This window comes from Micromys minutus (genome assembly GCF_963924665.1).
Source record: "Micromys minutus genome assembly, chromosome: 15".
NCBI lineage: Eukaryota > Metazoa > Chordata > Mammalia > Rodentia > Muridae > Micromys > Micromys minutus.
Window position 1 is genome coordinate 33,582,408 of NC_137984.1, and position 144,179 is coordinate 33,726,586.

A 144,179-nucleotide genomic window follows, 5' to 3' on the forward strand; every position below is an offset into this window, starting at 1 on the left:
GCCTTTGATCAGAAACATCAGTGCCGTCAGCAGCTGCTATCATCCCTCCTACCTGCCCTCCTATTCTTTCTTTATGCCTGAAGTCCAGGCTTGTGACTCCTCCCTGGATCCCCACTGTCCCCTCAACCTTCTGTCATGCCTACGGGAACACTCTGCCACCGAGGGCCGGAGGAGACATGGTTCATGCTATCAGTGTCTTCTCACTCCAGAGAACTTAACCAGTGTCTGGGTATAAGCCCCACGTTTTTTTTTCTTTGTTATACCTGAAGCTCTAATTGTTCATTTAACTGTCTCAACTCCAGTCAGGGTCTCCATTCGGTGCAGACAGTGTCGGGGTAGCATTCTGGATTCCACTAACAGTGGAAAGGAACCCCACGGCATCCCTAAGCTCTATAACTGCTGTGTCGTTATACCAAACCTATCTAAGCAGCTTCTCATCTTCAAAGTGGGTGCCTATAATACACATAGCTACTATGAAAGAATTTTATATTTTAAAAAATATTTAAAAGCCTCCCACGGTGCCCAACACACAGGAAGGGCTCATACCAGTGGAACTGAATGGATATGAAATGGCTATTGAATCCTAGCACAGCCCAGATGTCCACTCCAGGACTGAATCCAGACCGCCAATCTCTGTGCATTGGAACAGTTTCCCTTGCTCCTCGTGTGTTGGTCACTGTTGAGGTTTATCCCGGCATTCCCATGCACCCATCTTGAAATTAAGGTCCATTTGTCCACCTAGCTGGAATTAATATACAGTGATAATAAAGAAGTAATAATACTGTGTTAAAAAAGAAAGAAAAGCTTCAGTTTCAGGGCTGGAGAGATGGTTGCCACTTAGGAGCTGTTACTGTTGTAGGTACCAGCATGGCAGCTGACAACCATCTGTAACTCCAGTTCCAGGGAATCCAACACCTGTTTCTGACCTCTGTGGGTACTAGAAACATACATGATGCACATACATACATGAAAGCAAAACACCCATACATAAAAAAATAAGAATAAAATCTTTTTTAAAGCATTGGCTTGTAGTTAACCCTGGTTAGACTTTTATAAGGCTCTCTTTAGTTCAATCTCTTCTAGCACTGATAACTCAGGAGTTATATTTGGGTTAGATGTTTTATTTTGTTTTTATTTTATTGGATTGGGAGCGGGTGAGGCAGAATTTCGGTTTATAGCCCAGGCTAGTCCAGTCTAACCTGTAGCATGTGGTTGATCCTCCTGCCTCAGCCTTTCGGGTGCTGGGATTACAGGAGTGAACTTGGCTGAAATTTTTCTGCTAGAGAAAAATATAAACAAAGCATTATAGGAATAATAGTATATTGTCCCTGCAGCTCCACACATTAACATTACAATGTTATGGGGCAATGAAGATGCCTCTAATTGCCCTAAATATCCCTCCTTACATGGCAAATCTTCATATTTCTAATACACAACTAAATGTTTTACACTTATATTTAATCTAACCATGTTTGCTTTCTATTTAATTACATAATCATTTGAATGTATAAAAATGTTGATGAATGTTTCAAACAGAGTCTCTCCCTGGTCTGGAGTTTGCCATGGCTGATGGTTGGCCCACCTTACAAACAGAAGGATCTCAGTTTGATCCCCATGTCAGTATAAAGTGGCTGCTGAGAGCGGTGTTCTTCTGAAGCCGTGCACTCGGGAGGTAGAAGCAGGTAATTTCCTAGAGCTAAGTCTTCAGCCAATTCCATATTTGGCAAGTCCCAAGCCAGAAAGAATATCTATTAAGTAATCATAATAAATAAAGTAGGTGACACCACACAGACACACACACACACACACAGACACACACACACACACATTTACATATACTACACACATACAAACAGACAAAAGAGGGCAAATCCTGTTTTAATAAGGGTGTATATGGAAAGAAATATTGGGTCTATTATTCCAGCCAGCCAGTAACATTCAAGCTGAGTCTCTAGAGAGGCTCATAAAACAATGGCTCCCGAGGTTAGAACAGGAAGGAGGTGGGTTCTGGGCAAGCACTACTGTGTGAGAGAGGATCCCCATGCTAAGAGGTGCTGTTGCTGCCCATGCTGAGAGAAAACCTTTGGGTCTCTGACTCAAGTATGTATGCACCTTATGTTTCCCTAAATTGTGGGTCTTAATTGTTAGAACTATTTTTACGAAATCACTCTGTGTTTCCTTATCCTTTGTGGGGTCTGGTATGCTCACTTAATGTTGCTTTGAAACACCTTGAGCCATTCAAACTAGAAGAAACTGTTGTTTGCAAAAGAAGTAGCCAGCCAAGCAATGTCTTGGAAACAAACTTTATTCGAGGAGGAAAAACATTCTTTTTCATTATAAGCTAAAGTAAGAATTGACTTCAGGACTGAGAGGGAAACAGACACTGGAAGGCACTGTGTGGAAGCAGCCCATAGCCGAGAGCAGAGCAGAGACTCGTCAGCTAGAGTAAACCATCGACTAGATCCTGAACAGCTCTGGGGGATTTGAGTTCTCAAGAAGACATTTAGTTCCACATTATGCGATATAAACACACACTGAGACATGCTATGTCACATGGCGAACACTGAGGCCTTCAACTAAACTACTCCGTGCAAGCTTTGACTCTACATAACTGCCGACCTACTTCATAGAACCCCCAGGTGGCCAATATCATTGTCAAGCCAGGTTACATCTACCGAGAGGCATTCCCCCACATTCTGGCACCTCTGCTAGCAGAGCATTACGTCTTGCAACTAGTGAGGTTCAATTTCAAAACATTCTCTGTGTTTTTTTGCAAATATATAAATTGTGAATGTATTAGCTTATGGCATATAAAATAAATTATTAGAAATAATTCACGTAGGCATCATGAGGTTGGGGAGATGGCTCAGAGGCCAAGTGGATCCCCATCACCCACAGTTTTAGGAAACAAGACATGGTAGCAAGCATCCATACACCCAGTGGTAGGGATGGGGCAAAAGGACTTGCTGACCAGTCATTCTAGCCAAGCCAATAAGCTTCATCTGACTCAGAGAGAGACCCTGCCTCAAAACCCTAAGATGGAGAGCTGTAGAAACGATGTCTCTCTGTCACACGTGTGTGCACAGGTGCACACAATAAGTAAGCTACAAAGGAACAAACCAGAGTCTTATTTTAACATATGAACTAAAGCCATGATGTCAGCTCTACCCCTAAGCCTGGTCTGGAACAGACCTGCCAGTAAGAAATGGATACCAATGCTGTATGCAGTCTGAGGTTTGCCATTTTCCTCGTTAGTCATACTTTATATTTGCCAGAAAGCTAGAAGCTAATTCCTTCACAGAAATCCTTAAGTTGGCTCAGCTGAGCTACTCACCGATTTCCTTAATTTGTCTGGCAGCAAGATGTTGACCCTGAGGGCTAGTCAAGCCACATGGTTGAAATAAAGGTTTTAGGGAAGTTCACACTGCTCTGCCCTCTGAGTGTCTGCTGACCATAAGAAGCATAAACTGTGAATTTGCTTCCAAGGGGCCTGGACTGGTGGAGGCTCTATTCAAGCAGAATATAACTAGCAGAAGCCAAGAGTCGTCAAGAGGTTTGGACTGCGGAGCCATTCAGGCTGGATTCAAACCTTGCCTTTCTGTCTTACCCACATGTAACCCTGAACAAGTGTTTGGTGTCTCCATTGCTTCCAGCTGCCCACAAGGCATAAAAGGTGCTGTACGAGTCTGTCGTTTTCATTGGTTTGAATGAGAATAGCATTCTGTTATAAAAAAGAGAGCGGGGGATATGTTCTATGGAGGTGTGGTGAGGTATGGGGGGGAAAGGGGGGTCTCTGGCAGGCCATATTGAGCATCCCTTCCCCCTGAGGGACCAGTCACACAATGGTATAGTAGTGTATGATAAAGGTATTCAGGGCATGGGGAGGGGAGTTGAGAGGGTAGTAAGGGTAGAGAGAGGAGTAGAGAAGAATAGGCTGGTCATGAGCACGTGCAGAGAGAGGGGGGAGAGGAAGACAAAGGAGTAAGGGCAAGAGAAGCAAGAGCAAGAAAGAGAATGAGGAGGGGGCAAGCAGCCCCTTTTATAGTGGCAGATTACTGTGGGGCAGAGCATACCTGGCTGTTGCCAGGTAACTGTGGGGTGGAGTTTGGAAGAATCCTAACACCTCTACAGGCTTGACATATCTTTGAACATTTGGTTCCCAGTTGGTGAACTGTTTAGAGAAGATTAGGAAGTAGGACCTTGTCACAGAAAGTTGGTGCTGGGGGTGGGCTTTGAGGGTTCAAAAGCCCACACCAAGCCTAGTCTCATGCCCTCTATTTGGGGATCAGCTGTAAGCTTTCAGCGGCTGCTCCAGAACTATGCCTGTCTGTGCCACATTCAACAACACTGTCACAAACTCACTGAAGCTGTAAGCAAGCCCCCAAGTAAATGCTTTCTTCTGTAAGTTGACTTGGTCATGGTGTCTCTCATAGCAATAGAACAGTGACTAAGACACCATTGTTAAAGTTAGATCCCTTTCTTGTTGAACTTCCAAAGAAAGACCTGAGGTGTCCAGTGCTGTGAAACTCTCCTCTGATAAAGAGGATATTCCACTAACAGTCAGATGATTATAATAATCTAAGAGTCTCCGGCTGCTTGCAAATAGTCCCTCTGAGGTGCTGACAACCGTGTGCCTCGTTGACAAAACTTGCCCACTCAGCAGCAGTTGTGAGTCTGAAAACAGATCACTGGGCAAGTCTGAGATGGTTTCTGGCCACTGCTGCAGTGTCTGACATCAGAGCAATTTATCATAACCAGAAACTTCAAGAAAGGATCATAAGGCCTATTAGAAGTATTTTGTCATTGTTGTCTTATGTTGAATCTCACCATGTCAGCTAGGTCTCCACCTCACAGAATCCACCTGTCTTTGCCTCCAGAGTATTGGATTTAAAGACATACATCACTCCTAGCCGACTTGGCAGGGATTTAAGGAGGGCCTCAGATAACACTTGGGGATGGTGCCATTCTGGTGTTCTAAAGCCTCTTCCAGAATAAGCACAGCCATCAAGCCTGTGTCTCTGAGCACTGAGCTGGGGTGTGGCTTGTGATTTACTGGTCCTGCAATCCACACACCAAACCAACACTGAGTGAAGTCTAGCCCACCATCATTATGTGATGAGCAATTTGCCTAAAGGATCACAATCAGGATTCTCTTTTCAGTTTTATATTTTCTTTTCTCTCCTTGTTTTTAATTCAACCCCTACCTCACTATTAATAGGAAGAGACCATAGAAGAATGTGTTAAAATACTGATGTCCAACATTTTGGCTCTAAGACCCAATTCTATCACTCAACTAATCCCAAATGTCGAATAAGATTTTGTTGTGAGGGTTAAATAACCTTTCTTTATTCTATTGCTTTGCCATCTGTAGCATATCTTCCAAGGTCACCTTTAGTAGGGAAAGCAAGATCTGAAGTGTCCTGTTAAGAACAAGCCCTGGAAAGAGTCTGTGAAATGCTTCGCCCACTCCAAAGATTACCTTGAACCCCAAGACCCCCGAGTTTGAAAGTAACTAGGAAGTGGCGTCTTTACAATGGCCAAAGAAAAAGAAACTATTATAGTGTGGCAAAAAACATTTTATCTACTATAGCTACCAAAGACCTGTGTAACTTCTCACTTTGATGATGCACTGAGCTAACTGTAATGACTTTAGAAAATGGTTAGGTAGTAACCAAGAGTTTCCCTCTAAACCACATACATTCCCAGTCATCACACCTGACTGTGTTGCTCTCTGCCTTCCATTGACTCTCTAGCTCCTACCCAGCATTTCTAAGCGCAGGACTAGATGTGACTTCAGCATTACACAATAGGAAGGGAACAAGGAGGAGGAACCAGAATGGGACTAAGAGGGCCCTAGTCCTCAAGAAGTCTTGGGTAGGAAGGATTTCAAGGTTGTGCATTAAAGAGGAAAGACGGGGGCTAAGAGATGATTTTGTTAGGAAGGCAGGTTGTTTTGGTTTTGTTGTTGTTGTTGTTGTTTTGTTTTGTTTTGTTTTTTGTTTTGTTTTTTGCCAGCTTGAAGGCCTAAATTTGATACTGTGAACCATGTCAAAAGCTTGGTGTACATCCTGGGAGATATAAAACTATTAAAAGTGTTTACCCCCAGGCCTAACCACCTGGATTCAATCCCCAAAACTTAAACATGGTGTGAGGGAGGAGAAAACTGACTCTAGTTGCTCTCTCTGGCATCTACACACATGTAGTGCCCAAGAGCACACACACATACACACACACACACACACACACACATCCATGCACAAGTACTTTCTTAAAGGATAGTTGTGGTGGCACATTCTACTGTTGGGAGACCACATAGGTACTCACTAGGTCTCATTCACCAGTCACCTTAGCCTAGTTGTTAAGTTCCAGAGCAAGGAGAGATTCTGACTCAAAAACAGACATCGAGGGGTCCTGAGCAACAACACCCAACATTGTTTTTAGCTTCCACCTATATATGGGTGCACACACATGCATGTACACACACACATTGTACCAGCATACACATGTATCACATGCATGTATGAGTGAGAGAGACATACACACATAAGAGGGACGAGCCACCAAGTGTAAGTTTGTCTGAAAAGAGACTCCCAAGTCTCAACATAGCAGCTCACAGTTACAGGAAGGAGCCAGCATGCTCCAAGACTCTGAGGGACATAAGAAGTGAGCTATGACCTACTCATTTGAGTCTCACTGGTCCCTGGATTTTACCCTGAACCCCAGTTTCTTGTAAGGTTAAAGTACCTCTGCTCTTGGCCATGAAGCAACAAACTGGTGTTAGACCATGTAGGTGCTATGTTGTTCTGTGCTGGCTCCTCACATCCCAGGTAGGCTGAAGAACAGTAGGTCTCGGCGAACAGGCAGGAAGTTCATCCTCTTTAGAGAAAGGAAGACCAGATCTTTCCTGCTTCAAGCTATGCCCCTTCTTTTACCTCCCCTGGAAACAACAGAAGGTCACCTCAAGGTCACGTAGGGTTCAATGCATTTTCATTGACTCTTTCCCAAACATGCCCAAACAACCTTGCCTCTCTCTCTCTCTCTCTCTCTCTCTCTCTCTCTCTCTCTATATATATATATATATATATATATATATATATATGTTTGTCATTCTCTTCATTGACAGAAGAGGGAGAGAAAGACAGAGAAGGGGAAAGAGAAAGAGAGGGAGAGAAGGAGAGGGGAGAGAGAGAGAGAGAGAGAGAGAGAGAGAGAGAGAGAGAGAGAGAGAGAGAGTCTATAGTTTTCCACAATGCATATGTAAGATCACACTCCTCATTTGGGACATGGAAGATGGGATTATTTTACTGACGGCTGCAAAAACTTGGATGGAGAAATCCAATCAGACCACAGATCCTGCCTCTGCTCTGTCCAAATGAAGTCTGCAACCTCTTCATCCTGGCGAGTGTGACATACGGTGGGAACTGGGCCCATGCAACCATCCCACGGAATGAGCTGAGTGCCCTCAGGGCATCCACATGCACCCAGACAAATCAAGGTATTTGGGGCTCAGCATTTTACAGGGCCCTTGTTAAAACAGTAGCCGAACAGACGTGCATGTGAGTTCCGACTTCCAACCTGTCAGAATGCATTCCCTTGGAGCAGTGAGTGGCTGACTCTCCAGTTTTAGCCCAGCCTCTGCCTTTGTCACTAGAGCACATTGGGGTTCAACCTGGTGAATTGTGCAGTACAAAAGACAATGGCTTAGCATGCCTCTCTGACTCCAGCATATTCTTTAACATGGATTTGCCTACATACATACAGAGGAATAAAAGACAAGAAGGTGGAGAAGTCGGGGGTACGCTAGAGCCAGACCTGATCCTATACAGGCTGATTTGGGGTGAGTTATTCTGATGTGCCTCTGTTTCCTCATGACTCTAAGGGGGAGGTTAAGGTTGCTATCTTGAAAACTTTTTGAAAGCTTAAACAATATGATCTTTGCTACACATGCAGAAAAGTGTTTGGTACCCAGCAAGAGTTTCATTCTCTAGCAAGGATGTCCAGAATGAGGGAAAGAGGGCAGAGAGGAGAAGGAAGCAAGCCTGCTATAGTAAGATGACTAGCAGGCACAGAGTTCTGTCCGCTGTCTCTCCAGTCCTCATGCCAACCACAGAACAGAACGCAATCAGGCCAGTGCCACAGCTCCCTGAAGGATCTTATCAGGTCCCTTAGGAGTGGAGTATAACTGTAGACTCTCCCCTCCTGCTTCTCCCTTTCTCCACCCATCCTCCACTATGCTGGGCTTGTGCTTGTGTATGTGCATGGGCTTGTGTGTATATGTATATGCACACGTGTGTGTGTGTGTGTGTGTGTGTGTGTGTGTGTGTGTTCACGTGCCTGCCTTATGGTTGAGACACTGTCCTACTAACTTAGTGCTCCCTAACTAAGCTAGGCTGGCTGACCACTAAGTCCCAGAGAGCCCCTTGTCTTTGCCTCCCCAGTGCTGGGATTACAAGTACTTGTGGGAATAGTCCTCATGCTTGCAAAACTCCCCAGCTACATCCTGCTGGGGAAAAGCCATGGGGCAGAGCTGACACTGGAGGCTTAAGACCTTACATTGAGAAGCAAAGGTTTTAAGCTTACCTTGTCCCTAAATGCTACTGAGACTCTCTTGGGGTTGAGGAAATCCCATAGGGATCTTTCCATTTACCTAACCTCCATCATGTCTAGCATAAGACAAAAGATACAGAAACCCCCACTAGGGGAAGTTGGAGGTGGTTCATGGTGGGAGGGGGGGAAATATGATCATAATACATTGCATACACGTATGAATTTATTAAGTAATCATACTATCATGTTATATTAACAGCGTAGATTACCTTGAATTACACAAAAATTTTTCATTCTCAAGCTCTGGGGATTTTTCTCCTTAAAACTAAAAAATAGATTTTCCTTTCTTATCATTATCTATAAAATAAAGGATCAAGATATTTCTGAGTGGGGTACAATATCCCCATCTACTCCCTAAACTGAAGGAGGAGAAGCAAAAGGCCTTCTGCCTGGCTTGCACATCCCCAGGCAGCCAGGGCTTTAATTCCAACTTAATTACACATCTCAAAGGAGATAGGACAAGGATACTCCACTGAGACATAGGGCACTAAAGTTTGTTTTTAAGAAATTGAGTGTTAAGAAGCTTCTGGCTGTCGGGGTGTTTTCTCCCAGGACAGAGCTGGGCCCTACCAAACAGCCAAGTTTGATGTTGTACAGATTTGAAAAAAAATGCTAATTTGGCAAAATGGCATGATTAACCTTCCGATTTCACAGCTTCAGAGTGAATTAATGTTTAAGCCTCTGGCCCATTTCCTCGCTGCTCTCCCGGGGCCTTCTACACAGAAACGCAGGTTGCACAGAGATGTCAGATCTGTGAGCATATTAAATACACCTGTAGCAAAGACAGCACGAATCATTTCTGTTTTTACGGTTTGGTTTGGTTTAGTTAGGTTTGGTTTGTTTGAGGAAAGACTTCATGTACCCAATTCACTATACAACCAAGATGAACTTCTGATTCTCCTGCTTAATCTCAAAAGTAGATTTGGAGCACATATTCCTTGTTCATGTGGCGCTAGAGCTGGAACCCAGAATTTTGTGCATGCTAAGCAACAGTCTGCCAACCGAACCATAGCCAGCTCTAGGAGCTCTCATTACCAAAAATCTAAAGCCCCAAACACCACTTTTCTCATGACTAATCCTTATGTGTGCACTTGTGCGTGGGCATGTGCCCGTGCATGTGTGTGTGTAAGCTCAAGATCACACTAAGGATTGGAATCAGGGCTTCACACAAGCCTCTGAACCCACCCTCGGCCTTTAATTCCTGCATGTCATTCCACCAAGTTCACAAGCCAGAGCCTCACACTAGGACTCACCAAAGTTTCTAACAGCCAAGTAGGGCACAAGGTACAGCAAACTGGGAGGTGCTCAGGGCAGGCACCGCTGGTTGGGAGGTGCATGGAGCTAGTGCACTGGTTGGGAGGTGTGCATCTGTGTGCTGGGGGAGTGGCTACAACTGGAATCACTGCCCCTGGGGTCGGCAACCGGAGTCTGACGTTTCAGCTTGTGGGCTGAAAACACAAGGTAGTTTCTATGCCTGTCTTCCAGATGCTGCTCAACAGTATCCTGGTGAGCTTTGGCATTCTTAGTCGGTGTCACCCCAGTCTCTGCCTTCACCTTCACGAGAGATCCACCCTCTAATACAGGTCTGCATCCAAATTCACCCCTGGATAAAGAGGCTCTTCCGAGTGACTCAAAAGCCTCCATAACCAGAGTGTGAGTGTGCATTCCACAATCCTGTGACTAAAGGTCTCATTCTGGGATGTTAGGACTATATATGAATATATGAATTTGGGATGGGGAGGGCACAGTTCATACCATATGTTGTCCTAACCACTGAGCTATGTGACCTTGAAGTACAAAAACAGCCATATAAAACATAGACAGAGGCAGACATAATGATTACACCTACAGTCCCAGCACTTGGGAAGCAGAGGCAGGAGGATTGCTGTGAGTCTGAGGCCAGCCTAATTTACATAGGGGGTTCTGGACCAGCCAGAACTACTTACTTTGCAAGACACTAAGTCCTGGTCTCAGTAAGAAGCTAGAGAGATGGGTCGGTGATTAAGAGCACTTGTTGCTCTTAAAGAAGACCCAGGTTCAGTTCCCAGCACCTACATGGTGGCTCCTGGTCCTTTGTGATTCAGTTGCAGGGGATCCAACATCCTATTCTGGCCTCCATTGGTACCAGGCATGCTCATGGTGCGCGCTCGCACGCGCGCGCGCGCGCACACACACACACACTCACGCTCTCGCACACACATGACAATAACATAAAATAAAGTAAAACAATCTTAAACATAAAGGAAAAGAAGGGAGGTAGAAATGGAAAGAAGGTGGGAAGAGAGAAAGAAAAAGCCTATGTAGCAATGTGCCAATTGCCACGGTTAGTTTCAACAAAGCTCTACCCACAAAAGAAGTGTCAGGCTACAGACAGTGTACTTCTGCCTCAGATCCTCACCTTTGGTCTTGGCACAAAGGAGAAGAAAAAAAGAAAATTTTAGACACAGATGTTTTATATTTTGTGTTCTTGTCTTAATGGTTCATTCCCATTTTAGCCTTAGCATCTTATCTTTGCTTTCAGATGATACCTGCATAAGTACAATTAAGCATCTCACGTCGATTGCCCAAGGACAACCCTAATAGTCAGCCCATAGTTTGTTCTGCAGCTGAATCAGAGAGACAGAGAGACGGTTGCACTTAAACTTTGTGCTGCATACTTGGATACAGTGTATTAGACACTGCCCACTGTTCTTGAGCTGCTTAAATTGCTTCTAGATGCCTGCAAAATCATCCTCATGCAACACATATGTCTCCATCTGTATAAATAACATTCCCAGCTGCTTTCCGTGGTCTGTATCAGACTGGGCACAGTTAGCCCTGGATAACACACGTGTCATAATATCTTCCCCTGCTCTATAATATGTACAAAGAACATCACTGCCATGCAGACATCTCTACTCCTTGGCCTGAAGGCTACCTAGAACCAAGTATGGCTATGAATACAGCCCAACAAATATTGAAAATTTACTTAGGACATGAAATATTTTTGCTATTTTTCTTCTCGTTTCTTTCTTTTTTCATAACTCAATTGCACTGTTCTCGTGTGAACGTTGTAGATGATAATGTGGTTGTTGTATCTCAGTGTCAAAAGACCAAGTACGCGTACAGCAGAGAGCAATCTTCAAATACCATCCAAAGAGCTGTATCTACTCTATCATTGGAAGAAATGGCTTCCTTCTCCTCTAGTGCACAAGCAATATAAAGAAGGCAGAGTTTTTACTCATGCTACCTTGGACAGAATGGGTCGGGGGCTCTGTATTGGGTCATGGGCGTAAGAGCAGTTGAAATAGCTTTCATGAACCACTAAAATGATAACTATGCCCTAGAGAAAGACTACCAATCAGGCCATGCATGACCTAGATTTTGCAAATGTATCAGGGGTCATAGGCTCATTTAGGTTGATGTCAGCCGAGGCTTAGCAATATCCTTTAATGCTACATTGATGGACATCTGAATTCTGAACATTCTTCCTGTGGATATAGAGGTACCCAGACTCAGAGCCAGGATCTGCTCAAATCTGGCAAGTGTGCTACAGAGAGAGAGCTAATAAGGATAAAGGGTGGGGTTAGCCTGCTGGTGAAGTCAGAGTTAGATGTTGGGCTCATTTGGTTTCAAAGGAGGTAGCCTAGGTCACTAGATCGCTTGCTAAGACTGCCCTAAAATGTAAAATTTGAAAGAAATACCCACTAAAGAGCTGAGAGATGTGTCAGCCAGTGAGACACGTGCAGTACAGACATGAGGACCTGAGTTCTAGCCCAAGTATCTATGTGAAAAGCTGGTGTAAGACTGAGCGTCATTATTCGTTCCCAGGGCTGGGTACAGGGAATCAGGCAGATGCCTGGAGCTCACTGGTTTTCCAGTCTAGCCAAATGGATAGGTCTAGGTTAAGTAAGAGATTCTTTCTTAATAGTAGTAGTAGCCATAGTAATTAATTAAAATGCAAATAGAGGCATCTGCTCCCCATACACACACACACATTCACGCAATCCACACTACATATACATCCTCAACACACTCATACACATTCACACTAACCACACATCCACACTAAACATATATCCACAACACACACATCCACATGATACATACACATTTATACCTTCTGCACATGCGCATACACACACACACACACACACACACACACACACACACGAAAAGTATCTGTTAGATTATGCTCATTATAAAATAAGTCTAATTTATGGGCAAGTATTAATCAAGTTCCCCTTAGGACTTTCATCTTTAAGCTATTCAGCTTGCACAAAGACTTTCAACACTACCAACTACAATGGTTTGGATGAAATACTACCTAAAATATTAAGTTTATTCTTTGAAAATTGTAAGCATTTTAAGTCCAAAGAATCATAATTGAAATGCAATTGTTCTGTGTGTGTGTTTATAGTAATTTTGTTTCCTGATTAATATGCTCCCAACCTTCAATAATGCAAGCCCAAATCTGTCTGTACATCTGCAATTACTTATGTAACCACAAACAATTATCTTTGGATTCCCCAAGATAAGATTTCACAAATATAATAATATTGGCTGCATGGTGTCCACAGCAACCAGGAGGCTGAGGCTGGAGTTCCTGAAGTTTAAGAATGACCTGGGCTACCTAGTAAGATTCTATTTCAAAACAAAATACAAAAACAAGAAGTCAGGGGCTGGAGAGAAGGATAGGGGTTGTGGAGACCCAGGCTTAATTCCCAGGATCCACATAGTGGCTCATAACCACTTTTCCAGGAGACCCAACTCTCTCTTCTGGGCTCTGTGGCTGTGTGCATGTGATGCACAGATAAGCATGTAGTCAAAGCATTTATACACATTAAAAAACAAACAAGCAAAAAAATAAAAATAAAAACACCACCACCACTAAATTCTTTTAATCTAGAAACTCTAAATTCTGTTTTCTTTGCCATACAGAGCAATTAATTAGGCAAGTGCTCTATCACTGAATTACATCCCCAGATTTAATTATTTTTCATTTTGCTTGTCTTTATCTTAAGACAGGTTCTCACTGGTCTGCCCAAGCTGGCCTTGCTCTCACCCTGAAGCCTAAGGAAGCCTTGAACATGTGATTCTCTAAGTAGCTGGGACCACTAGCCTGTGCAACCAGCTCCAGACTAGAAACTCTTTAAAATCTCTTATGTCTCCCATCCACACACTTGGAAGCTTACATCCTGTGCTAAGAATTGTCTGCATGTTGTTTGGATGTGCAAACTCTCAAAGTTCTTTCTATATTTACTCCAATAAAGGGAAAGGTTTCTCATCTTCCCAGAACTAAACAAGCTGATAGAGCTAAATGACTTTTCCCCCTTTTTAACACTTTGCAAACTTACAGTAGGAAATGAAGCACTAGAACGTGTCGATAAAGAATATTGACAGCATTAATAATGACAGCAATGATGGTAATGATGAATTATCATAATGTGCTTTTTCTTCTGTGCATGGAGCTGAAGGCCAGTGATGAATAGGCTTCTTTCCCACGAGCAGGGCTCCACAATCAGAGATGGGCTCCCCTCCTTCCTCACCTGTCTTTAGAGAAGAACAAATATCACTAATATCTTCCTCGCAGGGGAAAGCCACACCAGCCCATTCAATGGCCAATTAGAATAAATTGTAAATTGGAACAAATGGGACAGGTAATACAAAAAATCAAAAGCTCTCCAAAGAAACAGAACAAAAAAGCTGAATAAATAACCCTGACACTGCATTGTTTGTGGGGGAAAATGGTGGAATTATCATCAAAATATTCTACAATTTGAAAGGGAAGATAAATTTTTGTATGAAAAGATCTTGGAAAGGAAAAAAAAAAAAACCTACGTAGAAAAGTAAGACTTCGAGGATTGGCCTTAGTTTTGCCAAAGGCTATTGGTATTTTTCCGCTAAGAGATAAACTTATGCTTTGCCTATGTCTCACAGAACTAGTCGACCAGGGTTTATCGAGCTAACCGATATTTAAGGGAATGTTTACACGAATGTTTGGACATTAACCCCCTTTCCACTGTGTCTCAGAGAGCTCTCTGGTCACCCAGGGTCTGAACCATTGAGGTAAAAGGTGTTCTTTCCTTAAAAGTAATTTTGGGGACACAAGCTTGCTGCCTAAGTACTACACATTGAGACCAAAATATTGAGACCAAAATTCGAGTCCCAAGCCCAAATCCGTCTCCTTCCTGAGTAAGGCATCTCTATACTGAGCAGCACGAGCCCCTGGAATGCGGGGGAGGGGGGTGGTCTTCGTGTGGTCAGTCAGCTCTCAGACGACACCTTCTTCTATTGATTTGTTTTCTCCTGTCTCCTTTCTCCCTCTTTTGTTTCCTTATCATAGCTTCAGGTTATTACGTGCAGGGTATTGATGGGGACGGATGGTTCTGGTCGATGGCGGGCTAATGCATCCCTAATCCTGCTATTGTTGCAGAGTTATGCTTTCCTCTGCTCTCTGATGGGGGAAAGGGGCAAAGCTGTTGATCCTAGTTTTATTTGTCGCAACCCATCCATCAATCAAGCGCTGGCACGTCTGGATGCCGAATGACATGTGGGTCTCAGCTGAAAACATTCGATAACACTGTGTTGTCGGATCTCTTACTCTTTTTTTTTTTTTTTAAATAAGAAATACACTTGACTGAAATAGATAAGCAAGCACTACTGAAGGCCTATAGAGAGGGTGACATATAGGCAGAAAAGGTTGAATATCTTTAGTATTAATGATACTATGAGTAAATAAAACAGGAGGGGCACCTGCCCTGGAGACATACAACACCCCAAGGCTGGCTTATGATTAAGGGTTGCCAGTTTATGATCACTTCTGACTTTCAAATATTAGCTGGCCACTTCACAGTTAGCTACCCTGGTTAGAACGCATGCCAGTTGGTGAGGGTAGGTAGTGCTGGCCTAGAACAATATAGACAAGCGCCGTTTCTCAAGTATGGAAGATAAATATCATGAAATATTTCTGTGTACGTATGAGATCATATGTTCACAAGTGTCTCCTGTTATGAGCAGAAGCATGGGAATGGGGTGAAGCTTTAATTATTTTAAACTGGAAATATATATGCATGTCATCTTAATAGTGACTTAACTTATAATTACAGACTCAAAAATGGATTGTACGTGTCCCTGCTATTCAACTTACTAAATTAGGTACTTTAATATATTACGAAAGCCTGTCTTTTCTGTTATATCCAATATTCTATTCATGGTTATTTCAAGATAATTGCATTTGGAAACAGTTAAAACACTTTTTAAAAAAACAACATTGGTATAATATAATTTTAGAAGCAAAGTTAATCAACAAATCGGGACATTTTTAAAGCTGTTTTACTCCATTGTCAGAGGCTAGAGAGCTGGTTTTTAAATGGCCTTAAACAGCACATAAGCAACACAACAAAAAGAGAGACTGGAGGCCTTGAACACCATTGTGACCTTGAGTGTCCTGTGCCTTCAGAGACAGCCTTCCCCACTGTTCTGCTCACAGATCAATCAATCAGGGCGCTTTGGGTCTGTTGGGGAGTTCCATGGAGACAACTGTCCCACTAGCCCTGCTCTCTGCTCTGTAGGAGCTGCTGTTCCAAAGTAGAAACGCTTCATGTTGACTCTTGGCTTTGATAGATTTAACAGAACTAAAAGTGAGTCCACAGTACAGCAACTTGAGTAAGTGTTCCTCCGTAGACCTTACACCTGAGTGACTTGTGAAACTAAGTGAGCACTCCCCAATTTGAATTCAAGGTGGGAAGCAGAGAGAGAAGAGGAGGAGAGAGAGAGGATCAAGTTTAATTTCTATTTCTCACTTTATAGTTTTGTTTCTCTTGTTTCTATAGCAACATCTTTCATTTTTGTTTAGTTTATTGAGGCTTTGGGGAGTTGTTGCATTCGATTGGGTTTTTTGTTTGTCTGCTTGTTGGCTGGCTTTGGAGACTGGGTCTCACTACAGAGCCCAGGCTAGCCTGGAATTCTGCATAGGTCAGGGTAGTTGAGAATCTCAGAGATCTGCCTGCCTCTGCTTTCTGGATGCTGGGATTAAAGGTGTGCGCCATCACACCTAACTATGTAACATCTTTTAAAAGGTATTCTATACCAAGTTCAATGGAGTGGCATGTGCCTAGAATTCTAGTACTCAAGAGACTTGTGTGAGGCCAGTCTGGGCTACCTCACAAGATGCTGCTTCAAAAGCAAAGACAACTAACTAGGTTGAGGGTATAGTTCAATTAGCAGAATGTTTACCTAGAATGCCTGGATCCCTGGGTTTGGTCCCTGACATGCAAAAACCAAGCAGGGCCTTGGACACTTCTAGTCCCAGCACTGGGAAAGGCTTACAGTTATCCTTGGTGCTCGGCGTGTCTTGCTTTACTTCAAAGTGATGTGGAGGCAGCTGAGAGTTCTGATTCTGTCTGTATAGAGCATCTGAAACTATCATAGGGGTTCAGTAAGGAGTCAAGTATCCCTGAGGTGACTATTCCTCTTGACACAGCCTACCACACACAAAACACATATATATAATACACATACATACATACACACACATGTGACAAGTATATACATTATATACACAAACACACCACATATACACTATTCTTATACACACACATATGTCATCACATACACACACCACATACATACACACACACCAATACATGTCACACATGTACACATACCACATAAATACCACATGTATACTACACCTACACACATGCACATACCATGTATACACCATATACATACATACACCACATATACATACCACACATACTCACTATACACATATAACACATAAACACACAGCACACACACGCATACCATGAATGCACATACAATACACACACATACCAGGCATACACCTACACCACAAGCACACCATACATGCACATACAGCACACACCATACATGCCCATGCATCATGCACACACACCATGCATGCACATACAGCATATACACATATAGCACACACACACACATACCATGCATGCACATACAGCACATACACACATACATGCACATACAGCACACACACACACATACATGCACATACAGCACACACACATATACCACACACATCCCATACATATACAGTTTAGTGATTTTTCACTTTATGGAGTATTTTAGTGATTGTCCTGTCTATCTGTCCTTGCATTTCACTATGTGCCCATCATGGATCATAATTAATTAAAGCCTCTTGACTCCCCTCCATCCACTACTCAATGGCCTCCTCTATGGAAGTCTGTCCTTTATGATGAGTTAGTGTGTGACCCTTTTTTTTCTCCAGCTCAGTCTAAAGAAAACTATGTCTTTGATAAAGCTTAAACACCTAAAGCTATCACATGATATCATTCTAGCTCAGGTTGTGAATCTCCTAAGTTTCACCTAACAGTTAAACAAAGAAGCAGGCTAGCATAGAGCACCTGGGAAAACTCTGGAAATTTTTATATAACTACAGATTACTTATTTTAGGTTCTGTATATGGGTTTTTGCTTGCATGTTTATGTGTTCCCTGTGCGGGCAGTACCCACAGAGGCCAGAAGAGGGCGGTAGATGCTCTGGAACTGGAATAATGGATGTTTGAGGGCTTCCATGTCTGTGTTGGGAACTGAACCCTGGTCCCTTGAAAGAGCAGCTTGGACTCCTAACATCTGAGTCATCTCACAAGACCCCACTCTGGGAATTTTAGTTAAAGAACTGCTCTCTCTCTCTCTCTCTCTCTCTCTCTCTCTCTCTCTCTCTCTCTCTCTCTCTCTCTCAGCAGCTGTGGATATAAAATTAGATGGAGCAAGAAGGCCTAGAGGCTTCTATCTGGCAGGGTGGTTGCAGGCAACAGTGAGGTGTGATACAGTTCACACAATGAGACAAAAAGACTTTTAGAAGTTTTACCTCAAAAAATAGAGACAGGAAAACTACTGACAGTTCCAGGCCAGCTGGTTACTATGGCAGGTTCTATTCCAGCAAAGACTGCATAGAGACACTGTTTTCGAGAACAAAAGGAAATCATACAGGCCAAGCATAGTGGTACACACTCATAATCCCAGAAGTGGAAGCAGAATCATCAAAGACCAGTCTCAGCTACACAGTGAAGCTATCCTGAGCTACATGAGACCGTGGCTGTAAAAGGCCCAATTAATAACAATATCAATAATAATGCATGTTTAAGGACAAGCACAAGTTTAAATCGGGTTTAAGCATTGTACACTGTGTTGAAACATTTCTACCTGTGGAATACAGTCTTTATGTATTTAATCTATCAATGAAGCTTAACTTTAAAAATAAATAAAACTGGTAAGTCAACCAAGAAGTCGTTTTTTGCAGTGTCTTATAAAATGCAAGCCACGCTCAGCCAACTGACGGGACAGATCTATGCCATGTCCTGAGAAACTAGAGCACACACCCGCGCCAGATGGACAGGGGTCACAGTGGTGGCCGCGTCATGAAAACCCTGAAATCTCAGGATTTTCTAATGGATTTACAACTTATATGTGACTTAAAAAATTATCGCAAAGAAATTAAAAAGAATACTGAATTGCATTTAATCTTAGCATGAAATGCCTCAAGAAATCACAAAGAACACAACTAGTAACTTTAACGTTATGAGAAAAATAGCAAAGTTAAAAACTGGCAAATAACAATGTAACAGAAATTTTAAAAAATCATTGTGGAGAAGATAACGAGCCTCTAGTAGAAAAGACTCACCCATTGGTTTCATTACACTGCACCTGCCTGTGTTATGACATCACTGTATATGAAGCAACATTCAGTGCAGCAGTTCCCACATAGCAAGGAGAGAAGTTGAACCTGCAGCAAAGGAAATAATTAGAGACTGTGATATGTCTACATGCTATTATGTCCACATGGCTATTATGATGGGTAATGTTGGCTTTAACCTCATTAAATGTGTATGTGAGGTACTAGAAACTGAACCCAGGGCTACATAGATACTAATTAATCACTCTACCACTGACCTCAGCCCTAGAGTTAATCTTTATCAAGTTTCTTATATAAATTATTTCCTTCAATTCTCTAAAAAAATGATTTGAGGTATGTAGGACCAGAATAGCCTTTAAATTCATATTAAAGAAGCTTAGTCTAGAACCTGGTGAAGTGAAGCCCCCGACAGCGTACAGGTTGACATTGCTAAGTTGGGGTTCTTGGATCCATGTGCACTGACACAGAAAGATGTTGATAAAGCTCCTATATAAAGAAAAGGCAGCAGGCTGTCAAGATAGCTCAGTGGGTAAAGAGCCTGCTGAGGAGGCACAATGACCTGAGTTCAATCACTCAAACCTAAGAAAAGGTAGAAGAGGAAAAGTGACTCCTAGAGTTATCCTCTGACTTCGTGATCCACTATGAATTACCTGTGCCCAGTTTCATACGTGGAGGAAACAGAGTAGAGTACATTCCCTATATACCCACACAGTGCCCTTTATCTCCAGATCTTTATCTGATATATAATATATATAGTATATATAATAATTTACCCCTGCTTCCTCCATCATGTGAAATATACATCATATATAATTTTTATATTATATACACGTATATAAATATAATATATATGAATGTTTGAAAATAAACTAAATATGGAATAATGTTGGAATTCTTTTTGTCATGGTAACAAACATAGGATTGGGGATTGAATGAGAATGGCCCATAGATCCCTAATTAGTAGAACTGTTTGGGAAGGATTAGAAGGTGTGGCCTTGCTGTAGGAGGTGTGCCACTGGCTGAGGGCTTTAAGGTTTCAAAAGCCCAGTCATTCCCAGTTAGCTCTCTCAGTCTTGTGCTTGTGGATCAAGATATAAGTTCTGAGCTACTAATCTAGTGTCACATCTATGTACCTGCTGTCATACTTTTCACCATGAAGGTCATGGAGCCTCACCCACCCTCTAGAACCATAAGCCCTAGATAAAGCACTTTCTTTAATAAATTGTCTTGTGATGATATCTTATCACAGCAATAGAAATGTAGTATGACAAGGCTTGCTATGCCTCAACGGTGGCCATGTATCAGGCACTGGAAGATGTTGTTAGTTAGAACCTGAGAAGGCAGCTGCCTTTTATAGTGATGGAAACTCAGAAAACTGGCTGAGATTTTATGAATGGTCTTTTGTGGTAGTGCTCCCGTGAAATCCCAACACTCTGTTCAGGAGGCTGAGACAGGAGAATGGTAATGAGTATAAATCCAGCCAGAACTACATAACAAGGGCTAAATAAATAAATAATCAGTTAAAATGAAAACACAGAAGAAAGCTAATCTCTTTCCAGGGCCTAATTACCCTGTGTCTCGGGTTCTGCTTTCAAGCATTTGGAGTCTCGGTTTATTCCCATAAATTACAGGTTTCTTGACAGAGAGGATGAACAGGGCAAGCTACTGTGACCCTATTGTCTGCATTTTCCAAAGAATATCCTTAGAAGCCTGTTCTTTTCAGCAATGCCACCCTGGGGGAACCCCCTAGGCTGGTGGGCTGAGCCTGGCAGTTCAATGGATGGAATATGTGCTTGTCACTTTGGGGGGTACAGTTCAGCAGACAAAGTCACCATGGAGCCCAACCCCCAGCCCCCTACAGGCCTATCAGGCATGCTCATACTGTTGCCATTTCTTTTCTCTACATTGTTTTTTGTTTCTTTCCTTTAAAAAAAAAAAAAAGTAGAAGAAGAAGAAGGAGAATCATGTTAAAATGGGTATCCATGGTCTACGGGTTTAGCTCAATTGATAGGGCACACAAAGCCATAGGTTTTATCTTCTGCAGCACATAAAGCAGCCTGGTTTGCACACCTGTAACACCAGTGCTCACGTGACAGAGGCAGGACAGTGAGGAGTTTGAGGCCAGCCTAGGTTATATGAAGCCCTGTGTTAAAAAAGAAAGAGAGAAAATATCAACAAAGTTCAAAGGCAGATGCTGATGTCACTGGGACCATAGTGGAAAAGGTGGTAAAGAATAAAAGAAGTCCTGTGTGTGTGTGCGTGCATGTGTGTGCATGAATGGATGTGTATATTTGTGTGTGTGCATGAGTGTGTGCTTGAATGTGGGTGTACATTTGTGTGTGTACGTTAGTGTGTATACATTTGAGTGTGTGCATGAGGGTGTATGTATATATTTTTGTGTGTGCGTGTATGTATAAACATATGTATACATTTGTGCATGAGTGTGTGTGTGTGTACACGTGTGTACGCACACACACACACATTTGTTGTGAGAAATGAGAAAATCAGAGCTTATATGACCAAAGCACACATCAAGTGCTTTCAGGCAACAGTTGAGCCAAAACCAATGAGAACAGAGACAAACGACCATTTTATAGGACAGTGTGAGATGTAGATCAGACACAGCAACACGTAGTCCTACATACCTGCACTGTGTACATCCAGGACTATTGTGTTCCTCATACTCATGCACAGATTCCCTTAGATTAACAGTCTACTACAGAAACTTCAGCTTCACCACATCCACATTCAAACAATGCTAGCTATCCAAGTCTTCACTGCTAAGAATCAGAAGAAGATCCTTCCTCTTTAGAGCCTGCGGACCTCAAGACCCAGGTCACAAATTTCAAGATTTTTTTTAAAACTATTGCCTGGGAACAAGGCTTCCCCCAACCTCAGCTTAGCTGCCTCTGCAAACACTTACAATTGGAATGCCCCAGCCTGCTGAGTTTCACTCTCTAGGGACAAGGATTAGAAAGAACTGGTATAGGGGCTTGTTAAACAATCCTCTGGAAAAATTCAAGGATCCAGAGTGGATCCATGATAGACATGACTTGGGTACCAGCTGTATACAGTGTATACAGTTATACAGTATAGATGCCAAGTTAATGCCCATTGGCTGAACAAAATGCTATCCGAGCCTCCTCCCACGCACAGCATTTTGAACAGAGAACAGAACTTACCTTGAAACCAAACATTTTTATTTCCTCCAGAGTGCCATCTGATCCCCAATTTCAACACAGAGGTCTTGGGGCTGGAGAGACAGCTCAGTGGTTAAGAGCATTGACTGTTCTTCCAGAGGTCCCGAGTTCAAATCCCAGCACCACATGGTCGCTCACAACCATCTGTAATGGGATCCGATGCCCTCTTCTGGTGTATCTGAAGACAGCTACAGTGCACTCACATACATAAAATAAATAAATCTTTAAAACAACAATCCCAAAACCCAGAGCTCAGAGAGCTCAGGGAGCCTCTCTTGGCAGAGCAGAGCAATGCTGACCCTGCACATCAGAAGATGATGAAGAAATTCTGAAGTTTTTAGACAGTTACTTCTGGAGAGAAGAATGAGTATCTTAGTGAAAGATAAAGGATAAAGTGGCTGGAGTTAAAATCCAGCCAAGCAACCTTGTATTAGTCTCCAAAGCTAACTTCCTCATCTATCCAACAAAACAAACAAAAAAGTAACATGTTTCAGGAGGCAACATTTAGTGGAACTGTCCTACCCTCTGGGAGATGCCATTGGCTCCTCCCACAATATCTCCACTCAGATCATCTGTGCATCTCAACCGAGTGGCAGGAACTGATTCTATTGGGCCAGCACGGAGCCTCTTAAGGTCGTAGCCACTAATTTCTAGTCACTGGTCATACTTGTAGCCCCTTCTTTACCCATGTTGGGTGAAGAAGGAGCCATCAGCCCTCTGTGCTGTCCTTGACTGTCAGTGTTCTGTACTAAGCAAAGAGGATTTCAAAGATCCAGTGTGTGTGTGGACAGCTGTACATTATGTGACTGATTTTTGAGATAATTGGAATCTAAACTAGGTAAAGAGTGAGGTTTTTAGTTTATTACATTGTGTATGTGAGGGCAGGGTGAGGAGTGGGTGTCTCTTCTACTGTGTGAATTTCGGGGATCAAACTCGGGTTTGGCAGGCTGGGCAGAATATGTCTTTACTCACTGAGCCATCTTGCAACTCCTCAAAGTATGTTTTTATTTGAATAATAGTGTTGTGTAGAGGCTTCATTTCCTCTCTTTCCATTCACATTGACACAAAACCAAATTTCTTTTTGCATCTGGCAAGGTTAGAAGCACTCTCTCTCCTCTTCTCTCTTCTCTTCTTCCTTTCTCCTCTCCTCCTTTCTCCCCTCCTCTTTCTTTCCCCCTCCCTGCCTCCCTTCTTCTCTCTCTCTCTCTCTCTCTCTCTCTCTCTCTCTCTCTCTCTCTCTCTCTCTCTCTCTCTCTCTCTTTCCCCATCATCCCAGCCCTATCTTGCAAAGTGAATAACTAAATCAGCATGACATCTTGTTGAACTTAGATAAAGTATTCCAAATGCTGCAGAAAATCTCAGATTCTGCTGAACCTATCTCAGAGTCCCTAAAAGGTCCTCTAAAGCTGCAAGGGATAGGATATCTGACCATCTCTTTTAAATGTAAAAGACTTGGAAAATAGCAGCCTTTTATTTTTTCTTGCCATCTTATCTCTGTAGAGGGACAAAAGAAAAGCCTCCAGTCGGCCCAACAGGTTTTCAAAAACAACAAGGCTGGAAACACTCTCCATGGGTCCTCTAGAATGGCAGGACCTCCATGTTGGAAATGCCTGGCTCTCCAGTAACTGCAAGTCCAGTTGGAAGTGGGGATTGCTGTTCTGTCTCCCACTTCCAACCTTTGTCTGACTCTTTGCGTTTTTGTTTTATTCTGGGTTTTGGAAGTGAGCATAGGAATCCAGAGCTTCGTACATGCTGGATAAGTCACTTGCCACTGAGCTGCACCGCAGATACCATGCTTCTAACTCTTTGACAGCTAATGGTTGCAAAGAGAGAGGTGCTGAGGATGGGAGATCAAATGCTCTTCTTCTCCACTCACCCATGTCTGGTGTGGTGCACTTAGTGATGACATCTCCTGAGCTATCTGTCCTTGGAGTGTTGGAAGGGACTTCAAAATCTTCGTCTTGTTTATTAATTCATGTCAGCTAAGCAGGACATGGTTCAAATGAAGTCCCTGAGTAGCCAAGATACCCAGCAGCATTCACGGGCTCCCAAAACACAGAAGGGAAATCCCTAGGCCTGCCCTCTAGGCTGCCTGAACCAGCTGATACACGATTCATTAACACCCGTGGTTAACAGAATTCAACCTGGTGCTCCAAATCAGAAGTTGCGTATCACAACATCTAATGAGTATGGAGTGTCAGGAGCGGGAGAGGCACACGGTTGCTCATTAGGAGACAGACAGAAGTCCATCTCCCACAGCCTCTCAAGGGGCCACCGCTCCATACAGCACATTAACCACAGCACATACATCACTGTCACACTGAGTCACCAAGACAAGAGGTCATCTCCTAAGTAGAGCGGCAACCCAGAGGTCCTAAGAGAAATTTAGTGATGGAATTTGCCCTGTATTGTGGTCCTAACTGCCATTCGCCGGTACTGAGGCCTTGCACTAATTAATTCTTAGCCCCTGGTGTTGAGGGTTCTGCCCCTTGTAGGCATGAGTGTCATCTAAAGGAGACTTCCCTAAGTCAGTGAAAAATGACAGATGTCATCATGTGTCTGGAATGTGGTAGCTGAGCCATCAACAAACAGCCTTTATTCACAATGAGCAGTTCTGTGCATCCTATAGAAGGTTTTCTGTGTGGTGAGAGTCAGTCCAAGGCCAACACACATGGGGATCTTCTGCAGGAGGTGCTGGCTGAGCAATTATGATAGCGGGTGTCATGGCTCGGGGGAGGCAGAGGCACAAAGATCGAAAAGCCACACACAGTTCAAAAACAACAAGAATGCATAGAGGATCCAGGCCAGAGAGACAGGAGGAGGTGAGCTTGGGTTTCTGACAGGAACATAAGGCTCCCAGGCCTGGACTGTAGCTCAGAAATAGATCACTTCTCTACACCCCCAAGGCCCTAGGTTCTATCCCCAGGCATAAGCACCAAACTACCACCAGGGATGTCCTTTCCTGCCCATCAATCATCAACCGAGAAAATGCCTTAACAGACTCGCCTACAGGCTAGTATTGTGGAGATATTTTCCTTCATCTCAGGATGGTGGTGACTTATGCCTTAATTCCCAGCACTCAGGAGACAGAGGCAGGCAGCTCTCGGTGAGTTCAAATCTCAGTGAGTGGTCTATGTAGTAAGTTCCTGGACAGCCATGACTACAGGTTTCAGAATTAATTAATTTTAAATGAAAATATTTCCGTCTGCCCAGATGTCTCTAGCTTGTGTCAAGTTGACGCAGAAGCTAGTCAGCACAGATATCAAATATATATCCAAGAAAAAAATCACAGGCCAGGCTGCAAGATGGCTCAGTGAACAAAGGCATCACGCACCAAGCCTGTTGACTTGAGTTCAATCCCAGGGACCTGCCTATATGGTAGAAAGAGAGAGGAGACTCCACAAATCGTCCTCTAACCTCGACACATGGCGTGGTGTGTGCGCACAGACCCCCCATTCATATGTGCATGCACAATAATAATGTACATTTTAAATGTAATTTTTACTGTTTCTGTTTGTCTTTAGACATAGTCTTTCTGTGCAATCCTGGATGGTCTGGTTCTATGTAGGTCTGATTTGCCTCTAACTTGAGGCAATCCTCCTGCCTCATCCTGCCCACTGTGACCTTTATAGGAACATGTCATCAAACCCAGCCATAGAGAAAACTAATTTGGTTTTTTTTTTTTTTTTTTTTTTTTTTTGGTTTTTTCTGTTTGTTTGTTTGTTTGTTTGTTTTTTTGCCACACACTTTTTCAGCCTCCAGAGGATACTGTTTCTGTGGCCCTGGTCCTGAAGTCTGTGTCCCATTACATCACTGTCATGATGTGTAATCAAAAGTGTGTTAGTTACCACTTGAAGGTTATCAATATTACACAGATTTGAGTCCCAAAGCCACTGGACTAAGTGGGGGTCCTGCCCTGCCACTGTCCTGCAGTGGAAGTGTAGACAGTTCACCCACAGCTCTGTGCCAATGTCCTCCTTGTAAGTGTAGAGTGTAGGTTTGTCCACACCAGTTTGGGGATTAAATGAACCACCACCTGGAAAACACACAAGTGCCTGGCCCATAGCAGATGTTTAATAAATCTTTACTATTGTTGCCACTCATGTGCCTGACATTAGCCATTTAGATTCTTTCAGTTTGTCAGTTACAAATCACTCTGCAGTAAACATCTTCGTAGCAAATGGGTTTTCAAAGAGATTCTTCATAATCTAAACTCTCCAGCTGCTTGTTTTGTTTGACTGTTTTTAGTTATGAAGCTTTGACTAAGCTATTTGCCCGGAACCATGAACCTAATCCATCTTTTTTTTTTTTCCTTTAAAAAGGTAGAACAACATATATTTCTATTGTTTTCGTTTTGCATTGTGAAATACTATATACAAAGTTACGACATTTAGTACCATCAGTGTACAGTACTCCAGTGTGTCTTCAGGAGTATTGGAATCCTAAAGATTGTCACATAGAATACATGGGATTTTTAAAAAATGGAAAAGAAAGCCTTGTTATCCTTGAAATGCCTTCCACTAAAAGGAAAAGTATCAGGCTGGGTACACGTGTTCACCGTGCAAAAGGAGGATGTGAGTTTGGATTCTCAGCATGGCAGTACACTCCCATAACCTCAGCACCGGCAGGTCACTGGGCCATGAGCCTAGTCTAAACAGCTAATGCCATGTTCATTGAGAGACCTCAAAGGACTAAGTGGGGAAGCAATTAACATGGGGTGTTGACCTCTGACCTACACACAGAGACTCACGGGCACAAACATGCATGTGACCATGTCTCAGAGCCAGGGTTGGGGGCAGGGAGATTGGGGTGTATGGACAGGGGGACACACTGAATCCAGTCAAAGACTACAGACATCTGACTCCTTCCTAGGACAGCCAGACCTAACCAAAGCCTCAGCTCTAGGAAGGGAGAGAGGACAGAGGCAGGATGTGACAGAGTGCATTATACACGGATGAAAGATTGCCAAAGCCTAAGTGGATGTTTTAAATCTTCCTTGGGAATCCATGAGATAAAAATGAAGCCTTCGAGGCCTGTTTCCACTGTGTCCAAAACAGAACAGAGTCATCCTGAAGGAAGAGACTAACAGCAATTATGTTCCAAAGACCACACGCGGTCGCTGTCGCCCTCCATAAGGCAAATGAGGAGACTAAGAGCTGGAGACACAGAATAAGTTGTCTAAGTGCCTTCAGCTAGGACAGAATAGACAGTGATAGACCTCAGACCCCGGCCCCAGCACCAGGCCCACTTCCACAGGCGTTGCTAACGTGAGTGTATGATGATGTCATAGACAGAGACAGATGAAAGCCACAACAGAAACCACGGTGAAGACCTTGCCAAAAGGGCAAGGACATCCGGTCAGCACACTTCCACAGCTGGTGTGCATGGGGGCAAGGTCTAACCTCAGGTCCTCTTCTCACCACCAGCTCATGACGTGGCTGCCTCAGTATCCCCAGAAAAGCCACAGTGAATACTTTAGGCATGCAGGCCTGAAATTCTAGGAAAACACACAGTCTCACTGATCCAGTAAGAAATTACCAACCATCACAGATTGCTAAAGCTTTCTCTCATTTTCTACTGGGGACTTTTTTTGGTAGGGAAAAGCACCGGAACTTAGTAATAGACATTAGTTAACAAAGGAGGCTAAGGTTACAGCTGGCCTGGTAACTGTTTGTATAGCATTCAGGAAGCCCTTGGTTCCATTCCCAGCACCACATAAGCATGGTGTCACATGCCTGTAATCCCACCATGTGGAGTCAGAAGAATCCAGAGTCCAAGGTGATCATGAAAAGTTTGAGCCCAGTCAAAGCTAGAGACACTCTGTCCAAAACCTTGGTGGGTTTGCTTTTGTTTCGGTTGTCTGGTAGGTTGCTCCGTTGGGTTTTGCATAGCTCCTTGAGATTCTGTAATGCTGTTTCTGATTTACAGCTAATAACCAGAGTCTGGGACATGTGAAATCATGTCCTCTGAGTACTCTACTAGGACATATTAAGAAAGTACCTAACCCTGGACTCAATGCAATCAATATGCCCCCAGCAGGTAAGCTGCTAGGTTTAGTTCCCTAAAAGTAATGTAATAGGCTCAGGGTGCCTGGGGTTCACTGACGTTAATGAGGCACAAAGTCCCACCTCTTCCTTCCTGGCTCTTCCCTGAGCCCCTCTCTGCCCTGTCTACTCTCCTTTTTTCCCCTCTCTCTCACAGCTATATACCCTTTAATCTGACATGTCTGGTTTCCACAAACTATTATAATCTTCCACAAGGACAATAAATAATTAGGAGATGTTGTGACTTGAGAAGGAACTACCTTCTTTGGTGGCCACACTGAAGAATGACCATGTCCCTTGAACAGAGATAATTAATTTTAAGTCTGTCTTCAACTTTCAAGTAAAGGATAATTCTGCAGCTCTGTGCTCAGCATTTTGGGGTAAACTCACAGACCACGTTAGCTTTCTTTTCAGAATGACAGTTATCTCCTCTCTTGAGACTAAATTAGCTCCACTATTAGTCAGGAAACAACTCACAAAATGGCGGTTGAGGAGGTTAATCTCTAGAACATACACAAACTATTGGGACAGAAGAAAAAGCTGTGACAGGTTAAGTTTCTCTTTCCTTCCCTCCTTTGCTCTCTGTCATGATTTCAATATTCTGTATTTCTGGAGTGTTCTATAGCTTACAAATAGTAAAAAGTCATGGGGTCTCAGCTTGGTCATTCAGTACACTAGAGGTATAGAAAAGGGAAGTGTTGGGCATTTTATAACTGTTAAGATACAAGCTGGAAAGATAGCTCAACTCAGTGATTAAGATCTTACACTGCTTATTAGAAGAACCTGGGTTCAGTTCCCAGCACCTCTGTCAGGCAGCTCACTGGGATCCAACACCCTCTTCTGCCTTCCATGGGCAGCACACTTGTGTGTAAAGATTCACACACACACACACACACACACACACACACACACAAATATACAGATAATTAAAATGTGTGAAAGTATTTTTAAGCTATAAATACTAGTACTTATTAAAACCAAGAGGAAGTAGAGTTCTAGGTTACTTGGTGTGCACATCTAAATACTACAAGTGTGCACACACATGCACGTACACACACACACACACACACACACACACACCACTTCTCTAGAAAACTGCATGAGATAAAATAACATCCTCGTGAGAAGAGATACAAGGTGAGAGAGAGAGAAGTGACGGGTGAGAGTGAAAACTCTGAATTTGTTTTAGATTTTGAGTGGCAGAAAATAGATTGAGTTAGATTAAAATGACTAATATGCTTGAAAGCTCAAAAAATACAGTTAGGATCCTAAAGCCGCGTAATCTTTTTGTAAATATTTTGGAACCAGAGTAACAGATTTCATTTTAAAAAAAGTCAAATCAACAATAAAACCCTTTTGATTCCATATGTAATATAGAAGATGAAAGGCAATGTTGGCGTGCAGGAGAGAGGTATGAGGAACTGCTACAAGTTCAAGGTCCACCTAAGCTACACAGAGAAACTGTGCCTTAAAAAGTACAGCTGGGCATGGTAGCACACCTTTAAAATCAGCACTGGGTAGGCAGACGTGGGCCCATCCCTATGAGTTTAAGACCAGCCATATTGGCTGTACGTAATGAGTTCCAGGATAGCCAAAGTTACATTGTAAGGCTCTGCCTGAAAGAGACAGGTAAGGGGAGCAGTTCCATCTCTGACCCTTCACACAGTTGGAACCACACCATTTGGTCACCATTCTGTATCTGACCAATTAGGAGGATGAGCATCATCAGATGATTATTAGAGAATAATCATTCTCTTGAGTATTTAGGAGACGCCTGTCAAGAACAAATTGAGTTTCTTTTTTATCTTTTTTTTAATTTAGTATTGAATAAAGCAGATATCATCTCTGACCTCCTGGATAGTTCTGGTACATGGGGAAAAAAAGGGGGGCCTTTTTAGCCTAATCCATACAGCACTGAATGGCTGCTTTCCTGGCTCTGTGAAACAGTAAACACTGAAAACAGCAGGCCAGCTGGATATGATTTAGTGTTACATGAAAGCGCGGGGGCATACATTGCTTATTTTCTCCATACAAGAGTAAATTCTGTTTCAGTGAGCTGTGGATGTGTAGATCCAGTGTGGACTGTCTCTGCTTCAGCTCATTTTCCTCCCCCACCACAGCCCTCCTCAGCCCAGAAGACAAAAACACAGGAGAGCCTTCAGCAAGATTCAGGGTTCGGTAATTAGTGGTTGGATTCAATGATAGATGTCTGCCTATAAGCTGCACTCTATTTTTAGGGAGTTTTGAAGATGTGGCTTAACACTTGTGGGAAAACGACCGCCCCATCCTTGTAGGACCTCATTAGCATATTTGTAGTACCTCATTAGCATATTCGTAGTACCTCATTAGCATACTTGTTCTGCTTTGAGTATAGACACCCCATTGTACACGTCTCCAAACTACACAGTGCACTTTAGTGAGAAGGGGCACAGGGGAGGGGTTCGAAGTGTTGGGAGTAGAGAACGGAGAAGAGAAGCAGCTGAGAGCAACTTTGTCCTCTAGAGCCTCCATTGCTCGAGAGACATCATGCTCTAGATGTAAGGTGTTCTGCTGAGACAAGAGTCCAGGCTGAAGATGACAGAGCAGAATAGGGAGAGGCTGGAACAGCTGATGTCACCACACAGACGTCTGGCGACTCCCAGGAAGATGTGCTGGAGGTCCACTTCCTGAGGAGTCTGAGGCATTCGTAGATGAAGCGCCGCAGTACAACCTCAGAATTCCAGCTGCTTCAGATGCCAGGGCAGATCATGAGTTCAAGGCCAACCTGGGCAACATAGTGATAGTCTCAACAGGCATAAAATCATTCGGTCCTGAATACCACAAGAAGGAAAACAGGAGGGTGGGGAGAGAGAGTTGTCCAACCCGACTATACTCCATGCTCGGGGTTAATAAATAAACTACATTACTAGCATTAATTCCAGAATTTTTATAAATAGTTGCTGTGTAGTACACTTAGCAGGCATGCACAAGTTTCCCACCTCACTAGACCCGTAGAGAAACAACATAGACTTGAAAAGGCTGGGCTTATCTGCTAAATCAAAGAGAGATGTTTCAATGTGTTTTAGACCTTCTAATAAACGAGAAAGGTCGCATTCTGTGCGTCATGAAGCTTCCTTTTGTGTCTCCATTTTTATTAATGTTTTATGTTTTTATTTTATTTTATTTTTAGTTAAGAGTCCCTCTCATAAAGCCCAGGTCAGGCTTGAACTCCTGATCCCCTGCCTCCCGCTTCCCAGTGTGAGGATGACAGGTGACCGCCACCCCAACTGCTCACAGCCATCGTTCCTTTCCACTGCCAGAGAACTGTGCGCCACTGACTTTAGCCATAAAGAATTCCAGCCTGCCTCGCAGTTTCCACGGCCACACACACCCTGAGCGATGAAGCACACACTAAGCAGATCGCTGGTGAGTCCTGTACCTCACGCGTTGACGAGAAATGAGCTGAGAACACAGCTGGGGTGTCCCACGTGGCACATCCACAGCATGTGCCAAAGACTCTGACTGGAATCACGGGCACATCCAAAAATAAGTCACTAAGATACTCAGGCAAGTCCTTTATGTCCTTAGAATAGAATCTTCACACGGTGGGGGGGGTGTGGGGTTCACACAGGGCGGGGGGGGGGGTCGGATCATAAAGAGAAAGCTAACTCTCAGTTGCTTCTGAAGGCTAATCTGACAGGGCGCATGGTACACACACCTGGTAACCCACACTCAGCACTCAGAAGCCTTCAGTGAGAACATTGTGGGTTCTGGCCCAGCCCAGGTTACACAGATGTTTTTCTTCTATGGAAAGTACGTTGGTTTTTTTTTTTTTTTCCTTACAATATATTCTGATTAGAGTTTCCCCACCCCACCCCCTTCATCTGAGTTCCTCCCCGCCTCCCCTCCCATGTGGAGCCACACCCATCTGTGTAATGGAGCTTTCTATGAAAGGCAGAGGACCTGAGTTCAACTCCCAAGCACCCACATAAAAGTCCAGCATGTCCATCCATCAGTGTCAGTGACCACAGAGTCAGAGCCTGGACACTCGCAGATCCCAGGAGCCTACTGGCCGGCCAACCTAGGCATTTGGGATCTTGAGACTCACTGGGGACCCTCTCTCAGAAAAGACAGGAAGAGACAGGAGAAGACACCCAGTGTACTCCTTGAGTCTCCACATTCATGAACGTGGATGAACACATTCACACACATACACACAGAAATAATTTAGTTACATTTTAAAAATAAAGATGGGCCCTATACAACAAAAATGAGTGCAGAAAGGTCTTGAAACACAGTCTTTTATTTTATTTTATTTTTTGAGACAGGATCTTCTTATGTGGGACCACTGTATCAACCAGGCTGGCCTTGAACTCAGAGATCCACCTGTCTATGCTAGGGTTGCAAGTGTATGCCAGTGTACCCAGATTGAAAAGTAGTCTTTATGAAAAGAGATTGTCAAGATTATCCTAGGAATCGCTTTCCAGTGTGACTTTTGGTGATTTTAAGGAGCTGATAGTGATTTGGGATTCGTGAATGTGTAAATGCAGGTGAAGTTCTTTCTGAAAAGGGCAAGTTTAAAAACGCTGTAGGGCTGTGTGTTTGCATGTTGCCTGGTTCTCAGCCTGTTGGTACAGGCTCTGGATGTGTTAGTCCAGTATGGCCTAGAAGTCAAGACTGGAGTTCTAGGTGTGACCCACAATGCCTTGCAACATTTATAGTCTGTACCGAATTAAGAGTTTTCCTATACAGTATATTCTTTAAATTATGCATAATCTTATGTGTATGACACAGGATCTTTTAGAGGTCAGAAGAAGGCACCAGGTCCCCAGGAACTGGAGTCACAGGTACTTGTGAGCTGCCATGGGGGTGCTGGGAACACACGCTGCTAACCACTGAGCTATCTCTCCAGGCCTGGAAAAATAAATTCTGCAGCCCCATTGTCACATAAATTATAGTGACAGGAAGTTGGAATATGAGATCTCAAACAAATAATTCTGCATGTCACCCCCAGCATCATGAATGGGGGAGCAGTCAGTAGCAATAACTTAATCTAGCAAAGATCATGCTGGATGAAAGGAGTCCCTTGATGCTGTGAAGAGACTCAGCTTTGCCTGGCATGGATGAAGCTCTGGCCTTGATTCCCAGGACCAGGAAAGAAGGGAAGGAAAATCTTGCTGGGTAGAGAATGGTAGCCCACACTCTTAATCTAGCACTAGGGAGACAGAGACAGGTAGATCTCTGTGAGTTCAAAGCCAGCCTTGTCTACATAGTGAGTTCAAGGACATCCAGGGCTAAGTAGACAGATCTTGTCTCAAAAGAACAAAGGAAATGAACAAACAGAAAAATTCTACCACTACTTCCAGGAGAAACTTTTTAAAAACTACTAATTTAGATTTATCTTATGTTATGAATATGAGTGATTTACCAGCACATATGTATGTGCACCATGTGCACGGCCAGTGGGTATGGGAGTCAAAGAGGACCTAAGGATGGTTGTGAGTCACATGTGGGTGCTGGGAACTGAGCCTTGGTCCTCTGTAATAGCAACGAGTGCTTCAAGTATTCTTAACTGCTGGCCCCGGTGTTTTAGAAATCAATGAATCTGTCCCATTCTTCTCAGAGAGCAACTTGCAGGAGCTTCCTGGGGGTTCTAAGGCTGCTCACTGGAGGTCCCCAGTATAGTGAGAGCTGTAAAGACCCCATGTCAATCACTATCCTTTGCACAGTGAGACCTGTGACCTCTCTACTGCACTGGCTTGACCATACTCCCCAAATGAGCTCCAGGCAACAGCTTCACAAGCCACTGAGACATTCTCTGGTAGGCAGGCATGTACTGTTGATAATGAAAAGGCCTTTAACAAGGGTTCTTCCCAGAAGCCGCATTCCTGCTCCCTCTAGGCCTGAGTGGGTGACCATCTCTGCACAAGATTCTCATTCCACAAATATTCCAGAACTTTCTAGCCCTCCTTGCTTGACCCAATCCATTCTCAGAAATGCCTATGAAATTTAACAGAGGCAGAAGTGGATTTTGAGCTCTCTGAGAGGACCTCTGAGTCTCTTAGACACTAAGGCTTACCTCCACTGCACCAGACATGGAGTTCAATCTGAAATTAAACTCTGACAGCCACAGTTTGATCTCAGGACTCCACAAAATGGAAAGAGAGAATTGACTCCCAAAGGGTGTCCCCTGACCTCTACAGGTAGACCACAGCTTGTTCTCTCTCTCTCTCTCTCTCTCTCTCTCTCTCTCTCTCTCTCTCTCTCTCTCATACACACACACACACACACACACAGAGAGAGAGAGAGAGACAAAGAGAGAGACAGAGACAGAGAGGTGAAATCAGTAGTTTGATCTTATTGTATGGGAGAAATTTCAGGGTGTTTTGACCTTGGTTTTATAAGTTATTAAAATTAGGAGTCCATAGGATGGTAATTCTTTTACTTAGGAGTCATTTAATGATGGGAAAAGATCAAAAAGTATATCAAAAATAAGTGACCACAATTCTGTCATTTATAAATATGTATTTTCTAACATTCTTTTTTCTTCACCAATAAAAGCTTTCTAAAAGTCGGTAATAAACTGCTACCATATGTGCATGCCTACAAACGTGTTGACAAAGCTGTGAAACGTTTCATCCTGCAGACCAAATCACATTTTGCCCTGTTTTCTCACCGTCTGTCAGACATTTGACACTGTGCAAAGAGCTGTGAGTCTCTGTTGCCAATGGATTTTCCCCCCAAGGGAGATTAACGACAATTACAACGTACATTAAAAGGAGTGTATGATAATTTGTGTTAAACATGACAACTCATGAGAGAGTAATTAAGAAAATAATACAGCCTCTTACTCTGTCATTGGTCGTCAACATTAAGTATATTTCATATGATATCATGTTAAATGTGCGTTTTGACTTGCTGGATTCGCAGGGCATTTCCTGACACTGCAGTGGTCTAAGGAAATGTTTGCCTCCAGGTATCAGTGAATCAGCAGTAAGGGCTTAGAGTTAAAGTTTGTCAGCTCAGCTTCTGTTTTCATGAGCAATGAAGGTTTTAGTTTAAAAGTGCAGCATATTGTTTGTTTGGGATAATAGAAATGTGTACTCATGGTGGGTCAAAACTAATGGGTTTAATTCTTAACCACAAAGACCTCATACAGACAAATGTCCATCCGCATGGGATAGCTTTTCCTTAAAAAGTCTGCGTGTCATGTAGCAGAGGATGGCCTTGTTGGGCATCAATGGGAGGAGAACCCCTTGGTCCTGCCAAGGCTTGATGCTGCAGTGCAGGGGAATGTCAGGGTTGGGGGGAGGTGTGGGTGGGTGAACATTCTCATAGAAGCAAGGGGAGGGATGATGGGATAGGGGATATGAACAGGAACTGGGAAAGGGAATAACATTTGAAATATAAATAAAATATATCCAATAAAATCAGAAAAAAAGGATAAATTTTGTAATCTATCCCCTCCCCAAAAATACAAGAATTCTTTATATATCAAGATATTAAAATGTACTAAAATAAAAAATAAACTTTAAAAACAAAGAAGTGTGTGTGTGTGTGTGTGTGTGTGTGTGTGTGTGTGTGTGTGTGTGTGTGGTGTATTGCTGCTAGGGTCTTTAACATGCCAAGCAAGACTCATCCACTGAGCTACACCCCCCCCCATTTGCTTTTGTCTCCATAGACATGAGCTCCCATCCATGTGCCATCATTCAAACTGGAGGTGGGGTTCCCTGGAAGAGCTCTTGCCTACTGTGCGCAAGACCCAGGTTCCCATCTTTAGCACAAGAGGGGAAAATATGATACAATATACCTAGTCTTCCTCCTGTTCCCACCTGCAAGAGTCCCTGTTATCACAGACTCCTTCCACGTGTACACGCTACACACATGCTGACACATGAGACGGACAACTAATAGCTCCTAAGCTTTGGGAGATAAAAGAAATGCAAAATATTATCTGTCCGTTTCCTTTTGATTTGACACATATTCATACACAAGTCCTTCTGTGAGAAAACTCTCAAGAAGCAGAATTTGAAAGCAGTTTCTAAATTGCCCTGGGCAGGAGGTATACCAGCTATGCTCCTGTTACGGGTGGCAGGATTCCCGTGCTTCCTGAATGTTCCCGGGACGAGGCGAAGGGTTTAGCCTGTCTGCCAGGTGGGCAGCTGCGTTGGGCTGTGGCTCTGATTGAGGCTTTGGAAGAGCAGGGTTGAACATCTTGTGATGTGATAAGGAGTCGATCACGGTCGCTTCTGTATTCCACCCATTGTTCTTCCATGGTTCCCGGGCCTCACAGTACTTTATTTGATATGTCATAGATAGCTGTCCTTGACTCGTTGCAAAACTGCCTTTTTGTTTGTCTCAGTCTGTTTTTCAAGAAGGGTTTCTCTGTGTAGCCCTGGCTGTTTAGAACTTACTCCATAGACCAGGCTAGCCTGGAACTCAAGAGATTCCCCTGCCTCTGCCTAGGATCAAGAGTGTGCCATACCCAGCTATAAAGTGTCTTTTTTTAAAAAAAACTGTTTAATATTTTTAAATATATATATATAATTTAATATAATTCTTACATATCTTATGATGCCATTGCTGGAAAGCTTTTTTTTAAACCTATTCTAACATTCTAGAATATTTAATTGCTTAAGTTTTACTATGAGAATTTTAAAGCTAATATGCTGTCATCCTAGAGAAGAAACCTACTCCATTCTGAATGCTGTTTCTGTTTCCATCTCTCTCCACACATTTGTTTTTTTGGTTTTTTTTTTTGTTTGTTTGTTTTATGCAAACTGCAAGAGGATTTTTATTCCAGGCGTGCTGGGGCCCACAGTCATACACCACACACTGTCCCGAGTGCAGGATCGGAACAGCTTTTATAGGGTTCACAAGGCCCGTGAATCCCAAACCAACCACACTTTTTTTCTTAACTGCTCCTCTTAAATAACTCCTTGGACCTCTTCCTAAACTGTTACTTTGAACTCTTTGGAGGGGAAATTAAGTTATTCTAGCTAATGGACTTTTCCTTACAATTAGGACAAGGAAAAGATAAAGGCCAAGTGAGGGTCCAGGAAATGGTCATTAGCTCCAGGGTATGTGTACCATCCACTGCACCACAGCCAGGTAGGTGACTGACACCTGCCTTATCCCGCCACTCGGGAGACCAAGATAGAAATGCATGATTTCAAAGCCAGCTTGAGCTACCTAATTAGACCCTGTCTCATTTGGAGTGAACGCATGCACACATGCATACATGCACGAAAGCACACGTGCACGAAGAACAGGGGAGGGTGTCCATGATGAACTTTCAGCTTTCGAATGAAAATCCCACCATTCTTGGAAACATACTAATGTGCTCACAGCTTCCCAACACAAGCACAGACTCCTCTAATGAGCCCACTGTCATTAACATACCCTGTATATTCAAACACTGGACATGATGCATACAGCTCTATGAGCTAATGCTTTCCATACAATCAGTGCTGCACAAAACTGGGTAAGGGGAAAGTAAACTGTCAAAATCCAAAACATGCTGCAGGACTTTAACATAACCAACCTCCAGAAGTCCCTGGAAGAGTCGCCAAGCACCTCACGACAGCATCCCATCCCTTGCTCTTTGAGCAGCATCAAATGGACCATCCCTGGCTATCTGGAAAGGCTGTTAAAGGACCCTTACTTCTCTAGTGGTGGTCTGTGTAAAGCTGGCCCATCTAATGCTTCTAGAATTGGAGCATCTCACCAGAGACTGAATGGAAGAGTAAATGGGAGGCCTCACTGTCCTCTGTGAAGCCAGGCACTAAAAAGCTGCACACCCAGGGCATTTCCAGGTTCACACTAACATCTTGTTTAGGGACAACAATCTTTTGTTCAAGAATGCTACCATTTTCACACTGGATTATTTCCCATCTTGATTTCTTACACAACAACTGACAAAACCTCTTGGAGCTATTTAATGCCACGAGGATAAGGGGTGTGCAAGTGCGGCTGTTTGCAGACAGCCGAGATGGGATTTATGCCTCAGATCACTGACATGCCAGAGGCCCCTGCCATACCCCATCTGTTGAGAAGGTGTGTAACCGTGATTTCCTGTCTAGAACTACAAGTCTCTCTTAGGGAGAATTCTGAGCAGAGATTTTGCAAAAAAAAAAAAAAAAAAAAAAAAAAAAAAAAAAAAAAAAAAAAAAAAAAAGCATAGCAGATGAAAACATTTTGCACACTTTGCAGGGAACAGTGCACACCCACAGTCAAGACACTCTGGAAACTAACACAGTCAGATCTCAGATTTAAGGCCACTCTGACCTACATAATGGGGCCTCCTGTACACAAATACATAAATTTTAAAACGTTAGTGTTTAGCACTTTTATACAAAAATATAGATAGCAAAGTAGATAAAATACTTGCCACAACACCTGACAACCTTAGTTCAATCACAGGATCCTCATGGTGGAAGGAGAGAACAGACTCTTCTAAGTTGTCCTTTGAACTCACACAACATGTGCACGCGTGTGCACGCACACACACATACACAGACACACACACACAAAATAAATAAGTAAACGTTTTTAAAATTAAAGAACAGTTAAGGGGCTGGAGAGGTGGCTCAGCCATTAACAGCTCCTGCTTCCAGAGGATCAACGTTTAGTTCCCAGAACCAATATTGGGGCGCTCACAGTGGCCTGTAACGCCAGCTCTAGTGACTCTGGTGCCCTCTTCTGGCATCTGAGAGCCCCTGCACACACATGGCATATATACACACATATAAATAAAACTAAATCTTAAAATAAATTAAATAATATGATTAACATAAAATATGTATTATAACAATGACCTATGTATTGGCATAATTTTCTATAGCAAAAGACTAAACAAAGCACATCTTTTTTTCTTGAAACTTTTTTTTAACGTGTATGCATCTTGCCTGCATGCATATATGTGCAACCTGTGCACGCCTAGCATCTGCAGAGGTCAGAAGAGGGTAACAACTACCCTGGAACTGCAGTTACATTTGCTTGTATAACATATAGATGTTACGTGGGTGCTGGAAGTCAAACCTGGATCCACTACATGAATAGCCTGTGCTCTTAGCCACCGGGAGACTCTCCGGTGCTTCACTTGAGTCTTGTGTGACTTATGCTGAGTTTCAGATTTTGAGCCCCACTTGCAGAGGCAGCAAATGATGAAATTATAGCTGCAGTTTCTCAGTCTTCTGTCATCCTTGGTCCATGTGTGATCTCTCCTCCTCTTCCTTCCTCACCTCTTCCTCCTCCTCCCTCACCTCCTCCTCCTCCTCCTCCTCCCTCACCTCCTCCTCCTCCTCCTCCCTCAACTCCTCCTCCCTCACCTCCTCCTCCTCCTCCTCCTCCTCTTCCTTCCTCACCTCCTCCTCCTCCTCCTCCTCCTCCTCCCTCACCTCCTCCTCCTCCTCCTCCTCCTCCTCCTCCTCCCTCAACTCCTCCTCCTTCTCCTCCCTCACCTCCTCCTCCTCCTCCTCCTCCTCCTCCCTCAGCTCCTCCTCCTCCTCCTCCCTCAACTCCTCCTCCTCCTCCTCCCTCAACTTCTCCTCCTCCTCCCTCACCTCCTCCTCCCTCCTCTTCCCTCACCTCCTCCTCCTCCTCCTCTTCCCTCACCTCCTCCTCCTCCTCCCTCAACTCCTCCTCCTCCTCCTCTTCCCTCACCTCCTCCTCCTCTTCCCTCACCTCCTCCTCCTCCTCCTCCTCTTCCTCCCTCACCTCCTCCTCATCTCCTCCCTCAACTCCTCCTCCTCCTCCCTCACCTCCTCCTCCTTCTCCTCCCTCAACTCCTCCTCCTCTTCCCTCACCTCCTCCTCCTCCTCCTCCTCCCTCACCTCCTCTTCCTCCTCCTCCCTCAACTCCTCCTCCTCTTCCCTCACCTCCTCCTCCTCCTCCTCCTCCTCCTCCTCCTCCCTCACCTCCTCCTCCTCCTCCCTCAACTCCTCCTCCTCCTCTCTCACCTTCTCTTCCTCCTCCTCCTCCTCTTCCCTCACCTCCTTCTCCTCCCTCACCTCCTCCCTCACCTTCTCTTCCTCCTCCTCCCTCACCTCCTCCTCCCTCTCCTCCTCCTCCTCCCTCTCCTTCTCCACCTCCTCCTTCTCTTCCTCCTCTTCTTCCTCCTCCTTCTCCTCCTCCTTCTGTCCTTTCTTTCTTCCTTTCTTTCTTTCTTTCTTCTGTTTTCCTGCATGTTTTGAATATGTGCCCACAAACCTAGAGATGTGTTTTTAAATGTAAATGTACATTGCAAAGTGTGCTTGGTTATTTTATAAGAAAATGTATTTTCCATTTAGATCACTTATATCTTGTCGCCTGCATTTTCTCCCAGGACTGGGTTTAGGCTTCTCTGCAGCCTCTTAATTCATTAGTGGTCACCTGCGTAGTATTCTGTGGCATGTATCCTCTGTAGTCAACTTATTAACTCAGCTACTGATGAACGCCTCAGATGGAGCTCACATCTTCTCTCCTGTTAGTGGCCACTGTATCCATAAATGTGCCCCTGCCAAACTTCTACAGATCTCTGAGAAACTTGAATGGTATTCTCTTCTGCATTTAGTGTATCTTGCTATTACCAGGTTGCTTGTAGATAATTCACAGCAATGCAGATGTCTCCCCTGCCACATACCATCTCTAATACCTAGTAATACTCACCTTTCTAATCACTGCCAGTCAAATACAAAGAAGGTGATATTTTGATAATTTACATCTCATGCCTTTATAGTGAATGACAATTTTCATATATTTACAATTTATTTGGACCTCTTCTGTAAGTTACTTATTTGCCTTTGTAAATTTTTCACTCTTTTGGATTCTCCATATTTCAGTAATCTAGGAGTTTTATATAATTTGGACATTTTCCCTTGTTGGCTATAAACATTACAAATAGCATTTTCTTTTTGGTGACTTTATGACCATGTGTTAAATTATATGTAATGGGCTTCATTATATTTCTATGCATGCTTATTAATACTATTGTATTACACTGAGAAAAGTTTTTATTTTTCATGTAGCTGGATCAACTTTTATTTTGAGTTAATTTTGTTTAAGAAGCATTTTGCTATCCTCAGTCAGGAAAATTGTAGTGGCCATTTTCACCTCCACCCATTATCCTGTCACTTGGTGCTGGCAGCATTTATGACTCCGGGAGCCATGTCCCTCCACTCTACATTCTGTGTCCTTGGTCTCTTACATGCTGTAAAATCAGCATTATTATTACCGCTATGTTAACACTGGTGTATGAAACACACATCTATCCTATGTTCTGTCTAAGACACTTCCAGCCTGTGGACATCATATAAATGCTATTTTGTTTCTCATAAATCCGGGATCGTGAAGCCCTGGGCTCAGTCCTCAGCACCGAAAGCAAAATCCAGTTAGAACTCTACATTGCAGTCACATTGGACTGCACGTGTCTTTGCAATGTGTGGCATCAACCACAGGCATAATAGTTTTACTTCAAATCTTATTCCTGGTCTTGTTTTCTCACTCATGGAGACAAAAGAACGAGGACTTGTGTTTATTTCTTATAATTTTTCAATATAAATTTTGTTAATTTATTTAGTGTGTTGCATGCAGCTGCATACATTCATGCATATGCATGGGTGCTTGTGTGTGTGGGTGTGTGTGCGTGATATGTGTGTGGTGTAGAGTGTGTGTGTGTATGTGTGTGTGTGTGTGTGTGTGTGTGTTCCATGGCACCTCTTTGGGGTCAGGGGGGAGTTATTTTTCTCCTTCTATCATGTGGGTCCCAGGGAGAGAGAGACACATCCTTATTTTTAAGGCTATCTCTCTGGGACCTTATTTCTTATCATTTTACCATACAGTTCTAATTTTTAAAAAGGTCAGGTCACACTTGTGGGCCCCAACTGTAATCCCAGCCACTTTGGAAGCTGACACAAGAGTAACCACCAGGGGCTCTGGGCCAGCTTGGTCAGCACAGGAAGACCCCACCTAAACACAAATAAAGTAAAAATAAAAGGGAGTCAGTAGACAAGATACAGCTGCTTCACTTTCAAACAATGCCTCTTTCTACCAACCCTAGCAGGTGCACTCACAGAGATCAACTAAATGGCTGTCTACTCAGCCTGGAGATTCTTTTCTACTTCAAACCTTGGCCACCATATGCTTACTCTCCAACCTCCACGTTCATCTTTTTCCAAAAACGTACGTTTGAGGATTCTCCCCCCTTAGGATCTGTGACAGTGGTTGCCTGAATCCATGCATGTATACTACACGGGAGTCTTGTTCCTACGGCAGTCAGAAAGGGAACTGGAAGCCCTAGAATCAGATCTATGGGCAGTGGTGAGCCGCCGTGTGGTCCCCTGCAAGGGCAGCAATGCTCCAAACCATGAAGATACCTACGAAGCCTCTACCTCCGATTGCTCATCAATGAGCTAAACAAGCCGTCTCACCCAGGCGCACCTACAAAGCCTCACTTCTCTAAGTGTGTACTAGTTTGTTCCTGTGTACTCATCTTTCCCCTCACTAGCTTGGAAGGTTCTGCCAGGACACCGTCTTTTTTTTTTTTTTTTTTTAATGTTGTGTATATCTACCGTACAACTCTCAGCACACAACAAACAACAAACACTGTCTTAGGATTTTTTGTTGCTGTGACAAAAACATACTCAAAAACAGCAAGTTGCTGAGGAAGGGTTCATTCAACTTACACTTCTAGACCATAGTCCATCATGGGAGGAACTCAAGCAGGGTCAGAGCCTGGAGGCAGGAGCTGATGCAGAGGCCATGGAGGGATGTCTCTTAATGGCTTGCTTCCCCTGGCTTGCTCAGCCTGGTTTCTTATAGAACCCAGGTCTACCAGCCCAGGGATGGCACCACCCACAATGGGCTGGTCCTTCCCCCCTTGATCACTAGTTGAGAAAATGCCTTACAGCTGGATCTCATGAAGACATTTCCTCAACTGAGGCTCCTTTCTCTCTGATGATTGTAGCTTGGGTCAAGTTGACACACAAACACAGCCAGTATACTCATAAAAGGCCAAGTGTAAACACAAATCTTTAGACCCTTACTCGTTCTCCACAGTCAAGTTTTCTAATATCTAAATTTACATATTAGCAATCTATCTAATATGTATTATTTTCACTGTTTTCTTGTCCTGGGAAAAGAACAGGGAAAATTTCCAATGAACTTTAATAAACAGGGTGCCTTAGTTTGGGTTTTACTGCTGTGAAGAGACACCATGACCAAGGCAACTCTTACAAAGGAAAACATTCCGTTGGGGCTGGCTCACAGGTTCAGAGGTTTAGTCCATTATCATCATGGTGGGAAGCAGGGCAGAGTTAAACAGACATGGTGCTGGAAAAGGAGCTGAGAGCTCTACATCTTGATCCACAGGCAGCAGAAGGGGACTGTGATTCTACAGCCTGAGCATAGGATACCTCAAAGCCTGCCTATACAGTGACACACTTCCTCCAACAGGGTCACATCTCCTCCAACAAGGCCACACCTCTAATAATGCCACTCCCTATGGCCAAGCATTCGAACCCATGAATCTATGAAAGCCAAACCTATTCAAACCACCACACAGGATATCAATATTTTGACATTTACTACTTCAATGTCTTACTGGGGAACGTTCTGCAGTGCTGGGAACTGAACCCAGAGCCTCATACATGCTAGGCAAGGGCTCTCTCACTGAGCCATATCCCTTCCAGACTTTCTCTGTACATTTACACTCCCAGCTGGATACATCTTGATCGAGTCCCACAAGTTGGGCCCAAATGAGAGGTCTTGGCAAACAAAAACTTACATACACAGCTCCAAACTTCATCTTAAATGGTTGTTTATTACACTACAGCTGTTGTAAATGACTTGGAACCTGCAGAATAGGGTGACAAGGTGCCAGCCCATACCTGGAGAGCCAGTGGTAAGGTGTGGAGGGCTCAGTGGGTGTCAAAGTCTCCTGATGAGCAGACGTGCTTCATAACATAGAGTAAGTCAGGAAACGAGTTGGAGAAACTGCTTTTAAAGCTACTGACCAGGAATGTGAAAGACGGGGACCAGGGCGGAAGGGAGGTGCTCACTGTTTAAAAGGCTTTTTGGTGTGATTGTATTTTTGTCGGCTTTTTGCCTGCAACATAAGATGAGGGTGGTGCGCTGTCAGGCCAGCCGGCTGGGGAGATGCAGGGAATGGAAGCTGAGCACAGGGGCCAAGGCAGTGTTTGGAGATGCTGCCTTTCCTCAGGGCATCTGTAACTGACCTCAGGCCATGTGCAAATGCAGCCTGTGTCACCACCCTTTCGTGTTTTTCATGAGCCCCCCCCCCCAAACACACACAGCTGCTTGTGCTGTCTTTGCTGCGGGTATTATGGGGTTAGAGAATCAGCCTGCCTGCAGGTGAGAGTGAAGAAAAGTTACACTGAGGACAGGCGGGGTAAGCACAGCAGGAAATGGCTCTCCGGTTCCTGGGTGTTTCTGTCTAGCCAGTGGCCTGGCCCCTGGTCTTGTGTGTGTCAGTTGCTTTCTGGGGAACAGAATCGCACAGGTCTGGTGAACTCTCACCTTTCAAAGGAATACAATCTCTTTCCATGTTAATACTGATAATAGTTCATATTGGTTAAAGTGGTGTGTTAAGTCGAAGCTGGAGACATGCCCTGTGAGGCTGCCCTCGGGGAGGCTGAGGTCAGAGAATGATGAGTTCAAGGCCAGCCCTGACTACATGATGAACCCCTTTCTTTAAATGTTGGAAGTAGAGAGATCTAACTGAATTTTATACTACAGGGAATCAGCCTCCATCAACTGGACACACATCAAGATTGTGTCTGTCGTGTTGGAAAATGTGAGGAAGGGGGTCATTATTTATACTGCATATATAACATAAAGACAACTAACTAGGAAGGTCAAAACAGGATTGAAAAATGGTAAAAGAGAAAAAGTCGTCTCTATCTATCTACCCACCTATCTATCCATTATCTATCTATCTATCTATCTATCTACCCACCTATCTATCCACTATCTATCTATCTATCTGTCTGTCTGTCTGTCTGTCTATCTACCTATCCATCCATCCATCCATCCATCCATCCATCATCTGTCTATCTCTTGTTTCATGCTACCCAGTCTGGCCTTGAACTCAGTATGAGGTATGTAGCTGAGATAGACCTTGAACCCCTGATCCTTCTACATCTACCTCCCATGTACTGGGATTGCAGGAATGTGCCACCATTTTGATGGCACAGGTTTCTGATAAAGCACCCTGTCATAACCTTCAATCCTTCTTGCTGGTTCAAGGCTACCCTCACATTTTGAGAGTCTTCAAAATCTTTTTAGCTCTATCATAGTAACGCTAAGAATCATTTACACTCAAACTGCTCCCTGTGATCCTTGATTGACAGGACATTGTAGAGTTCTTTGAGGGAGGCTTTCACAGTGAAAACAAGCAGGCTGCTACAAAGCTGGAAGAGTTAAAGACCTATTTTATGAACAGTGAACTACGCCTCTAAGCTCTGTCTTAAGACATGCTTGTGATAAAGATGGAAACACTAAAAGCTGAAAGTTTTTTCAAATAGACTCAAGGGGCTTGCTATTAAACCATTGGGTTCAGGCCTCTTTCCTTTAGGACTACTTTAAGGCTCTAAGAGTCTGTGCCACTAATCTACCCTTCTACAAAAGAAGATCCACTGATTGTGCCACCACATAGCCTTAATCTCAGGACTCAGAAGGCAGAGGCAAGTGGGTCTCTGTGAGTTTGAGGCCGGCCTGATCTATATAGCAAGAGTAAGTTCCAGGACATTCAGGGCTATGCAGAAAAACCATGTCTCATCTAGGGGAAAGAAAATGTGTGTTTGTGTGTGTGTGTGTGTGTGTGTGTGTGTGTGTGTGTGTGTGTGTGCTGACTTGGTATATACCAAGGGTTTGTGGGCCAGAAGTTAGAAGCATCTATGGAGAATTTAATATGGAGAATTTCTTAACGTGGTAGAACAGATGAGAGTTGTGTTTAAAGTTGTCTTGTTAGTGTAATAATAGTAAATGTCAGTAAAGAGGAAATTGATTTTCTCTGAAACCTAGAGGTTTTCAAAAATTCTAATCTTAAGTCAGTTATGATTGCATGTGCTTTTAACTATAGCACAAGAGAAGCAGAGGCTAATCCCTGTGAGCACAGGGCCAGTCTGGTCTATATAGTGAGTTCACAAGCCAACCAGAGACACATAGAGAAGCCCTATCTCAGAAACAAAAGCAAAAAAGCTCTCTAATTGTCCTCCCTCACTGTTGCTCTCTAGCTAGTAGAACCAAAACAAAACAAAAAAAGAAAAAAGAAAAACAAAACATTTTAATCATAGGAGATAACTATCTATAGGAGAAAGACAGGCATCTGCAAAAGCTAAGGAGTTCGTGGGTGTGGGAACGGCACTCCACTATTGATACAAAAGATACAAACATGGCTACAACGTTTTTGTTTTTGTTTTATCCAAAGAGTTATAACAGAACTCAGAAGCTTGAAGTAAACATTTGATGTTATTAGCTGTCACCTATTCATTTTGGAGGATAAATTCATGAGCCATTTATTGCAGATTTCAAAAAGCCGAAGGATGGGGCAAGCCTAGGACATACCTGGGAAAGATGGACCCAAACTCTTGATGAAGGATGAGGAAGGCAGTGGGCTCGTTGTGGGGACAGAATATAACACAAAAGAATAAAGGGATGTGGGCTGACTGCAAACTCTGCACCCCAACGAGCTGTGGAACAGATCACCCCAAGAGTCTGAGCCTATCCCAAGAACAGAGTCCTATGAATAGGAAGAGGATGCTTGTAGACAGGGTGCCTGGTGCTCCCACTGCACACTGAACACTTTCTCACATGCCCTCTTGTCAGGGGTTTGTTCTAGCACAGTGGGTCACTGGTGAGACCCCTTTACGGATGGATGGCCTTTTCACGAGGATCACACATCAGATATCATGCATATCAGTTATTTATATTATGATTCATAATAGCAAAACTGGTTATTAATGAGCAATGAGATAATTTTATGGCTGGGGTCACCACAGTGTGAGGAACTAGAATAAAGGGTCGCAACATTAAGAAGGTTGAGAATCGCGGGTCTAGCACAATCATCTTGGTATCTGCAGTGTCTGACATGTTCGTCCTGCTTTAACCAGGTAGGAAAAGCAATGCCTTCCCAAGGTCCAAGTCACCATTAAATCATTCACCAAGCCACTCAGACACTGGTTTTCTTTCTTCTCTTTCCTTTTTCTGGACTTCAAAATTCAGCAAAACAGAACATTGACATGTGTCAAACAAGCCTGCTTCATCGGGTTTCAAAAACAAACTTCAAGTTTACAATTAAAAAATATTTCTCTTTACAAGATTCATTCTTAGGACTGATGTCTATCTGTAAGAAACATCACCTTTACAGCACCTACACTTTCAGCTGGTCCCAAATTTTCTGTTTGGCCATCAAGACCTCCTTCCTTTCTCATTTTGTGTTGTTGTTGTTGTTTTGTTTGTTTGTTTTCTCAATTTACCTTTACTCTTGGATTTTGTTTGGTTCGGGGTTTGCTCAGCCTGAAGGTTGTTTGGAGAGAGAGCTTATTCTCTATCCTTGCCTTAGTCTCCAGAGTGCTAAGAACAACTTCTGCCTACTCTTTGATGTTTCCAAAGCCCACACCATCCCCAGTTGGCTCCCTACCCCGTGCTTTGTGGATCAGATGTAAGCTCTCAGATATTACCATGCTTGCCTGCCTACTGCCATGCTTCTCCTCATGATAGTAATGGATGCTAACTCTCTGGAGCCATAGCCCCAAAATTAAACACTTTCTTTTCTAAGTTGCCTTGGTCATGGTGCTTTGTCATGACAATAGAAATGTAAGTAGGATCTCCAACCCCTTCTTACATTTTTTCCTGTGACAACATGGAAACTTTAGCAAATTGTGGTCTAGGCCACACCGCCTTTGGGATGGTGATTATGACCCTACCATTCTTTCTCACCGTGGGTAGAACTGATAACACTTTTTCAATTTTTCTCTGGTCTTTGCCTGAACACACTAGATATACAGCCTCTGACAAAGGTAGCATCTCTCTTGTAGCAGAAACAAAAGAAATGTGTAATTAGTTGGCAGCTATGACACTGCATGTGTAGATGATAAAGCTTGGCTATACCCCTCCCCCCATTTGTTGGAGCTAGTCCTGGTCTTTTGATGGGACATCTCTGACCATCATATTCCACCAGAACAGGTACTTTGGACAACAATCTTGTCCCTCAGGGTGCTTTAGGCAGGAAAATAACTTAACAGACCAAGGAGACCGGCCGTGGAACAGTACATCCCTGCCTCTGGTGATCTGTAGGCAGGGTGAGGGTGCTCAGGGAACACATAAGATGTGTGACTTTTAGTGACTGGGCTGGTGCAGTACGGATTACAGCTTCATTTGCTGTATCGATACAGAATTCTGGTGCTTCCGGAAGAGCAGGCAGATGCCGGTTTTAATAATTCAGCGCCATGGACTGTGTTACAGTGATATTTTAAATGGATTTTTAATTTCGTGTGAAAACACAATCAATTAGTGCCACAACTGTGTAGTTTTAACAAGTGCTACGTTTTCATCACAAACCATAGCACCTTCATTTGCTCAGAGAGCTGGTTGCTGGCTTCTTTCTTCTCTCATTTGCCGTCTTTACTTTCAAACGTAAGACTACACAAGATATTTGCTTTTTAATATAATACATACGCAAATCAGCTGCAGAAAATATTTTAAATGTGTGGGGTTTTTTTAAAAAGGATCAGATCAATCATTTGTTCATTTTTCGATAAAAATATAATTACATTTATTTCAATTTTTTTCCCAATCATTGGAACACTAATTTTACTCTTTCTCAGAACTGAAATAGCAAACAGTTTATGTAAGGTGTTGATAATTACCTACATTATTATACTGCTGTGACAGATGTTGGGGGAGAAAAGCCTGAAATGCCTACAGCTGTGCACCCCATGACTTCTAGTGCAGGCTCAACAGAAGGCTAGCAGATGTTCTGAACTGTCACTGTGCCTAGATGGTTTTAAAGACGGAGGGCCTGTTTTCCTGGAGTCTGTTTCAGTTTCACAGAGAGCCTCCCAGTTCTGTCTGTGACAGTTAATATTGGTGACAATGATTTAGCAACCTGTTTTCCTTCCCCGTCAACAAATAGATAGAAACAGACGTCAGCCCGCACATGGATGATTATTAGGGAGCCTGTGTGTATCATTCCGTAAAATCTCTTCTTTGAACACACATTTGGGAGATCTGGGCACTGAAAGCCTGGGAAGAACCAGGAATTTTGCTAAAATCCTATGCTCCTTGGAGGCAAAACGTTGACAGTTCTAGTGACGAAAAAGCCACATCCTTTTTCCTAATGAATAGAAGTATTTTTGCTCCACTTATTTCTCACTTAATAACCCTGCTCAGGACAACTATTAATTTTGCAGCCAGAAGAGGAAGACAAATGACACTCGGGCTCAGGGCACAGCCGGTCCAGCCTGACCGGAACACTTTCTCTTCACAGACAAACTTGCAGGTCCCTCTTGCAGAAGCGCTGCCCTGTGCAGAAGCCCTCAGGATCCCATTGGCTGTTGCTCTTAGTTTTAATGGGTCGGAATCCTGTAGTACACTTATCTAATGGTGTAAACCTTCTGCTAACAATCAGGTGTCTGGCCCACCCCATTTCCTCTCCATTCTGCATAGAAATATAACTCTAAGTAGTACATCTCTCTGGGTTTGTTTCTGCATTAGTCCCTACACTTAATTATGAGGAGGAGAAAGATGCCTCCTCCTTCTTTGTTATAAACTAAGCTCTCAGTAATCCCAAACAAAGGAGCCAGTTCTAGAAGATACAGGATTTGCTCGCAGGATTACGGTCTCATAGATAATGCGGTGCAGTCAGCAGACTTGAAGCTTTATTTTAATTCAAATAAGCTAATAAACACACTAGTGAGAAGATCCGGCCATGGTTGCCACATTGGCAAGTAGAGTGTAAAATATCTATCATACCTTGTTCACCACATGTTTAATTTTATATGAGATACAAATTAAACTCTCCAGAGTACCTATTACCATAGCAATGTTTATTTTATACTTCACTAACTTAAAATGAAGGCGACTGGCCTTGAAGAGCATTTTGATGTAAGGTACCACCTATGGACTACAGGGGTAAGCTCACAGAAAGCAAAGAATTCTGTTGCCTTTCTGAGAAAACACAAATATAAACATTCTCTTGTCTGCAGTCCTAAGTAAGGTTAATCAGCAATATGTGCCCTATTATGTCTGTATTTCCCTCCCAGACCTTTGGCTTTAAGACTGATGCTTCCTCTAGTTGTATAATCTAAATTCATGGAACTGCGGCCTAGATCAGGGAAGTCAGGGACTTGATGGCAAGTTCAAAAGCCCTAAGTCTGAGACCCAGCACTCCATAAACTAGGTATGGTGACTCTACCCTGTGACCCCAGCGCCACAGTGATCAGAAGTTCATCTTCAACTCAATAAAGAGTTTGAAGCCAAGAAGAGATACTTGAAATGCTGCCTCAAAAAAATAAAATAAAATAAAATAACATGTAGGCCCAACTCTGGAGTTTGGGAAGATATACACACACACTGGTATAGCAAGGATCCTAAGAAGGTTCAGAATTATTGGACTATCTCAGCTCTAACCCAGTATTTCAGATGCTGAGGCAGTAAGATTGAGAACTTAAGTCCAATCTGGGTTGCATAGTGAGTTCCATTCAGCCTAACGTGCACAGCGAGATCCTGTGTCTAAAATACAACAAAGTGAGAGGGGTAGGAGTGGAGACAAAGGGAACGTCTGTCTTTCGGGAAAACAGGAAGGCAAGAACCTAAGTGTGTAACCAGTTTCAGAGGTCAGCATCAAGGACATTTGCTCGAGTCCATTTGGCCTCAGTCTACTGCGTTCTGAAGACCAGACAGTGCTTCAAAAATCACATGAGACGCTTTCTCTTCTGGTCCTAGGCACTGCGGGAACCACAGGTTACCATGCAGACACGGCCAAGTCCAAGAGCCATGCCACATAAAACCCAATCCCACAAATGGCACAGAAACGAAGAAACCCTGGTCACAAAGATACGGATCTCTTAAGGGAGTTGACCCCAAGTTCCTGAGGAACATGTGTGTTGCCACGAAGTACAAGAAGAAAGGCCTGAAGAAGATGCAGGCCGACAATGCCAAGGCAGTGAGCGCATGCGCAGAGGACATCAGGGTCCTTGTGAAGCCTCAGGCTGTAGATTTATGTTAAGTTGATACGCGGGTGGACAGTGGAGAGGTAGGCAGAGAAAAGGTAGAAAACAGAAGAGGAACAGAGATTGGAGAAGAAAATCAAGATGGAGCTAGAGAAAGCAGACCTGGGTCCTGGTTGCTGTAATTGGCAATAGGTAGATAGGAATATTTTTAGGGATTCTATAGGTCTTTTATCTCATATAGAAGGGCAGTTTGTATCTTTGTCCATTTGATGTAATCTTATGGTATAGAGGGTTTGTGGATTGAGAATCTAATATATAAACCTGCATGAAAAGCTATTGGACCTTGGAATGATGTTTGTGCAGGGTGGTGGAGGAAAGAAAACATTGAGGTGGTAACCACCACCCAAGACAGAAACAACAGGTCAGGCGGAGTGAACCACCTGGGAAGGGAATCATGTAGAGAGGGCGGCTTGGACCGAGTGACCGAGTCCATGTGCTCAGCTCCATACTAAAGTGTCATCCACGGAGTGAGACATCGGGGGCCGATGAAGAAATAAGCCATCCGTTTTAATATCTACTGCAACATCAGGCCAAAGTGCCCCAGCCACAAACTCAACCTTCTGGCTTTCATCGTTCACTCCAAGCTTGGGAAAAGGATTTGAAACTACATGGCCAAGGGTTGTAGGCTTTGCCAACCAAAGCCCAAGGTTCAAACCCAGGCAGAGGCCAAAGCTCCAGCTGAGGCCCAGGCTTCGGCTCCAGCTCAGGCTCCCAAAGGTGCCCAGGGCCCTGTGACGGCTCCACAGAAAAGGCTCCTGCCAATGTGCAGACAGACAGACAGACTGCTGTGGTATATTCAGCTACACACTATTGCAGATGACCAGTGTCATATAAATAAATGAACTTGAAGCAAGAAAAAGAAAAGAATCACTTGAGAAATCCAAGTCGGCCTCCCAGCTCAGAAGCCCCAGGCCTTTTACCCAACATCTCCTTTTATGCTGTAAGGTAAAGGAGACTAGGGTAATTCCAACTTCGCATGCTGTTATGAGAAGTCAAGATAGTAGCTGCTATCCCGCTTCAAGGTTAGTTCCTTTCTCGTTCATCCTCAGTGAATAGAATGCTGTTTATTCTCCAAAGAGGAAGGGAGTGTTGGGATGCCCTCTAGGGAGAAAGCAATAGAAACTCTGCCCGGAATGTTCCTTTGGGCCATTAATTCCCCCTAGACAAACCCCCCCAAGAACACACTTCTTTTCTGTCAGAGTCTGCCACAATAATACTTTCTAAGGATGTATTTACCATTCATGAATGTGCTCTGAGCTAGCAGCCGGTGCTCTTAGCCACTGAGCTATCTCTCCAGCCATGAAGGGGCTCAGAAATTTAAGGCTGTTTACATACCAGCTTTGAGCAGGCCAAAGATATATGAGACTCAGTTTTAAAACAAATTAGAAGACACAGACATGCCTTTTGAAGATGGCGTTGGTTGCATGAGTCTTGAGGTCTAACAGGTAACACAAGTATTTTATTGATACAGAAAGATTTGCTTTCCTTAGACTGCCTAGGAGCAGCTTCCTTTCCCGTGCTTGGTACCAATAACATACTCTGAGCACACCCTGCAGCCCTACTCTCCCTCCAACCCACCATGCCTCTGAGTGACACTCAGGTGGATTAGTACAGAAGTAAATTAAGAAACTTATGAACAGGTTCATAAAATATGTAGCACCTTTAAACGTTTAAGAGTTTTAATTAATATTCTTTATTCATATTTTTCTTTTGAGACAGGGCTCCCTCTGTAACCCAGGCTGGCCGCAGATTCTGACAATCTCACTCCTTCTGCTCCCCGGTGCTGAGATTGTAGACATGGGCCACTGTGCATAGTTTAGCATATATGCCTTCTATACAGAAGCAATAAAGGAAAAATCCTTAAGGAAATTTTTAAAAAATATATCAAAAATGTGGAAAATAAGGAAGAGATCAATATGTTCATTGATTGGTGTGTTTGACTGTCAGTCATATTGATGGATAGAGTGAGTCCAACTAATTAATTTTTATTTTTTCATGTTTTCTTTTATATTCATTTCCCACAATTCCAGTGATTGGACCTAAGGCCTTGCACACACTAGGCAGGCTCTGTAACATAAACTATAACCACAGTCCCTTTGTCATAGTTTGGTTTGTGTCTTTGTTTCTTGAAATATGGCCTTACCCCTGTTCCTGGCTTCGACTCTGTATATACTAGGATTTCTTGAATAAGAGGCAATGATTCATCCTGCCTCGGTCTTTCTCTCTTGAGTGGTGAAATTATAGATGTGAGGCCCTACACCTTGCAAAAATGACTATTTTCAAATAGACATATAAAGCTATGGCTGTTTGTATAATTTCAGTTCATGTATGAAAAGTACCCCCAAGAGAGAGGAGACTACAGTACAGTCCCAACAGCCCTTGCTTTTGCTGAACCTTTCACTTAGTTATAAAGCTCGCCTTTCTTAGATTCGAGTTGTCTGTCGACACCAGGAACTTCAGAGAGTACAGTGTGCCTTGCTGAGAAAATGCCCTTCTTACAGTCTACAGGCTTAACTGTCACCCCCTAGAGTCAGATTTGCTAACCTAGCCCCCTCTCTGAGATAGCCAGTCTCTCCAGCAAGACTTTCCATCCCAGGTCCTCCCTTCCTGGTGACTGTTACCCACTCCTCCCTGGAGAGTCCCAGGGCTCCTGTCCCCAAACCAGTCTAGCCTGACTGTGTGCTCAGAGGAAGTATTCTAAAGTCATTTCAAAGAATGAGCCTGTAGTCAGAGATACACACACACACACACACACTGAAGCATCCCACGGGCCCACACAAGCTTGTGAAAAACAGCAACCTGGAAAGCTATGGCCTACAAATGGCTTCTGTACCTTAGTACCAAGGCTTCTCTCCAATATGGGCCAGGCCCTCAGGGGCCACACATGACTGGCCATGAGCCAGGTGGGATGCTAAGGGAACCCAGCTTAGCCACCCCAATCCCCATCTTCCAACCTCGGGGAAATTGGCCAGGGCTGGCCATTGCAGAGGCAGGACAGCCAAGAAGACTCCTTCGGTTCTGTGGTGGCTTGCAGCTCGGAGGGTGCTCAGCCGTTGGACAGTTGGATCCTAAGCCCTATCTTCCCTCAGGTGGTGTCTTACAGGAACATCATTAGCCTCACTCTAGACACCGACAAGTGAGCCTTGTCATTTGGGTTTAGGTCAAAGAGAACACTTGGAAGGTGTCCGGCCCTTGGCATTTAAACAGTGCTGACATCTAACCTCCCGAAGTGGCTGGTCCCTTACCTTCTTGGCTTACCAGGAGCCCTTCCTCAGGTTGGGGGCAAGTCTATAACAAGTAGCCAGCAGGTCATGTCATCATGTCCTGTGCAGGGGATACAGAGATCCCTGCGACCCTGCTTTCCCTGTGGAGAGTGTGGACAGATGCTGACTGCACTGGGTAGATGGCTGAGGGCCTCTGCAGAGGGAAACTGCAGGCTTCATGAGCCCGGCTATCTACAAGCTGGATGCCAGTCAGCTTTGTTCCTTACTGTAAAAAGCCTCTCTTTCCTCCATCCCTCCATCCCTCCTCTCCTCCCCTCAGTCCCTTCCTTATTTCCTCCTTTCCCTCCTTCCTGTCCCACCTCCCTCCTTCCCTCCCTCCCTCCCTTCCTAAGTAGCTCTCCACTGAATCCAGATTTCTTACCTACAAAGGCCTTTGAGCCATCACTTGCTGGAACATTTCCTTCCTTCATTAATTAGCTCAGTGTTGGACTTCTTTCTAGTTGAGTTCAAAGCCTTTGTGTCTTAGTCAGGGTTTCTATTCCTGCACAAAACATCATGACCAAGAAGCAAGTTGGGGAGAAAAGGGTTTATTCAACTTACACTTCCACATTGCTGTTCATCACCAGAGGCAGTCAGGACTGGAACTCAAGCAGGTCAGGAAGCAGGAGCTGATGCAGAGGCCATGGATGTTGTTACTTAGTGGCTTGCTTCCCCTGGCTTGCTCAGCTTGCTTTCTTATAGAACCCAGGTCTACCAGCCCAGGGATGGCACCACCCACAATGGGCTGGTCCTTCCCCCCTTGATCACTAGTTGAGAAAATGCCTTACAGCTGGATCTCATGGAGGCATTTCCTCAACTGAGGCTCCTTTCTTTGTGATAACTCCAGCTTGTGTCAGGTTGACACAAAACCAGCCAGTACACTTTGCATTAACTCTTTTGAGACTTTGAGTGACTTACCTTCTCTCTCTCTCCCTCTCCCCCCCCCCTCTCTCTCTCACACACACACACACACACACACACACACATACACACAAGGATGTGAACACCTTGATTGCTTACAGGAGACAAGAGACAGCTAATTTTAAACTTCTTAGGGCTGGAACAAAACAGACACAACTTCTAAGATACACAGAATCTCTCACCCCTCGAGCCAGAGCCTGAGGTGGAGTCTCAAATTCCTCAGTGGAGGCAGGTCATCAGCCACATCCTTGTGAATCTAAATAGTGGGAACATAGGGGGAGAGGTACAATGGCTTACTCTGCTCCTTTCAAAGTTAGCTGTGTGACAATGTGGGCGCTCAAGTCACACTTGCCTTCCTCACCCCCAGATTGATTGGAAGTGTTCCTACTGACTGTATGGTGCCCCACCCACTCCCACAGTGGCTCAAGTAGAAAATACGCACACTCTCCATAGCCAATGGTAAAGATCCCTGCCTCCCTGCACACACACTCACACAGACTCAAGATCTTTTCTGGTTGGCAGCACTGGGGATTAAACCTAAGACCTCGTGCGTGCTAGGAGAGTGCTTTACCAGCACTAGCCGGGGCTCACACTTTTCCACCAGTCTTAAAAAATGCTTAACATCATCTTTAATCCCCGCACTGGGGAGGCAGAGACAGGCAGGTCTCTGAGTTTGAAGTAAGCCTGGTCAACAGAGTTTGCTCCCGGACAGCCAGGACTACACAGAGAAACCCTGTACCAAAAATACCACTAGAAAGAGAGACAGAGACGGAGGCTTAACTTTGTAAAGTACTGGCAGAACTTTTATTCTTTTTAGACTTATATTAGGTTGCTTATCTCAACAAGTTATACAATATACAATGAATAATTTAAGCCAGGGGTGATGGCGCACCCCCTGTAATCCCAGCAGTCTGGAGGCAGAGGCAATAAGGCTAGCCTGGTCTACATAGTGCGTGCCAGGCCAACTGGGGCTGCATTGTGAGACCCTGTCTCAAATAATTTAGAAATTAAATTATTGAGAAATAAACCCTAAGATGATTTTGCTGCCAAGGTTTTGTTTCTAACATTCATGTAACCATTCTCCCCAAATCCCTTAATGAGATGTCCACTTGCAAACCAATAAGAGAATTTCTTCCTAAAGGAAAAGAAAGAAGATGATAGCAAGTTTATTAAAGATCTGTTTGGGTGTCGTTTATTTGGGAGGTTTCTAGGAAGAAGTGATAATGAAGAAGTTGGAAAATTCACTGAAACTTGTTTTTAAGATGAAAGGGATTTTCCTAGACTATAGTGTTGTGTTGCCTTTATAACGCTGACAGCACAAAGCAGGAGAGTGGGGGCCATGGCTCTGGGCTCTTGCAGGCCTAAAGAGCAGCATGTCCTCCATATATCCAAAAGAGCATCACCCATGTATCTAGAAAAGTCTGCCCAAAACTCACCACTTCCCTGCAGTTTCCCATGTCTCAGTGAGGGGGCGCTGCTCCGGGTTCATTCCGACCCTCCCTTAGTTTTCATGTTGGGTTTCCTAAGTGAGAGGAAGCATCAGAAAGAAAGGGAGCAGCTGGCTGTAAGAGCCACCCTGAGAGACAAGCGCTGCAGCTGGAGGTTGGCCATCATCAGTCTGATCCGAGACCCTTCAGAGTCACAAGTAGCTAGGAATGAATCAAAGAGAGCTAAGAGTAGGAGTCATTGAGTGTTAGAGACTGACCTTTAACTGCTTCTACTCAACCTAGGCTCCCAGCCTAGGATTTTTAGATTAGCAGAGAGGCAGGACAGCTGGGGGAGGAAATGGCTCGCCCCCTGCCCCTCCTGTGGAGGATGCTGGCAGAGGGGAGGAGGCACATCTCAGGCTGGAAGAAGTCCTTGTTGATATGCGTGTGTCTGATTCATCTGGTAGCATGGTCAGCCAGCCCCGGGAGAGGAAAGGCACATTTCCTTAAGTCACCGAAACTAGGGTGGCTTGTCCCTTCTCCCCCAGCCCTCCTTTCACCCACGCGCAGCTGAAACTGCAGTGCCTTCAAGCCTGTACTGAGCCTGAAGACTTAGGGTTTCATAAGGTTACCGAACTACTGGTACAATTGCAGATTTTTAAAGCCTTCAAGAGACAGATGTTTGGGCTGATTAAGAATTGAGGAGGAAGCCTGCAGCTGCACCAAGGAATAATGTATTGGACAAATATTTTAATAAAAAAAATATGAAGAGATCAGCCCGACCTTCCAAGGTCTTCTGCTTAAAAAAAAAAAAAAAAAAAAAAAAAAAAAAAAAATCTTTATCAAACCCCTATTCTATGGGCTTCAATAAACAGAACCCATTACCTCACGGAATCTTTTGTTGGCCCCATACAAGAGAGAACAAAATGGTTATTCAGGGGAACGCTTTGGATTTTATTGTGAGTAGCCTGCACAAAGAGCCGTGTTATTGTATTTAAAAGAACCATCTGTAGCAGAAACAATAGCATCAAATTATCTTTGAATACCCACTGAAAAACATAAAGCTTGTTTTTTTTTTTTTTTTTTTTTATTCTGTGCGGTGGGGGACAGAGCAATGTTAGGATAACTGACTTTTTTGTTGTTCTCTGGGTGCATTCTTCCCGCTCCCCCTCTCTCTCCCCCTCACCCTCTCTCTCTCTCTCCTCTCTCTCTCTCTCTCTCTCTCTCTCTCTCCCTCTCCCTCTCTCTCTCTCTCTTTTAAAAAATCAGCCATTTGGGGTTTTAAGCCATAAACGATTTTTCTTGTTGCAGGGGATTGCAGAGGCAAAGCTAGGCTAGGTCTTGGAGGCTGGTGTAAGGCGGTGCGGGTAAGCTGATGCTCCGGAGAGACTGGTCGAAGAAAAGCCGAAATGGATTCTCCGTGCCTTGGATGGAGGAAGAGGGGGAAGTGCGAGCTCCTTCAACTCGTTCTGTCCGGTGAGGAGTGATCCAGTTTGGGCTGACTAGAGGCTCCGGAGCCTTCACGTTCAGTGCTTTTTTACCTGCCAATCAAACTGCTACAAGACAACACCCTGATCTGGCATGGTCGTAAGTAGCTTGCAACCCAACTTTGACATTCAAGGCTAGCTCCCTCTCCCCACCCCCCCAAAACACACACTCACTCACTTTCTTCTCTCATTCTGCCTCTTTGTGTGTGTGTGTGTGTGTGTGTGTGTGTGTGTGTGTGTGTGCGCGCGCGTGCACGCGCGTGACCTTTAAGAGATCGGGATACCCACCCTGTGTGGCAGTTATTTTAACACAGGCCGATTTAAGTCTGAAGGTGTTAAGTTTGGGAATTAAATGCTAATTAAGATCTCTTTAACAAATGCAGGATTGAAGTGACATTTTATTTCTCTTCCAAGCGTATACTTTTAAGGTCTGAACATAATCAAGGTGGTGTGTGTATGTATGAAAGGGGTGTGTGTATTTTCTTTTTTAAGAGAAAAGTAAGAAACATCCGTGAGTCCCCATAGATAAATCCAATAATGAAAATTTTCGGGTTTCCATCTTAAAACTGTTAAATTCTAGTAGTGCTCTCCTACTAAGAGCCCTGTGCAGACCGCAGTGACATGGAATGAAAGGTGCAGATGTTGAAGGGCTTCGCTTCAATCCCTGTTGGGACGGGGGGGGGGGGGGGGGGTTGTCCCAGCTGTAACTGGGGTGAGAGAGAGCTTGCTTTTTTTTTTTTAAGTGAGGCAGGGGTCATGACGACGAACCCTCATTCTTTATGCAACTGAAATAGAGGGAGATAGAAACGCAAGGGGGCAGGATCACCAAGAAATATTACCTGTAAGGGCTTACAGAGGCTGGAAGCTAGGAGGGCTGAGAAAAAGCAGGCTAGGGCGGTGGGCTACTCTCTGGCGCCCTCTAATGACAAATTGAACAACATTGCCTTCCCCATCCCACGCTCTGGAAAGGGTTTTGTCGCTGCTGAGGCTACGGGTTTTTTTGTTGGTGCTGCCTGGTTGGTTGGTTGATTTGGTTTGTTTTTGTTTTGTTTTGCTTTGCATTTGGTAGAAGAGATAGGTATTTTTCAGTCCAGAAACTTAATACAGGTGATTTTTGGCGTGCGTATTCCCACCAAGCCAGGGAAAGGATGGATGGCTGTTTGGTTCCTGGAGTGAGGCCCTGTGGGGATGAGCAGTGCGAGGTGGGGGGTGGGGGGTGGGGAGAGCTCAGCCTGAGAAGTGTAGTTGGGAAGGCCAGTCTGAGGATCCTGCCTCCCGACACCCGCCCATCACCTCAATTCGAGGAGGCTCCTGAGGACCTCTGTCACCTAGGCGTGCAGTGGTCAGGGGCCTCCCTTTCCTTATTTCTCCTCCTCTTCCTCCTCCTACTTCTTTTTCTCCTTTTTTTTTTTTAATTTAAAATTTTGGTAGATAAAGGTTAATCTTGGGCTGAATGATAACGCTATGATTGACAAGAGAAAAGGTGTTGAGGGCAGGTCGCGCGGTCTTATTTACAGCCCACTGCTTGCTGTAGAGCCTTTGTTAGAACTGGAAAACTAATCTAGTGCTGATCAAAGCACCACGGAGTTAAAGGACGGTAATGACTGCTAATTTCATTCCAGCCTCAGGCAACCCCCGCCGCTGTAATTAAAGACACGCTATTTAAATACAGGTGAAGGGTAGTTTTTTTTTTTTTTTTTTTTTTTTTTTTTTTTTTTTAAGTTGGGGGTGGTGGGTGGGTTACACTTTTATTTAGACATTTCCATGTACTATGATGGTTATGTGGCCCAACACCGGGTTTTTCCAATTAGAATTCCTTTTGGTCATTTATACCTGGCTTTGAGGCGCCAACAGTAAAATGTGTCCGTCACATAACTGTCGCATTTAAAGAATGTATGGAAGGAAACAGACCACTAACTGTTTAGCGAGGGATTTAAATATTTGGGTCTCTTTTTTTCTCCCCCTTCGAATTAGCAGAACATGGGCCTTCAACACAGCTAAAATAAAAGTATTAGAAACTTGTGGCAGGGTCAACAGGCCAGCCAAAAGAATAATCGTTAGCTTTTTAAGTACTTCTAAAGGATCGTATGAACGTATGGAAAATATTTTTTAATTAAATAATTTTCACACACAGTGTAGCTGCGTATTGGCTCAGAAACCTTATCATTTTACAACCCATAGGAGTTTCTTTATAAGAACATCAAAGCTCTACATTTTCGTAGTTGGTTAAAACTGATACCCTCTCTTCATATACACACACACACCACACACCCAAAAAGAATTTAGCCTTTAATCTCTTTTTATCCGCAAAGACGAAAGCCAGCGGCTGTCGCGGTCGGGCCGGGAGTAGCTCAGAAGAGAAGCAACTCCGGGGTCTCGTGCCAGCGCCCCCTATTGGACGCAGTGGGAGATGCACAGCGCCCTCCCGAACCCCCTTCAGCCCTTGCTGGGGTTAGAGAAAACTCTTTATTGCCCTCAGAAAAAGAAGTGGGGGTGCGGAAACAAGTTTTTTATACCCCGAAAAGATAACTATAATTCAACAAAAACCAACGAGATTGTATTATTTTCAACTCCATTTCTTTAAAAAAAAATGACATTCGCCCTTAACACCCCAGTTCCCCCCTCATCCTGGCTTGGTTTAGGGTCTTCTTTTGGAGGTTATGCGATGGTATTACAAATAAACAGGAAAAAAATGATTCTTCCGCTTGTCCGCTTTTCACAAAATAACAGTAAATCGAAGAGCGCTTCTTTTAAACGCCAGCTTCGTTTCAGATACAAGGTTTCCAAATATAAAGTGCTTGGGTCTCTAGTGGGCGAAGTAACCGTTTATATTTGATTATTAATTCCAGAATGTAATTAAAAGTCCAGTCTCTCCTTCAAGTATTTACCTCCTCTCAAACCACTCTTAAACTTTTCCTTCCTGGCAATCCGTTAAAGACCAGCTATTGTCTACCAAACAGGTGTCTTTTTTACTCTGGTATCAATGTAGAATTTCAGGGGAGGTTGGCCTGTGATACATTTTATTGGTCAAGAATCCAAGTTATCCTGGAAACAGTTTTGTTTTGTTTAATACCTCCAGACCTGTCTGTGTAAGAATGAGCTGTAACTTCTGTCAGGGAGGGAGGGAAAGTGATTGATTCAGAGAGACGGACTACAAAAAGAACACAGCCTCTGGATTCCCAACAAAGCAGAAAATGTTGGTTTGCTTAGTTTAAAACAAACCAAAAGAAAAAAAAAAGAAAAGAAAAAGAAAGAAAGAAAGAAAGAAAGAAAGAAAGAAAGAAAGAAAGCATCAACAAATGAACAAAATGATCATTTTCTACTTGGGGGCATGTTTGCGGTTTTAACTTTTATCTGCAAAGTTAGGGCTTGCCATCGGAACCTAGCTTAAATATTTCCTAACAGGATAGCATTGTCCACATTTAATGCCGTATCTCTGCAAATCTGCTGTTGAGGATGTGTTTATTCCTCCTCCGGATTAGCGGATCCGAGATGGTTTTTAAGGAGTTGCTCCGCGCGATGACAGGCCCTCTCATCTGATTCCGGGATCGGATCTCGGTGGAGAGGGGGGGCACATATCCAGCCTTTGAGAAATCTACTGGACAGTCTGTCGAAATGATGGGCACTCAGGAGCCGTTGCCTCGGCACCTCCACCCCATTCTCCACGAAGAAGCTAGGCCTGGTTAGGAAAATCCCAACCTGAGACTAGCTTTGTGACCCCACGCGCACCGAGGAGCCTGGGGAACGCTTCTTGGGCGTCCTGGACCCAGCGCTGCGGTCTTCTGTCTCTCGGAGCAGAAGATTAGGGGAGCCAAGATCAGGCCCTGCCTCGGAAGCGGACTGCAAGGGGGTTAGACAACCGCCATTGGGGACTGTGGAAGAATTGGCAGTGGGCGAGCCTTCTCTCCAGCAAGCGGACAGCAGACCTAGGTAAAGGTCAGCGGGGACAGGCGTGCAGCCCGCCAAGTCCGCAACTAAGCAAGGTCGGAGGAGAATGCATAGCCAGGTTGAGCAAGAAGCAGTGAGCCAGTGGGGTGATCCAGGCCTGAGCACCACCCATGCTCGGTTGCATTGTGATTCTGCAGCCGCAGGTGGCTGAGCCCCGGCCCCGATCCCACGCTACAGGACTGCCAACGGGGAGGTGGCCCCTCCACCTTTGGAGACTAGGAAGGCCGCCAAAACAAGGTCTGAGTTCTCGGAGAAGGCAGAGCCTCCTGGGGCTGGCATCTCGCCGGATCTCCCCAGCCGCGCTGTACCCTTTAGGGGCGTGGCAGGCGCTTTGGGTCTGTAGTCACCGCGTCCAAGCTTGAGCCCTGGCGAGTTGGCTGGGCGCCCTGCTTTATAAAGTAGTGAGTCTTTCGAGATCCTGTGAGCCAGCCAGCCGGGTGGGCCAACTTAGCTTAGGTCCACTGAGTCCAGGCCAAACCCTCAACCCTTCCTTCCTTTTTTCTCTCTCTCTCCCTACCTCCCAAGCTTAAAACGCTGAGAAGCAGGGTGTGTGGTTTGAACTTGGGCAACTATTTGGAGATGGGGCAGGGTCAAGGCTCATTAATAAGATCCAGGTTCGAGGATGGGCTTTCGTTTATTAAGTTTAGTCTTCTTGTTCGCTCTTTAAATGCTGGGAAACCTTTAGTTCCTGGAATTCAAATCCTAGACAAAGAGCCAGGGAGAGAGCCGGACCGGCTGAAAGGAGCAGAGCTAACAGATAGATGATTATCTCTCAATAAACTACTAAGCTGTTGCTCCAGAACCAGGGCCCAGCTACGTGGGTTGCTGAAGGGTGCAGATACCACAGTGCAACTTGACACCATGGAGCCCACGGTGCTTGTCAATAATCTGTGAATTAGGTGTAGAGATTGTCACCATAGATCATAACAGTTTCTGAAGGACTCATTACAGCATAGCGTGTCAGTGATCTCCAAATTAAGGGGGGGGGGGGGTGTGAGAGAGGAAGAAGGAGTGAGGGCCGCCAACAAAAAGCCAAGAAGGGTGGGAGGGGAGATAAAAGTCAGAGCCCCAGCTAAGAAGAAGGCTTTAAAGATTATCAGGCCAGCGATCTGAGAATTCCGAGGGGATGGGATTGGAAGCCCAACTCTGCGCTTGGGCTGGGAGAGATGCTGAGGACAAGCAGTAGTGGGCCTCAGGGAAAGCTGACTTCTCTGACACTGCTTCTGAGGTTAGAAGAGCTTTTGGAAGTGGCCTCCTGATGTCAACAGAAGGCCTGCAGGATGCCAGCCCGCCCAGGATGGGGGCACACTGATTCACAGCACTTTAGCATGCACCACAGGCACGCCTTCTCCAAGTAGCCTTGGCTTCTTTTAGGTCCGGTGGTGATTGTGGGTGACTTTCACCACACAGGTTTGCTGTAACTTCTTGTCATGCTACAGGTGGAAGGCTCTCCGCCATTTCCTGTAAAAAGCAGTCCGGTCCAGTGAAGCAGAGCTCCTCTTCCTTCGGCTTGCTCTGGGGGTCCCTAAGACCCTCGCTTTCTGAGGTTTATCACTTTCTGTTGTTCGTCTTCCGTCGGGTTGAGCGTCAGGAAATGAAGCTTTTGAGTGACACAAAGCAAAGTTATATGAGGTCACCGAGGAAAAAGAGAGCTCCGGGCTAAGAGTTCCAGCTACTTGGACTTTACTGCAGCAGTCACATGTCACCACATTGCTTGCTGTCACTTAATATGGGTCAGAAAAGCCTCAAGGAAGGCTTAGGTTTTTAGATGGCACACTAAATAAAGTAATTGCAGAAGCAAGAAAAGTTTAAAGGAACATCATTTTCTTTAAATTACGGAAACAATCATGGCCATTGGACAAAAGAGGACATATGGATGCTCTTGGTAGGATGAATTGCCCAAAATATTTGGCTGTCACATAAGTGTATACATAGACTTCCAAGCATTGGTTTGGAGGTGCAAAAGGACTAACGTCTCTCTGGAGTGTTTGGACTCTCTGGTGACGCCCCCCTCCCTGCTGATTTTTAGAATCAGAAGTGCAGTTGAAAACCAACAGTAGCTGCTCTTCATGCACTCGGTTTGTCTTTAACAGGGGGATTTCTGTTTTAAAGCAATTAGATCATCTAATGGGCAAACTACATTTCCCCCCAGACAGCAACAGCAGTAGTAGAAACAGGATCTTACGGTTGATAATTCATGAAATGGAAATGAAGTGTGAATCCTTGGCCCAGAAATTAATAATAATAATAATAATAATAAATCTGGAGTATCTGAGAGATGTGAAAATATATGAAACCCTGTAAGTCGTGTGATTTTAACACATGGCCCAGGAGACTCAAAAAGGCAATTTTTTAAAAAATGCAGTTCAAAGCAAAGATGAAGTTTCTAACTGCCAAACTCTTGCCTTTTTTGTTTTTAATGTATTTACTTCATCAGTGAGAGTTGGATGGGATGAAGTGAGTACAATGGTCACAGGACAGACCACCCCATACTCCTCAGGTTTCAAGGGTCCTTGCAGCTCTTGAGGGAAATTATTTGCTAAAATTGGGTCTGGGCTTCAACAGCCCCTTGTCCATTTGTTGCATATAATACCACTTCTGAAAAGTAAAGGCAAGGTCCTGGAGAGACACAAAAAGAAAAAAATATGATTAAGCAATTTTAAATTAGCAGGGTAGCTTGTGCCCATATGGTAAATAAAAAGGAGTAGAGAAGTCTGTGGCTGTTCTTTGTAGCATCTCTCACACTTGCCAAATATAACATTTAACATGGGAGCGCAATGGGATGGGTAAGGCCCCGATGACAAAACAGCCATTATCCTCAAAGTCATCCTAGGAAAATGAAGGTATGCCTACAGGCTTTTCAGTGAGGAAACTTAGGCCAGAGGGAAGGAAGCCTCACAGTGGTGGGATTCATTTCCCAATTCCTACCCTAACTTTCCATATCTTAATTTTTCTAGCACATTTCTTGTTGATTATTTTTTGGAAGGTAGGTGATTTTATGTACTTACACATTTCGTTGAAAAATAAATCTTCTAAATACATTTCTTTATCTTCATCTGTGCTTCCTAGATCTTAAAGCTCTGGTCCTTCTGGGGGGCTTAGCAATATTCCCACCTGCCATGAACCAGCATATGTGGGGAGTGTGTGACTTAGAGGGCAGAAGGAAGCACAGTTTACAAACTCTTTAATTCCGTCTTTCTGTAGTATTTGGGGATAGACAAACAGAACCTCATCAGAGGCATCAGCCTTTCCCTACGCTTCTCGGCATTCTCTGCATCTTTGGTGTTTAAAATCATAAACCTTTCTACAGTTTGTGCGTTTCAGTTTTTGGATTTACTTGACTCTTGGATGCCAGCCTCCGAAGTCATTTTCCCTCGCTGTAGAAGGATCCCTGCTATGGTTGTGGTCAGAAGAGATGCTTAGAAGGTTAGCATTTTAAAGGAAAGAGAAACTTAACAAAAGGGGTTCCTTCGTTTGGTTAAAGCTGGTTCCCAATATATTTAAACAGTTCCAGAATTAGAAAGCTTTTCTGTACATTTTCTCCTATTTTTCTTGCTCCTTTCCCTTATGTAATGAAATTAAAACTTTTGGAGCCCACAGTTGACATTTTTCAGAAAATTGAGTTATCAAGGCAGTAATTATTTCTCGGGGAGATAAAACTCTCATAGCCCTAACTGTCAAATAGGGCCCTTTTCAGATTTTAATTACAAAATAAAATTAGTCTGCTCTTCCTCGGAATGGTTGGCGAGTGGTTAAACAGAGCTTTTCCCCAATACTGGTGGTCGTCAAACTCTGCTAATTAGCAATGCTGAGAAATTCCAGTTAACAAGGGCATTCTCCGAGACACTGCAGGTCCCCCGCCGCTCGCCTTCATTTCCATAAGGAGATTAGGAGAGGAGGGGAACCCACTCAAATGCAGATGCAGGAGCGCAGCGTTTTTAACAAGCATCATAATAGTAAGATGCTTGGCTAGTTCTCGCTAATTACTGCAACTTAAACCTCTATTTGCCACTAAGAAGAAAAAAAATAAGTCTCCAGCCCGCACCTCCACAACATTGTCTGTTGGCTTCGGATATAATACTTGAGGAGAGAAAAATGTAAAAAGATTTAAAAAAAATAATAAAATTGGGTTATACTTGGCAGTTAAGGCTTCTGGCTTGGGCCAGTAGCAGAGCAAAATAAAATCTGATTACTCCAGGCATATGCTAATCACTAATGCTGGTCTAAAAGTGTATAGCTTTTTGCTGCCCGTGAAGGGAAGTGTTACATTAGATGAAGCACTTCCAATTTTCATAAACTATGCCAGTAGCAACATTTCAAATTCTCAGAGGATGAAGCACCCTGTTCCAAGTCTTTTTCTGATTGTCTGCTAGTCAATAGTGTATTGTTGCTGGTACTGTAGTCAGCTATTATAACCCCAAAAGAGGCTTGCCTCTGTCATGGACTGGGGCTGTTATTATTATACTTAGGGGACTGTGATGGTGTTGGATTGAAATCGGGTGGCCAGTGATCTAATTTTTTTTCAATATGTTCTAAAAATATTCTAATGAGAAAACGGGGTTTGCTACCACCATCTTCCTTAATCTTATTTTCGTCACATATTTGTATGCATACACAACAGCCACCATTAGTTTATTGATAAGTACAGTAGACTTAATTAAAATAAAGCTGCAAATAAATACTACAAATGATAACACGGCTGTAATGCACTCCCATAGTTTATTCATGTGATAAAGCAATTAACAAGAGACCTAGTCAGACCCCTTACCCTCTTTAAGTAGATTATTATAGAGTTCAGGTGCAAACACACATCTGAGAGGTTCGGAATATCCCAATGGGGGAAGAAAAAAACAATCTGCTTCCTACTAACCTTGAAAGAAAGATGTCAGGATTTAAAGAGATGTTCTTTTATCATCATCCATTATCAGTATTTATATTAATAAATATTCGCCACCATTGTCCACACCAACCCGTTGGGTTTTTTTTTTTTTCTTCAAAGTTAATTATCCATAAGCTTTTCCTAAGTTTTCAGGAAAATGCTATTAAGCACCTACCGATACGTACACAATCACAAAGTGAGTGCTCGGCATGCCCTTCGTGGCGCGCGGACAATCATAATTCATTCATACTTTGAATCTCATAATTTATACCTATTTTCCCCTCGTTTAACCTCCCACTTCTCTGGCGGCTCTATGTACATTTCTAAGTTAAGCAAATTAAATTTGATTCTTATGATTTCGTCCCACGGATTATATGATATGTTAACTTTTCTTTTGTTTAGATTATGTGTAATTAGTTTGATCTTCCATCCTCCTCGTTTTTTTTTTTTTTTTAAAAACTTTATTTTTACACACCTTCTTTTAAAGGTAAAAGCAGTCTTGGGAAAACGAGTCCACCAGCAGGGGGCGCAGCAGCCACATCTCAGAAACTAGGCGCACTGAAAAGTCGGTGGCCGCCTTCCCTAGCTCAACCTTTGCTCTAGTCTCCAGAGATTCGTGTTGAGCGTAACAGTACACCCCGACTAAGCAGAAAACAATGCTTTAATTTGAAGAGTCCCAAATATTTACGCGTTTCTATAAGTCCTTTCCGGGTTCCCAAGAACTAAAGCAACCAAAAACTTAAGGGGAACCTGGGGCAGGGAGAGGGTGGAGCAGAGAAAATATTATTTATTTCAAGTTTACAGAAATCCTTTACCACAACTTTTCTGGGTCTAAAGTGGGCACAGTTAGCTGAGTGTGACAAGAACAGCCAAGCCTGGAGAATAGGGATTGGAGACGTGGGGGTGGGGAAGAAGCGGTGGTGGGGAAGAATAAACAGGGCAGTTTGTAAGGACAATGAGTGGAGCGTGGCCGGCAGATACCCTTCTCAACGTTTTCTTTAGGCAGAGGTGGCGTAGATGGAGGGGGGGTGCGAGAGTATTGCAGAAAAAAAAAAAGTAACCCTGATGGTTTAAGCTCTTTATTTAAAAAAAGAAATGGCATCAGGACTTTCTTCCCTTCTCTCCCCTCTTTTGTACCCAAGTGCATTTTAGCCACAAAGGTTCCAACAAGAGAGTGGAAGGAAACTTAGACGGGGCTTTGTTTGACTCCGTGTAGCGACAAGAGAAACAAAACTACCTATTTGTAACGGACGTGGGGCTGTGGCTCTGGGCTTTTTGAGCGCCTGCCGATTGAAATCTTTACGTCTGGACAATGGGAGATCGGCTAAAATTACCCTCTCGGGTCCTGGGCGGGCAAGATTCTTGAGTCCCTACCCCCGCCCCCAGCCTGGGCTGGCTCGGTCCCGGCTCCCCGGGTCCGGCGGGGCCTTCTCACTGCGCTCGCCGCCTGCACCTGTACCTCTAGACCCCGCGCGCTTCCCAGGCCCCGGCGCCTCTCGGCCGGGCCTTCACGGCTACCACTGTGCCAGTCAGCAGGGGCAATGCGGGCTGCGCTGCCCCATCCTGGGAACGCTGCGTGGGAGGGAGTTTGTGAGCGCGGCCCAAATGCCACCTCCGAGCCTCGCGGTGGGATGCCAGGAAGTTGCGGGGCCCTCCCCCATTTTCAGCACTCTGGAGCTCCTTTCTGTTGATTCTTTCGTCCCCAAGCTCTTGGTCTGAAATTTGCCACCATTGAAATCCTCTCGGGTCGGGGTTGGGGGGGGTTAGAAAGAGGAGGTGTGTTCAAGCCTTTGGATGGGACAGCTTAGTGGAGGAGGGAGTTAGGGTTGAGGACACGTGCTGTGGTTCCTTGAGCCACACCTGAGTCGGCCTAGGAGAAGGCTGTGAACAAGGCCTGGCCCTAGCTCTGCTCTACAAGTCAGCCACATGGGCAGAGGACTCGAGTTTGGGAACGGAACCGATGACGCGGAAGCCAGGAGGGCGCCGAGGCCTGAGGCTTGGGTCTAAGTTCTGGTCTGTACTGTGAGAAGAGGGGGTGAGTGGGTGTTGGCAACAAGGTTGGAAGAGGGGCTGGGACAGAGAGCAGTGCCGCGGATGAGCGCAGGAACAATGGCACACCACCTCCGGCCCTGCCAGCTTCCTGAAATACTAGTTGGACGGTCGCCCTGAACCACCCATGGGCCTTGCCCCACCCTGGCCCCAGCTTCCCGCGCCCCATCCACCCTTATGTAGCCAAGAGAGAGCCAATATTCCGTAGCATGGGGGGAAAGGAGCTGTCGTCTTGGTGCTGTTTACCCACTTCCTTCGAACAGGCGTGCGCCGTGACCTGTTGCTGAGAACGGGGGGGGGGGGATACAAAGGTTCCCCCGCGGCCGGCTGCAGGCTGCGGGCCCGCCTCCCCCGCGCGGTTCGGGGCACAGCGCTCTGCTGGGCTCGGCTCGGCGGCGCGGCAGGCCCCGCCCCCTTTCATGCAAAACCCTCTGGCGAGGCTGGGCTCCGGCGCAGGAGCCGGCGCTCGCTGATTGGCCGCCGGAAACCCATTTATTCCCTGACAGCCCCCATCACATGGATGGTTGTCTATTAACTTGTTCAAAAAAGTATCAGGAGTTGTCAAGGCAGAGAAGAGAGTGTTTGCAAAAAGGGAAAAGTACTTTGCTGCCTCTTTAAGACTAGGGCTGGGAGAAAGAAGAGGAGAGAGAAAGAAAAGGAGAGAAGTTTGGAGCCCGAGGCTTAAGCCTTTCCAAAAACTAATCACAACAATCGCGGCGGCCCGAGGAGGAGAGCGCCTGTTTTTTCATCCCAATTGCACTTCGCCCGTCTCGAGCTCCGCTTACCCCCAACTATTCTCCGCCAGATCTCCGCGCAGGGCCGTGCACGCCGACGCCCCCGCCCGCGGTCCCTCCATCCCGGCCCCCACGCGCGGCCCCCGCAGTCCCGGCCGGGCCGAGGGTCGGCGGCCGCCGGCGGGCCGCGCCCGCGCCCAGCGCCCGCATGTATAACATGATGGAGACGGAGCTGAAGCCGCCGGGCCCGCAGCAAGCTTCGGGGGGCGGCGGCGGAGGAGGCAACGCCACAGCGGCGGCGACCGGCGGCAACCAGAAGAACAGCCCGGACCGCGTCAAGAGGCCCATGAATGCCTTCATGGTGTGGTCCCGGGGGCAGCGGCGTAAGATGGCCCAGGAGAACCCCAAGATGCACAACTCGGAGATCAGCAAGCGCCTGGGCGCCGAGTGGAAACTTTTGTCGGAGACCGAGAAGCGGCCGTTCATCGACGAGGCCAAGCGGCTGCGCGCTCTGCACATGAAGGAGCATCCGGATTATAAATACCGGCCGCGGCGGAAAACCAAGACACTCATGAAGAAGGATAAGTACACGCTTCCCGGAGGCTTGCTGGCCCCCGGCGGGAACAGCATGGCGAGCGGGGTTGGGGTGGGCGCCGGCCTGGGTGCAGGCGTGAACCAGCGCATGGACAGCTACGCGCACATGAACGGCTGGAGCAACGGCAGCTACAGCATGATGCAGGAGCAGCTGGGCTACCCGCAGCACCCGGGCCTCAACGCTCACGGCGCGGCACAGATGCAGCCGATGCACCGCTACGACGTCAGCGCCCTGCAGTACAACTCCATGACCAGCTCGCAGACCTACATGAACGGCTCGCCCACCTACAGCATGTCCTACTCGCAGCAGGGCACCCCCGGTATGGCGCTGGGCTCCATGGGCTCTGTGGTCAAGTCCGAGGCCAGCTCTAGCCCCCCCGTGGTTACCTCTTCCTCCCATTCCAGGGCGCCCTGCCAGGCCGGGGACCTCCGGGACATGATCAGCATGTACCTCCCCGGCGCCGAGGTGCCGGAGCCCGCTGCGCCCAGTAGACTGCACATGGCCCAGCACTACCAGAGCGGCCCGGTGCCCGGCACCGCCATTAACGGCACACTGCCCCTGTCGCACATGTGAGGGCCGGACCGCGAACTGGAGAAGGAGAGAGATTTTCAAAGAGATCCAAGGGAATTGGGAGGGGTGAAAAGAGGAGAGTTAAGAAAAATCTGAAATGCTCAGAAGGAGGGAAAAAAAAAATCTCATTACCCGCAGCAAAATGACAGCTGTGGGGGTAAAAAAAATCACCAATCCCATCCAAATTAACGCAAAAACCGTGATGCCGACTAGAAAAACTTTTATGAGAGATCTTGGGACTTCTTTTTGGGGGACTATTTTTGTACAGAGAACCTGAGGGCGGCGGGGAGGGCGGGGGAATCTGGACCATGTATAGATCTGGAGGAAAAAAAAAAACTACGCAAAACTTTTTTTTTTTTTTTTTTAAAGTTCTAGTGGTACGTTAGGCGCTTCGCAGGGAGTTCGCAAAAGTCTTTACCAGTAATATTTAGAGCTAGACTCCGGGCGATGAAAAAAAAGTTTTAATATTTGCAAGCAACTTTTGTACAGTATTTATCGAGATAAACATGGCAATCAGATGTCCATTGTTTATAAGCTGAGAATTTGCCAATATTTTTCGAGGAAAGGGTTCTTGCTGGGTTTTGATTCTACAGCTTAAATTTAGGACCGTTACAAACAAGGAAGGAATTTATTCGGATTTGAACATTTTAGTTTTAAAATTGTACAAAAGGAGACCATGAGAGCAAGTACCGGCAAGGCCATTTCCGTGGTCTTGTTTAGGGCAAACGTTCTAGATTGTACTAAATTTTTAACTTACTGTTAAAGGCAAAAAAAAAAATGTCCATGCAGGTTGATATCGTTGGTAATTTATAATAGCTTTTGTTCAATCCCAACCTTTCATTTTGTTCACATAAAAAATATGGAATTTCTGTGTTTGAAATATTTTCTTATGGTTTGTAATATTTCTGTAAATTGTGATATTTTAAGGTCCCCCCCCCCTTTTATTTTCCGTAGTTGTATTTTAAAAGATTCGGCTCTGTTACTGGAACCAGGCTGCCGAGAATTCATGTATATATTTGAACTAATACCATCCTTATAACAGCTACATTTTCAACTTAAGTTTTTACTCCATTATGCACAGTTTGAGATAAATAAATTTTTGAAATATGGACAGTGACATTATGCCTGAGTCTTTCATTTCTTTGGCTACCATGCTTATTTATACATAACTTCTTGGAATTTCAATAGCTGTTCAGCCGTCTAGATCTTGGTGTTCACCAGCAATGTCTGTTAAGAAAATGAAGGCTGGATGATTAATAACGGAAAACTGAAATGCGCTGACATTTTTAGAATAGAAACTAAGGGCATATATTTTAAATCCACCCCCTCCTTTCTTAAGCAGCGTGAATAAGCGCGATGTGGGCTTAAAGCTCTCTTCTCCCCTCTCTCTCTCTCTTCTACCCCCCCTCTCTCTCTCTAGCACTTGTTGCCAGAACGAGTCGATTCTGAAATTTTTCGTGTAGCTTAGCAGATGGGGTGCTGAGCCAAATCAGAACCAGGTTGGCTGGGTTGGTTTTCATTTTCTTCACAACACAATGGCCCTTTGAAATGTGGTTTATGGGGGAAAATGATGCTTCTTGTATCGGAATAATTACAAAGTAGACACGCCGAGTGTGCTGCCGGGAAGGTGGTTGGGTGACTCTAGCCCCCGTGGTTTTCTGTCTTTGTTTCCTGACTTCATAAACTTTGTCCTCTACGTTTTCCTGTTTGGGGTGAGGGAAAAGCGAAGAGCGGCTTGCAAAATTCCCTTCATTATCATGGACTTTTTATTTATTTCCCCCCCCCTTTCTCCCCCACCCCCCACTCCGGATTCCACTTCTTAATTTGGCAGCGCGGGTCCAAGCCTGTAGTCCCAAATCGGATAATCTCTGCAGCTGGTTACACGCAAAAGAGAAGCCAGGCAACAGACATAATACAGAAGAAAGCTCTCGACTCCGAGGTAGATATTTCGCGTTGTGCGCTCTGATCACATTTGGACATGATTGTGCTTTTGATCTGTTAACTGTTTTACTACAGTAGTAGAGAGAGGGGGAGGAGAGAGGGTGGGGAAACGAGATTGGATTTGCTGTTTTCTTTTGCCCCAGGAAAAGTAAAGAGGCTGACGATGTCCTCGGCTGGAGCGGAAAAGTTGGGGGAATCGCCGTGGTCTTTAAGTTAACCAGCGGGATCTGGCGTAGCCGAGGCCTCTGGCCCGCTTCGCTTTCTTTCTTTTTTTTTTTTTTCTTTTTTTTTTTTTTTTTTTTTTTTTTCTTTCTTTTTTTCCTTTTTTGGGGGGGGTGGGTGGTGTGCTCCTAGCTTTGGTCATCTTCTCTCAAAGGCACCAAAAAACAGGAATGGGGCGTCCTCATGAGTCCTGCATTGCTTCCCTGTTTCTAGAGCGTCAACTCGCTGCACCTCTGCAGAAGTTAGGATCCGGTGGCGCTTTCTGCCCTTCAGCCGGGTACCGGCCGCTGCCAGTTCTCTCAATCTCTAGGCCTGTGTGGCCTCTTTTGCAAGAAACTAGTTTCTTTCCTGAGGAGCTACTAATGTTCCGTGGAGGCTTAGGAAGGTCTTGTTTTTCGTGTTTATATTTCTTGTCGTTTCATTTCTGGTGTATAGTGGGTTGTTTACGTCTTTATTTTCGTTTTAGGGAAATGTACTGGGAAGGGACATTTATTCAGTTCCCAGTCCAAGCTAGGTAGTTTCCCCTCTAATTAATGCAGAGACTCTAAAAGAATTTCCCCGGGCTCGGCCAGCCATTGTGATGCATATAGGATTATTCACGTGGTAATGAGCACATTCGACAGTTCTTGCTCACACATAAGAATAAAAGAAACTTTGAAAAGAACCAAACTACCTCGGTGTTAGGAGAGAGGGGAGGATATTCCCGGAATTCAAGCCAATGGACAGTATAGAATGTATATATATTTGAAAATTAATATATCGTAGGGGTATATATAAAGTTTATAATTGACCCGACTCAGCCTCCCAACTTAGAGGAACAAGAAAAGGGCTCTGTGTATCTGACCCAAACCATACACTTTGGGGAGATAGGTTCAAATATTTTGCAAGACAGAAGAGCACTTTTAAGAGTTGAATTCATTTAAATGATTAAATGATTATCACTGCAAAAAAGGAGAAGCCCCATTCTTCCTTACACCCCACCATATCTCTAAACCAAATAGTTTAAAAGTAGAAGAAGCCAACGTATTTTGTTTGCAAATATAGGCGCTTTAATAACTGCAGCTGAAGAATACTCATTACGATACCCATTTCTTTGAGTAAAACGGTTCTCAAGATGTGTGATTGCATACCTACACTAATATTAATAAGCAAATAAATTTTAAGAATAATTTCATTTTTAAGAAAAGGGATGGCCATCTTTGAACCCAGAGAGGGCTTGCTGCTGATGCTGCCTTTAACTTTTCTAGGAATTTTATTCTGGTCAGAGAGGCTTTATTTTCAGTCAAGAGGGGAATTTAAATGTTGCTTTGGCTTTCTACACAGACTAGAAATCTGTAACAGGACCAGCCTATGATCTGTTTCTTACTACATCTTGTCTTTCACATCCACCCCCTCCGTATCTTAAAGAGTGTTAAAATATTTTGCTGAGCGGGAGTAGATTAACAAGGTTCCTCTGCCAATGCCGGAAAGCTGGTATCACAGACCATCCCAGGGGAAAATGGCTCACATTAACCACTAAATGAATATTTGACAAGGGCTCATTCGGAGGTATTATTACTATAAATGTGTCCCTACTGGACTTTTCAAGGTCAAAGAGCAATGCTTCAATTAATTATTTAGACTGCTAGTAGATTTGGATGTAATAGCTGTACTTATTTCAGGAAAGCGACACATTCTTGCAGTGGGGAAAGCTCCCGAGACTGCCCATCAGAAGTATCTCAAATGGAAAGGTGTGTGAAGCCCTGGCATGCCCAAGCTGACTTTTTTTTTTTCATGAAATGTTTTCCAGGGCCAAGGGAGAGAAATAGTTCCCCCCTCTCTATTTCAGTGACTATTTTTAGGTTAAAAGGAAAAACAATATAGTTTATGTTCATTTCACCACTGTGTCTAACAAGATCTTCTAGAGTTTGTGATGTGGGGTAACCTGGGTGATATTTCATATAACCTCTGCCTTGTCTTTAAGTAGCAAAGTCAGAGGATTTCATAGCCCCTTCCTGTCAGACTTTGAACTTAGTGTACTTATTCCTGTTTGGCAATAAAAGCAAAAGTTTGAAATGGAAGGGACCAGGTTTACTGTCCTCAGTTCTAGTAATGGCAGGGTAAATTGGGGTGCAAGGTGGACCCCACTTCTCCTATTGATCTGAATGCTGTAAGGGGGCACATTCCTGCCATGCCAGAGGTTCCTCCACGACCCTAGGTAAAATAGTAATCGAATGATTTTGAGAGTAAGATTCCTTCACAATAATATAAATTGAATGAATAAGAGATAAGCTGGGGGGGTAGTAATTACAGCCCAATTCATTCAGCTTTTCAGAACTTTTGTTGTAGGCGCTCCATTGACTGGGTTTGAGCTGCCAGTTTTCTCACATTAAAAAGAGCTGATCAGCGCCTTGGGGGCGGAAGGGGGGCAAGGACTACTGCTAAACTGCATGGTGCTGGGGTCTTCATTTAGAACCATTAGAAGAGTGAAATTAAATCGTGCCTTTGTGTGTGTGCGAGGTTTATACTTTTCAACTGCTCACAGTGTATAGCTAACTGCTCTGAAATTGAGGTCTGGCTGTGGCCTGATCACCTGCTAGTTGGCATCTCTTATCTGTCTGTCTGTCTGTCTGTCTTGTGATTGAAAGCACTTTTCTCTCTGCAGCTCCCCCCCCCCCCCCATTCCTTGCTTTTGAAAGTTTTGGAAAATAGGCACTCATATTTTTCTTCCTGGAGTTTCTTTTGGCTGTAACTATTTTATCCAAGACTGGAGCTCACAATCCCTCCCATGCCCCCACCCCACTATTACTTTAAAATGATTTGCATCTCTGTGGGTTTTTTTTTTTTTTTTTTTTTTTTTTTTTTTTTGCTTTGTTTTTGTTTGTTTTCGGCTGCTTCTCCTCGCTCTTGGAACTAAGACTTCTTTTCAGGCTCCACCTGGGCCTGGAGTTGGGGATTGACTTCATATTCTTTGCTTTCTTTTTTGACCTGACTTGAAAGATGTCTGAGTGCCTCTCCCTAGGGACTCAGAGATGGATCCCTTAAAGAAGGGAGAAACTCTGGCTTTTACTGTGAGAGTCTGGATAATATCCAAAGGCACAGTGCCTCTGGAAATTTAAAATAAAAAGCTCAACAGCGCTTTCCAAAGACAGGGAAATGGCTCAAACTGCAGGATTAGGTGGACGTCTTTCATAATTATTTTCTATTAAAAACTTTCCCGGAAATGTGTTCGTGACACCAGCCGGGAGCCTCCTTTCTTCTAGGGATGCTGGCCAGCTCTAGTATTGTTATTCTCCGCGAGGATATTTTCCTTCTGTGGCCTTTAGAAAACAATGGACGACTCGACTTTCTTGTTTTGACTAACGAAACCTCTCTTGGAGAGACTGGAGTATACACACAGGTAAGCAGAGAGTTCTCTGGTCAGAGCGCTGTTTCTGTGCGCGGTGCCGGATAGGTTGGTTGTAGTTTATACTTTGGTAGAACAGGAATAGTGCTGACTTCCTGGGCGCTGGTGTCAGTCCCTCCCCAAAAGCAAGCGGTAATCTTTTTCATTTGAGGGACGCAGAGATTTCTTTGCTGCTTCGGGGCCAGCGTTCGGACTAGAGGTAGTTTTTCTAGTTGGCAAGGCAGGTCAGGTGATTCAAAGCTCGGAGGGGCCATTCGTTTTATGACCCCATCTGCTTGTCTATAGCAAGTCAAGTGGGCAGGGATGTATAAAGATTTCGGCGCTTTGAACCACTTTTGTTTCTCTAGGCCCAGGTTCGGCAGGGCTGAGCTGAGAGCTCTCCAGCCTCCTGCAGGCTGCCCGAAGGGGAGGTACTGCAGGGCCAAAGCCTGGGGACTGTGGCACGGTACGGACCGGACCGGAGTTGGTAGCTAACCTGGACCTGAAGTCACCACGGCCAGGCCTCCATCCCCAGAGACTCCCCCAAAAGGAGGAGTCCTTTTGCAGAGGGGGTCCCAGTGTCTCTGCCCTCCCGAAACCCTGCACCGAAAAGAAAAAAAAGTTGCCCGAGTTTCTGGGTCGCTGTTACAGAGTCCCCTGTCTCCTGCGCAGGAGCCTGAATCCTCTATGTGTTGACCTCCTGGCCTCAGATAGCAATAGACTTCAGTCACTCAGTATCAGAAGTTGTTGGCTTAGGTGTTGTCTTCTTGACATCTTATCCTTGTCCTTTGCCTGTGGCCAAGCCATACTGGGTTCTTCCGGCCCAAGGGAGGGAGCACTGGTAGAAATGTGTGGTGTTTTTTGGGTTTTGTTTGGTTTTGGGGGGGGTTGTTTTGGGGGGAGGGGGGAAAGCAGGTGGGATTGAGCCAGCCCTTCACTTCCTAAGGCGAGAAGTAGAGATGGCTATGTAAGACCATCCCTAAAACCCCCTCTATCTACTGTCTTGATTGGAGCCTGAGATTAACTCTCTGTCTAGCAGGTGAGAGACCGGGAAGCACGTGCCAAGGTAGTCAGTCTCAAAGCTGAATACAAAGATCCTGGCCCTTGTTAGGGTCCTAGGCAGTGATGTTAGTCTTGGGGGCTCACTCTTCTTACCTCTTTATCACCCCTTCTGACTTAGGGTTAGCCTGGGAAGTCACTTTGAAACCCTGCTATCAGCCTGTGTCTTCCTGAATGGAAGAATATTGGCTGTTGAAATCTGAGTTGCCCCCACATGCCGAAGGGCAATAAAATGGTGACTATTAGGAGCAGTGACTTCTCCCCTAGCATTCTTATCACTGGAGACCAGACCAGAGTGGGGCGTTGCCCCTACCCCCACCTTGTGATGTCAGGGTCTGCAGCTACTCTGGGAGCCCTATACAGGAAAGGAAACACCAGCCAAGCCCTTGAAGTTGACTTCCATCATACTAACAGATCCGGCTTAGGAGGACCCTGGCCTCCCCAACATTCAAATGGCTGATCTCTCTTATAAATAATCTCAGATCTGCTCTCACACAGCCCACATACCTCTACAGCAGGACTCTTTTCCTTTATGCGTGTTTTCAGAGCTGGGTGGACTGCTAGCCAGAGCTTATTCTGAGATCAGAAAGAGTTGGTCAGCTGTGTTTTGTTTTGTCTTCAGACTCTTATCAAATTAGGCCAGAGGCCTTTCTAGATGTACCATGGCCTGTCTGTTTCCATCCTTCCTGAGTCCCAGCAACAACTCCGGACTTCTACAGTCTTCTGGCTCTGATACCACGGTGGTTTTAACAGTTGCTTCTGGCTTACCATTGGCATAGCATGTCCGCAATCTCCATCCCTTCCGCTCCTGAGGATTTATACAGCTTTTAGCCAGAGCTGCATTTGACTCATCTTAAAATATGAACAATAACTTGTTAGAGTCAAATACTGACTCCCCGACTGAGTTAAAGAAAACCATTTGGTGACTAGAGTGAATCTAAGATGGACAGAGTCACTGGAGGACCGACATTCTTTGGTGTTCCTGGAGATGCATTGCCCAGGACTTATTTTCGACCCTTAAATCAGTTTCATTTTTTAATTCCCTTCCAAGGCGAATGACCTAGAAACTGGACTTGATACTCTAATATGGCCCCAGAGTCTCACAAAGTAATGATTGGACAAAAACCAGCCAATGCTCCAGTCCGGGTTATTGCATAAGGTTACAGTGCAGTCGGACTGAAGCAAGCTTGTCTCTCAGGGTCCCCTTTCTGCTTGTTTGCCTCTCCTCTCTCCTCCAGGGAAGGTGCTTTAAAATCTAGTCTTTGGGAAGTGTGTTTACTCCAACTTCTGGTAAACTAGGCTAACCGTCTGTCAACAGCTTTCCAAACACCCTCTCATCAGCTTTGGGAAACAGTGCAAATCATGTCAGAATCCAAGATGGCAAAGTAAACCTGAGCATATGGAGGTAAGGTTTGGTAGTCAGGAAATTGATTTAAATGTTTAGCTCACACCTCAGGCCCCAGTACTTCCGTCTTTCCCCCTCAGCAGCCTGCTCCTGGAACTTGGGTATCCTACCTCTCTTAGCACGCTGGCTCCTCAGCATAAATTATGAGTATGTATCAAGTGGCCCTTCTGCAAAGATTAATCAGGACCTATTCTCTCTCGCTCGTGTTTCCGCTTTGATCCCTGTAGAAAGTTCTCCCTGACCTGTAAGCAATGTCATTCTACAAACTTACTATTTCCATATAAACTATGGAGGTAGGTTTCAATAGGGGGGAAAAAAAATCAGGTAATCCTCCCATCCCCCCACCAAGCCCCAGGAAGCTTTCCAAGTTAAGGACACAAAATATTTTATGGTTAGTTGTGTGAGCTTCTAAATTAGCTGCATATAAAGTATTTTAAGATTTTTTTTTTTTTTTTTTTTTTTTTTGGCTGTCACTGGCTGGCAATACTCATTTTGTGTGTGTGTGTTGGTTTGAAAAGCAGGAAGAAATGTAATGAATTGAGTGCTGTCAGAGATGTCTTCTGTTTGAACAATCTACGACGGGCTGAATGGCAGGGACTCCCTCATCCACTGCAGGTGCAGTGGAGCTGCGAAGGGGGGAGGGGGCCCTCTGTTCAGTCAAAAAGCAGCATTTCCCACAATAGACCACACACTGGTGGCCAGCGTGACATCGGCTCACACTTACATACTTTCCCCCCATCCACAGTTCTGAACCGACAAAGTGGCCATACAGTCGGCCATGCATAGGTTCCTTTAATGAACATTTTGTGGTTCCTATGGCCAGCATTGAAATCCATGAGCCCTGGGAGGAACAAATAGACTTTTAATCGTGAGTTCCCAACTCAAATCTATTGCTGTAGATATTAAAAGTAAGCGGATCTCTCTGCTCTCTTCCAATATCAATGCTTGTGAGGCCCAGATGTGCTAGGATCTGAGAACTCTGAGTTAAAAGTTTTTTTTTTTTTTTTTTTTTTTTTTTTTCTGAGACTACTTAGGTTCCAAGCCTGGGTCTTGCAAGTCCTGTGAGATCAAACAGGAAAAGAGAGAAGGCATGAATTTCGTGTATTTGTTTAAATGTAAAAGGACCTCTAGTATTTTATTATGCGGCATGAGAGGGCTAATCCTACAAATGAAGGCACGTTAATCTTGCTGAGCACAGTCCTGTCCCCTTTTGAATTGGTTTTACTGGGGAGGGGGGTGGGGAGGAAGAGAAGGGGGTCAGGAAAGGCGGCAACTGCTTTAAAACTCTGGACAGAAATGTGACCACCCTTTAGCTGCCCTTGGTGGCAACTAGCAGACCTTAGAAGAGTTTTCCTCTCACACTGGTGTGAGCTTGGGCCTAGGTGCAGCACGTTTTAAATGGAATTATTTAAGAGTGAGAAGCTACTGGGAACTTGGCAGTGAAGCCAGGCCCTTCTTTTGAACACCCTGCCCTACCCCCACGGTTTGGCTGCGTTTTTAGTTTTGGATCTGAAGATTTAGGGAAAGGCAGATACTTGTCCTCCGCAACACCCTAGCTTGTGCTAAGAGGGTGACACCAAGGTGGCCCAGCTAATAGATGGTTCCCATTTGTGCTGAGGAAAATTACTCACTGTTTACATACAGTTAAAAGACACCCCTCTGGCCAAGAAAAACATCAACTTTCCAACACCCCTCCTCAGTAAAACCTGTTTATGATTCACTTAAACACTTGGAAGCACTAGGAAGGACCCCCTTGCTCACCTCTGAATAAGAGAAGCCGGGAATGCGCCGGGTGGTTCTCAAAGGCATTCCAAACTCTGTAAACCCCCCCCCCCCGCCCCCGAATCACAGGAAGAGATGTCTGAGCGTGAGACAAAGCTCACTTGCTTGTGGCCTTACTATGGGTATGCCTGTGGCAACGGGTATGCCTATGGCGCCTACTTAAAGTCTAGGCCTAGAAGCGTTCTGATTCCCCCATCCACAGCGCCTGCAGCTTAGGCTCTAACGTATCTTCCGGCCGGTACACACCCACAATTAATCTTTCTTATTAAAGCCTCCATTCGGTACCCAAGGGGCAACTCAAACCTATTTAGATTTCCTTGGTTGGCTGCACAGATTTAAGTGGGCAAAGAGTTATAAACCTAATAACAGAGGGCGCGCGCGAGAGGGATTTGAGTAGAGAAGACGCAGGATTCACGGAGGGGGGGAGGTGGAAGGATGCTGTGGGCCTTGCCCACGTCTGGAGTCTGCCTCGGGTTGCAGCTGGAGCTGTGGGGCAGGCAGTGAGCCTCCCGCGCGCGCACCACGCGCAGCACCTGCATCCCAGCCCCTTTGCTCAGCCCGCAGGTACTCAAGGAGCCTCTTCCTTCCCAGAGAGGCGCAATCCTCAAAGCATCCCCAACACGGGAACTTGCAGAGAACCAGGAAAGGTTTGCACTGTTTGGGATTAATTGAGAATAATTAACACTGGACACGGTTAATCACCACTTCGCAGCTCTCTTCCCTCCTTTCGGGCCTGTGGTGTCGGCCTCTTTTGCTCCGGCTGACGATGCGGGTGGGTTTGCCTGGTGAAAGTGAAGACGTCGCGGTAGCTGTCACCCAGTTCTGCTGTACTTTTAAAGCGCTCGCATATTGTTTGATTACTAATTCGAGTTAATATGATCTTTATGGCAACATAACAGTGGATAATTGGCCTTTTTTCTCAACAACAATGTAAATCACAATCGCTTTATTATTTAATAACGTCAAACGCTTCGTTGGATTGGCCCCGACCGAGAAGACCTTTTCTTTCTAGACAGTATTATGGGGGGAGGACAATGAAGATCTAATTGTGGAGGTTTCATAAGTTGGCTCCGGTAAATGAACAGCTTCGATATGGAAGTCCCAGCAGATGTGGGCACCGCTAGCTGTAGAAACTCCACCCCACCTCTCTACCCACCATCCAAACACACTGCTGGAGGCTTTCTGGGGTGGCTGTGGTCCACGGAGCCTAGCAACCACCTGAAGTTCCCAGTAGCAATTAGAGCTTGTATCGGGCCCTTTACATTGGGGATTTATCATTAAGGCATGCAGTCAGCTCGCCAAATTAACACGACTTGCAAATAGCCACAACCCTTTGGGCCGCCCTTACGGTCAATTTGGCTGTGGGACACGGAGAGCAGGGGTCTGCGTTTTGTTTTGCTTTGTTTTGGTTGGTTGGTTGGTTTGGTCTTATGTTGTTGTTGTTGTTTTTAACGGAATCAGTATTTCAGGGTCTTGGAATATACTTGTCTCAGACAGTTTGGCAAGGGACTTGAGCCATTATTTCTCAAATGCCTGGGAAAAGCTGAGAGTACCCAGAGACCCTCTCAGGAGGAAGACCACTCATTGAAGGAAGGCGTCCCCGCTGCTAGAACGAGAGCCTCATCACCCTTGTCCCCAAAGGCCCAATTCTAACGGAATCCATCGGGGCTTCTGCCCTGGTCAGATCTAGGATCTTCTGAGTGGCAAGCCCCAGCTTTTGGAATTCGGGTCAGAGGAGAGAGCCTCGCAGCCTGCAGAGGTTTTGTTTTTGTGTGTGCCCGCCTCTCCATTTTAGTCAACTAATACTGCCAGTCGGGGGAAAAGGAACAATTCGCTCCCACCCACCCCTCCGCGCCTTTCTAAGATAAACAGGAGGTGCGAAACGCTTCCCAGCACACGCGCCCCGGGGCCCTCCTCCCACTCCGCGCGCCAACCGAACATCTGTCCCCACTTCCCCGAACCAAACCTGGGTGACAACTGCCGGTATTTCTAAACCGTCCCACTGACCGCCAACCATATTCACGGTTTTTGCTCCCTCCCCCTTCCCCTTAATTTCACTCGTTTCTCTGCCCGCTCTCTCCTTTTCTGAGAACTTAAAAGAAGTGAAAAGGGTCGAGGAATCGAGAGCGGACTTTCACAACACGGATCTTTGCCCACAGAAGCGCGCGCTCGCACTTTTTAAAAAAGTAGTAATTCAGGACAAGGAGGACATTTGGAAAGTCTCTTAACAGGAGTCGGGCACATTGCTATTCTTGTGTGTTGGTCGTCTGGCCTCCCCACCCGCGGCGGACAATGCCCGCATTGAGGCGCGGTGGTCTGCAGGCAGCGGGAGGCTGGGGACTGCGCAGCCTTCCTCCAAGGGGCCCGCAGCTGCGGGAACACCAGGATGGAGCAGGGGAGGGGAGGCCGGTCGCCGGAAGGACAGCCGTTACAAGTACCATTTTTGCCTCAGGCCTTACACTAAAGCCAGGCTTTGAGGACATAGATACAGGGCTGTATGAGACATAGGGGGTGGGGAGAACGACTCAACTGAGGACCAGTTTCGCATTTTGTTTCATTTTAATTGCCACCCCCCCTTGCGCGCACGATTTTATTTAGACACGGAATTTTGCACCCCAGGCGGTCCAACCCCACAGACTTCACTCTTAGGCACTTCGTCTTTTGTTAATATCTCAACCTCGGGCTCTGACGCTAAGCAGGCCTCCGCCTTGGTGCCAATTTTTGTCTCACCCGAGCCCTGGCACTCTGCAATCTCGCGCTGGGAGTACGGTGCCGCAGGGGGGCGGGGGAGCCCAGGCCAGAGACTCGGGAACATTCTTTTCTAAGCTGGATTGTTTTCTCCCTCAGAGCACACCAGCACCCAGGGCCTTTGCAGAAGAACCTCGAGGTCAGCAGAGGCCCTCGGAAGGGCGCCACAGTGACTGAAGCTGGCGTCTTAGGGTTTAAAACGTGCACCCCGCCGGGTGTTGAGACCACGTGCTGCGCCTTCGAAAGGTGACGGCGGCCCCGCTGCGGTGCCCGGCGGCGAGAGATGGCTCAGGGAACGCTGCAGCCCCCGGTGGCGACGGGGGCGGGTGCTGCGTGGGAGAACTGGCCTCGGCGCTGAGTGGAGAGAATTATCTGGAGCGTGCTTGATCTGGGGCTGCGTAGTCAGCTTCTGCTTTATTTGTTTGTTTGTAATCTCATATTTAGCAAGCCAGGACGGTGGCAGCGAGGGAGAAAGGAAGGGATGGAGGAGGGGGCTTCGCGCTAACCACACCCCTTCCTAATGAGTTAATTTCCATATTTGCGTCTCCCGCTTCTAGCGCCCTCTCTTTCCGGGCGCCTCCGTACAGTTGCGTCTTGCGCAGCTCAGACACTCTCCACTTAGGAATGAAACAAACAAACAACAATAAAAAAAAAAAAAAGCCCCGGGTAAGAGCAGAAAATTGGTCTATTGATAACATTCGCTCCAAGTGTTGATCTTGGCATTGCGGGCAGCCAGTCTCCACCCCCACCCCAAATGGGTCGCACAGGGATTGCAGAGGATTTGCAGACTTGCTAGCTGACTTCAGACAGACGCTGACGTCCGTCCCGCCTCCAACTGTCTGACCCTCGCGTCGTCTTTTCTCATAACTTCGCATTTGTTTTTTTGCCCCTCGGAGTAGTGGAAACCTAGCCAACCCAGAAAAGGAGGAGAAATAATCTCAAACAAAAGAATCAAAAGTGAAAGTTTCGAACTAGATATGGACTCTGAATGAGAGAGAAAGTTTTGCACTAAAGGGAGTTGCTGGACGAGGCTGGGGGCTGGCTCTAGCGTGGACACCTGTGGGAATAGATTAAGGAAAGCTGTGAAATGGTGCTGCCATCCATACTCTAGGTCAACAAAAAGTTGTGGCAAAGACAGTGCAGGAGTTTTGGAGACACGGGAACTCAAAGCCATGAATCAGGACTTCTGTCTGGTTTGTCTAAAATTCGGGTGAAGGTTCTGTTCAAAAAAGTCCGAGCGAGAAGCAGACCTTCCCAATTGTTCACCGCCCCTGTCCCTCCCCACCTTGGTCGCTTCACTTCTCTCTGGCTGGAGTGTCCAAAACAGCTCTCTGGTCAAAGCGATGTCCCAAGAAACTTTTTCCAAACTGGGGAGCAACTTAGGCAGGGAGCTCTAATCAAGATTTGTAGCTCTGCGAGGGGCAAGGAGAGCAAACATCCCGCAGGTGTACGCTGTAACTCCACCATCCGGACTCCAATGTAGATTACTCTGGCCGCGTTTGATCGGCTCTTTGAAAGCCCTTAACAATTGCCTGTGACGAACGACCGGGCTCAGTGTTTTTTTCTGAATAATGCCTAGAGCGTAAGTCCTCAGGGTCTTTAAAGAGCTCCAGTTTGAGAGTGCGGGGGCGGGGGGGGGGGCGGGAGGGGGGAGGACGGGAGGCAGGGGGCTGTTTTCGGTTTTGCTTTGAAGGAGAAAAGGGGAAACGTTGGGTTTAGTTCAACTTTTAGTTGCTAACAGGTATCACTCCAGCCAGTCGCTGCTTGATCCCTGTCACCTTTGTTTGCTGTCTTGCAGAAGCTGTGTATGGCATGTTGTCTGTGTCAAGAACGTTGCTTTTCCTTTTAATAAGGCATTGTGCATATATGTATGTACATATTGTATTGCTTTGCGTTAATGACACAGTTACTAATTTTCTGTCTTGTCAGTTCCAACTGCACTTCCTGCTCACAAACGTCTGTTGAGGTAATTAGAATAAACACTATTATTATTACGACTTTAATACTGTCCCAGTAGGCTTCTCTGTGCTCTCTAAACTGTATCTATTCAGTGAGAGTGTGGCTGGAACGTCCAACTTTTTCAAAGTAAAACTCATAGTCGGCCACGGCCCCCTTCTTACACCTTGGCACCAAACCCCAACACCCAAAAAAAAAAAAAAAAAAAAAGAAAGAAAGAAAGAAAGAAAGAAAAAGAAGAGGTGCTTCTGGACTTGTCTTGTTTGCATACAGTGTTTACATAAGAGGAGGGAGGTGAACTTTTGTCTGAAACATACACCAAGCAGAACTTCCATTCCATAGACTGTCAACAGTTGCAGGGCTCACCGTGCCAGTGTGAGGGGCACGCATTTGAATGAAAGCCCCACTCCTGCCTCTTCAGAGCACAAAGGGTTACCGGTGAATGACTGTTAAGTTTGCCCATTGGAAAAGTTTTTTTTTTTTTTTTCTGAAGTCACACTGGAAGATGGGGAAAGGCGTTGTTTATTATCCAGTTCTGGACAGGAACAGACCCCAGTACCTAGGGGCTCATAGCTCTGGCCAACAGGGGGGATGAAGGGGGCTCTTCACAGCAACCCCCTTTGTTCTCTGGAGCTCTTCCCCATTCCAGGCTTCACTCGCCCGTCCCAAGTTTGTGTGTTAATGACGCTATTACCATCTGCCTTGCCCTACTTTCCAAAAGATATAAATCTCCCAGCTTGACTGCCCACATTATCATTTAAGTGCCACCATAGCCAGAAGGAAAGGATGCTTTCAAGACTCAGCTCCTTGTGCTCCGACTGCCCTGGCACTACTCCTCTGCTGTATTTATAGGCTGCACATTGAGGGCAAGAATACACCTCAGAATACAACACATCCCCAGACCCGCCCCTCCAAACCAAAGACCCGCTACCTAGAAGAAGAGAGACTCCAAATGATTTTTCCCGTAAAACTAGTTTTATTTTATCCAGATGTACCAGCGTCCTTTTTCTGTGCTCGCACAGTTCCCTTGATGCCCTCCTCTTGGGCTAGTGGAGGTGTCAGCACAGCTCCCAGACATTCTGAGCAATGTGCTCCTCCATGGGAATGGGGGAACGTGGAGAGAGATACAAAGATGCAGTGAAGTAACTTCCAGAGCAGGACAGCCCTCTCAAACTCCCACTCTTAATGGCGCTTGTATGGGTGTGTGTTCTTCGTGTGATTTATACAAGCCTAGCTGCCTGCCTGGATCCTCCTCAGTCTTTCTTGGGCATAGTCGTTGGTGGGTTTTTGGTTTTTTTGAGCACAAAAGCTGAGAGCATGTAACAAAAGTAGCCAGGCTGGCTTGCGCTTGGCCCCATTGAGCCCCCACTTCTCTGGCCGGGTTGCTGTGAAATGAACAGAGCAGACTCTGCTTCTGAGCACACGTGGGCTAAAGGTTCAGGCCCCTCATTGGTTTGAAAAGTTCACCCCCCCCCCACTTCCAAGGTTTGGACGGTTTTCGGATAGGCAGTCATATCAGGGGTGCTTCCGTTTGTGCAGTCGCCCTGCTTCCTGGAGGCAGGTTCAAGTCCCACCAGGCAACCCTACAGGCTGGAGGAATCAGAAGTGTGAACTTCCTGGATCCCTAGGAAAGCTCTTCAAAAATCAGAAGAAACTTTAGCATGTGAGATCTGGAGGTCTCGCGCACACAAATGCACACACATATGGGCATCATCAAGTTTTCATCTTTAGGAAAAAAATATTTATATGCTATTTGCTTATATGTTCCTACTACTTTATTTGAACTGAGCATAAGATACACAAAAGGGGTGCTCTATAGCACACCGATAAGGCTGTTTGCACAAGTCTCTTTATTCCCTTCTCAGTTCATTTTCTTGCCTTTTTCTTCCAAACTAAAAAAAAGAAAAAAGAAAAAAGAAAAAAAAAAGAAATCCTGTTTAGAAATTTGTATCCCCCTTTTCCTTCTGAGAACATTATCGAGTTGATATGAAGAAACTGCAGAGGATATACCATTTAAGTAAGATGCACTTTTAATCACTGGTCATTAAAATGGTTATGTTAAATATACTCAATTACATGCATGACTTAACTCTAACAGTCCTTCCTATTCTCCCAGCTGCTCACGTATTCCTAAACGGTAGTCTGCGGTGGAAACTTGATTATGCTGAATCCATACATTTCCATGGATTTCATCAGCCTAATTAATGCCTCAGTGTGGTCCTGGGGTCTGAATAAACCTTTTACTGTCGTTTGAGGTTGAAGGCAGTGTTGGAATGTGGAAGTTTCTCTCTCTCTCTCTCTCTCTCTCTCTCTCTCTCTCTCTCTCTCTCTCTCTCTCTCTCTCTCTCGTACTTTGGGGATTCCACTAAGCAATGTAGGTAGCAATCATTAAAGGAAAAAAAAAAAAAAAAAACTATTACACATCGAGGAAACCCATTCAAATGTCAGGGGGAGAAATAGGTTGGTTCTTTATTTGTGTATTCTTGACTGTATAGAGAACCTCCAAACATTTAGTAAGACAGAAATGCCACCAAGCTATTGAATCTCAAAACTGCACTGAAAAGGGAAAGTTGGAAATAGATTTACAACCAGTGGCTGAACCCGTTTCTTTGGCTCATCAAAGCTGCCCTGCACCGTGCTTTCTTCCAGCTCCATCACTCCTAGCCTGTTCCCCTCCACTGAACTTTCATCTTTTCCGAGGAAGCACTCAGGGCGTGTTTTCACAAGAAACTCAAATCACCCCCCAAGTGGGTGACTCCATTCTGTCTTTTCAGGTGTAAATTTACATTTGAATACTTCTCAACCTCACTGACCCCTGCTATCCCTGGCCCTGCCTCTACAGAGCGCCTGCCAATCTACAACCCCACAACTTGCAAGGGCAGGCAGAGGTCGAATTTCCCAAACTCCACCCCTAACTCCTAGACCAACAAGTGCTCACACTTCCCAGGAGAGGTAGCCTGAGATGCATATGGAAGAATTCCTTTTAAGATGTATTTTCTTGGTGACCAAAACGTGTACAAAGAGAGACAGAGACAGACAGAGAGAAAGCAAAAAGAAGTGGAGATTCTAGAGTCTTTAAGAAATGTATGACTCAGGCCTGGCATGCTGGTGTATTCCTTCAATCCCAGCACTTGGGAGGCAGAGACAGGTGGATGTCTTTGAGTTCAAGGCCAGCTTGGTCTACAACACATAGAAAACTTGGATGCAGTGGGGGAGAGGAAAGGAATGTAGCTACTCTGGGAAGTGGACTTTGAAACTTTTCCTTCTTGAGTCCCCAAGGATTTGTGCTCCCAGGGCCAGATTCTTTGCCATTGGCCTGGGACTTGACTCTGCAGGAGCACGTCATACTTGGTTTCTCACCTAGTGAATGCAACCCTAGGATTTCAGATCTATGAGCTTGGAATGTTGTGTGTGTGTTATGCTGATGTAATGATTTTTGTTCTATGAGTATAGTTCAGGGTTTGAAATTAGCCTTTTTAGGGCTTTGCTGGGATGAAGACAGGGATTCTAGAAGAGACAGTGTACCAGAATTGGTGGCCTGTCATATACTGTGGGCCATTTACACAGATCGACGGAGACTCAGATATGTCTGGAAAATGCAGCTAAGACAAAGCGTAGGGAACTGCCTTAGAAGGCACATGCGGGTGGCCAGATCCTTTGGAGGGTTTAGGATGGCCTTTTCATTGAGTGTAGTGCTCTATACCATTGGTTTGGAATTTAGGAGGTGCAAAGCAGAGATAGAGCACTGAATATGTGAGGACAGCCTTGGCCACAAGGAGGACACTGTATTGAACGTAGGAAGAAAGGTTAGGACAGTCTTGGAAGCATCCCATCCCACCCAGCAGCACCTTACCTCTGACTGGGATGGTATTTAGTCATTTGCTATAATGGCAAGAAAGGCTAACGAACTGATCAAATGTCCAGTCAGCTGTCTGATAAACATCAGAGGTCAGCTGATCAGCAGGCATGATGTTCCTGGTCCTAACTTCCCCTGTCCCATTTTCACTGGTGACACTTGTTTCTGAAATAGTGACTTGGTACCCTCGTGGACTTTGTCCCTTCTGTTTCCCCCTTGCTGTTCTAGAAAGCCTGTGGACCATGGCTGAACTCTGCCATGTCCACAATCCTCCATCAAAGTTGCCAAAGAAAGAGTCTGACAGAGTGCCTGCCAGACATTGCAACAGAGGAAAAACTGGGTGTATAGGGCTCACGTCTGCAATCTCAGTATGTGAGAGGCACAAGTTCAAAGCTAGCCTAGGCCTGAGCCCCTGTCTCAAAAGACTAATTGGAATGTGTCCGATGGCTTTTGAGAGCTCATAAAATGAGGCTGATTTGAAATCCTGGCCTTTCTCAGAAGCTCTGGTTGGTCTATTTTCTTTCTGAGCTAAGTGGGTGCAACATACCAACCTTGACACCAGAAGGCTGAGCAAATTAGAGGTGGGGTGTTTCATTGTCAAACCAGAGATCTTAATGATGGTAGATGTAGGAAATGCAGACTCCAACAGCCGTGGTTTGGCAATGACAAGTGTCACACATTCATGCTATAAAACTGGTAAGCGGTATCACTCGGCCTGGTGCTGTCCAATCTCCCTCTAGCTTTTTTTGGTTTTTTTGTTTTGTTTATTTCATTGATTGGTTGGTTGGTTGGTTGGTTGGTTGGTTTTGCTTTTCCAGACAGGGTTTTTCTATGTAGCCCTGGCTGTCCCGAAACTCTCTCTGTAGACCAGGCTGGCCTCAAACTCATAGAGATCTATCTGCCTGTGCTATGGGAGTGCTGAGATTACAGGTGTGTACAACCATCTCCTAGCTACCTCGAGCTTTCTTATGCAACACACACACACACACACACACACACTCACACTCACACTCGCACACACACTTGCATGAGTAGTTTGATGTAGGAACAAGGCAACTGTTTTATTTGCTGCACAGACTCTGTCAGAATTCTGAGTATTTTTCCCTACAGTGTGTAAATAATTTGTAATGTGCCGCTTAGCAGACTTTTGGGGAGAGTGAACATGTTTTCCGTAGGATGTATTCCAGAGTAGGTGCATCCAGGATGTAACAGGTTTTTAAATGAGCTCCCAGGAAACAAGCCACCGAGCTGGGTAGAAAGCATGGAATTATGGGTAACAGTTGGTCCAGTCGTGGATTCCTCTTCTCCTCTGAGTGGCATGCTAGCCTTCTCCAGGCAAACTGCAGCAAGGCTGAGCTTGTCTCCAGCAACAGGGAAGTTGGGACAAAGGCGATTCAAATTGTGCCCTTGTTTTTGGAGTTGCAGGATTTACATGTGGCAATGTCCTGGCAGTGGCCCTGCAGACTGGCTTTGGAACGAACTGTTCGGTGCTTAGTTTCTGAATTCTACTTTTAAATCCAAATCTGAATTTTTTTTTTTCCCATTGGTTCAGGGAAGAAAAAAAAAATACCTAATTTGAAATCCTGTTATAAATTCTACGAAAGCCAACTTAGTAGAGCTTAGAAATAGCTCTGAGTCCCACATCTCAATATGCTGTGCTGGCTCCTGTGGTTGTTTCTGAAAGAAGAAAGGGAGCACCTGGTCTCTAACCAGGGGAAAAGCGGATTCCGGCATCTCAGCCGCTCAGTGGGGGCAGGCCCCTGGCCTCACAGCGATCAGGAAATTTAAAGCCGGTTGGGTACATCTGCAAACAGCACATTTCCCAACTCGGGAAATGCCAGTTCATGTTATTTCTGTGCCTAGGAGTTGCTTAGGATCTGTGACAGCTGAGGTTTTCCTATTGATTTTATGACAATGTTGTTCATAGCGCTCACAGAACTGAGAAGGGAGTCCAGTTTAGCAAGGTGATTCTTAACTCGAGTGCTGTGCCTTAACCCAAGTGCAGAGGAGAATTCGATTTTGAACCTGAACTTTTATGACTAACTCAACCCTCGGAGGAGGGATGGGACTAGCTGTTTAATTTGAATACTTATGATCAACAATCAGATGCATCAAACATTCAAAGGAATCAGATCTTATATTAGGGAGGCAGAGAGGTGGCTCAGAAGTTAAGAGTATTTGCTGCTCTTGTAGAGGACCTAAATTCAGTTCCTAGCACCATGTCAGGCCATTTACAACTGCCTATAACTCCTAGCTCTAGAGAATCTGATGCCTTCTGCCCTCAGTGGAGTACCAGTATGCATGTGTGTGCATGCACACACACACACACACACACACACACACACACATGAAAATAAAGATCAGTCTTTTTCTTTCTTTTTTCTTTCTTCCTTCCTTTCTTTTTTCTTTTCTTTCTTTCTTTTTTTTCTTTATTGGTAAGAAACCCCAAGTGTATATGAGGTCGTTGTAGGGTGTTTAAAGTTGCTTCTAGATTTACAAGCACTCACACGATGAGAATGACCGTTAGCTGCATGAGATGGGTGGAGGCCCGGATGGAAGCACCAAACACCCATCACCTTGAAAGATCTTCAAACTCATATGCAGTTCTTAAGTGACTTCATGAACACATTTTCTTCCGATGTAGCCATTGAGGAAAATATCATTTTCATCTCGTGCATTATTTCCTCTATGGTAAGGCACAGGCAAGCACACTCATCTCTGTGGAAGTCCAGTGAATCCCAAGGCCCCAGGACTTCAAACAAACAAAAACACCTGGGTCAAGAAAAGACATGGACCTGTTTGCTCAGAAAGCATAAATGCGGTTGGAGCAGAGAGCAGCCCTGTTGGAACTGTGTGATCACAAGGAAACCGAGCAAGAGTGCTCAGTGGAGGCAGCTAGCAAGCTCGCAGGTACCTGATGATCAGTGCTGATCCGAGCATAACTGGAATCCTTCCGGCCTAGGCCGGGGTCTGCAGCTTGCCCCACCTCACCATTTGGATCTGCTTACATCACCTTACTTGTTGCTGAAAGCCATCCAGCTTGCTGTAGCCCAAGTCGCCTGTCATTTGTCAGCCTGATTCCTTGCCTGCGGTGGTAACTCCCTGAAGTCTCAGTCTCCCGAATTTGTATTTTGGGGTTAAAACTAGATGCTGGGATGTAGCTCATTTGGTAGGGTGTTTTTCTAGCATCAGGAAAGCCTGGATTTCCTACAGAAACCAGATGTGGTAGCATATGCCTGGGACCTTGAAGATTGAAACACAAGGAGCAGAAGCTCGAGGTATACACAAGTTGGAGGCCGGAGAACAAAGCTGTGGTTGAGAGACCTATCCTAGGCACTGTTCCCCACAGAGACAAGGTCCAGGCTAAGGACAGCAGAAGGGGCACCCAAGCCATTTCCTATCCCTGTACAGGTCATGTGAGTTCTGATGATCTGGTTCCCCTCTTCTCCAGGGCTTTACCTCTGTGGTTGGACTGTGCTTGATGGTAAGGTATAAAAAGATGTATATGTATATGTATGCTTGTGTTTATGTGTGCATGTTTGGCGTGTGTGTGTGTGTGTGTGTGTGTGTGTGACTTCCATTCACCCATCACCTAGGTAATTCTAGGTCCTCCCTGAGTATTGGGATACAGGCATATGCACCGTACCTAGTTTGTGCAGTGAAGGATTGAGCAGGAACAAGCCAGCTAGGCAAGCCTTCCACCAACTCAGCTACAACTCCACCCCACTGAGCACAGTGGTGCACAGCTGTAAACTCAGCACTGGGGATAAGGAGGCAGGAGAGTCAGACACTAAAGTTCATTGTCATCTGCATAGATAGAAGGCCAGCCTGATGTACATCAGATCCTGTCAATCAATCAGTCAATCAATCAATAAGAGGAGGAAGAAGGAAAATGAAAAGAAACATGGAAATAGTGAAATGGTCATCTTTTCCTGAACCCATTTCTCCTCTGAGGCCCTTTCTGAAAATTTTTCAAAATTAAATCATCATCTAACCAAAAGTTAGATGAGGGAGAAAAAGAGAGAGAGAAGAGAAGAGAAGAAAAGAAAAGAAAAGGGAAATTCTCTGTAAAAGTAATGAGTAAGAGAAATATGAGGTTACTCTACAGAGACTGAGTTAAGACTCACATCTGAAAGCAGCCACAACTGGCAGCCAGAGGTAGGAAGGAGAGGATTCTTTTAACTCTCTTTTCAAGGCTATTGGGTCCTGAAGACCGGCAGAAAAGCTGGAGTCAAATGGAGCAACTTTAAAGGGACAACGTGAAGTCTTGTTTAGACAGACATTCAGCCATCCTGGGTCACATAGCTCCAGGCTATTTGGGCGGTCTTTCCTGTCACTAGTAGGAGAGATAAACTGAAGGCTGGCAACTCTTCTGTTTGACATCAATGACAATCCGAGGGTCAATGTTATTGGCCATAACAACTCAAGAAAGGAAATTAGAGAAATAACATCAGCAACATGACCTGGCTGTGTTCCATACAATATACTTCCTGGGAATGTGAAGCTGCTCAAGGCTTGGGAGTTTGTTTCTTTACACCTGGGTTCATGGAGTCTCTGCTCAGGTTGTTCCAGGAAGACTAACTTAAGTGGTTTTGTGTTTGGTTCCTGAAGGACTTCGGCTGATATTGCTGGTTGACATTCCCTGTTCTGTAAGGGGGCTCAGCAGGCCCGGAGGGCCAAGCTAGGTCTAAGAGTGGATTTCAGCCATTAGGGCCTTTGAGTTCAGACTTTGCTACTATAAATTTATCTGTAAGTTTTAGTGTGTGCTGCACACCACAACACGCTTGTAGATCTTCACCATTAGAGAACATTCAGCTTTGATGAGTTGCTAAATAAAATATCCGTATCGTTGCATAAATGTTTATGCACAAAATGAAAAATGAGGACTGGGGTGTCGCTCAGTCAGTAAAATGTTTTTCTAGAGTGCAAGAAGTTCTGGGCTAGATCCCCAGTACAGAAGAGACAGAGATGGAAGCAGGAGATGCTGAAGTTCAAGGTCATCCAGAAAAATGGGAAAGAAACTTGAAAAATGGAGGGTGGGGAGGCCCAAGGGGTCTGTCAACTGAAGAAGCTAACTAGAAGGTCTTGGGAATAAAAGACTAATATTTTATCTTTTTTTTCTTTTTCAGATAGAACCTAAAAATTATATTCTCAGGATCCATTTAAGAAACACTGGCTGACTGCTTTGGTCTGAGAGTTCAGACATCTCTTGTGAATCTAAGAAAGACCACCTTTTCGTTTGCTGGGCCCTCCTGCTTTGTCATTCCTGGGCGCTGTAAGAAGCTTGCCAGGAGGTTCCTGGAGCCGGAAGGACCATGTGAGTTCATCTCAGACAATGGATGGCACTTAGGTCTTAGTGACTCACACAGTGGAGATCCAACCACATTCTCCCTCTGCAGGATCTTGGCAACACAGCAAGGTCAGCCTGAGCTCTATCCATCCGTGGGCATTCTGAACAAAAGATGAAAGAGACAGAGACAGGAAGTGGTTCCTGAATTATATTTTGTTTCCTTTTAAAATTAAGATCAATTAATCAGTGATACATGCCTGTATTCTCAGCCCTAGAAAGAGTCAGGAGAATCTCAAGACTGAGGTCAGCCTGGACCACTGGAGACTCTGTTTTAAAGAAAACAACCAACTGGGCATGATGGTGCACGCCTTTTGATCCCAGTGTTTGGTAGGCAGAGGCAAGTAGGTCTCTGAGTTTAGGGCCAGCCTGGTCTACAGAGTGAGTTCCAGGTCAGCCAGGGCTACACGGAGAAACATTGTCTCAAACCAACTAACAAAATCCATAGCAAACTGAAAACAGGTCACCTTTTAAAGAAATGATTTAGCCAGATGTGGTGGTTTATGCCATTAATCTCAGCACTTGAAAGGTAGATGCAGGTGGCAAGTTTGAGGTTATCCAGGTCTACATATTGAATTCCAGGACACTCAAGGGTACAGATTAGAGACTGTTTTTAAAATACACACACACACACACACACACATCCTCTCTCTCTCTCTTAGTGACTTAGTGAATACATAGATTTATGTGCATTCTGTTCCAGGAAGCCAGTGGTGATTATAAAAACAGTAAAAATGGGTCACATCAGAAAGCACCTGCGACATCAGCTTAAAACACTTAGTTGTCACTTCTGTGTCACTTTTGGTGTGGCGGTTACTATATTTCTACAATCTATCTTTTGGGGGGAGGCTCAGAATCAATACGAAAGGATAAATATTTACTTCTTTATTTTGTGAGCCAGGCTCCCATAGAGTCTAAACTGGCCTTGAACTCATGATGTGGCAGAGGATGGCTTTGATCCAGGACCAAAGGTGCTGTCATTTGTCATTTTCAACATAGAAATGCTATCTAGACCAAAGACATTGTTTCATTATACAGCCAATGCTTCTTTAAGTGCCCGGCAACCCTCCCTTCTCCAGTGCTTGATCGAGTGTGTGTGTGTGTGTGTGTGTGTGTGTGTGTGTGTGTGTGTATGTATGTGTGTGTGTGTTAGTGTTCTCAAACACCAGCACAAAGAAGTGGGCATCCAACAAGCACGGAAGAGGTAGAGGAGGGAGGAGGCCTTGCTGATTCCTCAGATGAGGTTGTGGATGAGAAAAGTAAGGGTGGATCAGAGCAGCTACATCACTGAAGGTCTGTACTTTCATTTCACAGAATTTACTTGCTCAGCTCTCTTCTTGGTTTGCAATTGCCAATGTTGTGCAGGGGGCTGAGACTCAAACCCAGGCCCTTACCACTAGGGACTGTCACTCTCAGCCTTCCAAGCTTAAAAAAAATTGCTTATTTTGATTTTTATTTAATTTCATATTGCACCCAGGAACTATTTGAAGGAATTTGGCATTATAATCTGTGACCCAAAGTCAAGGAGGAATTTTTCTAATGTGTCTGCACTTCCTATGAAGAGTTGAAGCCGTGTGTGTATTCCCATTGCCTGGCACTTTTAACAAGGTCATATTTGGCATTAGCATGAAAGAGCATTTGATGGTTTTTAAAGCTTCAATATTTATTTTGTTCTAAAATAAAGTATTTTTTCCTCTGTGTATTTTTTGTTATATATAAAGTGTTTCTAGAAGTTTTTTATTTTAATTTTTATGTGTATTTTGTCTGCACATATGACTGTGTGCCATGTTCATGCCCAGTGCCCATGGAAGTCAGAAAGTGGGCATTAGCTATCCTGGGACTTCAGTTACAGAGGTGTGAGCTGCTGTGTGGTTATTGGGAATTGAACCTGGGTCCTCTGAAAGAGCGGCCAGTGGTCCTAATTGGCTGAGCCACCTCTCCAGTCCTGGGTGTTGTCTTTAATGTACATATTATTTTTGTGAAGTGGTTTGTTACAAGATTAAATATGTCTTTTGGGGTTTCTCCCCCTAATTTTATTATTTCAAGGAAGGTACAATGAAGACTCTTCACTCAAGGGGAAAAAGTACCCTGAGCCTGTTTTTGAAATACAAATATTTATTCAAAATAGAGATTTCTTCTGATAGGTAGAATTCAAGCCAACTATTCTCTGAGAGGAGCAGAACAGTATTAGGATTTCAAAGACAATTGAGTTGTGTAAAAAGTTTGCTTGTGCCTCATTCATATATTGTCAATAATATGACCCAAAAGATAGGGAGAGAGAGAGAGAGAGAGAGAGAGAGAGAGAGAGAGAGAGAGAGAGAGAGAGAGACTAAACAAATATAAAAGCAGTATCTGCTTCAAACATCAAACTTTTCAGTTTCGAAGAGCATCTTTTAGCTCTTTATCAATATCCAAAGTATAAACAAGTCTTTCTTGTTCTTTTTAAGAAACATTAACTGTGATACACATCTTTGTGAGGTAGGTTTTAACATATTTTTTCCTACTTTCCCCCCTACTCCATTCAGTAAGAAGGATAAGCCTTTAGAGTATCCAGTCACCGTGGTAACTGCCAAAAAAATTCTCCTGAAGTTTGAAGAGGTCAGTTCTTGGGGTCGACAACTCTGCCCTCTCCCTGAGCCCAAGCAGTGCTGCTCCTGTGGTTGAAGTGTCAGGCCACATCTGACCGTGGGAGGTGTTCCACTCTGGCTCAGAGAAAAATTTTTTTGAGTCAGTTCATGGCCTAGACTCTCCAGGTGGCCTCCAAAATCAATTCTGACCTCCTGACCCTGTCTCACAGAGGCATAGCATGCACCCTAAGTAAGGATTTAGTCAGAGACGACAGCATTTGCTGAGTGCTATTGGGGACAGTATAAACACTTTAACAGGCAAGTAAGGGGTTGTCAGCCTCAGAAATCATTAAAGCTCGTGCAGCAAAGCAAGGAATTCTGCTTTCCAAAGTTACAATTGCTCTTGTATCTATTTCAGATTCCTGACAGCACTAAAATCAGTGTTATGTAAATAATAAACATTGTTACTCTTTTATATATTTTGCTACAAATATGCAAATAAGATGGAAAGAGCTACAGGGGACTAGACAAAGCACAAGTATCTTGTGGTAGAAAAGGAAGCTAATTCTTAAAATTCATTAATAAACAAAGAACTTGTAGCATTGTTAAGTAGTAAAGTGCCTGCCTGCCTGTTTTGCAATGTGTTAAAGGAGGAACTTTGAAAGTGTTACCTTCTTTGGACAAATCTGGGTAGTGGGGATTGATGACACAATTGTCTCCCTCACTCCCTTGCTACCCTGTAAAGCAAGGACTAATAGTCTCCAGTTGGATGCAAATTAGAGAAAATGTGTAAATAAGAAAAGTAACAGAGAAAGACAAAATGTAACAGCGTCACCCAGCAGATTCACAAGTTGTCAACTGTTTAAGCTATCTAAAGTCTGGGGAATAAAACCAAGGTGTATATACATGCTTGTGATTCTGTGTGTGCAAGCTGTTCGGGGCATGCATGATTATATATCCGTGTGATTCTATTAGTGTGATTAGTGTGTGTGTGTGTGTGTGTGTGTGTGTGTGTGTGTGCATGCACACACTTTCTTTTTTCAGAACTTTTTCTGGGTGAGAACCTGTCTGGGCCACTCACTGAAAGAGGCCCAGAAGGGCTCTGCCTTGACCCCCACTGAGCCTCTTCCTCATCCCCATTTTTATCCCCCCTTTGCCCACTCTCCAAATGGCAAGTTCCTTCCCCATAGGAAGCAGCTGCCATGCCTTTCCATCTGATTCTTTTGTGAAAATTCTAAGTGAGGCTGAATATCCTTTGGGGTGCAGACCGGGAGGGGGTGTTCTACACACACTTCCTGTTCCAAGGCCTGGGTCTTACTAGGCTTCTCAGTCCATTAAATCCCTATTATAAAACTTATCTCCACAAAGCCTATTAGAGTATTCTGAGAACAAACTGGACCATGAATAACTTAGTTGGAAGTGTAGATTATTTTCTACTCGAGAAAAGTTAGACATGACAACAGCTTAGCTAAAAGAACAGTGATTAATCTTAAATAGATGGATTCAGACTCCAATAAAGAGCACGCTGGTTGTTTCCTCCTCACCCCCACGACACATTTCTTTGTCTTAAGCAAGTTCCCCAGTACAGCCTAGATCTCACAGGGGTGGTGTCCAGCCGTGGATCAATAGACAGATTGCTCAAGGGGCCCTGTTCTCACATGTAGATGAAATGATAGGCATAGGACCCTACATAAATCAATTTTCCAGTTAAATACAATTATTATTTACTTTTTTATTGTTATGGAGTCTAGGCATGATGGTTCACTCCTTGGATCACAGCACCTGAGGTGGAGAGCAACAGATCTCTGGGAGCTTGAAGTAAGTCTGATCTATGAAGTGAGTTCCAGGGCAGCCAAGTTACATAGTAGAATCCTGTCTCCAAATGAGGGAGGAGGAGGAAGAGAAGAAGAAAGCTTTTGTTTTTATGGAATGTACTATAAATTACAGTTTCGTTGCTTTTACATTTAAATTAAAGATGCATGTGTGTGTGTGCAGGTATTTGTGTGGGTTTGGACAAGCCCATGCCATGGAACATAGGGAAGTTAGAGAAGAACCTGTGGGAGCTATTTCCCTCTACTGTGTGGATCCCAGGGATCGAATTTATGTTGTGAAACTTAACAGCAATCACCTTTCCTTGTGGAGCCATCTTGCTGGCCCTGAAATATCTTTTGACTCCTAGTTTTATTTGACACCCTAAAATGACATTAGACAAACCCCATCAGGAATCTTGCTTATCAATGGCATCAACTTAGATAATGAAGGTTTTGTTTTGTTTTTAATTTTTATTGTTAGCTTTATATGGGGTCTCATGTAGTCCAGGTTGGCTTTGAACTCCCCAAGGATGACCTTGGACTCCCAATCCTCCGTGTCTGCTTCTCAAGCTTTGGGTCACTGCCATTTGTCACCACGCCTGCTCTCTCTAGCACTAGAGGTAGATCCAGAGTTTCTTTGTGTGTGCCAAACAGAACTATGAGCTGAGCCCCAGCCACCAACATGGATTATATAATTCAAGTGGTTAACAGACAAAGAGGGGTTTTTAATAATCTTTGGGTTTTCTGTTCCTCACTGTCAACATTTTGGTTTAAAGAAATAACCAAGTTTTTATGTCTTTTAGACTAAAAATAAAAAGCTGAGAGATGTGGGCTGACTATAAAGAGGAAAGAAAGGAAGAAGAAGAGAAAAGGAACACAGGAGATGAGGGGGCATAACTAAAGGCATGGTTGGGGGCGCACACCTGGAAGCCCCAGCAACAAAGAGGGGGAGTTAAATAAGGGTGACCCTGGGAAGTACATAAAAAATGATTAATTAAAAAAATTATTCAGTAAAATTTGCTGGTTATGTTTACCATTATACCTGACTTCTTTCTTTCCCCCCTTTTTGTTTTTTGACTCAAGGTTCTGTGTAGCCCTGGCTGTCCTGGAACTCACAGTGTAGACCAGGCTGACCTTGCACTCAAGAGATCTGCCTGCCTTTGCCTCCCCAGTGCTGGAATTAAAGGTGTGTGCAACTACCACCTGGCATTGTACATGCCTTCTAATTAAATATTTTGATTGGTTGATTGATTGATTGATTGATTGATTGATTGATTGATACTCTATCACTATGTATCTATCCCTCACTGGCCTGAAACTCTCTGTATAGAGGCTGGCCTTGAATTCCCAGAAATCTGCCCCTTTCTTTGGAATATGATTTTAAAACACTAGTTAAGAGTTCAAGACAGTTTTGTGTAATTAAATGACTGCACAGATTTCCCCTCCCGTTCTGATCAAACCCAGGCCTTGAACATGCTACACATTTTTACCTCTGTGCCCATTGATGAATTTTGCTTTTTTTTGTTTTGGTCTTGGTTTTTGTTTTTTTCTCTTTTAAGGACAAGATCTCAAGTAGCCCAGGCGAACCTAGAATTTCCGGTGTATCAACAACTCACTTTTTACCCAAGTTTAACCTGAAGCTTCCTCTGATCCTCTGCCTCTGATTCACATGCTGCTGGTTGAATCCTGTGCTGTAAATCAGAGTTTGCTTTTCTTTCTTTTTTGGGGTAGATGGTGTGATTTAAAAGTGAGTATCCTACCCACTCTGCCATGTCCCACCCTTTAGTTCTTTATGGATGGCTATCTTTTAATATCTTGGCAAGATTGAAGAAAAAATTATCTTCTACTTTTGGGTTTTTTTTTTTTTTTTTTGGAGTAATATTCCTTGTTTTTAAAAGGTCTGCAGTGCCCTACATGATGATACATGCCTTTAACCAAGTCCTTGGGACACAGTAGGAACTCAGAGTCATCCTGGTCTACAGAGTGATTCTAGGACAGCTTGAGCTGTCCATAGTGAGACCCTAACTCAATGGATAGATAGATGTTAGATAGATAAGTAGGTAGATAGATAGGTAGATAGATAGATAGGTAGATAGATTGATAGGTAGGTAGGTAGGTAGATAGATAGATAGATAGATAGATAGATAGATAGATAGATAGATAGATAGGTAGGTAGGTAGGTAGGTAGGTAGGTAGGTAGACAGACAGACAGACAGACAGACAGACAGACAGACAGACAGACTGACTGACTGACTGACTGACTGACTGACTGACTGACTGACTGACTGACTGGCTCATCATAGATTTATAGTGAAGTGGTACTTGCAGAATGCTACAGGGGTCATAGGTTTTGTTTACTTGTATTAATTTAGCCCTTTCTAAACATAAAAATCAAGTGAGGTGGTGGCTTTGTAAGCCCTTAATACCAACACACTAGAGGCAGAGGAAGGCAGATCTCTGAGTTTGAGGCTAGCCTGGACTACGGAGTGAGTTCCCGGACAGCCAAGGCCACACAGATAAACCTTATCTTAAAAAAAGAAAAAAAGACCAAATGATGCCAAAGTTTGATGTGTCTTAGTTTTATCTAACCCCCTGGGAGTCAGATAAAAACAACATTTGTGTAGTCCTTGTTGTCTCCTTACTTTATTTGGCCCAGCTGACCTTAGAACTAATCTTTCTGCCTCCACCTATAGGCACAGGCTTGTTCCCCCTTGCTTATCCTTAGGCATTTTGTTTGTCTGAGATAGAGTCTCTATCTCTAGCCAAGCTGACCTTGAACTTGATCCCATCTTTGTGTTTCTGCTTTCTCACTGGCCAGTGTGAAGTTTTAAAAAAAGGGGGGGGGGGGGTGGACTTGTCTGTATGAGGGGTGTATCTCAATGATAGAGCACTTGTCCAGCAGGTTAAAGATCTTGTTTTATTTAGTCAGGAGATGATCATGCACACACGCACACACACACACACATGTGCCTTGGGGAAGGACAAGACACAAGGCAGTCTGGGTTCCATTTGGGTGAACTAGTCCCCAATGACCAAAAGCGTCACAAATCTTGCCAGTGTCCTTCTGATACCTTTATAATCTTCCTATGTCAATTTAAAAAATCAAATCTGAAAGGAAAGTAATCAAGTTGCGATGTAGCACTTTTTTTATATCATAATTTAATTACATTTCTCCCCTCCTTTCCTCCCTCCAAACCCTACAAGTCCCTCTCTTGTCTTTCAGATCTTTTCTATTTGCTATTGAGAGCATATATGTATATACATATATATTCCTAAATACAGCTGTTGAGTCTGTATAGTTTTTTTTAATTATTTATTTTTATTTTATGTGCATTGCTATTTTGACTGCATGTGTGCCTGTGTGAGGGTGTTGGATCCCCTGGAACTGGAGTTACAGACAGTTGTGAGCTGCCATGTGGATGCTGGGTACTGAACCTGGGTCCTCTGGAAGACCTACCCCTGGAAGTGCTCTTAACCACTGAGCCATTTCTCCAGCCCTGTATAGTTCTTCTTGTATGTGTGTGTTCAGGGCTGACTGTTTGGCAATTAGGCAATGAACTGATGTGCTCTTCCCTGGGGAAGACCACCTCTCCAGCTCCCAGCTTTCCTTGGGTGCCTGTAGGTCTTTGTGTAGGGCTGACACTTCATGAGCTTGTCCTCGTGCAGTTTGGCATGTCCATTGGTGTCCTTGTTCAGCTCAAGTTTGGGTGACATGTTGGTGAGCCTTTATAGGTGTAGCTTCTGATGTTCCTGGGAAACTCCATCTCACAGCAAACTCTCTGATCTTCTGGCTCTCACAGTCTTTGCTATATAGCACTTACATGTGAATTTATAGCAGTACGGACTATGCTCCCTGGCTAGGAAAGTTGTCACTCCAGCCCCAGAGTCACCCATCCAGTGTGCTGTGAGTATCAAAGATACACACCTCGTCTTCCAGCAACCATTGACTTTCCAAGATCCTCAGGCAGGGATGGAGCCCTGTGAGGCTCTCCTCACTAGCTGCCTTGTTTTTCTTTTTGAGACAGGGCCTCCTGCGGTCAAAACTGGTCTTGGACTTGCTATGCATTAGAACTCTGTCTCCATCTCCCAAGTGCTGGCATCTCCCAAGAATGGCATTTGCCACTCTGCCTGGAACGAATATACTAACAGGCAGGAGCCGGAGTGACTGCCTCATAAACAACATTTCAGAAGTTCCAGAATTGTTCTGTGATCATCAAATTAGTCGGCGAGTACGGAGGTTTTGGGTAAAGGCAGGAGGGAAAGGTTAGTTTCATGGCTTTTGGTTCATTTTTCTTCCTTTTTCCCCCTTCGAGTCGAAGTCTCCTATAGCTCAGGCTGCTCTCTCAAATGCACCGCATAGGGGATGATTTGAACATCTGATCCTCCTGCCTCAGTCTTATTCTCATGTCTCTAATTACAGGCATGCACCAACACAGCCAGCCTTTACCATGAAACCTTAAGTCGTCAGTAGGAACTAGCTTACAACTAATGCCCGAGATCCACTCACATAGAAAAACTAGGCTGAAATATATTTCAACAGCAACTCAAAATGATATCCTTCGGAGGCTTATCATGAAGATGAGCTGCAGGCCTCAGGAAGGAAACACAACTCCTGTCCGCAGCTGATTAAGTAGGAGAGAGCACTAGTGAGTTATTAGTGAGTAAGACTGGTTCAGAAGAATGTCTAGGATCAATGTAGTTTGCTCGGCTCAGAGCCTTATGCTGTGGTTGGGCTCTAAGAGGTGTTTACTCACAGACTCCTTTTGGTCAGGAGACAAACCTTTTGAGGACTCAGAGAGCAAAGTGTTCTGTAGGTTTCCTTTTAATACACAACAGCAGTGAAACCAAAACAGGGAAAGGTCACATCTCCTACACTCAGAGATATAAGCAAAGGGTTACTTAGGCCTCAGTTCAAAGAGAATCACATACTTAGCCCTCAGAACCTACGTAAGGGGTCCAGATGTTTGTCAGGCTTGTCTTGGTAATTATGACAGCTGAACAGCATCAGGAATGCTCGGCACTATAATTTTAAATCTGACTCTGACACAGACAACAGTTCAGACATTTCAAGAGGCATACTTGAGTGAGACACGTGGAACAATAAGAGAGATAGAGAGTCTTATCAATTCCCCAGTAGTATGTAGCTCAGAAAGACTGAGGTATGGCATGAGCCATAGACAGACAGACAGATAGATAGATAGATAGATAGATAGATAGATAGATAGATAGACAGACAGATAGACAGACAGCAGACAGATATAATTAGATTGCATATGATAGACATAGATAGACAATAGATACAGAGCTATATATACACATGTATATAATAGAGATATATAGATTGTAGACGAATATACACACGTATATAGATATCAATAGGTAGATGATAGATCTAGATGGATTAATACATGATATATATCAGAAGGTTCACAAAGGATTGGTGAATAAATGACTAGATAAATAAGAGGTAAACAGATAAAGAGATAGGTAGGTAGATAGATAGGTAAAAGGTAGAGAAACAGGAGAAATAATAAAATAGTTGATGAGGGCCAGGCACAGGGCCATATGCCTTTATTTCTAGCACTTAGAGGCAGAGGCAAGTGGTCATTGTGAAGTCAAGGCAGGGCCTAAGCTATATAGTGAGAGCCAGGCTGGTCCGGGGAGCGCAGTGAGACCATGTCTCAAAATATAAGCAAATGAGACTTTCTTCCATACGTGCTCTTGCTAAACTATTAGACTTTCTTACATGCACGCTCTTGCTAAGTCTTTATCACATGCATGCTCTTGCCACATTTCAGGGAGACTGTCTAATGGGGACGGGTAATATCGGGAGACCATTTCACCTTTTGTTGTTCTCATCACTTGAGGACGTTGTTGTTCTTGTTCATATTTTTGAAGCCTGGATGTATGGCATCTTTCCTTTTAATTGTAATACTGCCCCCTGCACCCCCCCCCCAAAATAGAACTTGCATGCTTTGAATGCTCAAAGTTTTGTCACATAAGTGACAAGGGAACCGTAAAGGTCTCACATATTCCAGACTGGCCCCGAATACACCATGCAGCCAAAGCTGACTCTCCTGCTTCCTCCTGCTAAGATCTAGGATTATAGACATGGCCCACAATGTCCAGCTTTCACCCTATGGGTTTTAAATCTAAATTGTATTATTATTGTTGTTATTATTGTATGCACTGTATATATGGACATCCATAGACTTTAGAGGACAACTTGGCGGAGACAGTTTTGTCTCTGTACTCTTATGTGGGTTGCAGGGCTAGAACTCACACTAGGCTTGTTCATCAAGTACTTTATCTTTTGAAAGCCCTGGGGGTGGGGGAGAGGCACCTGAGTGTATGTTTGTTTGCTATGTGCATATAGAAGGTTAGGAAGTCAGAAGACACTATCAGGTCCCCTTGAAATGAAGTTACTGGTAGTTGTAAGCCACCATGTTGGAGGTGGGGAATCCTGAGCTGGCAGATGCTTTGGCTCAGGAATCTGAGGCTAGCCTGCACAATGAAGTAAGAGCTTGTTTCTTTGGCTGGTAGCAGAGGTTTGCATGTGATCTCTCTCACCCATAGCCGCAGCATCTCATCTCCGGAGACAAAACCTGATGTGGCGTGCTGGGCAGGCTGCCCCTGCGGCGTTCCTTCTGAAGATTGCTGAGACCTCGTCTGTGTGGTAGTGTAGCTGCTAACCCTGAAGACATATCTGTTACATGGAAGATTCATGTCATACATGACAGACAGTGTTATTATAAAAGCACAGAAGTGCATCCACATAGTTGGCGTGGCAAATAATATTGATAAGATTTTTTCTTGGAAGCAGAGTTGGGCTATTCCCTATCATACTATGATATTTCAACATAGATTAAAAGACCTTTTGAAGTTAACGTTTATTTGAGGGCAGTGCCACTGCACATGCAGAAGTCAGAGGACAGCTATGTCCTCTTCTTTAACCACAGGGCCCTGGGGGTGAAAGTAAGCTAGACAGTCTGGGCAGCCCATGGAGACAGCGCACTAGCCTGAGGACCACCCCCCCATTGTAAAACTTTCCTTCATACAATATACTCTGGTTGTACTTTTTTCCTTCCCTAACTCCCCCCAGATCCTCCCCATCTCCGCAACCAGCCAATCCACACCCTTTCTTTCTCTCTCTCCTTAAAAATACAAATGAGCAAACAACAACAAAAATCAACCAAACGAAAAAAATATCAAGAAATTCACTCACACACATGCACACGCACACAAACACACACACACACACACACACACACACACACACACACTAGGTTTTGTCACTTGACACAATCTAGAATCACCTGGGAAGAGTAACATCAATAGAGAAGATGCTTCCATACAGAAAGACCGTCTTGATCTATGATTGATTGATGTGGCCGGGCCAGGCCCACTCCGTCAATCTAAAGCAAGTAGATCTGGGTTGCATAAACGGGCAAGTGAGTGGGATGGAGAGATGGCTCAGTGCTTAAGAGCACTCACTGACTGCTCTTCCAGAGGTCCTGAGTTCAATTCCTGGCAACCACATGGTTGCTCACAACCATCTGTAAAAGGATCCAATGCCCTCTCCCGGTGTGTCTGAAGAGAGCAGCGGTGAACTCATACATAAAATAAAACTAAATAATAATAATAATAATAATAATAATAATAATAAAAAGGCAAGTGAGTAAGCTGTGTAGAGCAAGCCAGTAAGCATTAAGTGGCGTTCCTCCATGGCCTCTGCTTCAGTCTCTGCCTCTGGGTTCTTGCCCTTCATAATAGGTTGGCTGTAAGCTGAAATGAGCTCTTTCCTCACCAAGTTGATTTTGACCATTGTATTTTATTATAACAGAATGAATCACGTGTGTGTGTGTGTGTGTGTGTGTATTAAGCATCTCAGGGAAAAGGCTGCAGTATCACTCTTGGTTAGTCATCTAATCCAAACCAGAAGGTGGGCAGGCGTTACCTGTGATGACAGCATGCTCGCTGGGGAGGGAGGACCAGAGACATCTCAGTCCCCCCCCACCATTTGCAGAGCAGGCCAGCCTCATAAAAAGGAAACACACTTGACTTTGCTCACAACTACTTAAGGAGAAGCTGAAAAATGCTGTTCCTGCTCTGTTGACAACCAGAGCCCATGTGTGACATTGTGGCAGCTACTGTATACTCAGTCAGTCAGCAGACCTCACCGGTCTTCCCAGTAGGAGTGGGACACAGTGCTTGTGGCCAGCTGGAACTCGGGTCGGGTGAGCCTCTGGCAGACAGAGGCAAGCCAGCTTTTGGGGGATTCTTGTAGGTGACAAGCCAGTTGTTTTGGGGTTCTTGCATGGACCCATATCTGCATCCATTAAAGGCCATTTGTGTGGCAGTTGTGTTTCCTGATTTGTCAGGATGACAAGCAGCAGCATAGTTCATGCATACTGTGGTCAAACGTGTCTGGAGCTGGAGTTTTCTAGAAACTGTTTGGTCTGAATTATCCTGAAATTTTCTCTGACCTTAGAATGGTAACAGGGTATTTGGGCGTTCAGTGCTTTCATAATTCTTTTCCTTAAAAAAAAAAAAAAAAAGTTCTACTTGTATGTATATTGCTGTTTTGCCTGCATGGATGTCTGTGTAAAGCCTGCATGCCTGGCAGCCAGGGAAACCAGAAGCGGGTGGGTGGATTCTCCGGAACTAGAGATGCAGCCATTGCCGGTCATCTCCAGCCCCATCTGCTTTTGATCCGGTTGTGCTGTGGTAAGTTGTAAGGTAGGAGGAGGGGCTGGAAAGGTGGCTAAGTGGTTAAAACATTGGCTGCTCTTGCCGAGGACCCACTTTCACCTCCCAGCACTCACAAACACCTGAAATTCAATTTAGGAACCTGATGCTCTCTTCTTGCTCCATAGACACCAGGAACTCATATGGGTACACATATATACATGCACGCAAACACTCATACATATAGTATATATGTATATACACTATACATGTATGCACATATATACACACACATACACACACATATTGGCATATAATAAAACTGAAACTAAGAGAATCCATGTGAGTCAGTAATGAAGAAGGAACAGAAGAAGCAGATCACAACTTTAAAATTTTCAACGTTTAAAAGGAAAAAAACCTAAAAGTACTACTTTTAAATCTTTCTTCCTTTTTCTGTTTCTTTTTTTGTAATGTAATTCTTTTTTTATTATTTTGGTTGTGAGCGAACAACAACAAAACCTAAAACAAAAATCAGACCCCAGTTAAATTTAGAGGGCCAAGCTTGGCATGCAGGAGTTAGCTGGCCAACCAAACTGGAATTTTAAACAATTTGTTTTTTACTTTACACTGAAAAATGTCAACTCATCTCAAATTCAAATTTAACAGGGTGTCTGGTTTTTGGTTTTTGTTGCTTTTTAGTGTTTGTTTCTTGTTTGTTTTGTCTTTTTTTCTAGAGAATTAAAACAATAAAAAGCTATTAAAAATTCGGAGGTGTTATTTTGTTTTTTAAAGGTTTTATCTTCCCCCAAATCCTAAGGATTAAGAATTAAGAATGTTGGGGGAGGGGATGCAACTGGGGGAAGGGATAACATCAGAAATGTAAATACAGAGAATATCCAATTTCAAAAAGAAAAAAAAAGGAAAGAAAAGAAAGAAAGAAAACTGGGGGGGGGGGAATTAAGAATGTTAGGAATTCTGTGACCTGTTGGAATCTTGGAGCAGGATGACATCATTATGACTCAAACATGTCAGTCAAACAGCAGATGTCTATTCGTCGATGTGTGTACCCAAAACAAGGTATGTACCATGATGATGTAGCCAGAAACCGTCTCCAGATAAGGGAACGGAGACCCTGGCACACTGAGCTGTGAGGGCAAGAAGCAGAACTGGAAGGCAGCTAAGACCTGAGCCAGAGGAGCAGGCTGGAAAAAAAAACTAAAGTTCACCAAAATCACAAATGCCTGAGGCTTGACATGTGGTTCCGTTGATAGGGTTCTTGCCTAACATTCATGAGGCTCCTGTTGGATCCCAAATGCTACTCGAATATAGCACAAGTAGGTTCTGGTAAACACACCTGCAGTCCCAGCATTTGGGAGGTAGCTGCAAAAAAGGGGGGGTGGGGGGGTTAGGGATCAGCGATTTCAGTCCCGGAGAGAACAGGGGCCAATCATGTCGCGTTAACAGCTACAAAAAGATAGAAATATTAAAATCACAGTAAGATAATCAGGAGTTTGTCTTTTGATTGGTCGTGTGTTTTTACTTAAAAACTAAAGCGAACAGGCACACGCTGGCTGGTATTTGCCCGTCTTCTGTGTCGTGATGAAGCCCGGATAGTGTTTGCCTGTCTTCTGTGAAGTGCTGAAGGCTGACTTGCACTGTAAAACTTTCAGAAACCCAGAACATCTGTAGAGCTTTCCTGGCCAAAATGCTCAGAGGAGCCCACCATGGCCCCAGAGGGCCGGGCTACCCTTCTTTGCTTTGACTAAGACTTTCGCGATAGGGTCGGATTCGGTCTGCTCTCTCCCCCTGACACATCCGCCCTTGCTTTCTTTGGCCTGCAGAGCCCTGTGGGACATAAATGCTATTATATAACCGGCCCCTCCCATCGTGCCTTCACTGGCCTTTGATAGGACTTAGAAGGTGATTACATAGCTTCATTTATTTCTTTGAATACTCAAGTTTCACGGTCATTAAAGTAATCACAGACTCATCTCCGTCCCCACGTGAGGGCAATGCGTCAGTCTCCTTTAACTAGGATCTCCTTTGGTTATCACCTCTCCCCTGCTCGCTACCCCCTTCCCCTTCCACCTTCAACCCCGCCGTAAAAAACTACGACCATTTAAATTTTGGCTGTGAATCGTGGCGTTTATTCAACTGGCCTCCAAAGCACGAGAAGCTGGGTCTTGCACTGTTCAGAACAAGCAATAGCAAAGAGCAGCTCCGCGAGGAAAGGGTTAATCGGGTGAGTAAAGGCTATTTTTAAATCTGGCTCCTGTCTGCCAGGCTTGAAAATCCACCCGGTACTGCAGAAATCCTAAATTGCACTGCCCTGCACCCCACTGAAAGTCTTCAGTGCGCTGTAAGACCTCCTCAGCATGGGGAAGATTGGGGGTGAGCCGCTGGAGGAGGGGCGCAGACTCGGCCTTTGTGCTGCAGGCCAGTCACGGAGGTCCTGCGGAGAAGGCGCACAGAAACCCTCGAGGCCCGCAGGAACAGCCCCGCACAAAAGCGTTACATGCTTGCAAATCGCCCCACCGCTGTTATTTTATTTACTGTGGTCTGCGGGACAATTGTTTTCTCTTTGCAAAATTTTTCAGCTTCAAGGGCTTTTCTCCTCCTCTGCAGCCATGGTCACTTGTACCACGAGACCACATAGAGACGTCCGTCGTCGTCACCCCCCCCCCCAACCTCCCCCACACCTTCCTCAAGGAAGGGGAAAGATCCTGCCTGGGCAGGAGGCCACAGAAGGATGCGATCGATCAGTGCCCGGGGCTTTGCTTTCTCTTCCAGGAAGACAAGATTGAAGAGCTTGTGTTTGAAATAATAACTTCTATCAGTCTCGTCTGTGTGGGTTGACTTTACGTTGTTCTGGCTTTATTTGATTACTTTTGTTAGAGATGATGCCCACACTTATCCGTGGGGACTTATTTACTGGAATGAGGTGGGGAGGAGGTCACATAAACTTCATCTGAATCAATTTTGCATCTGTAAATCCCAGTGATTTTTCCCCCCAATTCTAAAATTGATATAGCTATCATATCATTATGGCTAGACATATGTTATGAGTTTGACGTTTCTTTTCTTGGAAGCCTTGGAGGAAGGGAAGCTACCAAGACCAGCTATTTTTAAACCCCAAAATAGGTGAGGAATTGGGAATGCCCAGCTTGGTGGATAGAGACTTGCCACAAAAGCCTAGGGGCCTGAGTTCGATGCTGGGAACACATGTGGTAGAAAAGACCTAACTTCATAAAGTCATTCTCAGATTTCCTCCACAAAGGAGCCATCAAACACACACACACACACACACACACACACACACACAATAATAGTATATAAAAATTTTAAATAAAATAAAATGGAGAAAAATCTTTGAGTGCAAGTTTTTGTTTTTGTTTTTGTTTTTTTTTTTTTTTTTGGTTATTCCCATGTGAGGGTTTTCACTGCAGTTTGCTTTCAAGACTCTCACAGTGCAGCCCTGACTGACCCCGAAAACGGAGATCCACCCCGTCTGCCTGTCTCTTGAGTTATTCAGTTATAACGAATCCATAGCCACCAGCAGTTAACGTTTTTTTGTTTTGTTTGCTTGGTTACTTGTTTGACACAGGGTCTTGCTGTATACCACAGTGCAGTACCCTCTTGGTATTCCAGAATAGCTTGGATTTCATGGTAATCCTCCTGCCTCTGCCTAGAATTACAGGCACGAACCACCACATCCATGCAGGTTTTCCCTTGGTTTGTGGTGTGTGTGCATTTGTGTGTGTGTGTGTGTGTGTTTGTGTTCCAGATGTTTCCCACAGCTATAGCTTTCAGGACACTAATATGTTAAATATCTCAGGTGTACACACATACCTAGTAGGAGTCTGGAGTCTAATCTCACGGCCAGAAGGTAAAGGTTGCTTGTTACATCCTTTGATTGATGTTTATTTGCTCATTACTGCCTAATAAAAAAATTGATTGCACAAAGCAACGAGTATTTTCTTTCCCTCATCTCGTATGGTGATGAGGTTCAGAATTACCTGAGCACCCTCTGTTCTCTGTTGCCAGTAGAATCTCTGGTTCGTGTTATCTGGAATCCACCTGTTCTGAACCTTCCAAAGTGGTTTCTCATAGAATGCACAGCGGGACTTCGGTAATGGTCGGAGGCTATCGGTAAGCTCTGCTACTTCTCGGGTCAAACAGCAAACCACGCTTCCCTTCAGGAAATTGCCCTGTGGTTTTGGCCTCCTGCAGCACGCGCACCGGCTAGAACCACGTTAAGTGAAAGGGAAATGTACAGTGTTTGTAGTGTCAACCCTTGGACTGACCAAGTTCCTCTCCACCATATTCTCTTGAGCAAATGAGGCTGTGAGTTCAAACCATATACAAGCAGAGGGGCTAAAGAAGTGTAAGGAATAGGTCACTTTGCGGTATCAATATACAAAAGCAAACCAAAACAACAAAAAGCAAGCCAACCAACCAATGGATTGGACTCCAGACTCCTACCAGGTTTATGGGTGTGTGTCCTAGAAGAGAGCAAGGATGATGCTGTAGGTTACTTTCATGCCAGCATCTCTCCGAGAAGATCTGAGACCACCAAGTCACAGAATTGAGACTGCCTTGGTCCTGCTTGGTAGAGTACAGGTCTTGCTTGGAAAAGAAACAACTTTTCTTTCTTTCTTTCTTTCTTTCTTTCTTTCTTTCTTTCTTTCTTCCTTTCTTTCTTTCTTTCTTAGTTTATAATTACATTGACTGTTCTCTCCCTCCAAACCCTTCCATATACCTCTCTTGCTCTTTCAAATCAATCACCTCTTTTTCTCATTAATTGTTATTACATATATACATACATATATGTGTGTGTCTATACACATGTTTATACACACACACACACACATATTCCTAAATATAACCTGCTCGATCTGTGTAATATTACTTGTATGTATGTTTTCAGGGCTGACCTTTGGCATTGGATAATGGATTCCTGTGTTTCTCCTTGGGGAAGACTATGTCTACCGCTCTCGCCACTCCCTGGTTGTCTGTGGTCCTTTGTACAGGGATGAAGCCTTTTGGTCTCTCTCCCATTCATCTTGGTCTGTCCATTCCTATCATCCTATTCAGATCATATTTAATTAAATTAGTCATGTTGTTTAGATTTCACAGGCGACATTCCTAGGAAAGACAGCCTCACATCCCCCACCCACCCCCACCCCCAATTCTTTGGCTTTTACAATCTTTCTGCCCTGTCTTCCTGCACTATTCCCTGAGCCTTAGGTGTATGTGTGTATGGGGAGGGTGGTGGAGGTTAACAAATGTAACCATGTAACTGGGCTCCACAGTTCTGCAATTTGACTGGTCATGGTTCTCTGTAATGGTCTACATATGTTGGTGCAAACCTAACTTTCCTTGACTGGGGATGAGGACTACTCTTATGAAGCTAGATCCTAAAAAAAAGAAAGTTTTGTTTGTTCCTTAAGGTTTTTGTAATTGATTGTGCTGGTTTAGGCCTCTTATCTCATCAGCTGGGAAGTGGGTGTAGAGATTGGTTTAAGGCAAACCTCAGCCACACAGTGAATTTGAGGCTAGCCTGAGATTTGAGTCTGTGCCAAGCCAATCCCAGGGAAGGAGTGGATTTCTCTCCAGCTTATGAGGTCAAGTTCTTCAAAGCCAAGTCAGAGATGCTGCCTCCTGTTGGGGCAGCTGAGCAGGTAAAAGACTTCTTGGTACCACAAAAGTAGAGTGGGGAAGGGAGAAAGTGGCTGGTCTCTTCCACTTACCTTATTTTTTGTTTTAAATCAATTCCCTGTGAAGACCAGGGAAGCACTCAGCAGGCGTTTGAACAGGTAACTCCTGCCCAAGCCAAAGCTCAGGAACTAGTTCTGGCCCTTGGAATGAAGATTCTGTGATGAGCTTGCTTTGGATGAATGGCATGCCCAGGACAACAGAAGGAGCAGAACAAACAGAGCTACCCCGGGGGTGGGGGCACAGTTCACTGAGGGGAGCTGGAGAAACAACAGCCTCCTTAGGTTCCTTACTTAGAGCTCTCTGCTGTGGCCTCTCTGAGCTCCTACACAAAGAGCACGTTGACAAGGTGGAAAGATGGACTCAAGTGTTCAGTGGTGGTTCTGGAAAACTGAGCTCTGAACACAAGATGGTGGCAGAGTGAGGCAGCACTCAGCTTGGAGGTTTGTGGCTGGGGCTTCTCACCTGTTCCGCACCTTGGAGGGACAGGAAGCAGAGACAGCTGGATTCTCACACCACATGTTGTTGTTGATTTAGGGAAGGCTTCTTGCTGGTAAGCACAGTAGGTTTCTATCTTCTCAGCATTGACATTCCCAATTCAAGAAAAATCCCCTGCCATAGTAGCCTGGGCAATAAAAATATAAGGCTCTTGTGAGATGCTGGAAGATGAATTTTACCTCATTACAGTCCAACATGTCTGCTCACTTAAAAAGAATTCTAGACATGACCTGGGGACGGACTTAGAGCATCCACTTTGCTGTCCAGGATTGTACAATGCCCGAGGTTAGACAAAGCAAGATTTCTGAATCCTTTCTGTCTTTCTGTCTGTCTGTCTGTCTGTCTTTCTTTCTTTCTTTCTTTCTTTCTTCCTTCCTTCCTTCCTTTCTCTTTCTCTTTTTCTCTCCTTGCCTTTTCTTCTTTTCTTTCTTTCTTTCTTTCTTTCTTTCTTTCTCTTTCTTTCCTTTCTTTTCCTCCTTCCTTCCTTTTTTCCCCCCCAGATATAGTTTCATGAGTTTCAGGCAGCTAAGGATGACTTTGAACTTCTGATCTTTCCTGTCTCTACATCCCAAGTGCTGAATTATGAATACCATGCCCACTTTACTTAGTGCCAAGGTTGGAACCCAGGCTTTGTGACTGGTAGGTGAACATTCTACCAATTGGGCTATAGTCCTGGTCCTTGGCTCTTAATTTTGATTTCTTTTTTTAAGAGCAATGAATTGTCTTCCTACCCAATTCATATATGCAGCTCCTGAGATCCCCAGTTTCTTCTGAGATATGTCTCCAGTCATTAACCCCAGTAAACTGTCAGTTAAGGTTGTTTTGAGCTGTTCCACAATTTGAGTTATGTTGGGGGCTTCTCTTAGATTCTCTTTGGTCTGAGAGATGGGTGAAAATTCTGCTGGCTCCATGGTATGTGTTTGGCTCATTTGCTTGGGACATTGAAAACACATATCAAGAATGGTATGGTCTGAGCTGGAGAGATGGCTCAGAGGTTAAGAGATGGGTACTCTTCAGAGGACCCTGGTTGGATTTCTAGCACACACATGGCAGCTCACACTGTAATTCCAGTTCCAGATGTCCTGCCACCCTAACAGACATACATATGGGCAAACACCTATGCCCATGAAATAATAACTAAAACGCACACAAACAAAAGACTGGTATGGCCAAGAAACCCTGAGCTCTCCTTGGGGGCACAAATCATTTCAAAATGTCTCCCCAACTAGACAGGAGATCCAGAGGTCACTAGGTTTGGGAGGGGAAGGTTAAAGCTGAGAGGTGGAACAGCTGTTCTTTCAGGACTGATGGCGAAGATAAAAATGGTAAAATGTGTTTTACAACACCCTCCAGCAAATGGGTGACAATCTGGACTGGGGAAGCAAGAGACCCTGAGGGCCTTCTGGGTGGAGCCTCTTAAGCTTGACCTGGGGCCATGGCAGACTGCAGCCGTAGAGTAGAGAGGAAGATGACAACAGTACGGAGCTGGTTTTTTGGCTTTTGTTTGTTTGTTTTGAAGTTCTCCTAGCCTGCCTAGAGTTGGCTGCCAACCTCGAACTTCACCTTTCCCTGTACAGGTTAGCAAGGGCCACCATGCCTCACATGGACATTATTCTTTCTAGGTGACATTTACCAATTTTAGAGAAGGGTTACCTTTTCTATTTTTCTTTAATGTGTCATTTAGTTTTAATCATTCTACAGGCCCCAGTATAAGGCTGGAAACAGCAGTCGAAAGACCTGAGTACAAGCTAGAGAAATGGTTCAGCAGTTAAGAGCACTTGCTGCTCTTCGCAGAGGACCTGGGTGTCATCGCCAGAACTCATGTGGAGGCTCACAACACCTCATCCCAACCTCCTCAGGCCCCAGGCATGCATGTGGTGCACATACATAACCCACACACAGGACAAATGCTGTGGACATCAAGTCAAAATTAAAATACTCTTAAAACATAAAAAGAAATATCAGAAGTGAAAAGGTTGAGCCCATGTCCTAAAACCAAGTCCTAAAACAGCTAAGGTTCCATAGGAAAGGGCACTTGTCCCAAGCCTGACAACGTAACCTGAAACGTGGACAGAACCAGTTCCCACAAGTTGAAGCATGCTGTGGTATGGGTGTATGCGGACACATGTTCACACACACACACACACACACACATGAGTGCATGCGCGAACACACACAATAAATAAATAAATAAATAGGTACGTAAGTAAATAGGAATACCATCATTTCATACCTGATAGCACAGTCTCCTAACTCAGCAAAAGTTCAATGGCACTAGCTAGAGAAATTACTCAATATCCCTTCTTTATGGATGTTACCTTCTAGCGGACAGGCAATTTGATATATTGGTAAGTCTCAGGAATGAACCCCTGTCTCAAACATAGAAATAATAACAGTAAAAAGAAGGGGGAAAAAGTGTTAGGGAAAGTCCAGCCAAGGTACTGGGTTTGACCTCAGTGAGATAGGGTGCTCCTGGAGGGTGTAGCAGAGAGGAAAGTTCAAGACCAGATTGAGAAGTTGCCTCAAAAATAAACAAGATAGGGCTGGAGAGAGGGCTAAACGGTTAAGAGCACCAACTCAACTGTTCTTCCAGAGGTCCTGAGTTCAATTCCCAGCAACCACATGGTGGCTCACAACCATCTGTAATGTCATCTGATGTCCTCCTTTGGTGCGTCTGAAAACAGCTACAGTGTACTCATATAAATAAGATAAATAAATATTTAAAAAAATAAATAAACAAGATAAGCAGCTTCACAGTCCTCAGAAGGAAAGAGGTCTAGAACAGACAGTGTCTGAGTCCTTCCGAGAATGTCCTTGAGCAGGAGGAAGCTAAGTGACCACCTGAGTTCCCAGCAGAGCAAACAGGAAGTTCAAGGGCCCCAAGGTGTGTGCTGTCTTGACAGGGAAGACACAGAGACCTGACAGTTTCTGACTAAGGACAGCTTCCTCTTACAGCACAGCCTACATGGCTTCCTTGATTGTGACCAGTTTCCCTACCTATATGTGCTCCACCTATGAGGTTCTGTAGGTTAGGAGAAAGCTGTGGTCTTCAGGAGGATGTTTGAGGGGACATAACTACGGAGCCTCATCTTTTTGTGATGTCATTCTCTTGACTCTACAGCAGAATTTCAAGAGAAAGATCTGGATGTTAGCACTTCCTGAATAGCCACAGGCTACTGAGAGCAGGCTTCCCAGAGCACAGAGTCACAGGGGGCTCCCAGGAGAGGACCAGCACCAGTGACTCTGGGAAGATTGAGGTCCCCTTTGGGGTTCTTAATAAAATAATATTCAAATGGAAGCTCGGTGATAATTTTATTAGAATTTAAAAGGAACACCCTAGAGCAGGAGAGGTCTAGATTTCAGCCTGGAGGAGAATGGGGGAAGAGAAGGACTACACTGTACCTTTTGAGTCACTGGCTGGAAGGTCTTTCATAAGAGGTAGGCAGCCACTGGCCGGGAAGGCAGCCTTAGAGAAGACGGGAAGTCCAATGAATCAAAGAAAAGATTCTTAGCTCAGGCCAGCAAATGAAGGAAGAGGGTAAAGGGAAGGGGATGCTGTACAGGGAAAAGTCTTCAGTCTCTAGGAAACTCAGGCTGCTCAGCTTGGTTCGGGGGTGCACTGCACCAGAGTCAGGAATTCTGGGCAAGAAAGATACAGCATCTCAATAAAGGAAAATGGTCTCTCAAGCCCAGCTTAAGGCAGACCAAGCTTCCTAGGGGTGTCCCTTGGCCAGGTGATTGACACTGAACAGCTGGAATGTTAGCTCTCCACCTTAGCTAGAGATTCAATTCTCTCCCCTTCCCTCTCCCCTTCTACTTGTCCTGTTCCATTTTCATCTCCTTTTGAGACAAGAGTCTTACTATGTAAACCCAGCTGACCTCAAACTCAGAGACCAGACCCTCCTGTCTCTGCTTCCTTAGTTTGGGGACCAAAAGCCTGTGCCACCATGCACAGCCTCAGATTCAATCCTTTTGACTGGTTTTCTATTAACGAGCCCTTATTGCTAGTCTAACACCACCACCACCACAGATGGAGAAGACTGTCAGGAACAGAGCCCAAGACTATAGGAGCTCTGGCAAGAACTCTGCACAGGGATGTGTTTACATTCTCAGTTGTCCTTTTAGTCTTTTCCCCTTTCAGACAGGACCTCATCATCATGACCAGGCTGGCCTTGACCACGTAATCATTCTGTTTCATCCAATCTACCCTGGGATGATTGCCTGCCTCCCCCTGCCTGGTCCCATGACTTACCTTCTAGGGGAAAAAATAGATTTAAAATATTTTCAAGGCCAAATACCTATCAGTACCCTAGAACTGTAAGCCACACTCACTGACAAAGGCATGCCCGCAGTGCACTCCGCCCAAGCTTGACAGCATCTCGACACACATTGTAACTTGCACATTTATTTTGTACAAGACATCCTCAAGAGAGCAGAGTGTATCCGTCCTCTCCCCATCGCCCCCTCCCCTTCCCCCACCCTTTCCCGGAGCCCCAGAGGATGCTTTTACCCTTCAATCTTTTTCACTCTGAAACTTGCAGACTGTCTCGGAGGGCAAGGAAGCATTTGGGCCACAGCAGTGAAGGAACTGCGTAGTGCCTTCCTGTTATCCACTGGGGAAAGAACAACATTTCTGTAAGCTAAAAAAAAGAGAGAGAGAAAGGAAAAGAAGGAAGGAGAAATGTGTAAAAAGAACCATCCCTAAGAAGCGAGGCCTTTTGTTCTGTGGACAGACTTGGTTCAGTCAGCAAGTCTGGGCCAAGTACATTGTATATCAGTGCTGTCCTGCCTGCAGGAACACGGGAGGCAATGCCAACTGGGTTGAGGGTGACAGTCTTGGAAGTTGGCATCTCCTTAATAACCTCAAAATGCTAAAGAGCCTGGGATCTACTCCCCAAGCTTCTAGATGCTGGCACATACCTATGCATCCAGGACAGGAAAGCTGGGCCCGAGCTTCAGAGTGAAACCCCCTCAAAATTCCAAAGCCAAATCAGACCCAATCACACAAAACAGAAACAACTGTGGTGGATCTACCCAGCAACAAGTTCAGCCCCTGAGTTCCCCAGTCTGACTTTAATGTTTGACTGTCATTTTTCCTGTGATGGGGAGGCCGAGAGTTGGGCACATACATCCACTTAAGAGTTGCCTTTTTTGGAAGGCTGTAAAATATAGAATTAGGAACGAGGAATCAGTTAACCGAGGGGGTGGCGGTAGCCTTTCAGAAGAGGGTCAGCTCAGAGCAACCTCCTTTCCTATCTTGAGTTCACAGTCTTCCACACGTGTGTGGCTTCCTTCCCAAGAGAAGCATAAGTGTTCTGGAGAGAAAGGAAACGAGAATCAAAGCCGTCAGAAACAGCCCTGCCAATATTGATCTCTTAGAGCTGAAAAGGAAGGTTCTACCTAGAAGTATTTAAATGGATAAAAAGGACATTCACAGTAGAATGGTATGTACGAGACAGCCAAGCATGGTGAAACATGCCTGAAATTCGGGAGGTGAAGGCTGGAGGATTAGTGACTCAAAGTCAGCCTTGAAGGACAGAGGCAGGAGGATCAGTAGTTCAAAGCCAGCTTGGCTACAGACTGAGTTCTAGGCCAATCTGGACCATATGAATCTCTGTCTCAAACAAACAACAAAACCAAAAATCCCACCACCAAAATGCTATACTACTTAACTGCCGATCAACATGACCCCTCTCACATCATGTTCAGTTAGCCCCAGTAGAGCCCAGTGTCTTCTGGCCATTAGCTTTTGACCAGCTGAAGTACCAGCTGTGCATTCCTTTCCGTGGAATGTTGTGCCAGCAAGCGTCTGTGAACCCCAGAAGACCACCAAGAAGCCGTCTCTGATGTAATAGCATTAGGGTCTCTGTATTACAAGCTCGGGCTCTCTTCCAGCCTAACCCTGACACCGCAGGACAGGGAGGAAAGGTGGAGAAGCTTCAAACTCTCAACAGGTTAAGTTTTTCTAGAAAAATAAGAGCATGTGAGGGGGTGAGGAAAGGGGTGCCCAGTCTGGCAAGCATCTAATAGAGCGACTCTAAGCCAACAGATGGGTGCTCTGAAGCCAGACTGTATATAATCACAAATGGTCTGAAAGTACATATGAAATGATCAGACTAATTAACTGTGACTAGGAAGTAGCTCGGGAGTAACTCTGGTCATAGACAAGCTATGGGGTCCTTTCTGCATGTAGGTGCGGTTTGAGTTCTGCGGTAGGTCAAATTGTCAAGCTTCTTTCTTTTCTTTACAATGGAGGCCAGTCCCAAGATGGAGTAGGTTTAGCCTCTCAGAAGTAGCATCGATTCCAAATCAGAAAGTGGTTGGTTACCCCTATAATGAACTTGTCTTCTAAATGACTAAGTCTCTCTCTATTGTAAGTTGTCTCTGTTGTAAGCTGTGGTCAGGGAAGCTTCTTTTCACAAGGTGTGACTGCAGACCCGAGAACTGGTCCAAGCATTAAGTGTAAGTGGTTCTTGAAGGCCCAAGGCTCAACCACAAATCGGACATCTACCTCATGTCCTCCACGGCTCAGAGAGCATCATGGAAGAAAGAGCAGAAAGAAGGTACAAGACGGAGTGTTGTAATGCGTCATCTTTCAGGTCCCGCATGGCCATTGCTCTCATGAATTCATAGCAGCCTTAAATATCTGCAGAAGACCTGCACAATATTGGACCCATCAACACCTATAGGTAACTAATGGTTACTGAGGAAGAGAGAAACTTTCATTGTCGTAACTACAGGTAAGGTGCCTGTCTATGTTTCTATAAATCATCTCTTACCCATGATCCCGTGTTCCATCTAAATGAAACTCACTGGGTCGAACACACATGTACTCAGCATAAAGGAGGGGGATGAATTGGGACTCAAACCATTACTATTCGCTCACTACATCTTTCTCTCTTGTGCTTTTTCTGGGACAGGGTCTTGCTGTGTAGGCTTAGCTAACCTCCTGTAACTTACTATGTAGCTCATGCTTTTCCTAAGCTTGCAGTCATCCTCCTGTCTCTGTTTCCTTAGCCTAATAAATCTCTCTAGAGGAAAATTAATAGAAAAGTGTTTTGACTCGAGGTTCAAGAACTTTGAAACTTGCCAGATGTTATGCTTAAAATCCAAAACTTAGACTAGATGTGGTGCTAGCTAGTTGTGTGTCAACTTGACACAAGCTGGAGTTATCTAAAAAAGGGGACCTTTAGCTGAAAAAAATGCCCCCCATAAATTGCTGCTGTAGGGCAGTTTCTTAATTAGTGTTAATGGGGAAGGGCCCAGCCCACTGTGGGTAGTGCCATCCCTGGGCTGGTGGTCCTGGGTTCTGTGTGACAGTAAGCTGAGCAAGTCATGAGGAGCAAGCTAGTAAGCAGCATCCTTTCATAGCCTCTGCATCAGTTCCTGCCTCCGGGTTCCTGCCCTGCTTGAGTTCCTGCCCTCGCTGCTTTTGATGATAAACTATGAGTGGATAACCCCCTTTTTTCTCCTCCAGGTTGCATTTGGTCACGGTGTTTCATCACAGCAATCGGAACTCTAAGATATACACACCTGTAATCCTGAGGTGGAGGCCATTCTTGGTTATTTAATAAGATGGGGGTTAGCCTGGTCATTCTTGGTTATTTAATGAGATGGGGGTTAGCCTGGACTATGCAAGACTCCATCTGCCAAGAGTCAAAACAGAACGGAGGGAAAAACAAACAAACAAACAAACAAAAATAGAAAATCTGGGTCAATTGTTTATTATGTTCTAGCTCCCACACATTTGGAAAACTTGTATATTTATATAAAGTTCCAATATCTGGTCTAAAGGGCAACTCAGTATGACAAAGACCCTTGTTGCCAGGCCTGACGACTTGTGTTTGAGCCCTGGATCCCACATGGCAGAAAAACCAACTTTCAGGAGTTGTTCTTTGACCTTCATGGTAGTCATATACAAACAAACAAAACCCTAGTTTGGACTGCAGAGATGGCTCAGCCATCTACCGTTGAGAGCCCTTGCTGTCCTTACAGAGGACCTACATGGCTTCTGACAACTGCCTGTGACTCCAGTTTCCAGGGGAGTTGGTGCACATATATTACATGCAAATAAACACCCGTACACGTGAAAATAAATGGATCTTTAAAAAAACACAAAAATACAAATACACTTTTAGGTGGTCTTGTTTTGCTTGTGTTCTGATGCCTATTTCCCACGGCCCTAAGACAAAGGGTCTCTGCACCCATTTTCGAGGGGAGAAAAGTAAGACTTGTTTGACAAACACCCAATCACTGGTTGATATGGAATGAAGAAGAAATCACGTGCAGTTCACAGACCCTTCCCCACAGAATCTTCTTTGATCCTTTGGACAACCAAATAGTTCTTTTCTTCTCCTTCTCTAAACCAGAGGGACCTTATTGCCCTCAGAAAGAAACCCATGTCTTAAAATATTCATGGTTCATGCACAGAGAGAGAAGTGTTTTCCAAACCAGCCACTTTTTTGCAGTGTGTGTGGGAGTGGGGGGACAGAGCAGGGGATCCTAAAAAGCCCAATATGCCGGCTTCCTATGCCACAGTCCTTGGTAAGAGTCAGAAGCCGAGAGATAAAACAAAAGGCAAAAATTTGTTTTGTTCTCCATCTGCCTTGGCAAGCCTTTAGAGACTTCACACCATTACCTAAACGGTGGATGGGTGCTCCGAGCAGAAAATCCAGAAACAAAACTAATTAAAAGTGTTCAGCTGAACCACGGGATTGTCTGTCTTCTTCCTCTCCTTCGGTGTCTCTTCCTGGATACAGGCAGACACAGATTCTGGCCCCCAGATCTCTCTCTGCAGAGTATACTTTACCTTTTGGATAGGACTTTAAAGTCTTTAAACAGCTTGAGACTTACAGTTTGCCACGGGAGCATGAAGCCAATTCCTGTTTCTAGTTTTTGAACCGGGAGCTGGAGTGTAAGAACCCCTCGCAGGAAGTCGCAGGCGGTGGGAAAGGGGAAACAAGGTCATTTTCAACCATGCACATTGAGGTTCAACCTTTAAAGTCAATTCTAAATTTAATTGAAAGCCGAGGGCAGAGAAGCCAAGATCGGAGCGATGTGGTGATTTATTCTGAAGCCTGTAAGAAGTCGTGCGGCTGGATATGGACGGACTGGGGCTTTAATAAAATGGCACTGGGGAAAGCCGCGGGGAGAAACACAAGAATGAGAACTGGGCGAGATGAAGGGTCCCCAGGCCTGAAAGGGATCCGGGGTCTGAGCGAGCACTGTTTGCCCAAACTCGGCTATTTTTCTACCAGGATAGATGCACTTAAGTGATTACATCAAAGTGAACACCCGGGATCGCATGAAGCCAGACTCAGTACACAGAGCATTTTGCGTGGAAATCCTCAAGTGTCCAAATTGCAGAAAAGACTGGAGCACAGGATGACCAAGACTTGTCTAGTAGTATTTCTAACTGAGATTTAGCTGAAGAGAAATGATCTTTTATTAAGGAATTGCAGGGTTCAACAGCTGTGCTCCCACGAATATCTACAGGTATATATCCTACAAATGAGGTTGGGCCATGTCTACAGAAATTCCCTAATGCGTCCTCAGAATCAAATTTTCCCCATTGGCAGTTAGTTCAGGAGCAATGTTTCCAAGTTTAAAGGGGGGAAAAATACAGAAAGCTACCAACAACCTCATGTGAGAAAGAACAGGACTCACCGCGGACCTCTTGGGTTCTAGGCTCCAGAGCTGTCCCGAGGCCTGATGACCCCTCCTGTGGTGGGCTATGTGCTCTGCCCCTGCTCCCCAACACTGGCAGACTTTTCCTGTTTTATCTTATTTTAGTGTTATTTTACACTGTCTTTTGAGAAAGAGCCCTGCTGTGTAGCCCTGACTGGCCTGGAACTCACTATACAGACCAGGCTGGCCTCAAATTTATGATGGTCCCTAGCCTCTGCCTCCTCACTGCTGGGATTTCAGATCTGCTCACCCATGCTGTCTTTCAGATCAATTGTCTTTTAGATCAATTTCTCATAATATCTAATTCTGTAACTCCAGCTCCAAGAGGATCTGCTGCCTCTGGGGTCAAGTGTACTCACGTGCAGCTGCCTCAGAGCCTCTCCTCCTATGCACATAATTTAAAGTAATAAAAATCAACCTTTTCCCCCCAAAGATAAGGTTTGAATGATCTGGAAAGTTTGCCCCTAACCAATGTTGCTGAAGACTGTGTTTTTCAAATTCGGAATATGACTGTACTGGATCTCTCTTTCCTTTCTTTTTTCCTAATTGTGTGTTATACAGAAGCACTCTTTTTAAAAATAATTAATTTCATGTATATGAGTACACCGAATCTGTCTTCAGACACACCATAAGAGGGCATCGGATCCCATTACAGATGGTTGTGAGCCACCATGTGGTTGCTGGGAATTGAACTCAGGACCTCAGCAAGAGCATTCAGAGCTCTTAACCATTGAGCCATCCCCCCAGTCCCTGTTTCATTGTTTTTGCTCTTGTTTTGTGTTTTGTTTGCTTGCTTGCTTTTCTGATGTTTTGGCTTGGTTTGGTTTTTTTTGAGTCTGGCTCTGTTATAGCCCAGAATGACCTGGAACCCAGTATCCTTCCTTCTGTTCCTATCTTCCGAGTGCTGCAAAAAGCAAGCATGCATTGTCATGTCCTTTAAAAGAAAAAAGAAAAACCACTTTTGAGGAGGCTGGAGAGATGACTTAGTAGCGAAGAGTACTTGCTATGCAAACATGAGGACCGGAGTTTAGATTCCAGTACTTATGAAAAAGTTGGGAGCAGTCTCCCATGCTTCCTTGTTACCCTGGCGCTGGAAGAGAAGGTTGGAGCCCGGGTGATTGTTGAGGTTTGCTGCTGCCTGTCTCATTCCTGGGTCAGTGAGAGATCAGGTCTGAAGGAATAAGGCAAAGAGCAGTAAGCATGGGCCCCATCTCAGTCACATGGGACTCACGGTCACACGCATGCATGTACATGCATCTCACAGACACACATGCACACATGCAGTCTTTATAGGAAAGCTGGGGATACACCCTGTTATCTTAGCACTTAGGCAGTTAGGATGATCAAGAATCAGTCTTAACTATGTGGTAAATTCAAGGTCAATATTGGTCTCATGAGACCCTGCCCAAGAAGAAGACAAAAAAAAAAAAAAAAAAAAAAAAAAAAAAAAAAAAAAGTGAGAATGCTGAATGGGTAAAGGCACTTAATAAAAAAGCCTGGTGACCTTTGTTCAATCCCTGGAACCCATCTACAGGTCAGAGCAGAGAATTGACCTCCACACATGCGCCATTTAGCACCCGTGCCACACAGATCACACATATAACACACAATAATAGTGAGAAAACTGTATATATAGGAATGATTGCCAGCCATGAAATCTTTCCCTTGGTGGTATCTACAACCACTGCGTGATGCTTCGTGATGCCAAAAACGGTGTGGTGCAGAGAATACCATTTGGAAAGCAGCAGAAATCTGAGTCAGGTGCCTGTAACCAGTGGCCTCCTTGGGTGATCCCTCAGATGGTCTGCTAGAGGAGTCTAATATCTGCGTGAGTGTGGATGTGTGTTGTACATTGTTGGCGGCAGATGGATAAGGCCTAAATGACAATAAGAGAAACCCAAGTCTAAAATGTATTTATAAGTAGGGTGACACTTTCCCAGGCATCTAGGATTTGGTGTCTTATTCGATGACCAGAATTCCTAAAGGTTTGAAGGATTTCCCTCGTGATAAAGTTGCTTCTGTTGTAGCCGATGGTGTTGGGTTTGCTTCTCTTAGGCTATGAGGGTCAAAGCAGGCAAACACAGGGAGAGACCTTGGAGTCAGGTGTTGGAAGTATCTCAGAAGCCTGAACAAGTTTCTTAGGCCCAGCAAGACTGTCTTCTGTAAGATGAGAAAGCTAAGACCTGCCTTGGAGATCTGCTGACAACATATGTGATGTTTGTGTAGCTGTGAGCATAGCATCAGACATGCCCAGTGAGTGTGTGCTCTCTACTGTCATGACTGAATCAGCTCTTTTTTCTTTTCTTTCTTCTTTTTGAGACAGGACCTCTTATAGACTAGAATGGGCTCAAATAGCCAAGAATAATGTTGAATTTCTGACCCTCCTGCCTCCATCTTCCTGGTGCTTGGGTAACTGGCATGTACTATCATTTTTAGGCCTTTAAAAAAAATGTGTTATTGGAGCTGGAGAGACGGCTCAGAGGTTAAGAGAACTGACTGTTCTTCCAGAGGTCTTGAGTTCAATTCCCAGCAACCACATGGTGGCTCACAACCATCTGTAATGAGATCTGATACCTTCTTCTGGTATGCCTGAAGACAGCTACAGTGTACTCATATATAATAAATAAATAACTTTTTAAAATGTGTTATTACTACTCTTTGTGTGTAGGTAAATGACTGTTGATGCATATGTGCTGTGGCAGTCAGAAATAAATTTTAAGGATGGTCTTTCTTCTACCGTGGGTTCTGGGGACTCCTCAGACTGAGACAGCTCACTAGCTCCACCTCCACCTCACCTCCCTTATTCAGTGAAAAAGACCCCACCTAGGGCTTTGCACATATGAGGCAAACACTCTACTATCTGAGCTATACCTTCGGCCCTGCATCAACTTTGAGTCTAACCTTTTTTCCCCCAAGCCTAAGCTTGTGTTACATATTCTGTGAAATACAAAGAGACCAGGTATGTGGTTGGGAGAGTAGTCTCGGCCACTGTAGAGTCTGAGGTGGAGAGGTCACCTTGGGCAAAAGCGAGAGAACATGTCTTAGCTAGAACAATTCCACATCGTGGCTCCAGCTTGAGGAAGTTTCTAGCACTGTTCTCAGAACAAAGTCAGTCTCTCATCATCTAGCTGCTGAGAATTTGTGTTTGCTGATGTTCTATGTTTAAAGGTGCCTCACAAACACCGCCGTCATAAACTTCGGTTCTACGGCAAGATGGGACTTTGCTATGAGCTACAGTACAGAGAAAGGGCTGCAGAAAATGCCGACGCTGGACCAGCCGTACCAGAGGGATGCCCAGGGACACACTTCAGCAGCCTCTTTTGCTTCATTCAGAAAGCCTTCCTGGAGACTGCTGACCAAGGACTGGGTTCCACACAGGAAGGAGGCTCAGGAGCTGACTTTCTGGTTTAGGGTGAGGAAGCTTGTGGGAGGTTGTAGATTTGCATATAGTAGCATTGCTTGCAGGCTTCAGCAGGCTTCCAGATCTCTCCGAGGATCAACTGTGTGGTAGACAAATGGAGATTCCTCACAGAGTTCAAAGAGAAAATGTACCAGAAGTCCTGGGGGTGGAGCACAGAACTTGGTGATTACAGTTGAAATTAGTGAGATGCATACTCCAACTCTTAAAAAGGGGTGTGTGTGTGTGCTTATGTAAGCCAGAGGACACATGGAGTCTGTTCACTCCTACTATGCGGGTTCCAGGAACTGAACTCAGGTTGCCAGGCTTGGTGACAAACATTTTTACTGAACGGTCTCACTGGCTCATCCCGGAGAACCTATCTTTGCAGAGCAGGGGAGCCAACAGGAATCCAGACCTTCCCGAATGAAGCGCCTTACAGAGAAAAATCTAAGAACAAATAGTTCAGATTCACCTTGACACACGAGAGATCATCTGAGCAGAAGGAGAGGGAAGAGAAGAAAAGTGGGAGAGGCGGAGAGGGAGAGAGGGAGAGACATTAACAGAGGAGGAAGCAAGTGCAAGGGACTCAGTTTCTCTTGTTTTCATGGTTGTTTGGTTGTTGAGAAACGGTCTCATGTAGGCCCAGTTGGCCTCAAATTCACTGTACATTCAGAGTTAGTCTTGAACTCAGATCCTCCTTCCTTAATGTTTGGAGTACAGGTATAGACAACCATGCCTGGTTTGACCTGTGATCTTAGGCAACGCCTTTCCCTAAGTAGGAGAGGGAAAGGGGACATAGAAAGGTGGCCCTGTTCTGAATTATAAAAGGCTTTGTGCACTGGAAACCACTGATCTTGGGGTATTGGTTATTTATTTATTGATATCTTTCTGGGTCCGTGTCCTACCTCTGGCCTGCATGACCATCTGCATTTGGTCAGTGTCTCCTTTCTTCCTCCCTTCTTCCTCCCTTCTTCCTCCCTTCTTCCTCCCTTCTTCCTCCCTTCTTCCTTTCTTCCTCCTTCCTTCCTCCTTCCTTCCATTCTCCTTCCTCTTCTTATTTATTTGGTTGGTTGGTTTGATTTATTTATTATGTATACTGTAGCTGTCTTCAGAGGGCATCAGTTCTCATTAGAGATGGTTGTGAGTTACCACGTGGTTGCTGGGAATTGAACTCAGGACCTCTGCAAGAGCAGTCAGTGCTTTTAACCACTGAGCCATCTCTCCAGCCCTGGTTTGACTTTTCAAGACAGTGTTTTTCAATGTAGTTCTGACTGTTCTGGAACTCCACCCATAAGCCATGCCGGTCTCAAACTCACAGAGATCTGCTTCCTTCTGCCTCCCGAGTACTAGGATTAAGGGCATGCACCTGCATTTGATTTCTTGATATGATGATAATGGGCTGAGGATGTGGCTTAGTTGGTGGAGTTAATAAAGCCCTGGATTTGATCACAACACTGCATCGACTGGTGTGGCAAACAAAACCAGGGACGTATAGTTTAGGGTCATTCTCCCTACATAGCATGTTTATGGGCAACCTGGGCTACTTGGGGCCCTGTTTCAAAAATAAAATAAGGACTTCGAAGATGGCTTGGTGGGTTTTTTTTTTTTTTTTTAAAGACTTGCGGCATGTACCTAATAAACTTAGCTTGATCCCTGAAATGTGCAATGGAGAAAAAGCTTCAACCCTGGAGAGTTGTCCTCTGATCCTCACACAACTGCAGTGACATTTATGTGCCCAAACATAATAACAAATAAGTAAATAAATGAATAAATATTAAAAAGCAGAGACAAGCAGACAAGCCTTGCATGGTGATGCATGCCTCTGATCCCCCAGCACTTGAGAGACAGAGACCAATGGATCTGTGTGAGTCCGAGGTCTTCCTCGGCTACAGAGTAAGTTCCAGACTAGCCAGAGCTACAGGACAGAGACGTTTTCAAAAAAAAAAAAAAAAAAAGATAGTTGAGGTCCTGTTGGAGGAGCCGGGACTTGGGGACAGTATTGAACTGGATCTGAGAGATATAGGGGCTTAAAGAGAGTGGGTAGGACTTAAGGGCCCCAACTCCACTCTTACCTCTCCCCAAAGCAATGATCCTCCGTCACTGTGTCTGGTTCTCATGCGCGCTTATCACTCACATAAAACTCACACAGGACAGCTCCAGCACATGGACTTGGAGTTAGTTACCTGTCCCAGGCCACGTCTCACCTCAGCCACACTGTAGGAAACCAGTCCTTCCATCTAATTACAGAACTGACTCAGACAGATATTTTAGCTGGAAAAAAAATGTAGCATATAAGCATAAGGGAAGTTCTTTTGCAATCACCAGCCCCAAATCCCCATTGATCTCTAATAGCACACTGCTGTTCTTGTGGTTCCAGTCACACACGGCTTTGGCACTGTACACTCACGTCAGGACATGGGGGTCACACACCACACCACCCAGCTTCCGAGTTAGAGCCTCGTTCTTTTCTGCCTAGTATTTTGTTAGATTGGAGGGAGCGTTTTGAAAATCCTCCCGTGTCTTAAGTGTGTGGTTTTAATTTATGGAAACACTTGTCCTAGACATTCTTGAAGCTTTGCTAATCATAGAAACCACCAAAACCCTACAGTTCCACCCCCAAGATGGCCTCCTCTATAGGACTGGAAGGGAACAGGACAACCACTTCTGAACATTGTTCCTACTTATCTTTTTAGGGTGTATAGATGTTGTGCCTGCATGTATACGTGTGTGCCATGTGAATGCCTGCTACCACAGCAGTCAGAAGTGGGCTTCAGATCCCCGGGAGCCGGAACCGTGATGATTGTAGGTCACTGTGTGAGTTGGGATTGCGCCCAGGTCCTCTCCAAGACCACGTGCTCTTAGCAGCTGAGCCAACTTAGCCCCAGAAAAGACCCCCCTCTTAACTTTTTATTGATTCTTTGTGAATTTTACATCATGCACCCCAATTCCACTCAGCTCCCTGTCCCCAATACCCACCCTCCACCTTTGCAACCTCCCCCAGAAAAGGAAAGATATATCTAGATGTGGAAGCTGTGGCGTGTCACAGTGTGTCCACAGTACACCCTTCTGTCCCCACCGCTTTACTTGCAGATGTTCATTGCAATGAGTTGTTGGTCAGGTTCCAGGCCTCTGGCTTCTTCCTCATCATTAATCCTGGATTCTTTGTGGGACTCCTTCTCCTGCTGTTGCCCTGTGTCATGGAGATTCTACAGCTTTGGATCTGCAGGACCAGCCCCTTCATGTGCTCCAGCAGTTCATAGATGGGGTAGATGCTGGGATGGGCCACCTTAACGCCCTAGATCTGTGGATTGAGACCCTTTTGAAGGTTACATATCAGATATCCTGTATTTCAGATATTTACAATAAAATTCATAACACTGGCAAAATAACAGTTATGAAGTAGCAACAAAACAATTTTATGGTTGGGGTCACCACAACACAAGGAGCTGTTATAAAGGGTCCCAGGATTAAGAAAGTTGAAAACTACTAACAGAGAAGGACAGGAAGAGACCAGGGACAAGAAACAGTCCCCAAGAACACACCCAGTTCTTCTCATTAGGACCCACCTGTTAAGGGTTGGTCTAGTGTACTGCGTATTCAGATACTGAGTTTTATGCTCACATGTCTGTTTGCAGTCTAGCCACTGGCACGGTCAAGCATCTTCTGACTCAGTGTTAAATCAAAATTGTTTTCCTCTGTCTCTGATTGGTTAATAAGGAGCTGATCAGCCTATGGCTGGGCAGAAGAGGACAGAGGAGGCGGGACACTGGAGATGAGTGAAGGAGTCCCAAAGAGACCAGAGGAGAGAGAAGTTGGAGAGGGAGGAAGAATAGGTGTGGAGGGACCAGAAAGAGTCACCATGAGGACACTTGCACCAAAGAGTGAGACAGAGCAGGACTCGGATTGGAGATAAAGCACCACGTGGTGGAAAAATAGCCTCAGAGGGTCAGAATTCCTCAGGACCTGATCATCTTGGTGCTTGCAGATTATTAATAAACATAATATGGTCTGTGTCATTTACTCGAGAGCTAAAATGGGCTAGAGCAGGCATGAACTTTCCTTGCCTTTATTTGGGAGCCAAGGGGGCATGGAACACCCTCCCCTATACTGTCCACCCCTCCAGCAATACCATGGCACTGTGAATCCCGTCGGTAGAGTCTGTCCACCCCTCCAGCAATACCATGGCACTGTGAATCCCGTTGGTAGAGTCTTACCTCAGGTGAGTAGGCTATCTGGTGTCGAATAGATGTTTGTTCATAGCTTCCCAGGAAAACTCACAGACTCTCTTGTCACAAAAGGCAAAAAAAAATCTCCTCCCTCAATCCCCACCCCAGCCCCTCACCTCCAGACAGGGTTTCTCCGTGTAACCCTGGCTGTCCTGGGACTTACTCTGTAGCCCAGGCGAGCCTTGAACACATAGATCCTCCTGCCTCTGACAGTGTTGGGATTAAATGCATGTAGCACTAACCCCAGCCTGAATGCTGCTCCTCCTGCTGCTTTAACTTTTTATTAGTTCTTTGTCAATTTCACCTCACGCACCTCAATCCCACTCCTCCTCCGGTCCCTTTGTACCTTGATGTGGAAGCTGTCTCGTGTCACACTCTTTCCACACATCTTTACGTGCAATGGATGTCACCTCTTGAAGGACCCCAGGCCACTTGGCCAGTGTGACACTCTTGCAGCCTTGCTTCTGAGAAGCCTTACCGAACTGTAAAACTTACCTCTAGATTCTTCATGTTTACGACTGTGTTTTATTCATGTAAATATTACGATGTTTGTATGCATGTCTACACCCATACATGAAATTCTAAATATAAGGGAAAAAATCCAAATATGTTCCTGTTCTTAGCATGTCTTTTGTGGCTCATTCTAATCTGTAGTCCCGAATCATCTTCCTCTTCCTTACTGGGAATATCTTTCTGAGCCTCTGCGCTCCGTACACTTCCTCTGGGCTGTTCATTTCTCTATGGCAGGAGTTTCTCTGATCCCTCATGCGTCCTTACAGAATATGCTCAGCCTCACACCATGTCTGTTCGATAAGTATTTGTTGAACAAATGAATAAACAGCCATCCGTGTGCTTTGGAGTGTTTTTAAACCTTTTTCTTTCTTTCTGTTCTGACACAGGGGCTCATGTGATCTGGCAGGCCCTACCTTTCTAAGTAGCCAAGGCTGCCCTTTGATCCTTGATTCTGCCTCTACCTCTTGAATACAGAGTGCGATTCTGTGTTGAGGATCAAAACCCGGGAGCGTCTACACACCAGGGAGTCGACCTACTGAGCCACATCACCAGCCCTATCACTGTAATAGTTTATTGATAGTATTGATTTTGTTGTTGTTAAACAGCTGTGCTTCGTTCCACCTGCATCTATCAATGTATTTGCCTCAGATGCTATGACAAGGTGGGATGTACCCTGCATGAGACCCTCTGTCCAACCTTTCTCTTATCTTTTTTTTTAAAGAACATGTCCTGTTGGGTTGTTGGAAAATGCACTCCTGATTTCTGGCTCTAGGCTGAAGAACAGTGTGTAGGAAAGACCTATATACATCTAGGTGCTTGGGTGTTTGGAGGAGTGTCTCTGCATACCACTGAGTCCTTCTTTAGATTCAAGCACAGTGTGGTCCTAAGCTGTGCCTGATCACCCCAGGTCACCTATTTTCTCCAAAGAACAAACCATCAGTCTTTTGCAGGGTTGGGGAAGGTGGCTACCAAGAGAAGAGAACCAAGAATCTCCTTGGAAATACAAGATAGCTTAAACAAGGTCATAAGAAAAATCTTAAAGGCAAAATCAGACACAGGTGTGGTAATGCATACCTATAATCACAACACCTGATGCAGGCTAGCCTGGGCTGCATTAGGCTAGCCTAGGCTATAAACCTATCTCAAGAAACAACAAACAGGCTGGAATGATGTTTCTGCACCGACTAGCACTTTCTTCTTGCAGAGGAGCTGGGTTTGGTTTCGGACCCCAACTCAGCGGCTCACAACTATCTGTAATTCCAGCCTCAGGAAATCTGACGCCCTCTTCAGGCCTCTGAGGGCACTGCATGCATTTAATATACAGGCCAGCAGGTGAAACGCCATATGCGGAAAGTAAAAATAAAGGAAGACTTAAATAATAAAAAGAAGGAAACAACAGCTAACCAACCAACCAAAAAGTAGTGTTTTACGGCAAAGCTCAGAAAGGCTGACAGGGATCACCTGGTTTTATGAGGCGCTGGGTTGAACCAGAGTTTCTAGCATGATGTGCAAGAACTTTACCAACTGAGATTCATGTCCAGTCCAAATTCTGCTTCTAAGTCTTTTCCCTCTAAGCAAATTAAAGCAAATTTGACTACAATAATTTATTTGGACATGTATGCATATATGCATTTGTGCACACCTCCCCCCCCCCCAGTGCACCACACATACTACACACACACAAAGTACCACAGAGCATGTATGGAAGGGAAAGGACAAATTTTTAGGACTCAGGACTCAGTTCTTCCATCATGTGGGTCTCTGGGGTTGAACTCAGTCATCAGGCTTGGCAGCAAGTGTCTTCATCCACAGAGCGTCACTGACCCCTTGCTCTCCTTTTGTTGGTTTTGTTTGTTTTAACCTCCATTGTCTCGGTCAGGGGTTGTATTCCTGCCTAAAACATCATGACCAAGAAGCAAGTTGAGGAGGAAAGAAAAAAATTCAGCTTACACTTCCACATTGCTGTTCACATCGAATCACCAAAGGAAGTCAGGACTGGAACTCACACAGGGCAAGAACTCGGAGGCAGGAGCTGATGCAGAGGCCATGGAAGGATGTTACTTACTGGCTTGCTCAGCCTGCTTTCTTATAGAACCCAGGTCTACCAGCCCAGGGATGGCACCACACACAATGGTTTGGGTCCTCCCCCCTTGATCACTAGTTGAGAAAATGCCTTACAGCTGGATCTCATGGAGGCATTTCCTCAACTGAGGCTCCTTTCTCTATGATAAGTCCAGCTTGGGTCAAGTTGACACAAAACCAGCCAGTACAACTATGTTATACAGACATTTTTCAAAAATGACCTTTAAGACTCTTATTAAGCCAGATGTGTTCATATAACTAAACATTTGGGAGGTAGAGGCCTGAGGATTAGGAGTCATCCTTGGCTACAGAGCTACTGGAGACCCTATTTCCAAAACCACAAATACACATCCATGTACATCCACAAACAAACAAGTATTGGAACTTCACAGAATACGAGCGGAGTGACCTCAGAGCTCCACTTTCTCTCTGTATCTGGAGGAGAAGACCCAGGGTTCCTAGGAGTTTTAGTATTAGTGGGTCACAGTGATGGCCCAGAACAGTGTATCACTGTTAACACAACTAACCTTTAAAACAGCCATGATATTTCATAACTGATATCTCAACACTTGGGAGACTGAGGCAGGAGGATTGTGATTTGAGACCCTTGGGCTACACATAGTGAGACCTTGTCATAAAGATGTTATACAATAAATGGGGGGGGTGGTATTGCTTCGTTAGTTCCAGTCTGGCATTAACATACATCCTAAAACGGGGGCACCGCGGCTCCACATCTGCCTTCCGGGAGCCTGCTATATGGGTGGCACATCTCATGGAGAGATGGACTTAGAAGGCAGCCTAAGATGACAGACAGCAAGCTGAGCACAAGGCTGAGGACAAAGGACTGCAGAGGCCAGGGGAGCGCCTAGCGGCAGGAGAGGGGAGATAGTCACCGGGAAGGAGAATGAAAGCTGCTAAAAACTCAGCCAAGACGTAATCCATTTCATTTTATTGATATCTTATATTTTCTTGATTGTAAATATAATTTACAATCTCATTGTAGCCCAAGTCTCATTGTAGCCCAAGCTGACCTTGAACTCCTGATCTTCCAGTGTCCTCCTTCCTGGTTCTGGGATAGAGGGGACATTATCATGGCCAGTTTTGGATAAGTTCTAGTCATGTACCAATAGTCAGAAATTGGGAAAGTTCATGAACAGTGATATTCTCAGCGCCTCAGGATAAACTGTAGGAATCTAGAGGCGCCGTGTTCACACTGCCCTGTGTTCACACTGCCCTTGTGAATGATACCACACTGGAGTGTCACTAGGCATTCAGTTTTTACCTGTGACTGGCAGAGGAAGACCCCAGTTCATGGTACTTGCACAAATGGTCACTGGAATGGCTCAGCTGTGAATTTTAAGGTGGAATATTGGAGAAAAGTTCAAGTAAACAGATGAAAAAAAATCTCTGTGGGAGAGAAATCCCTGGGGGGGGGGGGGAAATCTATAGGCTTTTAATGGCCAATGGGAGGGTTGAAACGTTGTCCTTCAAGTAAGGTGCCCATTGTCTTGTAAATAAGCCCCTGTATGAACCCTAATGAAATGCTTTACCCTCCAAAAAGTTGAAGATGGGCTAGCAGGACAAAGGAAGGGAGCCAGTGAAGGGTGGGAGGGGAACCAGACAGGGTAGGTGAGTATGATCAAAACACATTATATACATGTATGAACAAAAACAAACTGGAGTATTGGCTCTGGCTCTAGCATAAAATCAATAATAAATGTAACTGGAAGCCAGGTGTTCAAGGTCAAGTGACCCCTACCTGTAACCTCAGCACTCAGGAGCAAGAAGTCAGGGTTCAAGGTCATCTTCAGCTACACAGCAAATTGAGACCAGCCTGAGCTACAGGAGACTCTGCCTCATTAGATAGATAGATAGATACATGGATGAATGGATGGATGGATGGATGGATGGATGGATGGATGGATGGATGGATGGATAGGTGGGTGGGTGGGTGGATAGATGGATGGATGGATGGATGGATGGGTGAATGGATGGGTAGATGGGTGGATGGATAGATAGGTGGATGGATGGATGGATAGATAGATGTATGGATAGATAGATGAATGATGGATAGATGGATGGATGGGTAGATGGATGGATAGATGGGTGGATGGATAGATACATAGATGGATGGATGGATGGATGGATGGATGGATGGATGGATGGATGGATGGATGGATAGATGGATGGGTATATGGGTGGATGGATAGATGAATGGATAGATGGATGAATAAATAGTGAGCTGCAAGATGTTTTCTGTATCTGTTTAATGTAAAACTTTATGACCTTATTGCAAACTAAATAATATATTTTTTAAAAATCAGGGAAACCAAGCACTAACACTCTGGAGATTGAAGCGGGTCAGGAGATGAAGGTCAGCCTGGTCTACTGAAAGAAGCAGTTTTTTTTACCATAATTTATCTACCGTTCATGTGCAGGCCTTACATACTTTTTCAACAATAGTCCTTGCTCTTGGTTACATGTTGAAGCCTTGAGTCTTGTACCACGGAGACCTGCTGTATTCTGCCGCCTGAAGCACTTTTTCCTGAAGGTTCTGGCTGGTGAGTAACTGGAGTGCTGCTTCTCTGGCGGACTGGTTCTTAATACAGCATCGTAGAAACACAGGATTCAAGCCTTGCCCAGACTAAAGATAGTAAGGAAAGAGCAGACAGGAAGACAGGGAGGGAAGAAGTGGGTAACAGCATGTGCCTCCATTTTATTCCACCAACTTGTATAATGTTTATCAGATTTCTTCCAAGTATCAGCTCAGCCAGGGCCAGTGGCTTGGCTCTGTGTGTAAGGGTGCTTGCTGATAAACGTGATGACCTGAGTTTGATCCCCGGGCCCCAGGTGGTGGAAACCAAGAACCTAGTCTTACTGAATATGTCATTTTCTAGGCTGAACTCTTTTGGATAACTGGCTTCTAGAAAACCCTCAGCACGCACTGCAACTTCTTGCTCCTGCAACAACTAAAACAAGTTTTCATAGAGGCATTCTTTGAAGGATACTTGCTAAAGAAACAATCCCCAACCCTCCAGTCTCCATCAGTGCCATGAGCTGAAGACAGTGAACGTTCTAGTTCCCCAGAGGAAATGACGGTGAACTGCAGTTGGTGTCCTCACATAGAGATCCATTGTGACAGTCCCCGTGGCCCACACAGATGAATCATTGATTAAAACCATGAGCAGCAAGGACTTCCTGAACTTGTTTTCTTCTCTTTTAATCATTTTTATGTCTGGGAGCTAAAGTTACTCGCGGTGCAATTTTAAGACTAAAAATATACGAGCTCCAGATTTTGCGTTGCAGCCTCTCCCACCGAGAGATCGTGTGTGGGTGCAGTATGCATGTCTGGACCGATCGCGGGCTTGTTCGCTGCTTGAGGAGAACGTCTGACATCAGAAAACTTGGCAGTCATTGGATGACTAGAGAACTGAGGTGGGCGTCGTGATTCATGGTACTCACTTGGGAGGCTGAGACAGGAGGATTGCCGTAAGTTCAAGATTAGTCTTACACAGATAGATGCTGTCTCAAACAGAAACAAAAGGGGCGGGGAGGGGCGGGGAAGGGAGGGGAGGGGAAAGAAGAATCTGCAGCAACAGCAGCAGCAGCAGCCACTAGATTGAAGGGACAAGGCTCCAATCAAGTTCTGTCTTCATCGTGGATAAGTGGGGGCTATCCTGGGCTATGAAACCGTGTCTCGAACAAAGCTAAGCTTGAACAACAGCCACTATAAAACTCTGCCTTCTCCCTAAGGGGGTTGGGGGGTGGAGTCTGACTTTTGGAACTAATCAAGACGTTGAGTTGCCTTTGCCTTTAAAAATGATTTTAAAATATGTTCGTTGAAACAAAAAAATAACAAGGTTGGAGCTGTGTGTCTATCAGAGTGACTGACAGGTCGGAATTCGCTGTGAAAATAGATTATTTTCCCTCAGAGAGAGTAAAGTTTTGGTTTTGGAAGTCAATCAGAAAACTAACAATTTGGACAGATGACGAATCAACTTCTCTCCCTGAAACAGTGTTTCTAATGATTTTTATGGACACTATAATAAGGATCTGGAAACAAAAGCAGGTATGGGTGGGTTTTTAGCAAGGAGACTGAAAAAGAAATAATGGCATGAAATAAAGTAGGTTTCTTCCCCCCCCCCCCTTTTTAAACTGACAAGGTTCTCACTTCTTTTATGTTGTGCGAAATAAAATTAATAAATGAAAAAAAATCTGTTTGTAGTTTATTTCTTCAAAACTGGCCGTATTTTGGGGCTAAAACTTAGTCATGGATCTAGGCATGTGTCTCCTTTTCCTATGTTGTAACAAGATACAACACTTTTTATACATATTTCCCCAACACCCAATGCTTGTAATATGTGTAGTTCTAATGTTAAGTTGAAGCCTGAGGAGTGATGGCTGGCATTACAGTACTTCGTGGGGAGCAGGAAGCAGGGAGGAAATCTGGAGGAAGGAAGCCTACACAGTGAGTTCTGAGCCAGCCAGGGGTACATAACTACACCCTGTCTCAGAAAAACCAAAAACCAAGGCAGGAAACTTTAAATGAAACAAATCTCTAGCGTGTGTGTACAGTTCTAGAAACTGAACTCAGGCCTCATGTAGGCAGGGCAGCCATCAGTGAGCTACCGTCCCACTCTCTAAGACGAGGTCTTAATGATAAAGTCTTCTGCTTTGGGGATGTTGAAACCAGAGATGCTTGTATGAGTTCCATAAGTGGGATAAGATACTGGGGCCTAGGGAACTTGTAGAAATACGTTTGGTACTTATGATTCCAGAGGGTTAGAGAGGGGTAGAGTCCACAACGGCAAAGCAGAGGTATCAGGTGGCTTACCTCTGAACCAAAAGCTGGAGGCAGAGAGCATGCTGGGGGAGAGAGGATTCTTTTGAAATCCCAAAGCCTGCCTATAGTGACACATCCCCTCAAACAGGGCCATACCTCTTAATCCTTTCCAAACAGTTCCACCAACTGTGGCCCAACCATCCAAATTCACGAGCCTGTGGGGCCGTTCTCTAAGACGCATTAATTTTGTGTTGAGGTTGGCAATTAGGGCCTCACACAGGCTAGGCAAGAGCTTTACCAGAGGCTACATCACTCAACTTGTTATCACAAAAGGAAGCTAAGCCTCAGGGCACAGGCTAGTGATTCTAGCTACTTAGGAGACTGAGGTAGTAGGATCACAGGTTCAAACCTAGCCTCAGGTACTTAATGAGTTCAAGGCCAGTCACCAGGAAACTGTCTCAAAATTAAAAAAGAAAGCTCGGTGGCAGAGCTGCCTTTGGCTCCTGCTATAGTGTTCTCATCAGATCAAAAAGCTTTCTCTTACTGTTCCTAGGGTCACTTCTCCAGAAATCCCTCCCCTCTGTTTTGGGGTGACTGGCTCCAGGCACAGCTTCTGGTGCAGGGGCATGGGTCTAGTTTGCTTGTGTGTGTTTTTACCTCAGCCTATTGCACTGCTGTTTCCTAGGCATTCCCCGGGACCTGGTAATAAACGCACTTGGTTACTTTTAGTGATCTTGGTAAATACGTGAAAGTTGTAAGAAAAACATCCTCAGAAGACAGAGATGCGACAGAGTCATAGAGTCAAACTCGTCAGCGAGGTCTGGTTCGAAGTCACAGGATATGCGGAAGTAGACACCAGGGACCATAGTTCTGGAATGAACTTGCCTTAACTCAGTCTCTGCCTTTCATCTCATCTGAAGAGTCTCCCTGGACCCATAATAGACAAGAATATAAAAGCATCATTCTTCCTCATCCCTTCCTGTTTATTCAGCAAGCCCCGCATCCGCCTGGGCATCAGCCCACGCATCCTCTATAATAAGGGTTAGGAGATGTTGGGCTCGCCCAGTGTGGCTTCTGCTTCTATCTCTTCTCTGGCAGACTCCAGCCAGCAGCCAGAATTCCCCGAATGAAAGACTCTGTCTATCCTGAATCTCTTGGGGAGGTGACACCCAGACTTCAGTGCATCAGATTCAAATTGCTTCAGATTTTCTCAAGTCATCAAGAGGCTCATTTGGGACGAGTCAGAAGCACATTGAGGGGAGTGGCTATATCTACCATGACTGGAAGGATACGGGGCCAGATTTGGCATTTTGGAAAAGGCTGTGAAACAGACCCACCCTGGAGCCTCTCAGTGAATCAGGCACTGTATTCCACCAAGAAGAACTTCTCCCTTCAGCTCTAATTCCTGCCCCGAGGATCCATCTGTACTTTGAGGGTATGCACACAGGACAGATAACTCACTGTGGCTCAGGACCTTCTTGCTCAGCCCCGAATGAATGACCCTTTCATAGACGGTGGGGTCCTGTGGACTTATCTACTCATCAGACCGTAGCTGGGGGAGGAACCCTAATAGCAGAGAAACTGATACAGATATAAAACCTTTTATCCTCTCCTCTCTTCAATTCCCTTCCTCCCCCACCTCCCTTCCCTTTCCTTTCTTCCTTTCTTTGTAATGGTGACAAAATAGTTTTTGTTTTGTCTTGAGATAGGGCCTTGTTCTGGAGCCCAGGTTGGCCTCAAATCCATGATCCTCCTACCTCACTGTCCCAAGTTCTGGAGTGACAAGAGTGACGGCCATTACCCCCATTTAAGGTGATAGCATTTAATACTGAAGTGTAATACATGAACCCTTGTATTATACAATATCACTTGTCTCAGTATCTCATGACTAGCTTTCTAATAAATCTTGTAAGTAAGGGGCCTCAGAGAGATGACTAGATGCTTAAGAGTACCTGCTGCTCTTCCAGAGGACTTGAGTTCAGTTCCAGCATCTGCGTCACAATTCACAACTGCCTGTTGTGAATTCCAGCCCTAAGAGATCTGATAATCTCTTATGGCCTCCTCAGAGACCTGCACTTGCACACACATATCCACATGCAGGCACACACTCATATACATATACTTATGCATATGATATATATGTGTGTATATATGTATATATATATACACATATATATTTTTAATAATGAAATATTAACCGATGGGAGTGAAAGTCAGTAGTTGAGTATTTGCCTTGCACACACCCAAGGCACTTTGAATTTCGCCCCCAAGACTGGGGTAGCCTTTTCAGATTATGTTAGGGGTTTGAGTTTGATGTGGGGAGATCACATTAATTCTTTCAGTGGGAATAAAGTCCTAATGAGTTCATGACTGAGCAGTGTGAAGAATGCGTCTCCTTGATGCCTAAGTCGAGGAGCATTGTGACGGAAAGGAAAAGAGGAGAGATGCTGGGCCTGAGAGTGCATGGTTGCCACTGCAGCACTTACATGGCAGAGGCAAGTGTATTGCTATGAGTTCAAGGCCAGCCTGGGCCACATAGGTCAAATCCTGTCTCAGGCGAGGAGGACAAGAATGCACTGAAGCAGCAGCCACTCCATGTGCTGGCACAGACCTCTCAACCTACCACTTGGGAGGTGTAGGCAGGAGGGTCAGGGGTTCAAGGCCACCCTTGGTCAAATACACCAGCCTTTGGACAACCCACGCAAAGGAAGAAAAGCAAAGAGCAGGGGCACCGGCTCTTATGAGGCAGAGGAATGTAGAACACAGGTTGAGGCCAGCCAAGGGCACACAGTAAGTTCGAGGCCAGCCAAGACTATATAAGGCGATTCTGTCTCAAACAAACAAACAATGCACACTCATTGCACTGGGTGGTTCGTTAAATAACCCTGGTTAGAAGCCCTGGGTGCGTAAAGCCCTGAGTGGATGTGTACTGTGGATACATTGTGACCCAGCCATGTTGGCAACACCGATGCCTCAACTCCATGGGTATGGAAAAGCCTTAGCCCGGAGATGCGCAAGAGGTTGTGACAAAATTTCTTTTTTAAAGATTTATTTATTTATTATATATAAGTACACTGTAGCTGTCTTCAGACACAGCAGAAGAGGGCATCAGATCTCATTACAGATGAATGTGAGCCACCAAGTGGTTGCTGTGATTTGAACTCAGGACCTCTGAAAGAGCAGTCAGTGCTCATAACCACTGAGCCATCTCTCCTGCCCATGACAAAATGTCTTTAGGATTGAATCTGACTTAGTGACTAGTGTATGCAAAGTCTGGAAACTACAACTTCTTCCTCCTCCCAGATATTAACAGCCTGAGACTGCTCAGCTGCAAAGACCTGCTGTGTAGACTGGACTTCCCCCCACCCCCGTGCTGTACCTAATAAGCAGCTGAGGTTCCAGGTTGCTGGCGGCAGTAGGTGTTCTCTGTTTTCTTCATATCCTCACCTCTTTAGTCAGGATTCTAGGATCCGAGTCACATGGGTCTTGGTGAACTCCATCTGAGAATTAAGCCAGGCTCAGAAAAAGACAGTCTCAGTGTAATTTCAAGAAAAAAAAATTGTTTTTGGAGACATGTCTCATGTAACCCAGGCTAGGCTCTTGGTGAGACTAACTAAACTATTGATCTTCCTGCCACTCTCCCAACAACAACTACACACACACACACACACACACACACACACACACACACTGAGCATATGATGGCAGAAGCCTGTAATACTAACCTTTGGGAGGCTGAGCATCACAAGATGGAGACCAACATATTTGGTGACCAGCCTATTGGTGACTTTTGGAGAACTGAGTCTTTTATGTTTTTTTTTAAATATGTTTGTTTGTTTGTTTGTTTGTTTACTTCCACTTTTAAATATATTTCTATTGTGTTTATGCCATGTGTGCCCCTGTGCTTGCCAAGAACAGAAGAGTGTGCGGATTCCCTGGAGATGGAATTACAGGTGCTTGTAAGCAGTTGGATATGGGTGCTGGGAATATAGCTTGAGTTCTCTGGAGTAGCATTAAGCGCTCTTAACCATTAAGCCATTGTCTAGGGTCTCCATTGCTGTGAACAGACACCATGACTAAGACAAGTCTTATAAAGGACAACATTTAATTGGGGCTGGCTTACAGGTTCAGAGGTTCCATCCATTTTCATCATGGTGGGAAGCATGCCAGTGTCCAGGCAGGCATGGGATTAGAGAAGGAGCTAAGAGTTATACATCTTCATCTGAAGGCAGCTGGGAAGAGTATCTCTTCTGCCCTGGGTGGAGCTTAAGCATAAGACCTCAAAGCCTACCTCCACAGTGACATGCTTCCTCCAACAAGGTCAAGCCTACTCCAACAAGACCACACCTTCTAATAGTGCCATTTCCCATAGGCCAAACATACAAACCACCACAACCATCCATCCACCCACTCACCCACCCATCCACCCATCTATTATCTACCCGTCTGTCTGTCTGTCTGTCTGTCTGTCTGTCTATCTATCTATCTATCTATCTATCTACCTACCTACCTACCTATCTATCTACCTATCTATCTACCTATTTATAATCTATCATCTATCTATCATCTATCAATCATGATCTATCAATCTATCATTATCTATCATCTATGTATCTATCATTTATCTATCATCTATCAATCATGATCTATCATCAATCTATCATTATCTATCACCTATGTATCTATGTATCTATCGTTATCATTAATCTATCATCTATCTATCTATCTATCATCTATCTATCTAGTTGAAGAAAAATGTCATGCAGTCAGCTCAGGCTAACTAACGTTAAACTTTCTATGAGGATGAAATTTTCTTGAGTTCCTGATCCTCTGTGTCTACTTCCTGAGCATTGACATTACCAGAGTATGCCAGTGCACGTGGCTGAGACTCTGCCTCAAAAAACAAAACAAA

General features: G+C 44.7%; 1 protein-coding gene across 1 annotated transcript; it reads left to right on the plus strand.

Moving 5' to 3' along the window:
* Positions 1-70,660: 70,660 nt before the first annotated feature.
* Positions 70,661-71,620, plus strand: SOX2 (SRY-box transcription factor 2; the record flags this gene model as incomplete). Its single annotated transcript, XM_080929519.1, has 1 exon — positions 70,661-71,620. The coding sequence occupies one exon, from the start codon at positions 70,661-70,663 to the stop codon at positions 71,618-71,620; it is 960 nt and encodes a 319-aa protein (XP_080785645.1).
* Positions 71,621-144,179: the final 72,559 nt, after the last annotated feature.